At 45.8% G+C, this 107,500-nt stretch overlaps 6 protein-coding genes and 2 long non-coding RNA genes across 12 annotated transcripts in view; 1 reads left to right on the forward strand and 7 right to left on the reverse strand.

The window, feature by feature from the left end:
• LOC113446220 (solute carrier family 2, facilitated glucose transporter member 5-like) overlaps nucleotides 1-12,243 on the reverse strand; it is a 22,654-nt gene extending 10,411 nt beyond the window's left edge. The window contains exons 1-3 of one of the 2 annotated variants that reach the window (XM_087914920.1): nucleotides 11,736-12,197; nucleotides 4,713-4,865; nucleotides 960-1,025 (exon numbers count right to left, since the gene is read on the reverse strand). In XM_087914920.1, coding sequence (XP_087771046.1) covers nucleotides 960-998 — 39 coding nt within the window. In that variant the 5' untranslated portion in view covers nucleotides 999-1,025; nucleotides 4,713-4,865; nucleotides 11,736-12,197. Of the gene's footprint in view, nucleotides 1-959; nucleotides 1,026-4,712; nucleotides 4,866-11,735 lie in introns of both variants that reach the window. The other variant, XM_087914921.1, reaches the window with a different exon arrangement.
• A 2,523-nt stretch (nucleotides 12,244-14,766) lies between these two features.
• LOC113446261 (solute carrier family 2, facilitated glucose transporter member 5-like) lies at nucleotides 14,767-26,823 on the reverse strand. The gene is made up of 14 exons (XM_087915133.1): nucleotides 26,818-26,823; nucleotides 26,595-26,711; nucleotides 24,880-24,966; nucleotides 23,835-23,927; nucleotides 22,557-22,723; nucleotides 21,888-22,012; nucleotides 21,010-21,162; nucleotides 20,790-20,915; nucleotides 19,542-19,729; nucleotides 18,659-18,769; nucleotides 17,707-17,808; nucleotides 17,089-17,164; nucleotides 15,650-15,777; nucleotides 14,767-14,973 (listed from the first exon to the last, which is right to left on the reverse strand). The coding sequence occupies exons 1-14, from the start codon at nucleotides 26,821-26,823 to the stop codon at nucleotides 14,767-14,769; spliced, it is 1,686 nt and encodes a 561-aa protein (XP_087771259.1).
• A 2,365-nt stretch (nucleotides 26,824-29,188) lies between these two features.
• On the reverse strand, nucleotides 29,189-37,624 carry LOC113446219 (solute carrier family 2, facilitated glucose transporter member 5-like). The gene is made up of 12 exons (XM_087915134.1): nucleotides 37,571-37,624; nucleotides 36,521-36,619; nucleotides 36,238-36,398; nucleotides 35,643-35,767; nucleotides 34,498-34,650; nucleotides 34,298-34,423; nucleotides 33,024-33,211; nucleotides 32,645-32,755; nucleotides 31,684-31,785; nucleotides 30,427-30,502; nucleotides 29,874-30,001; nucleotides 29,189-29,446 (listed from the first exon to the last, which is right to left on the reverse strand). The coding sequence occupies exons 1-12, from the start codon at nucleotides 37,622-37,624 to the stop codon at nucleotides 29,189-29,191; spliced, it is 1,581 nt and encodes a 526-aa protein (XP_087771260.1).
• A 3,210-nt stretch (nucleotides 37,625-40,834) lies between these two features.
• Nucleotides 40,835-61,741, reverse strand: LOC113446218 (solute carrier family 2, facilitated glucose transporter member 5-like). Its single transcript, XM_087915135.1, has 22 exons — nucleotides 61,717-61,741; nucleotides 59,909-60,093; nucleotides 58,623-58,715; nucleotides 57,527-57,669; nucleotides 57,024-57,148; nucleotides 56,245-56,361; nucleotides 55,693-55,818; nucleotides 55,334-55,527; nucleotides 54,567-54,677; nucleotides 51,877-51,963; nucleotides 50,928-51,047; nucleotides 46,849-46,947; nucleotides 46,568-46,728; nucleotides 45,928-46,052; nucleotides 45,590-45,742; nucleotides 45,379-45,504; nucleotides 44,362-44,549; nucleotides 43,877-43,987; nucleotides 42,867-42,968; nucleotides 41,865-41,940; nucleotides 41,567-41,694; nucleotides 40,835-40,984 (listed from the first exon to the last, which is right to left on the reverse strand). Exons 1-22 carry the CDS (start codon nucleotides 61,739-61,741, stop codon nucleotides 40,835-40,837), a joined length of 2,745 nt encoding a protein of 914 aa, XP_087771261.1.
• A 9,685-nt stretch (nucleotides 61,742-71,426) lies between these two features.
• LOC113446215 (solute carrier family 2, facilitated glucose transporter member 7-like) lies at nucleotides 71,427-78,412 on the reverse strand. 3 transcript variants are annotated; one of them, XM_087914772.1, is made up of 13 exons: nucleotides 78,362-78,412; nucleotides 77,906-77,948; nucleotides 77,384-77,479; nucleotides 76,693-76,841; nucleotides 76,051-76,175; nucleotides 75,020-75,172; nucleotides 74,710-74,835; nucleotides 74,357-74,544; nucleotides 73,073-73,183; nucleotides 72,691-72,786; nucleotides 72,174-72,249; nucleotides 71,941-72,068; nucleotides 71,427-71,612 (listed from the first exon to the last, which is right to left on the reverse strand). In XM_087914772.1, exons 2-13 carry the CDS (start codon nucleotides 77,945-77,947, stop codon nucleotides 71,445-71,447), a joined length of 1,458 nt encoding a protein of 485 aa, XP_087770898.1. In that variant the 5' UTR covers nucleotide 77,948; nucleotides 78,362-78,412; the 3' UTR covers nucleotides 71,427-71,444. The 3 variants fall into 3 exon arrangements, with proteins under 3 accessions (XP_087770898.1, XP_087770900.1, XP_087770899.1); XM_087914774.1 differs by lacking the exon at nucleotides 73,073-73,183; XM_087914773.1 differs by lacking the exon at nucleotides 78,362-78,412 and having other exon boundaries at nucleotides 77,906-78,279.
• An 819-nt stretch (nucleotides 78,413-79,231) lies between these two features.
• GPR157 (G protein-coupled receptor 157) lies at nucleotides 79,232-86,578 on the reverse strand. Of its 2 annotated transcripts, XR_015739833.1 has the most exons (5): nucleotides 85,230-86,578; nucleotides 82,472-82,685; nucleotides 81,530-81,727; nucleotides 81,021-81,300; nucleotides 79,232-80,032 (listed from the first exon to the last, which is right to left on the reverse strand). XR_015739833.1 is itself a non-coding variant. In XM_087914923.1 (4 exons), the coding sequence occupies exons 1-4, from the start codon at nucleotides 85,604-85,606 to the stop codon at nucleotides 81,076-81,078; spliced, it is 1,014 nt and encodes a 337-aa protein (XP_087771049.1). In that variant the 5' UTR covers nucleotides 85,607-85,757; the 3' UTR covers nucleotides 81,019-81,075. The 2 variants fall into 2 exon arrangements, 1 of the variants encoding a protein (XP_087771049.1); XM_087914923.1 differs by lacking the exon at nucleotides 79,232-80,032 and having other exon boundaries at nucleotides 81,019-81,300; nucleotides 85,230-85,757.
• Nucleotides 86,579-88,074: 1,496 nt separating this feature from the next.
• LOC148124473 (uncharacterized) lies at nucleotides 88,075-89,769 on the forward strand. Its single transcript, XR_015739834.1, has 2 exons — nucleotides 88,075-88,187; nucleotides 89,376-89,769. It is a non-coding gene; the product is annotated as an uncharacterized LOC148124473 (long non-coding RNA).
• A 9,935-nt stretch (nucleotides 89,770-99,704) lies between these two features.
• Nucleotides 99,705-106,245, reverse strand: LOC148124474 (uncharacterized). Its single transcript, XR_015739801.1, has 2 exons — nucleotides 105,981-106,245; nucleotides 99,705-101,404 (listed from the first exon to the last, which is right to left on the reverse strand). It is a non-coding gene; the product is annotated as an uncharacterized LOC148124474 (long non-coding RNA).
• Nucleotides 106,246-107,500: the final 1,255 nt, after the last annotated feature.

The following is a 107,500-nucleotide window of genomic DNA, read 5'->3' on the forward strand; positions in this document are numbered from 1 at the left end:
GATAAACATGCCCTGGCATATTTGCAAACTGTGTGGGTGTTCACTGCTCCCACGGAAAACTCTCTGTCCCGAGGACTGAATTGGCAGTGTGCCTGCAGCTCAAAAAATCCACATTTGTTAATTGTCTCACCCGAAAAAATGTTTGTTATTACAGTGTCTATTTGATCATCTTTCCTAAAACAAAGATGGTGGAAGTGACTTTAAATTAAAAAAAACAGGTACTTTTATTTGCCATACATGCACCAAATAATGGACAAGAAGAATTCTACCAAAAACTCCACAAGATCTTTGAAATAGAATATGAAATATGAATTATATATAAATTTTCTATTTTATCCAGCAAAAATGGGGAAAATCGCTTTTTTTACCATGCTAAACTTTGATAAGGATTAGAGATTTATATCTCTATTTATTATTTCTCTCTCTCTCTCATATATATATATATATATAAAAGCACAACTACAATGACATGGGAAAATACCCGGAACGAAGCTGAATGCCATACACGTAAGTACCATGAAAACTTAAGAATATATATATATATATATATATATATATATATATATATATATATATATATATATATATATACATACATACATACATACATACATACATACACACAGGATACATATACACACATCTTTCCTATAAAGAAAAGATGGTGGAAGTGACTTTAAATTAAAAAACAGGTACTTTTATTTGCCATACATGCACCAAATAATGGACAAGAAGAATTCTACAAAAAACTCCACAAGAAGATATTTGAAATAGAATATGAAAATATTTTGTCTTATGGGAGATTTCAATGCAAAGGTTGGTATAAAACTAGACTACAAAAGCAGTAAAATGAATTTTAAAAAACAAGGACTTTACCCAGAACTTTTTTTTAAAAAGGCAGAAGACCTACCCCATGTCCACTTCTGTCTCCCAACCTCAAAACAAAAACACATACTCACCCCCTTCTCGGGGGGTCCCTGTGGCGCGGGCTGTGGCATTTTCACACTTTCCAGCTTTCTGTGGACCTAAAAGAGAGGAATGGAGAAAGGAAGGAAAATAACAATACACTCCAAGGACAAGGTTATAAATGCCTGCAATTAAATGCCCCTGAACAAGGATAAGTTGGTGACGCATAGCAATTTATTTTACAACTTTGCTCCTGGATAAAATGGATACTTTGACAACTTCTTACAAAACTTTTTCCCCCCCTCCTTCTAGTTCAAAGCACAAGCTGGTTGTAGGGATGGAAGAGGAAGAAATGGGTTCAAATCATGCTTTTGGCGGGGGGAGGGGAGAAAAAAGGGGAAAAAATCATTTGTTTCATTTCCCCAAATCTCTTTGCCTTACTTCAAAAATTCTTTTAAGAGGTTTGGACTTCAACTCCCAGAATTCCCCAGCCCTCTAGGAAATTCTGGGAACTGAACATCCTAAAATGCCCAAGGCTGAGAAACACTGCCCTAGCTATATACAAATGCTTTGTTGGAATAGTAGGGAGCATCATGAGAAAAAATGGATTGTAAATCACATATTTCCTCTCTCTCTCTCCTCCTTTTCCAACCCAGGAGACGTTTTTAAAAATAGGTTTTAAAAGTTAGGCAGAAATTTTAACAAGCAGAATAAGGGAGAAAAAAATAATAATAAGGATAATTGTTTTATTTAATGCCATCCAGATTAGAAACAGCAAATTCCAGGTTTTGGAGACCAGAATACCTCACTACCCTAATAAGAATTAGGAGGCTGAGTTTGGGGAAAATATTTTTTTAATTAAAAGTTGCTATTTCTAAAAAAAATACGTGAACATTTTGAAGGTTGATTATGTCCATCAATTGTTTGTGCTGCATCAATCCTATTAAAAAAAACCAACAGTGGCTGATAGGAGTTGTAGTCCTCAAGGCTTCTATCACAGTAAACCACTTCCAATTTCTTAAGTGTGCTTTCCAACACATCAAGAACAGGGAAAAATATACACACACACACTCGCACCCAGCTAAAATCCTAAAGCATCACACACAAAAGGAGATTCTCTTTTCAATCTAGCTAAGAATCAAACTGAAGTTAGGAAAATAAGTTGGCAAGAAAAGCCGCTCTCCTCACAAAGCCAGGGCACCAAGGCCATTCATTTCCCCTGTAGTGGGATTTTCACAACAAAAGGATGAGCCAAGCCTCCAGGGAAAAGGAGCTAGCCAGGAGCCAATTCCAGCTTTTTTAAAGAAAAATATTTTTTAAAAGGATTTTCTCAAAGGATGAAGCAAAAATACAAAACATGAAAACAGCCAACTGCTTTCAATTTGAGAAATCTTCCCTGAGGGTTTTATTAATTCTAAATAACTCCAAAAAAGTTTATTTTTCTTCCTGGATTTTTCCCAAGCTTTCTCCTTTCCACTTCAATTCTCCCCAGCGTTTTTCCCCTCCCTCAATTCGTTCCCCTCCCTCGCTGGCTGGGGATGATGGGGACCAACTCCGATCAAAAACCCAACAACATCACCAAAACCCAACAACATCACCGTTTTATGAGCGCATCCTTGCAAAGTTTATTATCCCAACTTCCTCCAAACAAATAAATAAAATGATTTTGCCCAGAGAATTCTTTCCTCTGGAGTCTTACCCGAGACGATTCCCAAAACAAACCTGCTTTTATTTTGTATCTCTTTCGTTTTATTTGCCTTACCTTCCAAAAGCTACAAAAGCAATTCCTCTCTTCAGCCAGCAATTTCCTTCTTGCAGAAAAAAGGTCTAGACGCCCTCAAAGCCTTAACTGCTGTGATTCAGCAAGCCAGAGACCACCCAGCAGCCTATATATACCCCTGTCTTGTTCTGATCCCACCCCCTTCCTCCCCAGAAAATTCCTTTTTTTTTCTTCTAAGGGTATCTGAGAGGGAACCATTGCTTACGTGACCCCTAACAGATAAGCCCTCGAGGCATCCCCTGCACAGCCAACTCCTTTCCTGGCTGTGCTGACCTCCATAACCCTTGAGTAAAAATCACTGCTACACGTAGACACAGAGAACATAAAGCCACCCCTCAATTTTATCTTTTTCTGGTGGGGAAGAAATTCTTCATTCTCCTTGAGGTGCACAATGCTTTCCCTGCTTTGCTGCTACTACTACTCTTTGTAGAGTTGTAGATTTAAGATTTTTTTTCTAAGCCCCCAGAAGAGGGGAGGCGGGAGAGTTATCTATCTCTGTTTGCAAAGGAATTTGATGCTTCCTAAGGGTATATGTAAAACAAACTTCTTGTTTGTTTGGAAAAGATGTAGTAGAGCAACCTTCCATGTGGCTGCATGCAGGAAAAATAAAATAGGTGCTACAAAACAATTAAATATTTATTTATATATTTATACATATTATAAAAACTTCAACACTTTATTGGGTTTTTCCGTTTATACGTAATACCATTACTAATTGAACAACACTGTGAAAATATATATATACATTTATACAGCCTATCCAATCTTTCAATACACACTACTTCCGTACCCTCATAACAATTTAAAGACATTATTTACATTTTCTATTCTTATATCTATTGTCAATCCAGATATACCATGTTTCCTATATTGTATTGTATTCTGCGTCAACTTTCCCTTTTAGTTCCATAGTTAATTTATCCATTTCCACCCACTCGAAGATTTATATACTTATATATAAATTAACTGTTGTATTTTATCCAGCAAAAATGGGCGAAATCGCTTTTTTTTTTAACCATGCTAAGCTTTGATAAGGATTAGAGATTTATATCTCTATTTATTCTTTCTCTCTCCCTCCTTCCCTCCCTCCCTCCCTCCCCCCCTCTCCATATATATACACATACACACACACACACACACACACTTCTCCAATCCTTATTGCAGTTTAGCAATCAAAATATGCAGTGATTTTGCCCATTTTTACTGGAAGTCAAGAGGTAACATATACATTTAATAAATTATTACTAAAGGATGCTTACACTTATTTTTTTTTTCAGTCAAATCAATGCAGGTCAAATATCTGGGGAGGCCAGCTTTGGAGAATGAGATATAAACTTTTTTTTAAAGTGCATATAGTTGTAATTTCTATTTTCTTTTTTTTTTTATTCCCTATCTGGTTTAGCTGAAAAACCAGGAGCAGGGATAACTGGAGGCCAAATTTTATTTATATCCAGTTTTTCCCTCTTCTCTATAAGACTTCATTATTTCATCATATACTCTAGGCATGGCTTAAAGTTTGTAAATACGCCAGGGCATGTTTATCACTGATATGCAAAGTCTTTTTCATGGTTATTTCTTCTCCTCTGCGTTCCTCCGCCTAATTCAGGACAAAAATATACACATTTCTTTCCTCCTTAATCACTAAACTAAATCAACCTGCCCTTATCTTAAGAAGAAGCTAATCCCTGGAGGGGAAAAGAGGAACCAAAATGAGTGGGGGGAAATCCATAAATGGTAACCTTTGCAAAAATGGGAATTGCCTTTTCCTATTGTTCTGAAAGCTTGGCATCTTTAAAACGTGAAATTCCCCCAACCCAAATACTTTTAAGATATGCGGACTTCAATTCCAAGAATTCCTCAGCCAGCTATGCATAGACACATACACACACAATACACACACCTGGCTAGGGAACTCTGGGAACTGAAGTCCACATATTTTAAAAATGGACAAGGTTGAGAAATAATTAAATGCACGCCTGGAATTGACTTCTGTGCTGGGTTTAACAAGTCTTCCTCCTTCACTCACCTATTACAAGAAGTGGGAATTTTGTAGCAACGCTGTTTTTCCCAGCCACAGGAAAAATTTCAAGCGATTAATGCTCTCCTTCATGGTTTCTCCATCAGCCAAGTTTCTCACCGCTTGGAGAAACTAAACACTCCAATTTGGGCTTCGCTGCACCTGGAAATATAAGAAAAATATAGCAGCGTAGCCATTATATTGCATTTCCTTCCCAGTATATGCACCAAGACAAATTCCTTGTGTGTCCAATCACACTTGGCCAATAAAGAATTCCATTCTATTTCTATTATATTCTATGTACACTGAAAGAAAGCAGCGTCAAGAAGGCTTGATATATACAAACTGTAATATAAAGTACGTTTTGTAATTCAAAGGGGTGGCTTTTGATTTTGAAACTGCCGGTTAATGTTCAAAGGGGCCACCGGCGCTTTTCAAACCGTCTAATAGTTCTTTTTAATAAATTCTCTTTGTTTTCAACAATCCAAGTTTTTTCTGTTGGCTTTGAGTTATTTCCAGCAACCTCTAGCCTTCCTTTTAAACTAGCTATATCCAATTTCTTCAACTGTATATTTTGGCCTCCAGCCCCCTAATCATCCTGGTTGCTCTTCTCTGCATTTTTTCCAGAGTTTCTTCCTCTTTTTTTTAATAATGTGGTGACCAAAACTGGATGCGGCATTCCAAGTGCGGCCTTATCTGTTCCCTTCCCACCAAAGGGGTCCCTATTTTTCTACTTGCATTTTTTTAATGTGCTTTCGAACTGCTAGGTTGGCAGAAGCTGGGACAAGGAACGGGAGCTCACTCCATTACACGGCGCTAGGGATTCGAACCGCGAAACTGCCGACCTATTGGAGGTGGTGACCCTTTGAAAGCTGCGTGCCACGAAATTTCATTTTAATGTATGCCGATTAGTGTTAAATTATCCTGAGTTCCTGTTTTCCAAATAAGCACTGTTCTCTTAACCTGTGTGGATTGTATTATATATTTACCTGTTTATTTTTTTCTGCTGAGGCCAACTGATCTTTGGCACAGCTTTCCAAGTCAGCAAATGTTCAGTTAATAAGAACAATTTAACTGACTGATAACCCAAATGCTATCAGATGACCAAGTTGGTTTTTTTTTTTACTTTCAGCTGCTGCATTCTAAGATCACTGCAAAGAAGGAACTGCTTCAGTTCTCACAGGAAGCAAAGTCTGATATTAATCCTAATTGTAATATTATCAAACAGAGCAAACTCTATCATTAATCAATAAATCTGTGTTTGTCCTCAGGTAAATTGGACTCCAAGTGAAGGATTTAAACTCGTGTTATCCCTGCTCTGAAAATTCATGGTGTTTTTTTCTTTGCGTAATAAAAATAAGCAAGCCCTCAAAATAGCATCTGTATTTTCTTCATGTCTGGTATAAAATCGTATTGCTTGCATGGATTTTCCAATCTCTTCCCAGATGTACATAAAAACCCCAACAGGCCTAAAGCTAATAAAGAATTCAGACCTCTTCATTTCCTGCTGTTCTTCTCGATTTGACAAATAAATTGTTTGATTTTTGAGCCATCCTCTTACATAAAAAGGCTATGAAATGGTGCCAAACGACTGGACAGCAATGCGTGCTTTCAAAAATAAAGGAATTTTGGCAGAATAAGTCAAAAACTGCGGGGAGGGGTGTGTGCCAAAGCAGTAAAGCTGGATATGTTATCCTACCCAGAATTCTGCACTCGGGAGCTATTTTAAATTTCAAAGCCCTGCCAAGTTTCTAGTCCTCAGAACAGGGAAAAGGAGAGAAAGAGTTGATTAAGGTACAAGCAGCCAAAGATTTATTGGCGCTATTAATCATCGCAGCCAGCCGGGCACTAATGCCTGTGGAAACAGGCTTTGGGTGGAAGGCAAAGGCCGCAAGCACCTGAGTGTGTAATACACACACGATTGTGTAAACACGGAGTTTTCTCTCCCAACAGCCAGGACTGAAACTTTTTTCGTTCCCAGCCTGGGCTCCATTATGGTGGACCTGTGTATCTCGATGACCAAGATTGCTTCTGATGTTGCACTTCAGTTCTTCAGCCCTACCCGTGGCTTTGTTTCTCCGGGGCACGGAGTGAATTGGGCACCATGGTGGCTGCACTAGAAAATAGCACTCAGGTTGAACCCTTCCTGCCTTCCCACCTGTGAAGTATTCCCAAAATCCTTGCATATCTCTTTCTCCACCCAAACATTCCTCCTGTCTCTCTTGCATTCTTCTGCCTTATCTCTTATCTTAATCCTTTGAAACACCCCAGCTTCTCTGACAACTGAAAAAGGGACTTTGGAGAGACAAGGAGAGAGATAGAGTGAGAAAAAGAGAAACATTCTTTCTTCCCTCCCTTCTTTCCTTTCCTTTCATCCCTTTCCCCGTTCATTTTCCTCCTCCTCTTCTTTTAGCCCCATTCTTCCGCTTGCTACTTACGTTGGTGTAAATCACCAAACACCAGCTCTTCCGTGCCAACTCAGAAAGCTCAAACTGCCCAAGGAGCTGCCGATCCAGTTCTACAGAGGAATGATGGAGTCTGTCACCTGCACCTCTATAACTGTCTGGTTTGGTTCTGCAACCCAACAGGACAGACTCAGACTCCAGAGAGGAATTAGGACTGCAGAAAATAGCAATTGCTACCAACCTGCCTTCCACGGAGGATCTGTACCTGCACAAGTCAAAAAAAGGGCTGTGAAAATATATCCAGACCCCTCACATCCTGGACATAAACTGTTTCAACTCCTTCCCTCAGAACGATGCTGTAGAGCCCTGCAGAACAACTAGACACAAGGACTCCATCACTCTGTGAAACAAATAATTCCCTCAACACTGTCCAACTATTTACTAAGTCTACACTACTATTACTATTCATCTTCTCATCGTTCCTATCACCCATCCCCTCCCACTTGTGACTGTATGACTGTAACTTTGACGCTTTTATCCTTACGATTTATATTGACTGTTTCCTAGTATGATTGGATTGCTTCTTGTACCCTGTGACTATCATTAAGTGCTGTACCTGATGATTCTCGACTCTTGACGAATGTATCTTTTCTTTTATGGACACTGAGAGCATTTGCACCAAGACAAATTCCTTGTGTTGCAATTGCACTTGGCCAATAAAAGAATTCTATTCCATTCCATTCCATTCCATTCCATTCCATTCCATTCCATTCCATTCTATTCTATTCTATTCTATTCTATTCTATTCTATTCTATTCTATTCTATTCTATTCTTTTAATGGAATATGGGTAGTCCTTGACTTATGACCACAATTGGGCCTCCCAATTTTCCTCCGACCCCCCATTTTTTACTTCATTTTATGACAAGTCCATGTTTTGATTCAACAGCGGGTCAACCGGGTACATATATCTTTGTGCAAATATTTGTAATTCATATAGATTTCTTGCTATAGTATCAATGGATACGTTCATATGAAAAACCACTCAACTTTCTCTGTCTTATCCCTGTAACAATCTTAATGCCTTTCTCCTTACATTCATTGAACTTTCTCTACTTACCTTCCCACCATTTATAAATTAAATCCCACCTCATACAGTATTGAGTTTCTTCTTTTTCTTTAATTGCCAATGTTAGCCTATTCATTTCGGCAGATATTTTAACATTTTCTTCATCGCCTCGTCCTCTTATTGGGGTTTTTTTCACTTCTCCAATTTTGAGCAAATACAATTCTAACTGCCGTTAATGTATGCCTTCCAATTTTCCATTTGCTAACCAGGGCAATTGTTAACCTGGATTTTGCCCCAATTTTCCACTTTTTGGGGGGGGGGAGGCACCGTTGCTAAGCGACTCGACTGCCGTTGTTAAGTGAAGCATGCCATCGTTGGCTTCCCCCCATGACTTGGCTTGTTGGAAACTGGCACACATGGTGATCCCTTGACCCCAGGGACAGGGGTCGGACTAGATGACCTACAAGGTCCCTTCCAACTCTTGTTATTCTAAGTCAAGGGTCTTCAAACTTGACTGCTTTAAGACTCGTGGGCTTCAACTCCCAGAATTCCTCCTGCAGTCATGTTAGAGCTCAGGAATTCTGGGACTTGAAGTCCACAAGCCTTAAACTTGCCAAGTTTGAAGGCCCTTGTTTTAAGTCAAACCACCTTCAGGCACCTAGATTGCAATCTGCTTGGGGCAGAGATCTCTGGCTTAACTCCAGAGGGTGGCCGATGGGATCCATCAATCATTAAACCTTGCTCTTCTCTTATCCAGACAAAAAACAGGTGTTTTGCCTTTTTTCGTCCCCAGGAAATGAGAGGTAGATTTTATAAATACATCCTCTTTGATCTTCCACTTCCCCCCATTTAATGCTGTCCAAAACTCTGGTGGGGAAGGGTCACGCAATTCTCCTTTTGCGACAAGTCAAGGGGGAAGATTCACTTAACAACCATGTTACTAATTAAATAATTGAACAATTGCAGCCGTTCACTGAACAAATGTGGCAAGAAAAGTCCTAAAATCAGGCAAAACTCACCCATTTCTCACTTGGCCACATGCATTTGGGGCCCGTTTGCGGTCGTAAATTGAGGACTTCCCTATCACTGAATTAAGCCATCTTCTGTATTTGCATCAAACCACATCCACAAACTGGCAGCTGCTAAAAACTAAGATTGTCACGCACACACACACACACACACACACACACACACAGGATTAAGCGAAGTAAAAACTGGATGGGATTAGCATAGTCTGATTTGATTAATATCCATGTTAGGTTAGAACACAAGCCATCATCCTGTGTCTCCATTGCAGTAGCTCCAAACAACCCCTGGCAAAATTTTTAGTTAGCTTGTTTCACCCTTTTAAGGTAACATCCCAGCAAAAGTTATCTTTTTTACTTCCTAAATGTATACAGAAAGGAAGTGTACAGGCTCAGCCTGTAAGAATCTGGAGCGAAGATGACAAAAGTTTCAAATAAGATTTAAAAGGTGAAATGTTTTTCTGGAACAAGCAGAAACAGGTGAAAAGATTTTTTTTTTTTTTGCATTCTTCAGAAACCTCCAGCGAATGAGATCCAAAAATAGTATTTTGCGAAGGTTGACCTGGCTTTGATTGAAATAAAAATTCTTGGCACACTTCTCAAACGTTCCTGATTTGAATATTTTTTTTAAAAAAACCTGCCTTTTTTTAAAAAAAAATCTTCTTTAAGTATCCAAGGTTTATTTGCAAAGAGCTGGAATTTAAAAGCGCAGCTTCTAAAAAGGCCTCAGTTTTGCTCGGGTCAAAGATGACTGACCACCGGTGTGTGTGGGAAAAATAAATCAATCAATCGCGTGACAAGATTAAAAAATAATTTGGAATTTGCGGGGGCAGCAATAAAAATGGGACTTTGATCCCAGTTTTTTTTGTTTTTTTTCACTTTTCTATTTTGTTTCAGTCCAGATTGGAATTAAGTCCTGGACTGAGCTGGCATTTTCATTCTTTCTCTCCCTTGCATAAATTGAGTTTTCGTCATTCCAGACTCAAAAACTTTCCTTGAAGTCTCTTTGGGGCATATACAGATAACAGATAATCAGAGCTGGAAGGGACCTTGTAGGTCATCTAGTCCAACCCCCTGCCCGAGCAGGAAACCCTACACCATTTCTGACAGAGGGCAGTCCAGTCTCTTCTTGAAAGCTTCCAGGGATGAAGCTCCCACAACTTCCGAAGGCAACTTCTGTTCCATGGGTTGATTGTTCTCCCTGTCAGAAAATTCCTCCTTATTTCCAGGTTGAATCTCTCCTGGATCAGTTTCCATCCATTATTATTCCTTGTCCGGCCTTCAGGTGCCTTGGAGAATAGCTTGACCCCTTCCTCCTCTCTGTGGCAGCCTCCCAAATATTGGAAGACTGCTATCATACAGGAAATCCTCACTTACAACAGTTCGTGTAAGTGACCGTTTCAATGTTACAATAGCGCTGAAAAAAAGTGACTTGCTATGACCATTTCTCACACACTTATATCCACTGCAGCATCCCCCATGAGCAAAATTCATTCATGACTCGTATTTATGACGGTTGCAGTGTCTCCGGTGGGGTGTGTGTGTGAGGCGATCCCATTTTGCGACCTTCTGACAACGCGGGAGCCAGTTCCACTTAACGACTGTGCTATTCACTAAAGAAAGGCAGTGATTCACTTAACAACGGTGGAAATAAAGGTCGTAAAAGGAGCATTAACCGATGTCTCACTTAACCACGGAAAATTTTGGGCTCAATGATGGTCGTAAGTCAAGGACCACCTGTGATCTGGCCCCTGAATAACTCCTCATAAAGACACGATGCCCATCAAAGCTACCTCCAAATGGGAGAGATATAAATGGCCCGTGAGCACAGCAGCAAATGGCAGAAGTTGGAATTTAGCTTGAATTTAGCTCCATTTCTCAAATCTGGAACCACTTGTCCTGGCCCAGAAAAAAAAAATGGCATTTTCTTTTCCAGCAATCCCTTTCATTCATCTTTTGAACTAAAACCATTCACTTCTCTTTAGCTGCCTAATCCTGGGAACCACTGGGAAATTGGAAAAGACCTTCGCAATGAATTAGTTCAGCTGGGAAACTCATAAGCTAAACTCAGAACCCAAAAGAGGAACAAGCAGGAAGGGATAATGGCCAAATCACTAAAAATGCAGCCTGACACAGTTCACAACTGCCGGGCAATTAATGCTCAAGTATTACATAAAATGGCTTTATTTATCCTGCCGATAAGATGCCAATCGAAAGGAAAGGGGGGAAAAAAAACAGGGGACATTATTCTGATCAATAAAATAATAAATGTCCTTCAGGTAGAAATCAGAACAAAAAGTTCTGATATATGGGAGATGCACTGAACTAAAATGCAGCCTAGAATAGGGAGAAAATAATAGGAATAAAATAAATAAATAGGAAAAAAAATCCATTGATTATAAGACAAGATAGACGTGATGACTAATGGCACCAAAAAAACCAAAGGCACGCACGTTTTTTACACACTCCCATCGGGGTTGTGTTTTTCTGCACACATTCCATTCACACATTTAAAGAGCCCCTCTTCAACTTACCTATTTCCCCGTCAAGCCCCTTTTCACATCCAAACCAGAGGAAGAAGAAGAAAAAAAAAAACCAACCACAAATGCAAGATGAAACAAAAAAATCAAGCTAAAACAAAACGATTGTGTCTTTTCTTTCTTTCTTTCTTTCTTTCTTTCTTTCTTTCTTTCTTTCTTTCTTTCTTTCTTTTTTTCTTCTGCCTTTTGGACTTTGGTAGACAAAACCAGGTTACTTCACAGCTTGTGTTTGCTCTTTGGCCGCTGCGAATGACAATTTTCCTCTGTCCATCAGCCACACATTTTGCAAAAGTTAAAAGCCAAGGCCAGAATGGGTCATTAAATAAAAACAGGCGTTTATCCCACAACCGCAATCCTTCACTGGGATCATTTTCGAACCTCAGCCCGGTGTGGTTGTCGGCAAGGAAGGCACGCAAGCTGAGAGCATTGCACACCTCTCTGTAACACACCTTACTTGGCAGGAAACGCAGAGCTGCGGGTATCTTAGCCACAAAACTGTCACAAACAAACACAACTCCCTTCCTACAAAATTCTGCAGGGGAAAAAAAAAAATGCAGTGGTTGGGATTAACAAGGAAAATAAACTTGAGGTCAAGAGGGAAGATAATATCTTGTTCCAAAACAGACACCAAGCCTGTTGGGCCGATCCTGCGCCCTTTATTAATTACAACCCAAATGTGACACGTGTAAAGGAAAATGTACCTGGGCTGGCACAGGCAAAAAAACAAACCAAACCAAACCAAAGTGCCAAAGTGCCTCAAAACCAAACCAAAGTGCCTTGCAGGGATGTGGGTAAAAATATATCCAGACAAGGGAAAGCGATGAAAACCTATTTTGCACAGTTGGTGTGCGTGTACACCTGTTCTTTGCCCCCTGTACTGTAAAGTTATTCAGAGTTTATAGGTCATTGTATATTTTCCCCTTCACTAGAGAGATTGCCAGGGAGGGCAGAAAATTTTTAAGTAGACTTTCTCCTCCAGGATTGAAACCCAGCTATTATGCGGGCAGTGGCAAAATTCTGTGTGGCTGCAATGTCGATGGTTACAGAATTATAGCTGTCAATTTGTGCCAATTTTTGGAGATAGAACCACCTTTGGAAAATGATATTTACACACTTACTTATGGGCTGTCCACTCAAATAAACCAGGGAATGATCCCAACTGTTTGAGAACATGTATTTCTTAACAGGGATGTTATTATCCACTATTAATGTGCTATAATGTGTCAGTGCTATTTTTTTATACATTATAAATAGTGATGTCTATTGCTGGTTTAAGATCGTAATAAAGTTATATTCTGTTCTATTCTTTCCCCCAAATTCCCCTTTTGCCTGCTGGGTGTTCGGTATTAGAATCCCCCAGCTTAATTTAAAAAAAAAAAACCCATTGTTTACACCCGTAAAAAGGAAACGTGTACAATATTTCTCATCCCAAAAGATTTCCGCAAGGAAGAAGCCATTCGAGAGCTCTGCAAACAAATAAACGATGATTAAACTATCCCTATTGCCATCGCACCCCAAAACTGCCGGGGAAAAGATAGCCTGGATTCCAAATCCTGGCTTGGCTAGGAGCAGGCTGCGCTTGCCTACCTCGCAGGGATGGCGTGAGGATGGCTAATGGGAGGAGATGCCCAAACTGGCTTTTCCACATTCCTGCCTCCCTCTTTCGCTCTTCGGTATTTCATCAAAGGGTATTAGGTAACCTGGAAGAGGGAGAGTCCTGCCTTAGGCAGGAAGGCAGCTGGGTGATTTGGGGCCAGGCCCTCGCTCTCTGCCCCAGGAAGAAGACCAGGGGAGCAGAAATGGGGCCCCCAAACAGCACGGACTCATGCAGGCAATTGCCAAGTGTCAAGACCGACTTCATCCATCTATCCATCCATCTATCCATCCATCTATCTATCTAGCTATCTAGCTATCTATCTAGCCTCAATGTCATCTATCTTGTCTGTCATTTCTCGCTCTCATCCACCTACCTACCTACTTACAGTATCTCTCTATTTATCTATCTATCCAGTTGTGCATATATATATATCTACCTCTCTCTCTTTCTCTCCTATCTATCTATCTATCTATCTATCTATCTATCTATCTATCTATCTATCTATCTATCTATCTATCTATCTATCTAATCATCTATCTATCTATCTATCTATCTATCTATCTATCTATCTATCTATCTATCCTATCTATCCTCTGTGTCATCTATCTTATCTGTCATTTCTCTCTCTCATCCACCTACCTACCTAGCTACCTCAGTATCTCTCATTTATCTATCTATCCAGTTGTGCATATATATCCTATCTATCCTCTCTCTCTTCTATCTATCTATCTATCTATCTATCTATCTATCTATCTATCTATCTATCTATCTATCTATCTATCTATCTATCTATCCATCCATCCACCTCCACCTACCACCCATTTATCCATCCATCCATCCATCCATCCATCTATCTTATCTATCTCTATCTGTCTGTCTGTCTGTCTGTCTATATCTCTCTCTCTCTCTCTCTCTCTCTATCTATCTATCTATCTATCTATCTATCTATCTATCTATCTATCTAATCATCTACCTATCTAATCATCTACCTAGATATTCATCCATCCATCCTAAACAATGCTGTGTTTCTTCTTAGGTCTTCGATCCGGTTTAGGGACCTGACAAAATTAATGCCAGTCTTGGGAGGTGGCATTTGAGGAGAAAGGGGCACATTTGACTTCACCCGCCATCGGATTTAAGGAACGGATCTTAGGCACCCAGCAATGGCCAATCGGAGGGACGTCGGCCCCCTCGGGGTGGTGGGTAACCTGGGGTGACAACTGACAACAGACAAGCTCCGTGTTTTACGTCCCCCCCAAAAAAAACCTTTAATGAAAGCAAACGCACACCCCTTTTTCTATTTACAAAGGAAGGCCCCAGGCTCCAAACAATGGGTTGCCACCACCTCGCCACAATCCAAGGATGTGGAAAGTGATGCTGGTTTTGCAGAGAATGGAAGTGGGACATAAAGCGGAGCTGGGCGCTTCTTTATGAAGCCGAAGTTTGAACGGAAGGCACCGATTTTGTTCTGCTGGCTGTTGCTGGGCTAGTCCGCTTGGCCTTGGAGCGGGGTATCAGGCCCTGGATCTCCAGAAAGGTCTTTTCTTTTGTTTCAGGAATGATCTTCAGGATGTAGAAGAAAGTCACCAAGCTTACAGGGCTGGCAACGAGGAGGCTGTAAGGCCCGATGTTGTGCTGGGTAAGAAAGGAGAAAGGTTGGTATCCGAAGGGATCGACTACTGGATCTCTTTTGACATAGGTCCAGGCCGAGGGGTCCTTCTCGCACACACCCCTGCCTTCCTGCGCTGTGCTTCCCAACCAAGTTTAAGATGGGTAAGCTTCCACTCCCAGAATTTCCCAGGAAACATGGCTTAAGATGGGTAAACTTCCACTCCCAGAATTCCCCAGGAAACATGGCTTAAGATGGGTAAACTTCCACTCCCAGAATTCCCCAGGAAACCTGGCTTAAGAGGGGTAACTTCCACTCCCAGAATTCCCCAGCCACCATGCTCTGAAGTGTGGACTTCAACTCCCAGAATTCCTTAGTACAGCTGGCTAGGGAATTCTGGGAGTTGAAGTCCGTATGTCTTAAATTTGTCACACTTGAAAAATATGGATTTAAAGCTTCTGTTTACCCAGGATATGGATCCTGCAGCTGTCAATCTCCCTTTGCTATCAATTACCACATTTCCAACGTTCACCCACCCTAGTCAGAGAAAATCCTGGTTTTCCAACCACTCTAATCTTCCCTGGACCCCCCCCAAAAAAGAATGTGGGGGGGGGAGGCCATTGGCCTTCCTGATCTTCAGGTGGGTTTTTATTTCTTGCTCCAAGAGATATCCGAAAAATAGCTGCAAGGGTGTTGACTCACCTCTACGTAGATAAAGACTAAGACGGTTAGGTAGTTCAGGAACCAGTGTACAAATTGTCCGATGACGTAAGCTGAGGACCGGGAAGATTGCAGAAACAGTTCTCCAACCAGTAGGTTGATCAGGGAACCTGAGGTACCCCCAAAAAAGGAGGAACAAGGAAGGAGGGAACAGAGGGAGGGAGGGAAGAAGGAAGGAAGGGAAGGAAGGAAGGAAGGAAGGAAGGAAGGAAGGAAGGAAGGAAGGAAGGAAAAAGAGGGAGGGAGGGAAGGGAGGAAGGAAAAGGGAGGCAGGGAAGAAGGATGGAGGAAGGAAGGAAGGGAGGGAGGAAGGAAGGAAAAGAGGGAGGGAGGGAGGGAAAGGGGAGAGAGGAGGGATGGAAAAGGGAGGGAGGAGAAAAAAGGAGGGAGGGAGGCAGGGGGAAGGGAGGGAGGGAAGAAGGAAGGAAGGGGGAAATGGAGGAGGAAGGAAAGGAAGGAGGAGGGGGAGAAGAAAGAGGGGAGAGAGGGAGGGGAAAATGAGGGAGGGAGGAAGAGGGAGGGAGGAAGAGGGAGGGAGAAAAAAGGAGGGAGAAAGGGAGGGAAGGAAGGAAGAAAAGGGGAGGAAGGGAAGGAGGGAGAGGAAAAAAGAGGGAAGGAGGGAGAGAAGGAGGGAGGACGGAGAGAGAGAGTGAGTTTTAAAATCACCATTTCTTTTCTCTAAAGCGCACCTCTGCAGTTTTCCTTCTGGCTTTTTCAAGAAAGGCAATGGCAATGGCCATTGAATTTGGGGGTGCTTCCAAGTTGGGGTGTGGGCAGAGATCCAGTTGCCTGCCCCAAGAAGGCCGCCGAGGTCTCTGCAGTCACCTCGAAATGGCCCGGCCACTTTGCTTTCCCCGAGAAGGGAAATCATTTCACCCTCCAGTTTTCGAGTTAGTGTTTCAACGCATCCCCGGTTTGCGGTCTAGAGTCCCGGCAGTCCTTGACTTATGCCCCCAAATTTTTGCCGCCGAGCAAAGCAGCCGTTAAGCGAGTTCTAGGGCCCCCCCCGCGACCTTTCTTGCCACCCACCGTCGTTAAACGAATCGCACTGCAGTCGTTTTAAGTTCATGACACTGTAGCCCAGGAAATAAATACATGCCAGGTGCCGATTTGGATCACAAGATCCTGCAACCGTGGTGGGAAAACACGTCCCCCGTTTTTTTATCCCTCAGCACCGTCGTCGTAACTTGGATCGGTCATTAAACAGATACTTGAAGACTAGCTTTAAATCAACGGGGTGATTTTTTTTCCAAGTTCTTTTTCCTGGCACCCTCCGGATCTCCAAGCAATTTAGCGGAGAAATACGTGGGGTGGGGGATGCGTGTTTACGCGGTCGGGGAAAATCCCAGGCCCGGGTGCGAATCTAACCAGTTCACCGACCGGTTTCCCTCACATACACACACACACACAGAGCTACTCACTTGGCCCAAAAGCGTGGACACAAAGGAAAATGTTGATAATGATGTTGTTAAAGATGGACAACCAGGCAAATTTAGCCTGCAGAGGGAGGAGGAAAAAAATAAAAACGTTTTAGCAAACGAGAGAGGAAAAGAAGGGAAGGGGGGAAGAAGGAAGGAAGGAAGGAAGGAAAAGAGGGAGGAAGGAAGGGGGACGGTCGCAGGAACTGGGTATATCTAGTCTGATGAAAAGAAGGACTAGGGGAGACATGTTAGCAGCGTTCCTAATATCTCAGGGGCTGCCCCAAAGAAGAGGGAGTCAAGCTATTCTCCAAAGCACCTGAGAAGGCAGGACAAGAAGCAACAAATGAGTTGAAACTAATCAAGGAGAGAAGCAACTTAGAACTAAGGAGGAATTTCCTGACAGTGAGAACAATTAATCAGTGGAACAACCCGCCACCAGAGGTTGTAAATGCTCCAACACTGGGAGTTTTTAAGAAGGGATTGGATAAGCATTTGCCTGAAATGGTTTCCTGCCTAGGCAGGGGGTGGACTAGAAGACCTCCAAGGTCCCTTCCAACGCTTGTTATTCTAAATTCCAAAATCCCATCCTTTTTGAGCAACGCCTCCCCTGTTACGTACCTGTAGATCTCGGGTCACGGTGAACATGAGGCAGAAGACAGTGGCCATCCCAAACCCGACAAGAAGCTGCATTTTCCGTCCTTTCCTATCCACGATGTACATCTTCAAAATGGGGAGGGGGGAAAATGGAACAAATCAGCAGCCCCCACTGGGTTTCTCTCCTAGGTCAGAACCAACTCCAGTTTTCCACCTCCGTTCAGCTCCCCCCACCCCCCCACCCACCCCCCACCCACCCCGTAAAAAAATGGCCAAAGCTGCCACGATTTGATTTCAGGTTCAGGAAGGAGAAGCTCAGAAAGGAAGGTAGGAAACAAACCAGGATTCAGCTTCATGATGGCTATTTTGCTTGGCTGAAAAACTACACCTGGCTTCTTCGACAAAACAGGGTTAAAAAATGAACACAGAGATGGAGGAGGAGGAGGAGGAGGAGGAGGAGGAGGAGGAGGAGGAGGAAGGGGGAGGAGGGGAAGAAGAAAAGAAGAGAAGAAGAAAGGGAGGAGGAAGAAGAAGAAGAAGAAGAAGAAGAGGAGGAGGAAGAGGAAGAAGAAAAGAAGAAGAGGAGGAGGAGGAAGAAGAAGAGGAAAAGGAAAAAAGTGGAAGAAAAAGAGGAGAAAGAGGAAGAGGAAGAAGAAGAAGGAGAAGAAGAAGAAGAAGAAGAAGAAAGAAGAAGAAGAAGAAGAAGAAGAAGAAGAAGAAGAAGAAGAAGAAGAAGAAGAAGAAGAAGAAGAAGAAGAAGAAGAGGAGGAGGAGGAGGAGGAGGAGGAGGAGGAGGAGGAGGAGGAGGAGGAGGAGGAGGAGGAGGAGGAGGAAGAAAAGAAGAATTAGAAGAAGAGGAGGAGGTGGAGGAAGAACACGAGGAAAAAAGAAGAAGAGGAGGAGGAGGAAGAGGAAGAAAAGGAAAAGGAAGAAGAAACGTAGAAGAGGAGGAGGAGGAGGAGGAGGAGATGCTCACCCCAAATAAGATAGCCAAGATTAACAGGCCAGTGGTCATCATTTGGAAATATCGGGCGTTTTTGTGGCTTAACCCGGTAGAGTAGAGCATTTCCTCAATGTAGAGGTAGATCTGAAAGAAAACCAGCACAACAAAAGAACTCGGTTTCCAGACACGTTCAGACGATCTTCATCATTTTGGGTTATGTATGCCTAGAGCAGAGAAGTCTCCAAACCTGGCAACTTTAAGACTTATAGACTCTAAGAAGCCTTAGTAAGGCCACACCTAGAGTCCTGCATCCAGTTTTGGTCACCACACTATAAAAAAAGTGGTTGAGACTCTAGAAAGAGGGCAGAGAAGAGGAACCAGGAGGATTAAGGGGGCTGGAGACTAAAACATATGAAGAACGGTTGCAGGAAGAGGGCCTGGCTGGTCTAGGGAAGAGAAGGACCAGGGGAGACAGGAGAGCAGCCTTCCAATATTTGAGGGGCTGCCCCAGAGAGGAGGAAGGGGGTCAAGCTATTTTCCAAAGCACCTGAAGGCCAGACAATGAATAATAATGGATGGAAACTGATCCAGGAGAGATTCAACCTGGAAATAAGGAGGAATTTCCTGACAGGGAGAACAATCAACCCATGGAACAGAAGTTGCTTGCAGAAGTTGTGGAAGCTTCATCCCCGGAGGCTTTCAAGAAGATGATAATCTGTCAGAAATGGTGTAGGGTCTCCTGCTTGGGTGAGGGGTTGGACTAGATGAAACAGCCTTGAAACGTCTGGGAAAACGGCCCCAAAAGAGGCCCCCAAAGACCCTCCCCCGCAAATGGCCTGGAAAACAGCCCCTTTGGACGAGAACTACAATGCCGATCTAGCCCTCAAAGAAATCCAGTTTGACACTCCTGCCTTACCACATTGACGCCAGAAAGCTGCTGGCCTGTTTCGATGATCACCACCGAAACCAGGTTCCAACGGAGTGGACGATAGCACAGCAGCCTCAGGGTGTTCATGTTCTTCTCATCCTTCTCAAAAAGGTCCTCCCGTCGGAGCTCCTCCAGTTCGTCCTCGATGTCGCTCTGCAACCTGAGGTGCTTGAGAACTGGGGGGAAGAAACAGAACCTCCCCAAAAAGGTTGAGGTTGGAGTAGGACAAGAATACAGGATAAGGATAAGAATGGGATGGTGTCATGCTTTCCCGCCGGAGCCTGAATCTCTGAGGGAATATGAGCATATCCCCAGTCTGCCAGATACTAGAAAAACTTCTAGCAGAATCTCTATTTGTTGTGGCCAGTCCAGAATGGCTTGTACTTTGGCTGGGTCCGTCTCTATGCCCTCATTGGTAGCCCAGGTAGTTCAACTGTGTGTGGGGAAATTTGCATTTCGACAGCTTGACACACAGGTGCGCTGCTAGAAGTTTTTCTAGTACCTGGTGGACTAGGGGTATCTGGTCGTCCATCGTCTCAGGGTAGATGAGGATGTCAACCAAGTACACAAGAATCCCCTTATGAAGATGTTCATGTAGCACTTCATTTATTAACTGCATGAACAGACAATCTCTAGAGCAGCTTCGGTGGCTTCGGAGGGAAACGGGGAGGGGCAGGGCCAGTCAGGCCAGGGCCAGGCCTTTCAGGATTGGGATGGCTTGTAGGCAGGGAGGAAGGGCGGGCAGGATGACCAAGAGAGGCTAAGCAGTGAACATGAGAAACAGAGTCGATGAGAAAGGACCCTCCTGATCCTCAAGTACGGAGGGTGGAGAGAAGGCAAGAACAGCACAGACTGATGCGAGTACTCGGGAGGAGAGCGCCCTGCCCCTCTCCACAAGGCACACCTGGGGATTGAGACTTAAGGAGACACTTAAGGAGGGGCATTTGTCGGGAACAAACCATGAATTAATGGAGTCTCGATGTCTGAACTTAGCTGGAGGGATGAGGAGTGAATCACTGGAAGTTCTGAAGGACCAAGCTGGGGACAGATCCTCCTGGAGAAAACTTATTTATGTGGCCAGTAAGGGTCAACAACAACTTGATGGAACATAATCAATGAGATAATACCTCCTCTGACCACTCCACATTTTCACATTTCCTAGAGTTTGGACTTGTTTAAACACCACACAGGCTGCAACAAATTTAAATATGGCTCTATCCCAACCCTAGCAGGTACCTTCTCTGGCTTCTTCTTCTTCTTTCTTCTGCATCAACAGGTACCTTGGACTTTCAGGGCAGGAAGGGAACAGAAGGATCTGCCAGATAGCTAAGAGCCCAGGCAAACTCACCAGGACTGGCCAACCTGCATGAAGAGAAACCAGTGGTCGAAGGAAGGGATGTTGGGTGATGTAATCCCAACACTTCCAGCCCCCCTAATCAAGAGGAAATGGAGTTACCTTCTACGGTGCCCAGTAGTTCAGGAAAGGCAAATATCTGAGCCAGTTGGACCCCGATCACTAGAAAGAACTGGGGCACCATACCGATGGAACCCCTCATATTCAGGGGGCTGGTCTCTAGGAGATACATAGGAATCACGCTGGAGAAAATACCTGTGGAACAATAACATTCCAGACATGTTCAGAAAACCTTCCTTTGTTATTGGTAATGTAGCGCTAGAGGAGGAGTCTTCAAACTTGGCAACTTTAAGACTTGTAGGGCTTCAACTCCCAGAACTACTCAGCAAGGTATGCTGACTGAAGAACTCTGGGAGTTGAAGTCCACAACCAGAGGTGGCCAGTTCTGACCAGTTCTGGAGAACCGGTAGCGGAAAATTTGAGTCATTCAGAGAACCGGCCAATACCACCTCTGACTGGCCCCACCCCCATCTATTCTCTGCCTCCCAAGTCCCAGCTGATCAGCTGGGTCTTCTTTGGTTGCCCTGCACAGGAGAACAGAGCTGGAAAGCAGGGTAGGGAGGTTGGGAGGGAATGGGGATTTTGCAGTCTCCTTCCCCTGCCCTGCCCACCAAGCCTTGCTCACAGAACCGATAGTAAAACAAAATCTGAATCCCACCACTGTGTAAAACCACATCTGGGCAGCACCTCGGAAGGATCGTGGATGCATTTAAGTCAGGGAGTGGAACAGCTTTAAGGGAAGATCATCCTATTCAGTGCTAAGGTCCTCGCTTCGGCCACCAACATTAAACCGTGGCAGTTGTTCTCATTGGAAAACATGGGCCTGTTTCCTGGCGAGGCAACTTTCTCTTCGCTTAGGAGGGTTCAACATGAAATGATACACACACACACACACACACACACACACTTCCCCTACTCACCCATTGAGATGCCAATAAAGAAACGGGAAAACATGGCGAAGATAAATCCGTGCTGAAGGTTGGCATATATCATCAACATGGAACACACCAAGGAAATGTAATTATTGGACATCATTGTCCCTTTCCTGAAGACATAACAGAAAGAAATGGTGGGGTTCAGAAGTCTCGTCCATCTTGGGTAGTATTGGAGAAGAAGTCAAGGACCGGGGGGCATTGGGAGAGAGAATTGGGAGGTCCTAATGAGGTGGAAAACTTAGTTTTAGGGATCTATCGTTCAGGTTTAACTTGTCCAGGAATGGTATCTATCTAAGAGGTGCTTTAACCATGATTTATTCATTTAAGCCAACACTCTCTGAGTTCACCCAATACCCAGCAATATAAATCAAGATACAGAGGTTGAGAATAGTGGGAATAATGAGGAAACCCTCATTCTGCACGCAGACCTAGTTGCTTTAATGAACCTCAATCTTCATTCCAATCTATTCTCCTTCTTGGAGAAGATCAAATTCCATATCCAACCATCTTGGGGGCTTGTGAAGGTGACCTTCAACCCACATTTCTTGGAGCGGACTAAGATGTCACTCTCTTCTTTTCTTTCCCTTCTTTCTTTCACTCTACTCCAAAACCGCCTTCACAGATGGGTCTTCGCAGCACCCTAAATCCATTTACCTGCCATATTTATCCACCAGGACTCCAACAAGAAGTGAACCCAGCATGGCTCCAAGAGGAAACAGGCTGCTGGCTACACCGATCACAAACTCGTCGTGAATTGTATCATTTTGACTGTCATTTTTCTTCCCGTTGTGATAGGTTAGATTATAAAACTGTCGGATGAGCTGGAAGGAAGGAAGGAGCAACTGAAATAGAGACCATGTCGTGCCCCTGGTGGAGACAGACTCTGAGGGAAAGGAGGAACAGCCGACAGGGAGTGGAAGTATGGCTCCGGAGGTTGTGGAGGAGGCTGGGGAAGGACAGATGCCGGCTGAGTAGTCAGAGGAGGACCCAGGCCCATCCCCTCTCCATCCTAGGGCATGCAGGGGGGAGAGGATAAGGGAGAGATGTGGTCTATGGGGGAGGAGAGGGCCTTGATCCTCTTCATGGGCTGCAGCTGTGACAACTGAATAAGAGGATGGACATGCGTACAGGCAAACGCTGGAAACAAAGCATAGAAATATCTCTAGTTTATCCAGTGGTTGACTGAGTTTCATGTTTAGTGAATACACACTGGGAAGGACGTCAAACCCAGAGAGGAAGGACAGACTAGAGATATTTCCACGGTTTGTTTCCAGCACCGGCCCATAGGCATGTCCGTCCTTTTAACCAGTTCTCACAGCTGCAGCCCGTGAAGGGGATCAGGGCCCTTTCCTCCCCCATAGACCACGCCATTCCTGTCTCTCCCTTATCCTCTCCTCCCTGCATGCCCTAGGATGGAGAGGGGATGGGCCTGGGTCTTCCTCTGACTGCCCAGTCGGCCTCTGTCCTTCCCCAGCCTCCTCCACAACCTCCAGAGCCCCACTTCCACTCCGTCAGCTGTTCCACCTCTCCCTCAGAGTCAATCTCCAACCCCCCGTTACATGACAGTAACGGATTGCGCAGAAATGAACAAATTCACAATGGAATTGCAGGAGAGGGAAGAAAAAGAATACTTTATGGTCTGGGGAAAATGGTATGTCTGGTTAGACAACAGAATGAAAAGAGAATGTAAAAGTAAAACTGTTAAAGTGTAATTGTAAATAGTATGTGTGTGTGCGTGTGTGTGTGTGTGTATGTGTATGTACAGGAGAATGGAATAACTGATGTCACAAAAAACTGCAAAAAATGTGTATAGAATTTGTTTTTAAAGTTGAAAATTCAATAAAATTTATCAAAATAAACATGCAAAGATGACAGAAATATCATCCGGTTTGTCGCATCTTAGCTGGCACCTTCTTTGCGAAGGTCACTCACCTTAGTGTCCGAGTAGCAGAGCCAGTGGTTGTAACCCAGCTGGAGCGACGCTAAGCCCGTTACAAAAACAAGATGGCGTGAGGTTTCTGTAAGCTTTGAAGAAAAAAGACAAGGAGAGGTCTCCATTTGAATGCAAGAAGGCTTCTGCAGGCTGTGCAGGCCAAAAACTAGGCCCGTTTCGTCATTCCCTGTTTCCCCAAAAATACCCAAAGTGACGAAACGGGCCTAGTTTTTGGCCTGCAAAGCCTGCAGAGCCTGCAGAAGCCTTCCTCAAGCCTCTGGGAGGCCCAAAAGAGTCTCAAATTGGCCGAAAATGAGCTGTGAGGCACGGTGCAGGTAAACGGGCAGTGGGGGGTGGGGATTGCACCTGCATGTTTAGGAGGTGTTTGGGGGCGCATTGCCTTCTGGATGCTGGCATGCATACAATTTTTGGCACAGGAGTCACAAAAGGTTGCCCACCACTCACTTAATACATCAGCTGGATTCTAAACTCCTGACAGCAAGGAAGAACTGATGAAGGCTGACTCTAAACTTACTTTTTTCCCCTTGTCAATAAGGCAGAGGACAATTCTGAAATAAGAATTTAGCAAGATTTTTAGCAAGCTTCTCCTGACTAGGATTTCGCTGCAAATTCTTGCTGAATTTTTATTGACGAAGAAGTTGGGGAACAAATGAAAATCTGGTAAAACGTAACCCATATGTTTATAAGAGGGTTATACTCTCCTTTTCAGGGTGCAGGAAATAGTGGGGTAACCCCATTCAATATTTCAGCCGAGATAAAAAAAAACAGAATCAATAGGAAAGTTTGATTTTAAAGATATTTTTAAAAGCCCCACCACGCCTTAACCAATTACCAAGGTCTCCTATCAGGGTATTTGTATACATTAGCATGAATTTACATATAAATCGGGGCCCGCCAGGGTGCACAGCTGACTCACTTGAAAATAACTTGGCCAAATTTTGCTGCCTTGCTCAGAGATTATTCACACGCCCAAAACGCAAATACATTTGATCAATTATTATTTCTTTTTTTAGAGCAATTCACCTGTGTCCATTCTTTCAATATCACTTTCTTATCCACTTCCGTTGTGCTTCCCATGGTTTTGTGAAGGCGACAATCACACCAAGCTACCTGGGAAGACAAAAGGAGAAAAGGCTGTTCAAAGATCCAGGGGAATTTTTCGTTAAAACCAAAGGTTCCCCCAAACTTGGCCACTTTTAAGACTGGTGGACTTCAACTCCCAGAATTCCCCAGCCAGCATAGCTTGCTCTCTTGTAATCCCTTCCTCTGCAATCTCTCTCCACTTTAGGAGGTTAAGAGAGAAAAGAAACAGACACGGCTGGCTGGAGAATTCTGGGAGTTGAAGTCCACCAGTCTTAAAAGTGGCCAAGTTTGGAGACCTCTGGTTAAAACAATCCCAGACTGAATGAAAACCAAGAAACTCCCAAAACCATTGAGTTTTGGGGAGGATACGGAATTATTTTTTCCTCTGCTGGCTATACAGGTAGCAGTTCATTTAGTGACAGTTTAATGTGACATGGAAAAAAAAAAGGGACTTAGGACTGGTTTTCACACTTACGACCATTGTTCCATCTCCATGATCAGAGGGATCCAAATTTGGGCGTTTGGCAACTGACTCGCATTTATGACGGTGCCCTTTTGAGAGAGAAGGGAAGGGGAAGAAAACAAATACAGGAATGCAGGAGGGATGAAGGAAGGAAGGAAGGAAGGAAGAAGGAAGGAAGGAAGGAAGGAAGGAAGGAAGAAGGAAGGAAGGAAGGAAGGAAGGAAGGAAGGAAGGAAGGAAGGAAGGGAGAGAGAAGGGAAGAGAAGGGAAACAAACACAGGAACAGAGGAAGAAGGAAGAAGGGAGGAAAGGAGGAAGGAAGGAAGGAAGGAAGGAAGGAAGGAAGGAAGGAAGGAAGGAAGGAAGGAAGGAAGGAAGGGAGAGAGAAGGGAAGAGAAGGGAAACAAACACAGGAACAGAGGAAGAAGGAAGAAGGGAGGAAAGGAGGAAGGAAGGAAGGAAGGAAGGAAGGAAGGAAGGAAGGAAGGAAGGAAGGAAGGAAGGAAGGAAGGAAGGAAGGAAAGAAGGGAGAGAAAGGGAAGAGAAGGAAACAAACACAGGAAAGCAGGAAGAAGGAAGGAGGGAGGAAAGGAGGAAGGAAGGAAGGAAGGAAGGAAGGAAGGAAGGAAGGAAGGAAGGAAAGAAGGGAGAGAGAGAAGGGAAGAGAAGGGAAACAAACACAGGAAAGCAGGAAGAAGGAAGGAGGGAGGAAAGGAGGAAGGAAGGAAGGAAGGAAGGAAGGAAGGAAGGAAGGAAGGAAGGAAAGGAGAGAGAAGGGAAGGGAAACAAACAAACACAGGAAAGCAGGAAGAAGGAAGGAGGGAGGAAAGGAGGAAGGAAGGAAGGAAGGAAGGAAGGAAGGAAGGAAGGAGCGAGGAAACAAACAAACAAGCAAGCACAGGAGGGAAGGAGGAACTTATTTGGAGGTCCTTCAAAAATGTTTGGCTTCCCCCGCAAACTTAAACATTTTACTTCATTCCCTTCTGTAAAACCTCCCCTTCCTTCTCCCCTCCGCCTCTCCTTTCTCAATGGCCCTCTTTGCCCACCAGGCAAGACAGCCCCACCCTCATCCCCATTCCAACTGAGGTCCTCACCCGCCAGGCCACGGGTTCGAGTTCAACCAACGCTTCTGCCCCCCCCTCCTCCCCCGGAGGATTCAAGGCCTGGGGTCCCTCTAGATTGATGGCCAAACCAGGCCTGGAACCGGTGCCTGATGGGGAGAGCCAATCAGGGGAGGGGTCTGGGGTCTGCAGGATTCCGTGGTCCGGTTGACAGTTGGATCCAAGGAAAATGGCGCCTCAGCGGCCCCCTAAAAGGGACAAGAAAGAGAAAAACTCGAAAATCCCGTCTTTCTTTCAAGCCTCATGCCTTCTCGGTCTCCTCAGAGACTGATGGCTCCTCATCTATCCACTAACCATCATGGTTAGTTGATTCAGGCTTACGGCAATTGGGCAAGCCCAGCCTTATCCGTTGGGTCATTCATGGCTTCCTTGTGGCTTAGCTGGGAGAAAGCTACCAGTTAACCATGGTTAAGCCAACCTCCAACTTTGGAGGAGTCTGCAGCCCTAGAGGCAACAGAGCTCTCCTCAGCCCTTTGACCAGTAAGAAACCAGGATTCAATAAATAATCATGATCTATTGAAATGGTATGCCACCACCCCCCAACCGTCAATTATATTGCAAAGAAGGCAACAACGAAGTGCTCCCTGCCTGCAGTTCCGCAGCCACATTTTTGTAAAACAGTCTAAATGCAGGTGGAACACAATTAATGTTAACACAATCGAATAAAATACAGCAAACTTGTTCATTGTGTTCATAGATTAGAATTGGGAAAGGACGGTGAAGGGTGCCCTCCGGTGGCCAGATGCAGGTACTGCAGCAGCCAAGAACCAATACATTTCAGATTAACAGAGTTGGAAGGGGCCTTGTAGGTCATCTAGTCCAACCCTCCTCCCCGCCCCTCCGCCCAAGCAGGAGACCCTATGCCATTTTGAACAGATGGATTGCAGACATTTTTTAAAAAAAATCACTAAAATAACAGTCTTTGATGTACAATAGTTCGTTTAGTAAGCATTCAAAGTTACACTGGCACTGAAAAACATGACTTACAACCATTTCTCACAGTTACGACCGTTGCACTATCCCCACGGTCATATGATTGAAATTCAGATGCTTGATATAACGGACTCCTATTTACGACGGTATCCTTGGGGTCACTTTCTGACAAATAATGGGGAAGCCCAGCCTTGCTTTTCTCCATGTTAAATTTCAAGTTGGATAGGGCCCCTTGTTCAAGTCTGCCAAGATCGTTTTGGAACCTGAGCTTGTCTTCTGGGGTGTTGGCTATTCCTACCAGCTTTAGTGTCATCTGCAAATTTGATGAGTTCCCCTTCTATTCCCTAAGTCATTTAAGTCATTAAACAGATGTAACTTTGGTTACTCTATAGAAGTGGATAAATGGCAAAAGTTGTGGGATAGGAATTATAAATTAATGCCTACTGTATACAAAAGAAAACTTACATAAAATGTTTTACAGATGGCACTTCCCACCAGCAAGATTAGCTAAGATGTTTAAAGATATGCCTACTAAATGTTGGAAGTGTAATCAGATTTTGTCATGTGATGGACGTGCCCAAAGGCAAAAGCATACTGGACAAAAACACATATTTGGATAGAAAAAAATGATAAAGGAACATATAGATGTAAAACCAGAAATATTTCTGCTGGGTATCATACCAGAAAAATAAAATAAAGGGACTATGTATCTGATACTACATGAGTTAACAGTGGACAAAGTTGTATTTGTGCAACATTGGAAAGAGGCAGCGATCCTTACAGAAGAGAATTTTTTAAAAAAATACTAGAATGTGCAGAAATGGTTCGATAAACACTTGAAATTAAAGAGAAGGAATATTTTGAAATATAGGATTTGTTTTATCAATGGTTATTGAACAGAAACAGAAGTTAGAACATTTAAAGTTATAAGGGCTAATTTTACGATGAGGGCTTATTACGATATGTTTATTATTAATATGAATTAGTATTAATATGTATTAATGACAAGAAAACACTGTTATTATACTAAGTACTAAGGAACATTATTACGATGATGATGATGATGGCTCAAACTAACTGTAACCAGACAACACGCTGTTTACATAGATCTTCAAACTGTTGCTCTTTCTTTATATAGCAAAAATAAAAATATGTTTTTTAAAAAACCCAGATGTATCCAAGAGCGGAGCAATGCAATTTCTTCTCTGATCCCTCCTACCTCTTCCTCCCCTTTTTGTGACATCTAGTTATCCCCTCTGGTTTCTCCGGGGGAGGTGGGGAGGGCTTCGAAAATTTAGCAACCGGGCAGAGAACTGGGTGGGCGTGGCCATGGTGGGTGTGGCAGAGGAAGGTGACTGCAAAATCCCCCTTCCCTCCCCACCCCGCTAACCTGCTTTCCAGCTCCGTTCTCCTGGGCAGGGCAACCCAAGGAGACCCAGCCGATCAACTGGGACTCAATGGGAGGCAGAGGAGAGATGGGGGCCGGGCCAGTCAGAGATGGGATTGGCCGCTTCTCCGAACGACTCAAAATTTCCGCTACCGGTTCTCCAGAACTGGTCAGAAACGGCTGAATCCCACCTCCTCGGTCTCTCCGTCCTCCTTGACCGAAGCCCACCCTCAAAGCAAGCAATTCTCTTCCGCAAGAAAGACATTTCATTTTATTTTTAAAAACGGCAAACAAAGAGAGTAGAAAAATCTCAGCGGAGGAGCAGGAGGCCAAGGAGCCCCTTCCTTAAATTTCGGGCACGGAGGGGACATTGGAAGTGATGTTCCTGGCTTTTTTGCGCCTCCCTCTATCCAGCCTTCGGAACGGATTCGATCGGCGTTGGGATCCCCGGACGTTAATCCTTTTGATGGCCTGGGCCGCCAGAAGGTTCCGGATCTGCAGAAAGCTGCTCTGTTTGGTCTCTGGGATGTTCCGGAAGATAAACACGAAGCCAGCAATACAAAGAGGCCAGAAAAGGAGAAAGCTGTACGATCCAACTTTAATCTGGTGGAGAAAAATGGACCGAAAGTCATTATGCAGTCAGCATAATGTAGAAAGGGCTCTTTCGGCTGACTCTCCCCCCACAAAAAAAAGAACATTTCTCACCACCACCACCCCAAAAAAAAACCCCTCAGAAATAATCAAGAGGCAGTTGGACTTCCTTTGTTTTTCCTTTGAAGGCATTTCGCTTCTCATCCCCGAAGCTTCTTCGGTTCTAAGTGAATGGTGGGGGAAATGGAAGGATTTATATTCCTTGCAGTCTTCAAAGGGAAAATAAAAACAAAGAAAGTCCAGTTGCCTCTTGAAAAAGCACCTTTTTGGGGACCACCATGACCTGGATGGCTGAGAATGTCCCTAGGCATAGACACTCTGTGTGTGTGTGTGTGTTTAAATAAGAAGGGGGCTCAGCGACCGATTCAGATTCACTCACCTCAACCGCAAAGACCATAATCCCGGTTATAATTCTTAGAAACCAGTGGACAAAACCCCCCAGGACAATTCCCGTTGATCTGGAGGACTGAAGGAACAGTTCAGCTATGATGATATTTGGTATTGGACCTGCGGGAGGAAAAGGAGGAGGAGGAGGTGAAGGAAGAGGGGGCGGAGGAGGAGGAGGAGGGGAGAGGGAGGAAGAGGAGGAAGAAGAAAAAGGGGAAGAGGAAGAGGAGGAATGGAGGGGAAGGAAAAGGAGGAGGGGAGAGGGAGGAAGAGGAGGAAGGGAGGGGAAGGAAAAGGAGGAGGAGAAGAAGAAAAGGGGGAAAAGAAGGGGAAGAAGGGGAGGGGAGGAGAAGATGAGGGAGGGGAAGGAGGAAGAGGAGGAAGAGAAGAGGAAGAAGGGGGACAAAATGGGAAGAGGAGGAGGGGAGGGGAAGAAGAGAAGGAGGAGGGAGAGGAGGAGGAGGAAGAGGAGAAGGAAAAAATGGTGGTCAGAAAGGCACACCCCCAATTATCCTCCATGTCCCCCCCAGATGAAGACGCCTTACCTGGACCAATCATGTGTCCAATGAGGAGCATGAGCAGGAAAATATAAGTGACGTAAGACAACCAAGAGACCGTCATCTGTTGGAGGAAGTTTATTTATATTTATTTATTAAATTTAGTCCTCCACTTATGACCACAGCTGAGCCCCAACATTTCTGTTGTGAGGGGAGGCATTTGTTAAGTGGGTTTTGCCTCAGTTTGACTACCTTCCTTGCCGCCGTTGTTAAGCGAATCATGGAATTTTGATCATGTGACCACAGAGAGGCTGCAATTGGTCGTAAGTGTGAAAAAACAGTCATAAGTCACCTTTTTAGTGCTGTTGTAACTTTGAGCGGCCACTAAATGAACTGTGTTAGGAATATAAGTCACCTTACGGGTATTTGGGTTAGAAATATATAAGCCGGGATAGACATTTTAGTACTATATCTTTAAGAAAATGCAAAACTGTAGTTGGGTGTGGTTTTTCAAACGGCCATAAGATGGAGCCCAAAACCTGGGTTGTTTTAGTCTTAGTCTCAGAAGAGAGTGTATCTCTGTTTCCTTCTGTTGGAAAGTATTGTCCTTCCTCCATTTCTTCTAATTGACTGATGTTACTGGATTTAATGTAAGTCTGTTACTGAATTGTTTTTTGACACTGGACTTTGATATTTGGATTATCTCTGGATTGAAAACTGAATGATTTAACTTGTGAATGACTTTGGATTCTTGTTTGGACTTTGCCTAACGTTTCTGGAAGTAAAAACTTACATTTACCGTACAGTGTATCTGTGTGCTCTGTGTGTATTATTCCAACACTACTCTATACGTGTCCCTGTATGGGCTCATTCTCCTAACGGGGAATTACCTCAACAAACTGCTGTAAGTTGGGAACTACCAAACATCTCACTGATGAAGCGGTTCACAAAATGCCGAATCTTAAGGTCCTCCCAGAAGGACAAACGGGTTCCCAGAAATTATGGGATTTGGGGGGGGGCTGGAGGCATCCCACGCTTTGCTATGAGTGGTGCGGTGGCCTAGAGATGGAGTTCTTGCCTCACAATCAGGAGGCTGTGAGTTCGATCCTAAGTAGAGGTAACTATCTTTCTCTCTGGGCACAATGAGAATATGTCGGCTGAACAAAACTCCTCATCGGCAACAGGAGAGGCATCCGGCCAAGGAAACACTCAGCTCCATGCCGGAACCCTCCAAAGTTGGTCACCCCAACCTGAGACAATCAAAGGGATGGACAAATAAGTTTTGGAGAAGTTTCAACTGCATACCTGAAGTTCCTGAGAGATGGTCAACAAGACACAGAAAGTACTACAGGTGCCAAACCCCACCAGGATTAAGAGTCTTCGCCCCAAGCTGTCGACGCTATAGGTCTACAGGGTTAGAAGATCCAAGATGGAAAGGGAACCTAAGCCATGATTCTTTTCAATTATGGTTTGTCAAACAAGCCAAAACTGGCTGGGCGTAGCCACCATCATTCTAAAGCCATGTTTCCTCAGCCTTGGCTATTTGAAGATCAGAGGTGGTCTTCAGCCAGTTCTGACCAGTTCTGGAGAACCAGTAGTGGAAATTTTGAGTAGTTTGGAGAACCGGCCAATCCCACCTCTGACTGGCCCCGCCAACCCCATCTCTTCTCTCCCTCCCAAGTCCCAGCTGATTGGCTGGTTCTTCTTTGGTTGCCCAGCACAGGACAACGGAGCTGGAAAGCAGGTTAGCAGGGTGGGGAGAGAATGGGGATTTTGCAGTCACCTTCCTCTGCTACGCCCACCAAACCACGGCCACAGAACTGGTAGCAATTTTTTTTGAATCCCACCACTGTTGAAGATGCGTGGACTTCGACTCCCAGAATTCCCAGCCCGCGTGGAGAATGCTGGGAGCCAAAGTCCACATATCTTCAAATGCCCAAGGCTGCAAACTTTGCCTTTTGCAAAACTTTGCCTGAAAGCACAGAGACTTTAAAGGAGTGAAGCCTGAATCAACCACCAATGGAGCAAACCATGGTTTGTTTTCTGGGCTAAAGTTGGTCATGGTTTGTCCCAAAGGGCCTTTTTTATTTCCAGGAGGCAACCGGACTTCCTGATTATTTTTTTTTGTCTTCGAAGACTGTTTCGCTTCTCATCCAAGGAGCTTCTTCAGCTCCGACTGGGATGGTTTTCTGGACTGAACCCCGTTGGGTTTGAACGAAACTGGCCAGAGGCCCCATGGATAGAAACACGGAGGTGGAGAACTCACCACAAATAACAAGGCCAGAAGAACGAATGTGGAAGAGACTATGCTGATGTACCGAGCTTTGTACTCATTTAGCCACTTGGTTCTGTAGATCGTCTCGGCGTAATAATACACCTGGAAGGAGAACCCCACCACCAACAATTCCATTGTTCCAGAGACCTTCCAATTTGAAAGCCCTCCATATTCCTTGACATGCCATGGTGGCCAACGTTGAAGTTCTCCAGATGCTTCTCCAGAACTTCGTTTTCCAAGCTCCCCGGCCACCAAAGGCAAGGTGGGATGGAAACTGGGATCATCGTAGACCCCAGTTGGCCATGTCCAACCAACCCTGATGTCCCCCCCACCCCGCTTCCCCTCAAGCCAGCCCCAGCCTGGGCCTTACAGCATTGACGCCCGAGAATTGTTGCCCGGCTATCAGGAGGATAACCGAGATGATTTGCTTCCGTAGACCTTGGTAGGTAAGCCGACTGAACACACTGAGTCCTTTTTCTTCCATCTCAGCTATATCTTCTTGGTGAAGTTCTTCTATTTCTTCCTCAACGTCCTCCTTGTCTCGTAGGACCCTCAAGACTGAAGGGGACAGGAGAGTAAAAGAACACACACACACACACACCCCAAAAATCCCATGTTAGTAGATCTTCTACACAAAAACATTCCAAACCCACCTGCGCCATCAAAACAACAGCGAACCATCCAAATTCTTTCTGAGACCAATTATGGAACATCTTGAGATGTTCGTATCTCATGGCTGAATTGGATCTGGCTTTTTGGGGGACCGAAAAACACCTGGCCTACGTCCAAATAAATTCAGCCGCCTTGGAGCTGAGGGTAAGTCAACTTGTAAAACATTCCTATGCCGGTTTCCAAGTTGCCGTACTAACCCCGGAAGGAGCACACGGCAAATGAACTCAGAAGCACATTCCTGGCTTATCTCACAAAGATTGTAACGGGGTCAAAACAGGGTCATGGGTGATTGTAAATCACATATCTCAGAGTCAGCTCCATACAGATCATGCCAGCATGTCGCTCCTAATAAATCCTTTGAAGTTTTTTGAAGGCTCATGATTTAATTTGGGCGATCGCTGGAATTCTGACAGGGTACAATTTTCAGACTGGATTTGCAACCCTGGTTTAAGATTTGATTATTATTTTTTTAGGTGCCAGGGCGTATGGGACATGTTGGGACAATCCCTCCATTCCTAGATACCCAGTTCAAACCACTGCTGCTTTCTTGATATAACTCATTCTTGGTACGGTTTAGCCTCCGGCTCTTCTCTGTGTACTTTCTAATGTCTCAACGTCTTTTTTTTATAGCGTGGTGACCAAAACTGGATGCAGTACTCTAGGTGTGGCCTTACTAAGGCTTTACAGCGTGGTATTAGTCCCTCACTGGATCTCGATTGAATCCCTCTGTTAACGCAGCTTAGGATTGCATTGGCTTTTTTGGCTGCCGCCGCACACTGCTGGCTCATATTTAACTGGTTGTCCGCTAGGACTCCAAGTTCCTTCTCAGAGTTACCACTGTTAAGCCTGGTTTCACCCAATCTGTACATGCACGTTTGATTTTTCTTGCCTAAGTGTACAAGGTCGAATTTCGTTTCGTTAGACAGGGCCCCGGGTTCAAGTTTGTCAAGAAGAAGGGGTGGCTGGTGTTACCTTTCCTTGCTTTTTCCTCATTCTTCCTCTGAATCAACAAAAAACGTGGACTTTCAGGGAAGTTGGGAAGAATGAGTAGCTGGAACACTGCGAGAATCCCAGTTAAACTCAGCAAGATGGCCCATTCTGTGTCAGGGGAAGAAACCAAGTCAACAACATGGCCGAACCTTCAAGCCCTCGCTAGAGCCCTTCCAACTTACTTCTCTTGGAGCCTAGAAATTCGTGAAGACCAAGGATCTGTGAGAACAGGACCCCGACACCAATGGCGAACATCGCCATGGTGATGATGCCTCCTCTTAAATTTCGGGGAGCGATTTCGGCAAGGTACAATGGCACGGCACAGGAGAAGATCCCTGGTTTAAAGGGGAAGACAGAGAAGAGCCCAATCATCTCCGGGGCGACGAGAGAACCTCTTATACAAGTCTAAAAAGTTCCGGGGTTCAAGGCTACAAATTCAATTTGGCAACCACATAGGGGAGGTGGAACCCCAAATGCTAAGCCCTGTACTATATCAAGGCCCCGAAAAGGGTTAGCTTCACTACCAGCTTGTTGAGATGCTCAGAGAAAGTTGCACATTATCGCAAACAATCAGGCTGATCGGCTGGGTCTTCCTTTGGTTGCCCTGCACAGGAGAATGGAGCTGGAAAGCAGGTTAGTGGGGTGGGGAGGGAATGGGGAGTTTGCAGTATATCCTTCCACTGGAGTGGGGTGGGAATGGAGATTTTGCAATATCCTTCCCCTGTCACACCCACCAAGCCACGCCCCAAAAACCGGTAATAAAAAAAATTGAATACCTACATACCTGTACCCGTGAAAATCTACGAAAACAAATATATGTGTGTGTGTGTGTGTGTGTGTGTGTGTGTGTGTGTGTGTTTTTCTGAGGTTTTCGGGTATTTGTATGTGGATCTTTGGTTATTTGGGTGTTCTTCCGTAAAATTGGAAGTATCTGAGCGTTCGATGAAGTCTCATTCATCATCTTCAGGCTTCTGTCTTCAGCTCTGTGCTTCACTCAGAGAAGCACAGAGCTGAAGACAGAAGCCTGAAGATGATGAATGAGACTTCATCGAAACGCGTTGCCTAGATACTTCAATCTTACGCGGAGAAACCCGAACAACCAAAGATCTATATATATATATATAGATAGAGAGAGAGAGAGAGAGAGAGAGAGAGGGAGGGAGGGAGGGAAGGAGGGAGGGAGGGAGGGAGGGAGGGAGGGAGAGAGAGAGAGCGCAATGTGCAATGTTTTTCAGCCAACATTCACGGCGAGACGGCTTCTAGTCGCCTCCCCACTGTGGTTGTTTTCCCTGAACCCTCACCCCCCCAAAAATCTGGATTTTCTCACCTGAGCAGACCCCGCTGAGCAGGCGCGAAAATATGGCGTATTCGTAAGTGTGGACGATGGTTGAAAAACCCATAAAGATGGCGGAAATGAAAGATAAGAGGTTCGCGATCACTAGGGTACCCTTCCTGAAAGAAAAATAGACACAGAGGAAGTCCTTGGCTTACGATGGTCTGTTTAGTGACCATTCGATGTTACATCCCTGCGGTCCCATGATCAAAATCCAGACGTTTTGGCAATGGACTCATTTTCCCCCAACGATCAGCTGTTCCGATGATCAGCTGTGCCAGGATCCCCTTCGCTGTCTTACTGCTTCCCTGAGGCCCAGGAAGGCAAAAATGGAGCGCGGGGAAGTGCGTCCCCTCCTGGCGCTCCGTTTTTTGCCTTCCTGGGCCCGGGGAAGCTTCCCGGGCGTAAAAACCCCGCCCGCGGGAGGCTTCCATGAGGACGAAGAGGCAAAAAACGGGAGGGGGGGGAGTTGCTGCCACGCCCATCCCATCACATGGCCACTCCCACTTAGCCACACCCACCAAAGGCACACCCAGAGAACCAGTTGTTAAAAAAAATGTGAATCCCACCCCTGGGCGTCCTGTATTACCTGCCACAGGTATCAGCCATGGGGCAAACCATGAGAGCGCCGGTGAGGCCTCCCAGAGAGTAGATCACGCTGGTGAAAGTATACAGGAAACTCAGACCGCTGACTTGCTGCGATTCCTTCTTCTTCATCCTCAGAGTGATGTTGTAGTAGTCTTGGATCACCTGGGTAGAAAAGGACGCCATTCAGCGGCAGGATAGGAGGGTCGACCCCAGGGGGGAGCTCTGGGGGCCCTGGAAAAAAGGGAAATGGTGGGCTACCTGAACCCCCACACGGCCCCACTTACCGCTGCGGGATGGTTGACCACCCAGAGATTGTAACCATACTGGAAAGAGGACCCGAAGGTTAAGATGATAGTCATAGTCATCAGAGGCCTGGTCAGTTCCTACCAGGAGGGGGAGAGAGAGAAGGAGGGGGGGGGTCAGAAGCCCAGTGGTCAAGGCCAGGGGGAGTTGGGGTGGGGTTGGAAGGGGGGGGGTCTTTGCGGGTCAGGGATTCCAAGGGAGGGAGGTTTTGGGGAGGCTTCTGCTAAGACAACGAAGAAAGCGATGGGAGTTGAGCATTTCGTTTTCTTCTTTCTTTCTTTCTTTCTTTCTTTCTTTCTTTCTTTCTTTCTTTCTTTCTTTCTTTCTTTCTTTCTTTCCTGCCTGCCTGCCTGCCTTCCTTCCCTTCCCTTCCCTTCCTTCCTTCCTTCGTTCCTTCATTCGTTCCTTCCTTCCTTTCTTTCTTTCTTTCTTTCTTTCTTTCTTTCTTTCTTTCTTTCCTTCCTTCCTTCCTTCCTTCCTTCCTCCCTTCCCTTCCCTTCCCTTCCCTTCCTTCCTTCGTTCCTTCGTTCGTTCCTTCCTTCCTTCCTTCCTTTCCTTCTTTCTTTTCTTTCTTCCTTGGGATTTAGATGTATAACTTTATAAGGGAGGGAATACACAGATCTGGGAGGGACCTTGTAGGTCATCTAGTCCAACCCCCTACACAAGCAAGAGCATCCCCCAGGCTCATGGGATCCAAAGTCAGATGCTCGGCCACTGAGATGTACTTATGACAGTTGCAGTGTTCCCGGGGGTCACGTCCATGGGGAAGCCAGATTCGCTTAATGACCGGGTTACTCACTGATCGACCGCAGGGATTAGGTTCCCCCCCCCCCGCAAAAAAAAAACAGGACAAAAAAATTAACTTTGAGTATGTCTCACTTAGCAACCGAAGCGTTGGAGGGGGTCAATGGGGGGGTCATTAAGTCGAGGACCTTCCTGCCTTGGGAACCAGCTTTGGGACAATGCATGGATCGGGGCCTCAACGACTCGCCGCCCCCCCAGACGCGACAAGAGCGACAATCCCAGCTCACCTGACTGAGAAATCTTGGAGTAATCTCTATGGCCTTTTCGGGATCTGGATCCATAGCTTTTTTTGGCGGGGGGAGGAGGACCAGGATCCGAACTCAAGACTCTTGACGATACAGTTCCCTCTATTTAAGAGAAGAAAACAGACTTTTTGAACTGGGTATCAACCCCACATCCTGCTCAGGCCTCTGGGAAGCTCAGAAGCCCCGCCTTCCCCTTTCCCCGATGCCCTTCGTGCCCCTTCCCCGGGTTTTGCAGGTAGACTACTCCTGAAGGGGGAAGCCCCATCTCCCACGCAGGAGGGGGCGAGGGAAGAAACACAGCTACCAACCAGCCCTTTGGCTGTGAGATTGTGGGAAAGAGCGGGATTACAAGCCAACCAGGCAGCCAAGCTGAAAAGATTCTAGAAGCGAAACAGTTGGTCATTAGAAGACACACCAAGATTCAAGTTCTCTCACATTGTTATTCATTATTATTATTATTATTATTAGTAGTAGTAGTAGTAGTAGTAGTAGTAGTATTGTGTGGTTGTTTTTGTTCTTCTTCTTCTACTTCTTCTTCTTATTATTATTATTAATATTAATACTGTGTTGTTGTTATTATTATTATTATTATTATTAATATTATTTGCACAGCCAACCAGATGTTGAGGCTGGGGGTTGGCATTTTTGTCTACCTATCGAGTCCTTACCAAGGACCTGGGACAGGCAAATATGGATGTTTGATGGTGTTACGGATATCGCCGCAGGATGGAAGCTGTTCCACATCACGCTGCCTTCTGCAATTGACTCGTGGCAAATTTGTCAATGCCACTGATGGTGTTCCAGTGGCGCTCCAGTTGTTTTGGGACTGCACCCAAGGTGCCTATGACTATTGGTGCTATCTTTGCTTGCCTTTGGCATAGTCGTTCTTTTTCTATAGTCTGTGTATTTTGTTATCTTCTTTCTTTCTTTCTTTCTTTCTTTCTTTCTTTCTTTCTTTCTTTCTTTCTTTCTTTCTTTCTTTCTTTCTTTCTTTCTTTCTTTCCTTCCTTCCTTCCTTCCCTTCCCTTCCCTTCCCTTCCCTTCCCTTCCCTTCCCTTCCCTTCTCTTCTTCTTCTTCTTCTTCTTCTTCTTCTTCTTCTTCTTCTTCTTCTTCTTCTTCTTCTTCTCCTCCTTCTCCTTCTCCTCCTCCTCCTCCTCCTCCTCCTCCTCCTCTTCTTCTTCTTCTTAAAAAAAGAGGAGACTGGCAGAACCTTGGCCACCGTGCCAGGAAGTCGGAAATGTGCTGTAGAGTGCACAGAAAACTGCCACCTTGTAAGGTATAAGGTATGAAGAGGAGCCTACCTGGCAGGGTTGTTGTGCAGCACGACTCAGAAAGCGCGTCGCTCCAGATACATGGTTTTTTTTTTCCCCCTCCTCATGAGAAACCCATTTCCTGTTGGAGAAAGGCTTCCCAGTTCAAACTAGGGAGCTAGGGATATTAGAACGCGGAATAATAGGGCTGGGAGGGACCTTGGAGGTCATCTACTCCAACCCCGCCCCCCCCCCCACTCAGGCAGGTTTTTGGGATCCATTATTATTGTTCATAAATGTTACGTTATCCTTTTATATTATTCCATCGCCGCATTGCCATTTCATGGCATTCGATTACATGAGCACTTTATATTACAGGGTTTATTATCCTTTCGCATCATTTTTATGCTGTTTTGTTATAGTATGTATACTGTCAACAGTTCATTGAGTGATGGCACTGAAAAAAAAGGAACTTATGACTGTTTTCCACACTTACGACCGTTGCAGGACCACCACCATCCAGTCACGTGATCAACGTTCACTGGCCCTGACTCATATTTATGACGGTTAGAGTGTCATCCCCTTTTGCGACATTCTGATAAGCAAAGCCAATAGCAGACTCGCTTAACAACACTGTGCTATTAACTTAACAACTGCGGTGATTCACTTAACAACGGAGGCTGGATTGTAAAATGGAGCAAAATCCACTTAGCAAATATCTCGCTTGGCAACATTATTTTGGGCTCAAATTGAGGTCGTAAGTCCAGGACTCTATTCCTTCATTCTGGGAAGAGTTTTAAAAAATAAAAACGGAAAGTTTTCCTCCCACTGAGAAAACCTGAGTTAACTCTATTTAATACCCCAGGAGCAAGAAGAAAAAAATATTATAAAATATGGGATTTATATTATCGATGGCTAGATAGCAAAATAGGAAAATGAAATGTATTATGTATAAATATAACACAATAGTAAATATAACACAGTAGTAATGATATGTTATACCTGATTATTATGGAATGGATTATAATATGAATTAGAATCAGTAAGAACTGACATTTGCTCTAAAAGGAGAAGGCGGACTTGAAATTAAAAGTCTAAGGATGGTGTAATAATAATATAACATGACATGGAAAGTTGATTAATATAATTTGAATGTAAACTTAAATATAAGAGGAAAAGACTAGACATTAGGCACAAGAAATATATACCAACCGACAGACACACTGTGCAAATTATTTGTTGTTTTATGTTTGTGTTTGTTATTTAAAAATAAAAAAATAAAAAAACTATATTTAATACAGGTAAACAAAAGGAAATAAATTAAAGTGTGATTTTTCTGTTTTCTAAGCCCTGCCAGTTCTGCCTTCGGACTCCAACTTCTAAATCTAAAATTTCCCTTCCTTCTCGATTTTCCCCAACACCTAATTTTCCCCGCAAATAAATAAAAGACCACGGGAGACTGACAGAAGAACATACGATGTTGCAAGGTTATAAATAAATGTATTTCTTTTTTTTAAAAAAAAAGAAAAAATAATAATATTTTAAAGCAAACAAACCGCAGAGGGAGTTTGGGTCATCTCAACCTTCGAACCAAGAAGGTTTTAAATACAGGAGTTAAAACGAGAATGAAGGAAGTTCCAGGAAAAAAAAATTGCAAAAATAAAACAACTCCGGAATATGTTTTGAAGATCCTGTTTTGAGAGTCAGGTGAGCAAGGTCTTTCCAAATCGTCCCGTCCCTCCGTCAAAGGTCATCGGAAAAGATCCGATTCTTCCAGCCACCAGGACCCTCCAACTGAAGGAAATACTTGGTGCTCCTCAACTTGGTGAGAAGCCAAACCACCTCCACAGTTCAACGTCTGGGGGGGCTGGGGGCTGGAAGAAGAGATGGGGGCACCGCCTGCCCCCGCAAACTAAGCGGAGATCTCATAAGTCCATCTTCCCTTGACCGAAGGAAGCCCAGAAGGTCCACAGAGAAGGTCCCACGTCCGCCATTTTAAGACCCGCGGGCCAGGTGGCGAGACAGGACGCTTCTAATCTCCAGGAAACTCCTGCCCTTGGTCTCGGGGATCATCTTGGCTATGTATAAAATGGTGGCGATGTTGAACGGCCAGAAGAAGAGAAAGCTGTAGGCTTCTAGTTCGATCTAGGGAGAGAAAGAAAGTCATGGTTGGAGAATCCATCCTAATGGAGGTGTATCTTCTGAACCATCATAACAGAAGAATCCAGCGTCTCCTCCTACACCCAGAGTTTGAACCGGGAACCAGGGCCTTTAACCCTGGAGTGATCCAGGAGCAGGCCGCGCCTTCTGCAGAAGGTTCTTGGTGGAACTGAAGAGGGAGGCCCATTCCTTCAACACCTGGGCCAGGAACCCATTCATTTTCATTTTCTACGACGGCTTGTGCTCCTTTGAAGACAAGGTCTTTGGGAGCTGCACGGAAAGGGCGGGGCTAGTCGGAAGAGTGGGTTGGGTCTAGAGTGAGAATGGGTGGGGGGCTGCTGTAGGCCGAGTAGGCGGAGCTGGGATTCGTGGTGGGCGGCGGGGCATCGAGGGCTGGGTGGCGTGCTAGCCAGAATGGGCGGGGTTACGTCAAAGTGGGTGGAGAAGGGATCGGGAATGGGTGGGGCCCAATCAAGGAGAGGGTGAGGGTAACAGGGAGGGTGGGTGGGGCCAAGTCAAAGTGGGTGGGGCTATATATATATATATATATATTAAAAGAGGACTCACTTCCATGTGGAGATATGTTACAATAATGAGAAATTTGCAAATCCAGTGGATGCTTCCGGCGACCACGAAAGCCGTGGACCGACAGGTCTGGAGGAAATACTCAGCTACCAGCACGCTGGGAACCGGATCTGGGTGCAAAAGACAGCACGTTTCAACGACTGATCTGCCCAATATATATATATATATATATATATATATATATATATATATATATATATATACATATTTCATAGAGGACGCAAGTTCAAAACATGCGCCCCCCTTTGCATTTGCAACGGTCCGGTGCCGAGATACTTACTGGGACCGGTAGTTTGTCCGATGAGGAAGATGGTGTGGAACGACACACTCAGATATGCCATGGCGGGGATGTTTTTCTGCCGGAAAACACACACACACAAAATCAGGATATGCATCTGTTTAAAAACTCTCCTTGCTCTATATTCTTAGCATTAAAATTTCCGTGGCCAACGCATTTAAATAAATGAAAAAAAAATATTCAGGCAAATTTCCCCCCCAGGGGGAGCATAATCGACAAAAATACACGCAGTCGACTTACAACAGTTTCGTTTAGTGACCATTCAGAGTTACGATGACATTGACTTTACGGCCGTTTTTCACACTTGTGACCCGCTGCCGCCACCCTGGGGCCGCGTGATCCCAATTCGGATGCATGTGGCAATGGACTTGTATTTATGACGGTGGCCGTGTTCCCGGGGGGGGTCTCACGCGATCCCTTTTTGCGACCTTCTGACGAGGTTCACTTAACGACCGTGTTACTAAGCTGACAAATGCAACGGTTCCCTTAACAATCGTGGCAAGGACGTTGGTGAATTCACTTAATGGAATGTTTCGCTTAGCGACGTAAATGTTGGGGCTTAGTTGGGGTCTTAACTCAAGGGCTACTTAGATGTCGCTTTTCCGGGCATCAAGGCAGGAAGGAAAATGCCTCGGCTTCCCCCACAAAAAATCTCCTTTAAAAATAAAAATAAGAGTTTTTTAAAGGTTGCCTTAAAAAAAATAAAAATAAGGGTTTTTTAAGGTTGCTTTAAAAAATAAAAAAATAAGATTTTTTTAAGGTTGTTTTAAAAAATAAAAATAAGGTTTTTTTTAAGGTTGCCTTAGAAAATAAAAATAAGGTTTTTAAAGGTTGCCTTAAAAATAAAAATAAGGGTGTTTTTAAGGTTGCCTTAAAAAATAAAAGTGAGGTTTTATTTTAAAGATTGCATGGAAAAATGAAAATAAGGGTATTTTAAGGTTGCCTTATAAAAAATAAAAATAGGGCTTTAGGGAAATGACTCACCTGAAGCTGCAGAGACATGGATAGAAAAAGGCCAGCAATGATACAGATTCCAAAGCCGGAGATCAGAAGAATCCTTCGCCCTGAATTTTCAATGATGCAGATCTAGAGAATTTATTATTTTTTTTAAATGGGCTGCACAGAGGCAAGTTCCTTCAAGTTACGACCAATTGCTTAACAACAATTTGGGAGTTACGACAGCATCAGGAAGGGTGCTTCGATTTGTTGTGAATGAATTTCTCCTCGATAATTATTTTCAGCCGCTGGATAATGGATAATAATGGGATTTGTTCAACCCCTTCCCGCCAGACAGAAGTCCAGTCATTGATTTACTGGATATTGGGTGCAGTACTCTAGGTGTGGTAGTCTTACTAAGGCTTTGTAGAGTGGTATTAGTACCTCCCTTGATCCTGATGGACACCCTCTGTTAATGCAGTTTAGGATTGCGTTGGCTTTTTTGGCTGCCGCCGCACACGGTTGGCTCATATTTAATTGATCGTCCACTAAGACTCCAAGATCCCTCTCACAGCGATTGTTATTAAGCCTGGTTTCAACCAGTCTATAGGTGTACTTTTGATTCCCTTAACAACCAGGATTAAGGGATTACACTTAGTGACGGTGGCGAGGAAAGTCGTAACGTGGAACAAAACTCACTGAAGGACTTAGCAACAGAAATGTTGTGGTCAGCGCTGGTTATTATTCAAGGATTACCTATCTTTTCACAAACATCCCAAATTCCCTTCTTCCCATATATATCCCTTTTAAAATAGTATAATCCAGAGAGTGTCCGTCCATTTTTCATTTGTTCTCAGCAAAACCCAAGTCCAGAAATGTAGAGGAAGACGCTAAAATGTAGAGGAAGATGCTCTCTGCGACAGTTAGAGAAGCCACTTATCAATTTTACGTCTTTCTCCTTAATCTGATTATTCCCGCCCCGCTCCAAAAAAAGGCCTTCAAATCTGGACCCATTAAAAGCTTGGAGGAGGAGGTTGCCCCCATTCCCAGCCTCTTACCACCAGTGTTGTGATGACCATCAGGAAGAGAGATAACAGCATGCTGATGTACCACACTATCGTATCGCTGACCCCCGAGGACAAGTAGATCCGCTTCGCGTAATAGTGGGCCTGGAAGGACAACAAAGCCCATACTTCATCCCGCTCCTTCACTGACTTTGCAGGAGGAAGACCGGGCCTCTGGTCTCCTGAGATTGGACCATGTGAGGCGGAGGGTCTCCGGTAGAGGAGTCTTTGGATCGGTTTTTCTCAACCGTGGCAAACGGGAAGAGGGGATGGCCTTCAACTCCCAGAATTCCCCATGGCTGGGCTGGCTGGGGGATTCTGGGAGTTGAAGTCCACGCCTGGCCAACTTTTGTCAAGGTTGGCAACAATGGATCTGAAGACTGCTCTTTCCAGGACCTACCACCTCAGATGGTCCTGAGGAACATGAGGTCCGTGCTCCAGATAAAGCGGTTGGGAAGTGCTCCAGAAGGTTTCCGTACCGCGTTGATCCCAGAGAGCTGCTGGCCCGCCATCAGGACTGCGATAGACACCACGTGCCACCGAAGGCCAGGATAATACAGGATTTTCATCACGTCCATATCTTTTTCCTTCCTGTCCGCCAGTTCCTCTTGCTGGAGTTGTTCCATCTCTTCCTCCACATCGTCCGAGCACCTCAACGTCTTCAAAGCTACAAGAGGAGGAGGAGGAGGAGGAGGAGGAGGAGGAGGAGGAGGAGGAGGAGGAGGAGGAGGAGGAGGAGGAGGAGGAGGAGGAGGAGGAGGAGGAGGAGGCCCAGAATTCATTGAGAGAGGAGGACAAGAAAACACACCCTCTGGAGCCATGATGGTGAACCTAGGGCACACATGCCAGAACTGGCACATAGAACCTTTCAGTGGGGGAGTCTGGGAGTCTGGGGAGGACTTGGATGAGGGTCCTGAGTTCGATGCAGAGATGGGGCCAGGAGCATCTGAGAGTGGAGTGCTGACTCCGGAGCCTCTGGAGTCTGGCAGCAGCGAGGCAGAGGAACAAGGGGAGCCTGTTCCCAGTGCGCGTATGCGCAGAGCTGCTAGAAGGTAAGAGTAGCTGAGACAAAAGGGGCGACTCGGGAGTAAGGCTGGGAGGTGATTGCCCCTCCCATCAGGTATAAAGGAGGTGCAAAGGTAGAGAAACCTTTGCAGGAAGCAAAGTTGTTCCCTCTGTTTGTATTTAATCTTGAAGGTCTGTGTGGACTTTGTACTTCGTTTTGGCTTGTTACAGTGAATTTGGCCCTTTAGTTGTTGGCAGCAATTCAAAGGAGAGAAAGGTGGGTGCTTATCTCAGGGGACTGTTTGGGACTCATTACTGGCTGGGAATGAACATAATTCCCAGTGTTGAAATAAAACAAGAGGTGTTTGGACTAAGCCTGTGCTTAATTACGGTCTCAGGAAGCCTCAGGGAAGTCAAAACTGGGTTTGAGAAGAACTTGACCCAATCAATAATGAATCAGCCAATCCATCCATCCATCAGTCCATCATTACCCTGTCTGGCTTCTTCTTCCTCCTTCTTCTGAATCAGGAGAAAACGAGGACTCTCGGGGAAAAACGGGAGGAACAGTAATTGGAGCAACGCCGGGATGCCAGTAAGGCTTAACAAGACGGGCCAACCTGAAGAAGATGTCGTAGCTCAGGATCGCTGACCCTCCCAGGCCAGAATCGCCCCAATTTAAGATAGGTTTCCTTTCTCCCTTACCTTCTTCGGTCCCAAGGACTTCGCAGAAGCCAATGACTTCTGCCAACAGACTGCCAAAGGTGATTGAAAGGTCGGCCACTGTGCAGAGCGCCCCACGCAGATTTTGGGGGGCGATCTCGGCCAGGTACAAGGGGACCACACTGAAAGCAATCCCTGTTTGGAGAAGCAAGAGAAGGACCCCCTCACCATTTTGACGTGGCCATCGAAGGAGGTTCCTGGCTTTGCTGTGGGGACAGAGAGACCTTGGGTGGGGCTGGCAGAGCGAGTGCGGCTGAAGAGAGCTTTTGGGGGGAAGGGGGGTTCCACACACACCCCGCCACGCCGGCACTGTCGCTCACCGGCGCAGACTCCCACAAAGAAGCGCGAACAGATCAGAAGTTCGTGGGCATGTCTCGGTTTGGTGGCGATGACCAAGGCGGCCGCGATTATGGCCAAAAGGTTATTAACCAGAAGCGTTGCTTTCCTGGAAAACAAAAGGGACAAGAAAAAGAGGGGAAGGAAAGGGGGAAGGGGAAAAAAGAGGGAGGGAGGAATAAATGGAGAGAAATAGAGAGGGAGGGAAGGATAAAATGGAGGGAAGGAGGGAAAAAGAAGGAATAAATGGAGGGAAATAGAGAGGGAGGGAAGGATAAAATGGAGGGAGGGAGGAATGGAGAGAAGTAGAGAGGGAGGGAAGGATAAAATGGAGGGAAGGAGGGAAAAAAGAAGGAATAAATGGAGAGAAATAGAGAGGGAGGGAAGGATAAAATGGAGGGAGGGAGGAAGGAAAGAGAGACGAGGGAGGAAGGAAGGATAAAAGGAAGGAAGATAGGAAGAAGAGACAAGGGAGGGAGGATAAAAGGAAGGAAGGAAGGAAGGAAGGAAGGAAGGAAGGAAGGAAGGAAGGAAGGAAGGAAGGAAGGAAGGAAGAAGAGACAAGGGAGGGAGGGAGGATAAAAGGGAGGAAGGAAGAAGTCAGGTGTGGGAGGGAGGGAGTACCTGCCAATGCTGTCCACCAGAGGTCCAGCTAGGAGGGTCCCACAGAAACCCCCAAATGGGAAAAAGGCAACGGTGAGACCCCACTGGAACTTCAGCAAGCTGTGGTCGATGCTGATCACGTTCCTGAACCGATACGTCTCGTTGTAAAAGTTTTGGATGTACTAAGAGGAGAAGCAGAATGACACCAGTTGAGGAGTGGCCCAGGTGGCCTCCTGTCTTTAAAATATCTACCAGTCTGTCCATTCACCCATCCATCCCTTGGGACAAGAGAGGGGGCTTACCTTGGCTGGGTAAAAGATGACAAAGGCGTTGTAACCGTACTGGACCGAGGAGCCAAAGGCAGATATTAGGGTCACCAGGACAAGGGGCCTGGTCAGCATCTGGGGAGGGAAAGAAGGGAGGGCATTGGGGAGGGGGGTGTCAGTTTTTTTAAGACTTCTGGCCTCCCCTCCCAGGTGAGGCCTGTTGGTCTCCCTTGCCAGGCTGGGTGGTACTCACCATTCTCCGAGATGGAGGAGGACGGGGATGGCGGGGAGGAGGGTTAGAAGGAGGAGAGGAGGAAGAGGAGGAGGACGACGACCAGGAAGAGGACCAGGAGGAAGACCGGGAGGAGGAGGAGGTCATGGAGAAGAAAAGGGAGGAGGCAGAGATGGAGAAGGAGAAACGGAGGCGGCGGCAGCGAGGGAAGATGGCGGAGGAGGAGCTGCAAGAGAAAATGGAGGAGGAGGAGAAGCTGGAGAAGGAGATAGAAGCATCAGTGAAAGAGAATTAAACCCCCAAAATGATTATAGAAAAGACCTTGAGGGAAGGATCAAGGATCTGCGGGAAAGGGAACGCAAGGCACTCGGTGCCATCTTCACCAAGTCCCAACAGAAACCGAGAGCATCTCGATTTACAAAGATTCTTCTTCGCTGCGTCCTCGGCTGTCGAAACCCCTCACCTTAGGTTTATGGGACCACATTTAAACACACCCACCCCTCCCGGGAGAGACCAACCCCTTTGCCCAAATCCCTCGGCTCACCCGTCCCCAAGCAGCGATATTCTCTTCTGCGGTTGTTGGCTCCATCGCTCTAAATCAGGCGCAAGCTCAAAAAACAAACTAAACGGGGAAAACGTTGGTTAAGTTTTCAAACTCCCCAGAGGGTCTTGGGGAACCCCACCCTCCAAAGCAGGTGATTTTTTTGGGGGGGCTGCAATTTCCAGCACCCCCAATCGGCAATTACAAAGTCAAGGAGTGTCCAGTAATTTCCAGTAACGGACATTCCAAGTGCAAGATTAACACGGAAGGCTGTTTTCCCCTTAGGAGTTGGACTCCCAACTGCCATTGCCCCCTCTCTCCCCCCGGTTGATGCTCAGGTGGGGGATTATGGGCATCGGAGCCAGCAGGACTTGGGGTGGGGGCTTGAAAAAGCCTCATTTCTTCCCAAAATTGTTTTGGCCACAATCAAATATGTACTAGGATGACCTTAAATTGAAATTCAGCTTGGGGGTTTGTTTTGTTTCTAACCTGGTTCTCCCAGGAAAGAGAAAGGGAGCTATTTGAGAAAGTAACCAGGATCACAAGATTTAACCCCCTGGGGATGAGCTTGGAAACCGAGTTAAAGATCGTTAAACTGGGTTTCAATGGACCGTTCAGAGCAGACGGTGGAGACCCAAAACGCCGCCATCTCGTGGCCGTTTTCGGCGTTGCAGCCGCCAAAGGATTTATTCTTTTTCTCAAAGGGTTTTTTGCACGTTGATTCACGTTATTTTGCACGTTATTTGCACGTTATTCGCGTTATTTTCCTCAGTATTCACGTTATTATGAACACTAATATTTCAATAAGAAGCCTCAGTTCTGAACAACACGAACAGATACGAGGAACCAAATTAAACCACGTCAAACAGAGTTAAAACTGGGCTGTTCAAAATTTAAGATGGCAATGGCAGAAAACGCCGCCATCCCGTGGCCATTTACGGAGTTGCAGCCGTCCAAGGAGTTAATTCTTTTTCCCAGGGACCCATTTGTTATTCACACTATTTTGATCATTATGAACGTTATTACGGTAGTAATATCAATATTTCAGTAAAGTGATCCTATGTTGGAGAAGAGATATGAATGTAAAAAACACTCACCCTCGTGTGATCTCATTTGGCCTTTTTAAAGACGTACAGTTATTAATTAAAATTGGTTTCAACAATATTTAACCCATGGTTAATGTTAATATTGCAATAAAGAATTCAGGTACCCATAAATGCAAAACACACTTCCCTCCTGCAGCCATAAAAAGGGGAAAATCCCCCAAAATGGAAAATTGTGGGTGAAGGGAAGCATAAGGGGAGTCAATTAATGTATTTATCGTGTGTGTGTGTGTGAGAAGGGCTCGGGCATTCTGAGGAAACAATTACGGGTAGTCCTCGAGTTACGACCCCAATTGAGCCCAAAATTTGGTCGCTAAGTGAGACATCGGTTGTGAGTTTTGCCCCGTTTGTGGCTTTCCTTGCCACAGTTGCTTAAGCAAAGCTGTGGTGACCCGGAGTGTAACACAAGTGTAACAAAATCCAAAACGTAAATAAATGTCCTTTAATGCCTCCAACTTGGCCCCACTGTTCAATAATTCGCAGTTGGAGATAAAACTTACTCAAAAATAGTCTTCAAAAGAAAGCAATACAGTCCGAACTTAATGAGCAGATAGAGGTGAAATAAAAAAGCAAAACAAACTACAATGAAGGAAATTCCACAATGGACCAGGATAAGTAATTACCAACTTCAAGGAAATAACAAGGCATAATCTGTTGGAAGGACGCCAACTAAGATAACTTTGGCCCAAAATAAAATATGCTTTGCTTCTGGCAACACTGTGTTTTAACCGTCTCTCTTATATACTATTTTCCCCAGCTGCAACCAATGAGGGGGATCATGGCCGCTTCCTCTCTCATAAGCCAAGTTGTTTCCTCCTCCGTTCCTCCCTCCGTCTCTTAGGATGGAGAGGGGATGGGCCTGGGTCCTCCTCTGACTGCCCAGCCGGTCTCTGCCCTTCTCCAGCCTCCTCCACAACCTTCGGAGCCACACTTCTACTCCCTGTTGGCTGTTCCTCCTCTCCCTCAGAGTCTAACAAGGGCATGATAGAAGCGCTGTGGTGGTTTAAGTTAGGAACAGCTACGGTCATAAATAGGAGGCAGTTGCGAAGCATCTGAATTTTGATCACATGACCACGGGGATGTTGCAAAGGTGAAAAACAGTCATCCGTCACATTTTTTCCAATGCTGTTGTAACTTTGAAGTAAGTAGTAAGATTCAATTTATTTTTTACTACCGGTACTGTGGACGTGGCTTGGTGGGCATGGCAGGGGAAGGTTACTGCAAAATCCCCATTCCCTTCCCACCCCACTAACCTGCTTTCCAGCTCTGTTTTCCGTTTTCCGGGCAACCAAAGAAAACCCAACCAATCAGCTGGCATCCAATGGGAGGCAGAGAAGAGATGGGGTTGGCGGGGCCAGTCAGAGGTGATATTGGCTGGTTCTCCAAAATTTCCGCTACTGGTTCTCCAGAACGGGTCAGACCCTCCTGAATACCACCTCTGCTTTGAACAGTCACTAAATGAAGGGTTGTAAGTCGAGGACTGCCCCTATATATCAGTGGGTCTCCTCCTAGCTGGTCACAATGATAAGTTCCTCGTTTGTTTGCTCTCTTTTTCCCTCCTCCTCCTCCCTCCTTCCTTGCATGACCTCGGTACTACTCCTGACTTATGTGTGTTGTTTGGAGACCTTTTGCTTCCTTCCACAGCAACATCCTCCACAGCTTTTGTGACTGTAGCTTCTTTTAAAAAATAATAATTAAAAAACAAAAAATGAAAGGAAGAGTGACACCACAGAAGATGCCCTCCAATATATCTTTTATTGCTAACGGTACTGAGGGCTGCAAAGTGAGGCTGCAAAGAAAGATTTGGGTCGCGAAATTCAGGGACGGTTGCACAGACACGCGTGGCTCTCCTCCCGGCCACGTCCCACCTTGGTAGCCATTTTGTGAAAGTGCCCAAGGCACATCCCGATGCACGGAGGACTGATCTTCCACAGAGATCTATTTGAGTTCTTAGCGGGTTATCCCAGAAAAATCTGCAGAAGGAAGAGGCTTGAAATACGTCGTGCCAAATTCTTGGTTCGCGCATCCCGATGGAACGGAAGAACTGAGATCCAGTGGGAAAAGGAGACCTCCTACGAGTAATTTATCTTCCCCCCCCTCCAAAAAAAATAAAGGAACATCAGGTGACACACACGGAAAGGCTGCCATGAGGCATCCCACAGGCCTCTGTTTATAAACCAGCCATCGTTTCTTTTAAATCGATTCAGTGCGGACTTTGTTTTCACTTGTTTTCTCTTACAGCCAACTGGATCTCCACAAAGGTTTTGCCCCTGGTTTCCGGAAGCATCTTGAAAAGATAAATGAAGGTGGCCACGCAGAAGGGCCAGTAGACCAGCAGAGAGTAGGGGCCCAGGAGTAACTAGGAAGGGAACGAAAGGACATGAGAGTTTTTCTAACTTGACAAGATTTCAAAAACTCGCTTCCCGTTGTCCCGGCTGAAATTCAACTCCTGCTCGCATCGACTCAGCTCGATAGCAGATCCGCCAATCGAATGAATCTGCTCGGATCAATATCAACCCCCGTCTGAGAGTGTCCCTCACATCTGGTCTGTCTCCTCTACAATTTCCAGCACACACAACCACCCTCCGGGGTAAACCCAGGAGTGCGATTCAGCCGGTTTGGACCGGTTTGAGCGAACCGGATGTTAAATTTACATCCGGTTCGCCAAACCGGGAGTTGAACCAATCAACTGGCCCCATCCACCCCACTCCACCCCTTCCAGGCAGCCCATTTTAGATGCAGGTAAGTGCAGGGTCCACCAGAAACTCTGGGAGGGTGAAAAACAGCCCTTCTGGGAGCTTGCAGGCCTGTTTCCGGCTGCCAGAGGGCCTCTGGAGCACGGGGGAGGCTGTTTTCGCCCTCCTAGAAGCCTCCAGACTCTGGGGAAAGCAAACAATGGCCCACCCGGAAGTTCCAGTAAGCCATGACCACCATGACCACACCCACCCAGCAACCAAGCAAAGAACTGGTTGTTGAGATTTTTGATCCCACCCCTGGGTAAACCTGGTTTGTATCTAAGCCTTCACATCGGTGTCGTGTGCACCGCATGGGGATTGCGACCCAGAATCGTGACTCTGAAGACTCCCCCCCCTCTCACGGGATATTTTGGACAGCGGAGGGGCCCAAAGGCCATCCGAGGTTCTTGTAAAGGGGCAACCCACCCAACTCCTGTTTGTGTGAGGACTCACCTCCAGCTGGATCAGGATCATGCCAGAGACAAAACGAGTGAACCACAGGACAGCGTATCCAACGGTGCAGGCTGTGGCGCGGGTCGACTGCAGGAAAAGTTCTCCAAGAATGACCAGACGGATCGGACCTGGGCAGGGAGGGAGGGAGGGAGGGAGAGAGGGAGGGAGGGAGGGAGGAAGGAAGGAAGGAAGGAAGGAAGGAAGGAAGGAAGGAAGGAAGGAAGGAAGGAAGGAAAAGAAAAGGCTTGACCAGGGTGGGTATAAGGCCTCCTGCCAGGGGTTAGACTAGAAGCCCCCTTGTAGACCAAGTCTTGTTCATTTCCTGTTTTTGCAGATCCCAGGGCTGCCTGGGGTTGCTAGCAAAAGTTTGGCGTGGTTCAGCCTGCTCACCTACCTGGTCCTAGCATATGTCCAATTAAAAGGATAATAATTAAAACCAGGCTTAGGAAAGACATTACGTAGTTCTGCTCCTGTGGAAAGAAAGCGAGAAGGGGAGCCAGGTAGCTTTGGGGAGGAGACCCTTTCCTCCTGCGCCGGCACCCAGCTTTCTCTAAGCTTCAGGTGGTCCCACCGGCCGCGCCCTCCCAGCAAGGATAAGATTGGGGTGGGGTGGGGGAGCTCAGGAAGGGGGAATTCCTTGCGGGAAGGAGGAGAGCTGTCAAACCTGGAATTCCAGTGTGAAGGTTAAAAGGATGCAGGTCATGCTACAGATCATAAAGCCCATGATTAGAGGAAGGCGCCAGCCCCACGCCTCAACCAAATTGATCTAGGAGGAAAAAAAATTGAGGGGACAGAGCAGAGGTGGGTATTCAGCCGGTTCTGACCAGTTCTGGAAAACCGGTAGCGGAAATTTTGAGTCATTCAGAAAACCGGCAGGGGTGGGATTCTACCAGTTTGTACCTATTCCCTAGAACCGGTTGTTAACATTCTAAGCAGTTCGGAGAACCGGTTGTTAGAAGAAATTACTGGGCTAATCCTGTAAGGAAGGCAGGAAGGAAACATTCTGGTGTTGCTTACAGAAACTGCCTCTCCGTTAACCCTTATTACATTCTTGGCAGGACGAGACTTCCTGTCTCAGGAACATCTCTGGAGTTTTTTTTCCCCCTCCTTTGCTGGACTTTGCTTGTGTGAAGTGACCATTCAAAGTTACAATGGCACTGAAAAAAGTGACTTATGACTCTTTTTCACACTTACGACTGTTGCAGCATCCCCACAGTCATGAGAGGCCAGGCGAGGAGATGCGTGCCTCAATGTCAGTGATATTGAGTTGGCTATGCCCAGCCAGTCACATGACCACCAAGCCATGCCCACCAACTAAGCCACACCCACAGAACTGGTTGTTAAAAAATTTGAATCCCACCCCTGAGAACCGACAAGTACCACCTCTGACTGGCCCCGCCAACCCCATATCTCTTCTCTGCCTCCCACTGAGTCCCAGCTGATCGGCTGGGTCTCCTTGGGATGCCCCGCCCAGGAGAACGGAGCTGGAAAGCAGGTTAGTGGGGTGGGGAGGGAAGGGGGATTTTGCAGTAACCTTCCCCTGCCACGCCCACCAAGCCACGCCACGCTCACCAAGTCACACCATGCCCACCAAGCCACAGAACCCATGGTAAAAAAATTTGAATCCCACCACTGGGACAGAGTTATGGTGAGAGGGGGATATCAAGGGTAAGGCAACAGGGATCAGAGCCCTAGACTCTGAGGGGGCTGGCTGGCTCCCAGCACCCTGTGGTGAGTTTTCCCCAAGGCCTCCATGCCAAACCAACGCACACAGACACACACACACACACACACACACACACACACAGAGTTCTCCATTCTGTATTTCTTCCAAGGTAGCAAGTTCAGGATCTGCTGCCACTAGAAAAATGTCAGGTCTTGCAATATACATACATACATACATACATACATACATACATACATACATGTATGTATGTATATATATATTTTAAAATATATATATATATTTTAAAGGACCCTTGGATTTTGTCCAGAATGGTACAGGATCCCTCGCCATGGGGAAGGGGTTGTATTAGAAGATCTCCAAAGTCCCTTCCAACCCTAGTCGTGTGCTTAGCAATTCCAAAATTGGAACATTGCATCCGGTTTTTGGTCACCATATTATAAACAAAAAAAAAGGCGTTGAGGCTCTAGAAAGAGTGCAGAGAAGAGCAACGAAGAGGATTAGGGGGCTGGAGGCTAAAACATATGAAGAACGGTTGCAGGAACCAAGTATGTCTCGTCTAGTGAAAAGGAGTAGGAGTGACAGTTCCTACAAAGACAAAGGGAGGGTCAAACTATTTTCCAGAAGGCAATTTAAGAAGCAATGGATGGAAACAGAGATTAGACGTGAAAACCTCCACAGTCCCTTCAGATCTTCAGAGCTGGATTTTCACCAGATGTGCCAATATGACGTACCTAATACATTTGGACTCTAGGGAGCACCTTGGCCATGGAATTTTGACTGCATTGGGTCGGTTCTTTGGAACCCTGACCCAACTAACCCAACTCTGCTCAATAATAAATTTAGAGGCTCCCTGGCACCCTTATTTCCTGTTCTTCAGACTCGCTTGGAGACCCAAACGTTTGGATTTATTTTATTTTTAAGGGGGAGGCGGGAAGGTGGACAAATCCTGAGGTTTTGCCCTGAAGTTTGGCCACGAAGCCGGATGGCAAAGTGAGCCACTTACCGCAATGACAACGATGATGACACTGATGACGTGGATGCCTGAAGAAATGTTATCTGAGATAGACCTGGGTAACGCCATCGATATGTAGATTTTCTCGATGTAAAAGAACATCTGCATCCAGATGAAAAACAGAGATGGTGATGAAGACGACACGGTCAACTCATAAAACATTTCTATGGATGTTTTGGAGCTGCCATGAAGAAAAGGGGGGGGGAGGGGAGAAATTTGAAAGAGCAGTGGAGCAGTTTGAAAACCGAAAGTGCATTCCGTTCTTATCTTGCAAAGATTGTAACTAAGCTGCGCAAATTCCTAGTTGGAGAATATGATTGATGACTCTTGGCTATGGACGTGTTTCGTTGGAGAATATGAATGATGATACACCCAGAGGGGTGTGTGTGTGTGGGAAACAGAGTCATAGGTGATAGTATATTACGTGTCTCAGAATCAGCTTCATACAGATCATGCTGACATGTTCACTCCTAATAAATCCTTTGAAGTTTTGGAAGCTTTGGCTGGAGGCTCATGATTTAATTAGGGCAACTGCTGGAATCCTGACAGACACACTGGAAAACAATTTTTTGGAGGGAGGGAAAAGAGAAAGAAGGAGACTTGGGCGTTCTATCCGCCGTCCTTAAAAGAGAAAGGAACTCGACAAAGGGAGGAGATGACATGATTCCCACGTGAAACAAACCCTGGGATCCATATTGTATTTGGTTTTGCGGGGGGGGGATTCCAATAAGGATTTGGGGTGCTTTTTTTCCCCCTACCCCATTGATGCCGGAAAGTTGACTTCCGGCCATCAACACGACGATGGTGACTATGGACCACCGGAATTTCGGAACGCATAAAAATTTCCAGAGTGTCATCTTTTTCTCGTTGGCCAGGACTTCGTAAAGTTCTTCTTCCTGGAGTTCCTGGATCTCATTCCCCACGTCCTCTTGGACCCTCAAGCTTCTTAAAACTGGTTGGAAAGAGGGAAGACCGTTCACATGGGCTCAGAGACAAAGAGTAAATTTGCATCGTACAACAACAACAGGGAAAGAGCATCAGCTCTTGGCGATCCAACCGGGAGTTCACCCTTGCAATCCAGCTAGGAGGCCTTCGCTAACGAGCAGGGTCTCTTTACCTTCTCTTGCCTTGGTTTCGTTCTTCTTCTGGATTAAAATAAACCGAGGACTTTCCGGACAATTAATGAGAAGCAAAATACAAATGGTAGCAATGACACCCAGTACAATAGCCATGAACGGGAAACCTGTGAAGAAAGGGGGAGAAAAAATGGCATTTTGGACCGACAACTTCAAGCGCTGGGGAAATCAGGCGATTCAGACAGGATTATTGCAAGCTTAAGCTGTCTACAAGAATCTGACCAACTAACGGTCAAGGGAAATGCGTAGGCAATAAGAGAGGCATTCAGGGTGGGCTGGACTTAGATCTTTTGTGGATGTGCAAGGACTCGTGACTTATGACGTATTTGATTCCTCCCTCGGGCTCAGCCTCTTCTGCATTCTGCTGTTTTTTGGAATCTATGCCTGATTTTTTTTTTCTCCTTCCTTTTCCTGCCCCTCTGCCTTTCCTTTTATGACATGCTGCTTGGGCAGAAGGGTGCTGGTGGGGCCAGGATTGACGGGCTGCTTCGAGGGAGCTATTGTTGCGATGACGATTCGATCCGTACACGTACCTTCTTTGTTCCCCAAAATCTGCGGAAGTCCCAGCGTATGGCCTAACAAAACACCGAGGCTGAAGAAGAAGGCTGACGCTGTAGTTATGAATCCTCTTACGGGAGTGGGAGAGACCTCTAAGAGGTACAGGGGGACACAGCAGGAAAAAATCCCTAAGTCGAACAAGGACATTGAACAGAGATGTGAGGGGTCAGCCGCCGGTCCCTCCAGCAGCCGAATCCGAGGAGGTGTAGGAATCAGAATCAGCAACAAGCTGAGAGCTCTGAGGGAGAAGAGCTGGCAGAGACATGGCGCCTGGGCCATCTGTCAGCCCTCAGATGGAGAGTCCACAGCCCCCAGGTCTGGAGGTGGCTGATGAGGAATAAGAGGAACAGCTGGATCCAGTGCCTGACTGCGGATGTGCAGAAGGCAGAGGAGAGGAGAGCAGTGGAAATCTATGGGCTGACCCTTGGGACGGAAGAGCCACTGCTGCCAGTGAACACCCCCCACCTCCCAGCTCTGGGGATAAAAGGCAGGGGGTGGAAATGAATAGGTGTGGCAGGAGTTGCTGATGCTCCTAATTAAAGGAATCACTTATTTAACTACAGAGGGTTCGTCTGTTCGTACAGCGGGGTCAGAACAGGTCTACTATTAGCCACACCGCTGAAGAGCCAGATCTCCAAGAAAGCGGCTGGTCTCTTCAGCGCCCCCAAATTGTCATGGCAAATATCAACAAACCAACCCCGGAGACTGGTTCCCAGTGGAAGATCAGCCCCAAACACCTCGGAGATCAACTCACCTGAAGATATTCCAATTATGAAATTGGCAAACACGGTGAATTTGAAGAGATGGACGCTACTGGATACGCAGAGAAAAACCGAGGCGAAGAAAGCCAAGGTGTTATTCAACAGCAAGAGACACTTTCTGCAAAAGGAAGGCACAGGGAAGGGGAGAAGGCAGGGCCGAAAAGGTATTAGCAACCTAGTTTAAAAGAAAAACGCCGATAGTGTTCAACTTAACAACAGTTTGTTTACTGAAAGTTCGAAGGTACAGCAGCACTGGAACCATCGTGGCAAGAGACATTGTAAAATGGAGTAAAATTCACTGAACAACCATCTCGCTGAACAACAGAAATCTGGGGCTCAATTGTGGGCATAAGTTGAGAACTACCTGTACAGTATAGGGTAATGCCTGGAAAAGAGACCACCAGGAGATCCTAGCGTTAACATTTGCTTCGCTCTATGGTATGGAGAAATTGTGTGCAGATCCCGCTCCCCGACATCGTTTCGCCACTTCTGTTACCTTCCATATTTGTCCACCAGGACACTGAACAGCACAATGCCAGTCACCCCTCCTATGGGGAAGAATATGACCGCGGGCGATAAGATGAACCAGAAGTACTTCAAGCTCTTCGCTTCCTCCCTTGTCAAGTTGGAGACAAGAAGCTTAAGGGAAGAAAAAATGGAAAATTGAGCGAGGTGAGGAAGCAAAGAAGAGATTTCCCATTTTTGGGGGGGTCAGCCAGAAATTAAATTTAAGATGTGAGGGTACACAAGAAATGCTTAAAAGACTGCGTCGCAGAACAGCTACAGTGAAAAAAGTTTTGTTTCTAGTTGGAAACCGATCTTGGACTTTGTGCTCGAGAAAAAGAGAGAGAGAGAGAGGGAGAGGGAGAGGGAGAGGGAGAGGGAGGGAGAGAGAGAGAGAGAGAGAAAGAAAGAAAGAAAGAAAGAAAGAAAGAAAGAAAGAAAGAAAGAAAGAAAGAAAGAAAGAAAGAAAGAAAGAAAACAAACGTTGGGTTTTATTGATTAAACTAGTTTTATTTGCTATAGAGCTGGTGGATAGGATAGGATGATAGGATAGGATAGAAAATAGAATAGAGTGGAGTAGAGTGGAATAGAATAGAATAGAATAGAATAGAATAGAATAGAATAGAATAGAATAGAATAGAATAGAATAGAATAGAATAGAATAGAATAGAATACTTTATTGCCACTTTAAATGTACACTAATCAGCATACATTAAAATGAAATTCCATTCTATTTAGCTTTCAAAAGATAACCATTATGCACATACCCACACATTTATGGCACAGTACTTAAGTTGCAGCCATAAAAAATTGAGGCTGTGATTGTATTTTGTATTTGATGGTACTTCCTCCTCTGCCACCCTCTTATTCCTTCTTTTTTCGTACTCTCTCTTTCCTTTTCCCATTTTCCTATCACTTTGGGTTTTTTCCCCCTTTGCATGTTATATGCTTAATAAAAAAAATAACAAAACCTCAGCCGGGGTGCCACGCTACCCAGGTTCACCCAAAATATTCGAACAGGATTACTAAGGAGACAGTCGGGGTGCTCCCCATGCCAGACAAACCCTGGTTTACTTGGCGAGACTTACCGAAGCTGGGTGATGCACCAGAAAGAGACTGTAGCCATACTGAAAATATCCGAGATAGGAAACCAACATCGAAATAATCAATGTGGTGGTCAGCTTTAAGCGAAGGAAAACAAACAATGGTTACTGGAATTGTGCAAGCCATGTTTCTTCTTTTTCAAAAAGGTAAAGTGGTTTTATACAGAGGTGGCATTCAGCCGGTTCTGACCAGTTCTGGAGAACCGGTAGCCAAAATGTTGAGTCATTCGGAGAACCGGCCAATCCCGCCTCTGACTGGCCCCGCCAACCCCATCTATTCTCTGCCTCCCATTGAGTCCCAGTTGATCGGCTGGGTCTTCCTTGGGTTGCCCTGCACAGGAGAACGGAGCTGGAAAGCAGGTTAGCGGGGTGGGGAGGGAATGGGGATTTTGCAGTATCCTTCCTCTGCCACGCCCACCCAGCCACACCCACACAACTGGTAATAAACATTTTTATATCCCACCACTGATTTTATATCAGGCTTCATGGACACGCCAAGGTTGCTGCCTTAAAAATATATTCCGGAGTAACAGAAAACCTCCCTTAGAAATAATTTTTAATTGTGTCATTTTGGGGTGAGCCCCAAATTACGCCCTGCCTTGGGCTGAAGGCTAAAACAATAACCGATCAAGAGAACCACCATCTTAGTCTCGCCCCAACTTATCCGATAACGCCAAACTCACATAATTTCGGATTTTGGGTTTCAATTCCCTTTTGCCATCTGCCCTTCTGGAGATGGGAGCCCTGATGAAGTCAAAAAGAAAAGGAAGCAAGAAAAAACTCTGTCCCTTTGTTCGTTCTTCAAACACATTTGAGAGCTGTTGCTGCCCCCAAAACCAGCCAGAGAGCCTCCGCAACCTGTGCTCCCTGGGTGGCTCCTGTTCAAAGGTAGACTGATGCGGATCAGGGAGGCTCCATTGCTGCCGATAGACAGCATTTCTCAAAAGAGGGAAGAGGGTCAGACAAAAACAACAAACTTTCCCCCATCTTTTCTTTCAAACGTCAGCTTGAGAGATCTGTGTTTAATTCGTTATTTTTAAAATATATATATATATATGTAAATTCGCCCAAGTTGTTTGGCACCCTCTTGGTCTTCCACTACTTGCCTGCCAGTCCTTTTGGAGAGTGCCAGTCTCCAGATGTGGCATTTAAGGCTGGGAAAAAGAAAAGGATGGGAATATAAATGTCAACTCACTGAGATTTTTTGTGTCCCATGGCGTGAAAAAGAGACAAAACTGCATTTGCTCAGCCGAATTCCGTTTCGAACGAACCCCGGGGGCGCAGATGGAGCCAATCAGGGAAAGGAGGCGGGAACATTCCGGGAGAAGCGGTTGGCAGTTAGATGCTGATTTGCATACATTTCCATAGGGAACGTAAGATCGGTTATATTCCATATGGAAGTCCGGTGGCCTTAAGGCAAACCTTGGATGGAGGTTTTTCTGTTCCGCCTTGTATTCTGGTTGCCAAAACAAATAATAAACGTATAGAAATACAAAGACACACTGCACAGTGCAGAAAAGCATTTCCCGTGGATTTCACTGACCTAGTTAAATGCCTTTTTTTGTTGTTGTTGTAAACAGGAACCGAGTTTGAACAGAGAACTCCATTTTGGGGACCTTTCTGCCTTCTTCAATAAACTTGTGCTTGAGTGACATGTTTTTCTTTGGGCCAGGATGGGTTAGAGAAGGAAGGTTGTTGGTTTTCCCCCCAAAAAACTTTGCTTTCGTCCTTCCTTCAGGCCACCATGTTGCAGCAATTTTTGAGCGTTGACCCTTTTTTTCTAATCTGCAAATCGTTTATTTTAATAATCTGGGTTTGAAATGAGGCCCTGGTGTCTGGATGGGTAGTCCCATGCCTGTTTATTCAGTATGCTCATTAAATAACTTAATGGTAAATAACTGGTAAATAACTAATGGTAACTAAATAATTAATGGTAAATAACTGTCAGGCCTGCCACAGTCTCAGCTCCTAGGAAGGAAAAACTATCGACTCCATTCGATTGGAGTGAAAAGTTACTTTTACTAAGAGATGCTGATTGCAGTGAAGTCAGGCACATATCAATTTCCCACATATCAATACAATACTAAACCCTTGCTTGCCTCAGCTCTCCACCCCGCCCCCACCCCAATCTGGCACCACCGAGACGTTTTGGGAAGTGCTGAGATATATAGCCTGGTGAAAGCCCATTCTCAGGGCCTGCGGCCTTAAAGATTGTTGGAATTCACTGTTGGAACGAATTCGCTGTTTCCAGGGAGGTCCCGTGGGCCAGATCTAAGCACCCCGTGGACCAGATCTGGCCCCTGGGCCTTGAGTTTGACATCCCTGCTCTATGCTTTTTGTGATGACCCAAAGGGGCGTGGCACAAAAGCAACAAAGTCACAAAAATAGGTAACGTCCCTTTAATACTTCCAACTTGGCCCCCAATGTCCAGTTATCATCGGCTGGGGAAAAAACTCTCCCAAGAACAGTTTTTAAAGGGAAGAAATTCCCTCCAAACTCAAAGTACATATAAATTATAAATAAAAACCAACACAAACCACACTGCAGCAATTAACAAGACAGGGCAGGATAAGGGATTGAAGATGTCAAAAGATAACAAAACACACACACCTGGGAGGAAGCCAGAACTCAGATAAGACTTGACAAACCAGAATAATTTCATGCTTTGCTTCCAGCAGCTTTGCCGTGTGCAGTTTGCCCTTGTAAACAGTCTTCCCAGCTGCAGACAATGAAGGAGATCAGGGCCCTTTCCTCCCCCGTAAACCATGCAACTCATATTGCTCCCTTCTCTATTCCTCCCTGCCTGCCCTAGGATGAAAAGGGGGGTGGGCCTGGGTCTTCCTCTGAATGCCCAGCCAGACTGTGCCCTTCCCCAGTTTCCCCCACAGCCATCGAGCCACACTGCCACTCCCTATCAGCTGTTCCACCTCTCCCTCAGAATCAGATTCCAACAGGGGCATGACACTTTTGTTCTTATTGACTTTCCTGTTTCCTGTTACAGTAATATAGTTGAGCAGTAAAGCACATGGTGTCTATACTTTTTGTTTGCTCTGGTGCCATATTTTCAGCTTTGGCCTACCTCGCAGGACTGACACCCCCGACATCTCCGCTTACACATCTCTGTTAAGCTTACAACCCGATCTTTTTGGGGGTGAGGGCCAAACTACTATGTAGCATTGTACACTTAAAAATAATACAAATAAATCCATCCAGCTTGCAGAGAGATTCTGATTTATTTCATTTTTTTAAATTCCAGGTCAATTTTGAAAACAGGGGGAAGAGATTCCCCGTTTCTATTCAGCCATTATTTTTCTAAAGTTTTTGGAGGTCCAGGCTGCCACGTTCTCCTGGATTTCTTGAAACGTCTTGCCACAGGTTTCCGGGACTGCTCGGAAAATGTAAATATAGGTGAGGACTATAAAAGGCCAGTAAATGAGTAAGAAGTAAGGCCCAAGATAGGACTGGAAACAGAAACAAAAAATTAAAAAAATACTGAGAGCAAACTCAGCAGGCTCACGAGATACAAAGAATTCTGCGGTATGGTCACCTCCTTATTGGGAAAAAAAAAACAAACCTATGGAGTTTTTAAATAATATTTCTGTAATATATTTTCTTTACTTTTTAAATTTCCAAATTAGGTCAGCAGTGTCCAACCTTTTGCTATTTAGCAGCCCAGGGGGGTGAGGGGTGGGAGAGGCGAACAGGGCCATGTGAGCTGTGGGCCAGCACACACCCATGCAGGCAACTCCACTTGTGCCCCAATGCACACATACACACGCGCAATAGCCCACCTCTCATGCAAGTTAAGCTGCATTTGGGCACACGTGCAACAGCCTGCTGCTCGAGCGGCCCGGTTGCAAATAGACCATGGCCCGAGAATGGGCTCTGGCTGGGGGGTTTTGGGACCACCTGCCTTACTTTAGTCAGAAGAAATAGTAACGCCGAGGCAAAGTTGGCTCCCCAACTGATGTATCCTGCTAGCACGTATGCAGATGCTCGGGACGACTGGAGGAACAATTCACCGATAACTAGGAAAAGAATGGAAGCTAAACGGAGAGAAGAGGGGAGGTCTTGTAATTTTTTTTTTTTAAAAAACACCACTCCCACCACCAACCTTCCCTTGTTTTTTTTTTTCTCCAGGGGTGGGATTCAAATTTTTTAACAACCAGTTCTGTGGGTGTGGCTTAGTTGGTGGGCGTGGTTTGGTGGTCATGTGACTAGGTGGCCGTGGCTTGGTGGTCATGTTATTGGCTGGGTGTGGCCCACTCAATATCACTCAAATTCGAGGCACGCATCTCCTCGCCTGGCCTCTCATGACTGTGGGGATGCTGCAACAGTCGTAAGTATGAAAAAGGGTCCTAAGTCACTTTTTTCAGTGCCATTGTAACTTTGAATGGTCCCTCCACACAAGCAAAGTACCAGCAAAGGAGGGGGAAAAAAACTCCAGAGAAGTTCCTGAGACAGGAAGTCTCGTCCTGCCAAGAATGTAATCAGGGTTAATGGAGAGGCAGTTTCTGTAAGCAATACCAGAATGTTTCCTTCCTGCCTTCCTTACAGGATTAGCCCAGTAATTTCTTCTAACAACCGGTTCTCCGAACTGCTTAGAATGTTAACAACTGGTTCTAGCGAATAGGTGAGAACCTATAGAATCCCACCCCTGCCGGTTTTCTCCCACTGAGAAGGTTCCGTATCCCATCCAATCACAAACCTGGTCCTGTTACGTCGCCCATAAAGAAAAGGGTAATCAAAATAATGCTGATGAAGGCTGCTGCAGGAGTGTCAATCTGTGGGGAAAGAAGGAAGCACTTGTGGGGTGATCATCAAAGCAGTAGTATTCCTTCCGGCCTGCCTGACTCCACATCTTCCACCAACTTCCTATCATCCACAGGGTTTAGGATCCTCCATCAATAGAAAACTGGTATGAACTCTACGAAATGGAGTGACTGGATGAAATTGACAAATCGGTGAAATTGACCAACTGGATGAAATTGAGGGATTGGTGAAATTGATGGACTGGTGCAACTGACCAACTGGGTGAAATTGACAAATTGGTGCAATTGAGCAACTAGGTGAAATTGACAGATTGGTGAAATTGACCAACTGAATTAAATTGATGGAAATTCATCAGATCAATTTTAACTGGCTGGGAAGATTTGTATGTGTGGGGAAAAAAAACCCACAGGGATGTTAATGAGGAGGGGCATTTAAATTGCCCCAGAGCTGAGAGCAAGAAGGTAACCTACCTTAAAAGTGAAGACTAGGGCAATATTTGAAAGGCTACACATCAAGAAGCCACTCAAAAGGAGAAATCTCCGCCCCAAGGAGTCGACGGTGCAAATCTAGAAAAAAAGGATTGACGGTTCAGGACAGCCAAGAACACAAACCAAAGGATCATCAAACGAAGGAGCCCACAATTCTTCATCAAGGCTGAAAATGATTCCGGTCTTTGCTTTTCCTATCGTGTTTTTGCTCATTTGAACTGCCCCCTGCTGGTTGTAGTGCTTGGGGTACATTATTCTAAGTTGGTGGGGTGACAGAGGTGGCAGATAATGCAAACAAGTGGGGATTCACAGTCGCTTACGGCTGTCAGAAGCATCAGCTGGATGATCAAGTTTCCTACCAATGGGATGAGATTCACAGCTTTGGTGGACAGTCCTAAAGTTTCATAGCTCTGCTCCGCAAAAGATAAAACCTGTAATCAAAGACAAAAGATGTGTAGATAGAGGCACACATAGAACTTGGTTCAGGCTCTAAAAGCCCCTGTTGCAATTCTTCTATGTAGATTCGTCTCCGGCAGACAGAATCATGCCAAACTAAACCATCATATAGCTTAGACTCTGGGAACTGTTAAGGAGGAACCATCCTCACCTTATTTCTCTCATACTAACTATCTCAACTGTGTTGTCTCTTGCTTCTCTGGAAGGCAGCTCCTCCCTCCTGGGAATCCAGGCCTCACTCCATCACACTTTGCCCTTTTGTAAAATGTAACAGCTGCTTCTGCTATCCTGGAACCCAGGAAGAGTCTGGATGTGGATCCAGAAATGCTGTTCCTGGCTACAAGCCAGCATTCGGCACTTTGGGGAAGGACAGAGACTCCAAAGTTGAACTGTGAAAAAGCAAAACCCTGTGCGAGATAGCTCAGGGAAGTCACTAACCGTGTTTATTTCCACCAATTGACTTCCACAGCCCAGGACCATGATGGTGAAGACATGCCACCGGAGGCTGCGGAAGCGAAGGAGTTTCCACAGTGTCATGTTCTTCTGGCTACTTTCGGCAAGGTGTTCCTGACGAAGTTCTTCCATCTCCTCCTCTACGTCTTCTTCCCCTCTCAGCTCCTTCAAGACTAAACGGGGAGGAAGAGGAGGAGAAGACAAGATGTGCAGAGCAGTATCGTGGTGGGTTTCCAAGCCCTCCATGCAATTGGTCTTAACCCTGGGGTTAAGAAGGGCTCGGATGGTCCAAGAGACCCTCATTCCATTTCACCAAGAGAAGGACTTCCCTGGGAGGCAACCTTTGGGATGATGGCTTCCGTCTTCTTCGGAGCAAGGAGTGTGGTGAAGAAAACTGAGGCTAAAGGGTTGACATCTCCACTTTTGTTAAGACAATTGTTAAGAATATCTGGCCAGATCCCCCCTATCTTCACCACCCTCTACGGAGGTGGCTTAGCCCTGAAGCCGGGTGGCTCGGGGCACTCCAGCGGCAAGCACAGGCAAAAACCGCGCACAATCGCGGATTCCTGCCTGTCCCGAAGCGCTGCAAACCGGAACTCCCCTCTGAAACCAGCGCCCCCACCAAAGTATGCAACAGACCAAAGGGACGTCCTAAACAACCATCCAAAATGTGGTCCCCTTATGGGCCCACGATTGGCAAAGGGACTACACTTGGAAGGAGCCACCAAGCCCTGCAGATCTCAAGGGCAGAAGCTGGGCTATCGGTCGGATCCTCCCTTCGGCCCAGCTGAGTGGCTCTAAGGCCGTAATGCCAGACTCACGTGGCTGTACCTTGTCTTGCTTTCTCTTTGTCGTTCCTCTGCAAGTACAGAAACCTTGGACTTTCTGGAGAAGGCAGCAACAATATACTACTAATTGTAGAAAATAGGGCTATAATGCCCACTAGTAATGAAAAATCTGTGGCAGAAAGAGAGAGAGAGAGAGAGAGGAAGGGAGGGAGAATGTTAGAAATAATTTTAGAAGTAACCTTCCTCTTTTCTACTTCCTCTTCTCTTGCTTTGATCCCTCTCTACGCTGGGATTTTTGACCATGGAAAGACACCTTCCCTGGCCTAAGCATGAGTTCAAGTTTGCAGCAAGGATGGAGGTGAAAGTGCTTACTTTCTTCATTTCCCCAGATTTGGGGACTGGTTAAGACTTGGACAAGAAGGTGTCCCCAGCTGAAGAAAAGGACTGTAGACGTCACCAAGGCCCCCCTTAGATTCAACGGAGAGATTTCAAGGATGTAGAGAGGGGCAGCGTAAGTAAACGTTCCTGTGGAGTGAAGTAAACCTTGCATTACAATCACCGCTTGCGTTCTAGCAAGCGCAGAGTTTAGGAGGAAAACATTTGTTAAAGTGAGTTTTGCCCCAATTTAGGACCGTTCATGCCACAGTTATTTAAGTGAACCGCTGCCGCTGTTAAGTTAGTCACAGGGTGGCCGTATGAATGCATCTTCCTCATTTATTTTGCTGGCCATAAGGTCATTAAGCGGGGATAACGTGACCTCGGGACACCGCAACCCTCAGTTGAATCAGTTGTCCAGCATCTGAATTTTGCTCTCACGACTGTGAGGATGTTGCCACTGTCATAAATGTGAAAATGGCCACAAGTCGTTTTTTTCAATGTCGTCGTCACTTTGAATGGTCACTAAGCAAACTGTCGTAAGTCAAGGGCCATCTGTACATTTCCTTCTACATCTACATTATTATTGCATTCATTACGGAGATTCTGCCCTGGGGGCATTCGCTGGCTTGTTTTCTTACTAACGGAAGTAATAACTGCATATAACCCTCAGAATATTTGCAAAGGACCATCCTGATTCCTAGGTGCCAAGACACCCACTGTCAGGCTTCTCCCGACTTCAGCGTTTAGGAAAGAAAGACCCTCAACTCCAATTATGAAGCGACTGGATTACTTTTACTAAACTCAAGAAGTTACAGGATAAGCAAAGCTTTGGTGGAGTTTCATATTCTATTCTCATGGCTCCGTCCTCGATCGGCCAGCCTGCTCCAGATCGACAGCTTTGATTCCTGTAACCTTGTCATCTCCGCTCCTGCCTCCCCAATCCTAAGGCTCTTTACTTTCCCAATCCTAAACTTCTAAATGAAGGGACGTTTAATGCAAAGACAGAGTTGGGCTCTTTCGTTTGGCTGCTTAAAATAAAGTACTCACGGACTCACCTGACCCTATTCCTACAAAAAAGCGAGTAAAGAGGCTGAATTCAAAGCGCCGGAATATTTTATCTAAACACAGGGTGGCGGACGAAAGAATGCTAACTCCATTGCTAATTAGGAGGGCGGATTTTCTGCAAAGAGAAAGAAAGATATATATATATATATATATATATATATATATATATATATATATATATATATATATATATAACGGAAGCAGGAAAACGCAAGAATTTCATTTATTATTTTTATTATTATTTTTTTTTGAGGGAACGATTAATTCCTGGAATTACAAGAAGTTATGCAAAATGCTAAAATACCTTCACGGGGAAGCTCTAACATGTGTGCTGTAACCATCCAGATGTTGGCATCAGAGGAATTAGAAGGGGAAGAGAAGATTAAAACTGGGGTTTGTTCTTATCACTGATGCTAGAAAGCCAAGCCAATGATTTTCCGAGCAAATAAACTTTTCAAAATATATAGAATATTAGCACAGTTGGTGATAGAAGGACGATTCGAACTTGTACTCTTACACAAAACCTCAGGGGCTTTGGGGTTTGTTTAGTCTAGTGAAAAGAAGGACCAGAGGTGACATGATATGGGGTGTTTAATATTTGAGGGCTGCCACACATGGAAGAGAGGGTCAGATTATTCTCCAAAGCACACAGCTCCTATTAATCTTGGTTAAATTAAACTTTGGTTCTCTTTTCAGTGGATCAAATTCTGTTATCTGGGGGTTAGGAGCTAAGTGGGTACGCAGGAAAGGGCTTCACTTTACATGCCAAAGGATGGCACCAACGCCAACAGAAACAGCCGAAATTTGGCACTTCATTGTATATCCACAGCCCAGAAATTTTGTTTAACCTGTGCCTACTGTACCTGCCATATCTGTCTGCCAAACAGCTCCAAAGATACACCCCAAAAACGCCTCCAAGCGGGACGAAAACGACAGCGATTAATATTAAGAACTGGAAATGGAAGGATTCTCTGTTGATTCCTTCCAGATTCACCATCTGGATCTTTCTCTTAAAAACAAAACCAAAAATGGAAAGCTGTATCAATAACACGCAACTGTGCTGCACTTCCCTCCCAGTTTCCTCCTTCCACCTCACCCACCAAGCCTGCCAGGTAGGCTGGCCAGCTGTGAGGAGAGGAGAGGTGGAGGTGAGAATGAAGACAAGAGAAAGAGTGGAGAGGAGAGGAGGAAGAGAGGACCAGAGGGGAGGGAAGGGCAGGGGAGGGGAAAGGAGGCAGACGATACCGTTTGAAAACCAGACCGAGTGGGCTAAGCCAGCACCTGTGTGCCACAAAAGCTGAGACACTGGGCCCATGCAGAGCATGGCAGTGGGTTGTGTGAATCACTGCCAAGTCCCAACCCAGCGACACCCAGCAAGGCTCACTTACCACAACGGGATGGGTGATAAGGTAGAACATGTACCCATACTGGAAAACCCCCAAACTGGACCCCAATAATGAGAGAACGAGCGAGCGGGTCAGTTTCTATGAAAAGGTGCAGGAGAGGAAAAACAACAACACAATTCCTTTAGCGGGAAGGACGAAAACCAACACAACACCCAGAACACATCTTAGACCTCCCCTCTCCTTTCACCCTTCCAATTTCCGACTTGGATGGGAAGAAAGCAGACCTTCTGCACGTGCTTTATGGTTAGGGGAAAGCGAATTATTTTCCCCGAGTTAGTTTGGACCCCTGGCATCTCCTGGTGGTGTCTCATTCACAAACCAACCAACTGAGACTTAGGAGATTCCAAAGATCGTCTAGGCACTGCAATTTTGTTTTGTTTTTTAAATACAGTTGAAAGCTGATCCTCTTCAGAAATTATTTATAATTTCTCTGCCCTGCCTTGCCTTGAAGCTCAGAAATAACCACAGATCAAGATGGACCCCAACCTCACCAGTTCTCCAAACTCACATCATTTCGGATTATGGGTTCCGGTTCCTCTTTGTCCTCCATCCTTCCGGGGAGATCGAGCAAAAACAGAAACAAAAAGCAAAGTCTTTCCCTTTGTTCATTCTTCCAACGTATTTACAAACGATTCTCCCCCCTGAATCCAGCCAGATAACCTCCCTAAAACTGTTCTCCCTGATAACTCCTGTTCCAAGGTAGACTGCCTCAGATCAGGGAGGCTCCATAGAGCCAGTCCCTAACAACGGACGGCTTTTCTCGAAGAGAAAATGAAAGGAAATTACAAATTTAAGCAAAGAGTTTTCACAACCTTTTCTTTGGAACGTTGCGTTGAGATCTTCCTCTTCAATTCCTAATTGTTCTAATAAATTCCCCCAATTTCTTGGCACGGTCCCTGACCCTCCATTGCTTCTCTGCCAGCCCGTTTAGGGGAAGCCAGTCTCCAAATTTTAGATTTGAAGGCTAGAAATGCTGCTTTAAAAAGCCAACTTACTATTTTGGGGTGGGATGTCTTAGAGTAAAAGGAGAAACATCACAGCTGTTTTTCCTTTCGAACCAAAAATCCTGGAGCAGCCGCGAGAACGAATCAGGGAAAAGAGGTGGGAACATTCCGGGAAAAGCGGAATGGCAGTTAGGCGGCTGTTTTGCATAAATTTACATCCAGGGGATTCCACGTTCAGGGGTTGAAATACCTGTTGCTAAGTGAAACCTTTGTTCTGTGAACATTGCCCCAATTTATGACCATTATTGACACAGTTGCTTAATGAATCACTGCAGTGGTTGAGTTAGCAACACGGTTGTGAAGCAAATCCGACTTCCCCGCTGACTTTGCTTGGCAGAAGTTTGCAAAAAGAGATCATAAGGCCCTGGAGCACTGCAACTGTCATCAATATTAATATTAATTAATAACTGTGAGTGGGATCTTGGAGTCCTAGCGACCAATCATTTAAATGCAGTAGCAGCCCAAAGAGCCAACACAGTCCTAGGCTGCATCAACAGAGGGATAGAATCGAGATCACGTGAAGTGTTGATACCACTTTATAATCCTTTGGTAAGGCCACACTTGCAATTATGCACCCAGTTTTGGTCACCACGATGTAAAAACGATGTTCAGACTCTAGAAAGAGTGCAGAGGAGAGCCACAAAGAGGATTAGGGGACTGAGGGATAAAACCTACAAATAATAGTTGGGTATGTTGAGTGTAATGATCAGTAGGACCAGGGGGGTGACATGATAGCAGTGTCCCAATATCTCAGGGGCTGCCCCAAAGAAGAGGGAGTCAAGCGATTCTCCAAAGCACCACAAGGTAGGAGAAGAAGCCATGGGTGCAAACTAATCAAGGATAGAAGCAACCTAGAATTGAGGAATTTCCTGACAGTTAACTAATGGAGCAACTGGCCTCCAGAAGTTGTGAATGCTCCAACGCTGGAAGTTTTAAACAAGAAATTGGATAACCATTTGTCTGAAGTGGTGTAGGGTTTCCTGCCTAGGCAGGGGGTTGGACTAGAAGACCTCCAAGGTGCCTTCCGAGTCTGTTATTCTATTCTAACAGGAGACAGTTGCCAAGCGTCTGAATCTTGATCACGTGACCATCATGGATGCTTCAACGGTCATAAGTGTGAAAAATGGCCATAAGTCACAATTTTCGGTGCCGAGAATGTACCAGGTTTCTTTTTATTTCCTTTTTGCAGCATGCAGTTGGGGTGGATTATTTGTCTAGATTTAATTTGATATTTGGGCCTCCCCCCAAATATCACAAATATCCACACAATTCCCCCCTCCCTTTTTAAAATTAGTGTTGGGTGTATGTTTTTCTATTTTGTATGTTATTCTTGTTGAGAAAACCAACACGCTCGCATAAACACAAAGACGCAACGCAGAGCGCAGGAAAGCATTTCCCATGGTTTTTACGAACCCTGTTAAATGCCTTTTTTAAAGAACAGGAACCGGCATGGAATGGAGGACTCCGTTTTGGGGACCAGTCCGCCTTATTAAATAAATTTGTGCTTGGGTGACATATTTTTCTTTGGGCCAGGATTGGGTAGAAACAATTTTTTCCCCCAAAATGTTAGTTTTGTCCTTCCTTTCGGCCTCCACATTGTAGCAGTTTTTTTGAGCATTGTTGCTTTTCCTAATTTGGAAGTTGGTTATATAAAGATATTGCGAGACAAAAGCAGCAGCAATCCATTCCTTATACGATGGGAGCTACAAGCGGAATTCTTCCCCTAATCTCCTCTAGGAAAATCACCTTGGCAGAAATAGGCAAGAATTATAGTTTCAAAGGGCAGAAAAAAATATTTTATGCCCCGAGGAATAAGATATTATTTGGAAGAGCCTGCTAAACTTACAACCCAATCTTTTTTCGCTGAACTACTGCAAAGGAGTTAAAAATAGTCGAAATAAATCCATTCCAGATTGAAGAGAGCTTCTGTTTTACTTCGTTTTTTTTAATTCCAGATCCATTTTGAAAACATTGAGAAGAAAGAGATTTCCTGTTTCTATTCAGCCATTATTTTTCTAGAATTTTTGAAAGTCGAGGCCACCATGCTGTCCTGGATCTCCTCAAATGTCTTGCCGTTGGTTTCTGGTACTACCCAGAAAATGTAAATAAAGGCAAAGATCATAAAAGGCCAGTAAAGGAGCAGGTAGTAGGTTCCAAGATAGGACTAGAGACAAAAACAAAAATTAAGAAATACGGTGATCAAACTTGGCAGGCCTACGAGACGCACAGAATTGCATGGTAAGGTCACTTCCGTACTAATAAAAAAAAAATCCCCAAGGAGTTTTTAAACAAATATTTTTTTTTACTATATTTTATTTACTTTTTAAACTTCCAAAGGGATTACAGCAGGGGTTTCCAACCTTGGCAACTTTAAGACCCGTGGACTTCAACTCCCAGAATTCCTCAGCCAGCAGCTGCTGAGGAATTCTGGGAGTTGAAGTCCACGGGTCTTAAAGTTGCCAAGGTTGGAAACCCCTGGATTACAGGATTACCTTAATCAGAAGAAACAGCAAGGCTGAAACAAAATGGATTCCCCAATTGATTAATCCAGAAATTACAAACGCAGATGCTCGGGATGACTGGAGGAACAATTCACCGATAATCACGGAAAGAATGGAAGCTGGAATGGAGAGAAGAGGTTGTATGTTTATTAAAGCAACAACCGCAAAAACTTCCCTTGGTCTTTTTCCACCTGCGAAGACTCCGTATCCCATCGATCACAAACCTGGTCCCGTTACAAAGCCCATAAGGAAGATGATAATCAAAACAATGCTGATGAGGGCCAATGAGGGGCTGTCGATCTGTGGGGAAGAAGGAAGCACTTATGGGGTGACCATTAAGGTAGTAACCCCATTTAAGAGAAACCTGGCCTGAACTCTATGTGAAATGGACCAACTGGATGAAATTGACAGATTGGTGAAATTGATCAGCTGGGTGAAATTGATGAATTGGTAAAATGGATGGGACTGGTGAAATTGGCCAACTAGATGAAATTCACAGATGGCTAAAATTGACCTACAGGTCAAAATTGACGAATTGGTGAAATTGACCAACTGGATGAAACTGATGGATTGGTGAAATTGACAGATTGGTGAAATGGATGATGAAACCGACCAACTGGATGGAATGGACCAGACCGATTTTATCTGGCTTGGGAAGGTTTGTGTGTGAGACAAAGCACAGGGTTGTTAACAGAAGGGCACTCAAGTTGTCCTGGTGCATAGAGAAGGAACGTAACCCACCTGAAAAGTGAAGACTAGGGCAATAGTTGAGATGCTACACATCAAGAAGCCACTCAAAAGGAGAAATCTCCGCCCCAAGGCGTCAACGATGCAGATCTAGATAAAAAAAGCAAAGCGGAAGAGATTTGATGATACGGGCCACTGGAGAAAAATCCTGAGAAAACCCTGGATAACCAAGGACACAAACCAATGGATCGTCAAACAAAGGAGCCCACAATTCCTCGCGGAGGCTAAAATAATCCTGGTCTTCGCTTTTGCTATCGTGTTTTCGCTGATTTGAACTGCTCCTGCTGGTTGTATCGCTTTGCTCTAAGTTGGTGGGATGATGGAGGCAGAAATACGAACAAACCAATAATCAAGTGGGGGATACGAGGTGGCTTACGGTTGTTAGAAGCATCAGCTGGACGATCAAGTTTCCTGCTAATAGAAGGCGCTCCACCGCTTTGGCCAACATTCCTACAGTTTTATAGCTTTGCTGGGCGAAAATTAAAATCTGCAATCAAAAGCAAAAGAGGAGCAGATGGAGACACACACGGAACTTGGGTCAGGCTCTAAAAACCCCTATAGCAACTTTTCTAAGTGGATTCATCACCTGCAGACAGAATCTTGCTAAACTAAAGCCCCTAAAGCTTAGACTCTATAGGGAACTATTAAAGCGGAGCTGCCTTCTCCCTGTTTAAGTATTTAAGATGTGTTGTCCATTATCTAATTGTCTAGCCTAATTGCATAGAGCTACTGCTGTTCGCTGAAGTGGCGTACAATAATACTGTATACAGCAGCACTGTATACCTTTTCCAGGTCACCAGTAGCATGGAATTTGTCCCCATGACCGAGCCCCCCTCATCTGTCTCCTTGAGTGAATGATGGGGTCTTTAAACAAGGGGTGGGGTTTGAAATGTTTAAGAACCAGTTCTGTGGGTGTGGCTAGGTGGGCATGGCCATGTGACTGGGTGGGCGTGGCTTTTTTTGGGTGGGTGGGGAAATTATTTTTCCCTTTATTGTCAGAGTACGATATGTGTATAATGAGATTGGTTGAGCCTCCCTTCATGCACACACACCCCCAAAAAACACAAATCACAGTGAGGACAGAAGTCGCTAACCTAATCCCAATCTTATTACACAAGGTGCCCTTTTGTGAAATGTAAACAGCTACCTCTGCACCCCTCTGGGGTCCTGGAGTCCAGGAACAGATAACAGATAATCAGAGTTGGAAGGGACCTACTAGGTCATCTAGTCCAACCCCCCCCGCCCAAGGACATTCTCACACCTGGACCATGGAAGGGAGGTCTCCAGACGACCAGATTGGACCATGTAACTAGGTCCAACCATGGAACCTTTAGAGTCAGTTTTCACCAGATATGCACCAATATGATTTTTCCAATAAAGCTTATCCTTTGAGGAATTAACCTGCCTCAGAGTTTTGCTCGCTACGGACTGATGGAACCCCGACACGCTATTCTCTCACACCAACTATCTCAACTGTCTTGCCTCTTGCTTCTCGCCCAAGCAGGAGACCCTACACCCCTTCTGACAAACGGCAGGCCAGTCTCTTCTTGAAAGCTTCCAGGGACGGCACTTGGAGAAGGACCGAGAGCCCAAATCTGAACCCCGGAAAAAGCAAATGGCACATCCGTTCTACGCGAGGTTGCTCGGGGAAGTCACTAACCACATGCGTTTGCATAAATCGACTTCCGGCAGTCAAGATCGCGACGGTGAAGACATGCCACCGGAGGCTGCGGAAGCGAAGGAGTTTCCACAGTGTCAAGTTCTTCTGGCTGCTTTCGGCAAGGTGTTCTTGACGAAGTTCTTCCATCTCCTCCTCTACGTCTTCTTCCCCCCTCAGCTCCTTCAAGACTAAAGGGGGAGGAAGAGGAGGGGAAGACAAGAACATGTACAAAGGGGCTACAGTTGGATGGAGCCACCAAGCCCTGCAGATCTGAAGAGCTATAGGCCTAAATCCTCCCTTTGGCCCAGGTGAGTGGCTCGTAAGGACATAAGGCCAGACGCACACGGCTGTACCTTGTCTTGCTTTCTCTTTGTCGTTCCTCTGCAAGTAGAGAAACCTTGGACTTTCCGGAGAAGGCACCAAAAGTATACTACTAATTATAGAAAATATGGCTGTAACTGCCACTAATAACGAAAAATCTGTGGCAACGAGAGAGGGACGGAGGGAGAGAAAGAGAATGTTAGAATGTCGTTGACTGCAATTCAGGTTTTAAAAGTAAACTTTCTCTTTTCTATTCCCTCTGCGTCAGGACAATGGAAAGACACCCTCCCTGGCTTAGCACGAGTTCAAGTTTGCAGCAAGGATGGAGGTGAAAATACTTACTTTCTTCATTTCCCCAGATCTGGGGGCTGGTTAAGATTTGAGACAGAAAGTATCCCCAGGTGAGGAAAAGGAACGAAGTGATCACCAAGGCTCCCCTCAGATTCAAGGGAGAGATTTCAAGAACGTAGAGAGGGACGGAGTAACTAAATGTTCCTGTAGAAGGGATTAAACGTTGCATTTCAGTCGCATCTTGAATTCTAGCAAGTGCAGAACATAGGAGCAAACTGGTCCTGAGATTTCTTGATTTGAATGTCCAAGTTAGGGAGCACTGTGGCATAACAGTGCTGTGCTGTCCAATTTAATCGTCACTTGTTCCTGCCTGGCGTTCGGATTTCGGCTGATATCTCGAAGCTGAACCCAGAGCCAAGAAATTAGAGCACGTGCAAAGAGGCCCTGCTATACCAGCCCTTTTCTCCCAACCTGCTCTTCCTTCTCATTTCACGGGTATGACTGCCGTCTCCTTACGACTAAACTTATGACTGACCTCACGGGGGATTCACTGCCCTGTTTTCTTACTAACGGAAGTAATAACTGCATATTGTACACTCAGAATATTTGCAAAGGACCATCCTGATTCCTAGGTGCCAAGACACCCACTGTCAGGCTTCTCCCATCTTGAGCGTTTAGGAAAGAAAGACCCTCAATTCCAATTGTGAAGCAACTGGATTACTTTTACTAAAGTCAAGCACTTATAGAGTAAGCAAACCTGGATCTCAATATTCCTGCACAAAGCCTGCAATTTTACCTCTTACCTGGCCCTCCCTGCTTGTCCAGTCCATCAGCGTCCAATGATATACACACTAGATGTTTTAGGAACAGCTTTGAGGATTGGCGCCTCTTTGGCGGTTTCACATTCCATTCTCACGGCTCTGTCCTTGATCGGTGGTCTGCTCCAGATTGACAGCTTGGGTTTCTGTCACCCTGTCATCCCCCCTTCCTACCTCCCCAATCCTAAATTAAGGGGCCTTTAATGTAAAGGCAGAGTTCAGCCCTTTTATTTGGGGGCGTATAACAAAGTGGTAAGGACTCACCTGTTGCTATTCCTACAATAAAACAAGCCAAGAGGCTGAACTCAAAGCTCCGAAAAATGATGTCAAAACACAAGATGGTAGATGAAAAAATACTAATTCCATTGCTAATTAACAGGGTGGATTTTCTGAAAAGACAGAGAAAGTGACTCATTCAAGGAAACAAGAATCACAAAAATGCTATTTTTTTTTTTAGTCCTGAACTACCAGCATGTAGCATCTTGATTGTCTTGTTTTAAAGGAACAATTCGTAGGAGATTATGCAAAACACAAAATAGACCTTCACCGTGAGTTTTAACGTGTGTGCTGTAACCATCCAGATGTTGACATCAGGGGAATTAGAGAGATGAAGTAGATAAGGTTAGAACTGGGATCTGTTCTTATTGCTGATGCTAGAAGGCCCAAGCCAATGATTTTCCGAGCAAATAAACTTTTCAAAATATATAGAATATTACCACAGCTGTTAATCTTGGTTAATTTAAACGTTGGTTCTCCTTTCAATGGATCAAATTCTGTTATCTGGGGGTTAGGAGCTAAGTGGGTAGGCAGGAAAGTGGATGGCACCAATGCCGACAGAAACAGCCGAAATTTGGCACTTTATCGCTATATCCACAGTCCAGAAATTCTAACCTGTGCCTACTATACCTGCCGTATCTGTCTGCCAGACAGCCCCAAAGATACACTCCGAAAAGGCGTCCAAGCGGCACCAAAATGATGAGTAATAGTAAGAATTTGAAACGCAGAGTGTCTTTCTTGCTTCCTTCCTTTTGAAGATTCAGCAATTGCAGCTTCACCTTAAAAACATAAATTGGAAAACTGCAACAAGAACTTACAACGGTGCTGCACTTCCTTCCCAGCTGCCTGACTCCGCTACACTTAACATCCCTATGGCTATCACATCCCTGGCCAGCTGACCGTCCCTAAAAAAACCCAGATCCTGAGTTATTCTTTGAAGGAATCTGGAGCAGAGATGCTAAATAATTTTTTTTTTATAAACTTTGGGACATTTCTTCCTGCTTTCCCTCCAAATAATGTGGATAAACATGAGACCTGTCAGATGGAAAACCACACTGGGCTTTTTTCTTGAATGAAAACAAACCATGGTTTCTCAAATCAAGAAGAAACTGGTCTTTCTGGGTTTTTTTTGAAGGCATTTCACTTCTCATCCAAAAAGCTTCTTCAGCTCTGACCGGATGTTGGGGAATGGAAGGATTTATATTCCTTGCGGACCGCTGGTCTTATTCTTACCAACCCTAATGCAGGAAGGCGGGTTGTGTGAATCACTGCCAAGTCCCAACCCAGGGCCACCCAGTGACACCCAGCAGGACTCACGTACCACAACAGGATTGGTGATAAGGTAGAACATGTATCCATACTGGAAAGACCCCAAACTGGACCCCACTAATGAGAGAACGAGCGGGCGAGTCAGTTTCTATGAAAAGGTGCAGGAGAGGAAAAACAACAACACAATTCCTTTAGCGGAGAGGACGAAAACCAACACAACACCCAGAACACATCTTAGACCTCCCCTCTCCTTTCACCCTTCCAATTTCCGGCTTGGATGGGAAGAAAGCAGACTTTCTGCACGTGCTTTATGGTTAGGGGAAAGTGAATTATTTTCCCCAAGTTAGTTTGGACCCCTGGCATCTCCTGGTGGTGTCTCATTCACAAACCAACCAACTGAGATTTAGGAGATTCCAAATGATTGTCTAGGCACTGCAATTTTTCTTTAAATATCCAGTTGAGAGCTGATCCACTTTACAAATCATTTATAATTTCTCTGCCCTGCCTTGCCTTGAAGCTCAGAAACAGCCACAGATCAAGATGGACCCCAACCTCACCAGTTCTCCAAACTCACATCATTTCGGATTATGGGTTCCGGTTCCTCTTTGTCCTCCATCCTTCCAGGGAGATCAAGCCAAAAAAAAAAAAAAATTTAAAAAAGTATTTCCCTTTGTTTATTCTTCCACCATATTTATAAATGATTCTCCCCCGAATCCTCTCCAAGCTGTTCTCCCTGATGACTCCTTTTCCAAGGTAGACAGCTGTGGATCAGGGAGGCTCTATCGATCCCTAACGACGGACGGCTTTTCTCAGATAAAAGGGGACAATCAAACAGTTTCCCACACCTTTTCTTTTGAATGTCGGCCTGAGAACTGCGTGTTCAATTCCTAATTGTTATAACAAATTCCCCAAATTTGTTTGGCACCCCACTTAACGCTCCACCGCTCCTCTGCCAGTCCATTTAAGGGAAGCCAGTCTCCAAATTTTAGATTTTTAAGGCTAAAATATTGTTTTTAAAAAGCCAACTTACTATTTTTTGGATGAGATAAGAGGAGAAAAAAACCACAGCTGTTTTTTTTTTCTTTCAAATGAAAAATGCTGGAGCAGCCGCGAGAGCCAATCGGGGAAAGGAGGCGGGAACATTCCGGGAAAAGCAGAATGGCAGTTAGGCGGCTGTTTTGCATAAATTTACATCCAGGGGATTCCACGTTCAGGGACTGCACATAATTTTTCCCAGCATTTTTGGTACAGAAAGTTTTTTCCAACGTTCCTCCGTATCTGAGCATCCGGTAATCACCTTGTGGTCAATTCTAAGCCAATTTTATTCAAACTTTCTTCCAAGTCCACCTAGATCAGTTTTTCATTATTTACCTAATTTAAATACCCCATTTTTCCATGAAATGGGTGAATTAATTGATTGAAATACTTTATTTGGCCAAGTGTGTTTAAACACACAAGAATTTGTCTCACAATTGAGTAAAAATTGTTACTTAAATACAAGAACGTTGTGAAAACAATTTTAAAAATGTAGCAAAACAATTGAAAACCAAAGTGTGGGGAAAAAAAACCTCTCACATTCACCGAGACACACTTTTGAAGCGTCTTTCTCATTCTCTCTAAATTGAACTGCTGGAGAAAAAAAATTAAAGCAGAGTAGAAAAAAAAGCCAAATAAAGAAAATTGGTTCCTTTGTTCAAAGCTCATTTATTTATTTATTCATTAAAAAAAAACACTTTTATTCAAAGGCCCCCCTTCAACGAGGCGGATGGAAAAATCTACATTTTAATCTGTACATTTAAGAGTTTTTGTGGCATTGATCTTTAAAACGCACAAACACACAGAGAGAAGTGAGGTATACAGAACAAGAAAAATTAGCCTGCACCCCCCTTTTTTTAAAAAAAAAATTGCAGCATTTATTTGAAGGTCAACAAAGCAGCATCCCCCACAAATTGTGGGTGTCCATTGAGTTGATCGCTTTCCTGAGCGGCTTGCGATAAAATCAGAATTAACTGATATGCATCCTTCGCTACAGTCCTCCCAGAGTCAAAGGACCACAAGTATCTCTCTTGAAGGCATCATTTCAAGCAGAAAATTGTAGGCAATTGCTCAACTCCAGCGTCCATCCCTGATCAGGCTAGTTGAGGATGATGGGACCTATAATCTCTCTCTCTCTTTCTTCTATGATTTCCAAAGAGGGTGCTGACAGACAATGGCTTTCCTTTCCCCCTTTAATCCTGGAAAGTCTCGCTCCTTAAGATTTCACTCCACACGTTCTCTTTTATGCTTAAAACTTGAATTTAAATTTTTAAAAAAACATGTCTTCATAGCATCTTTTTAAAAGGAGAAGGAGGAGGAGGCGAGGAAAGAAGAGGAGGAGAAGAAGAAGAAGAAGAGAAGAAGAGAAGAAGAAGAAGAAGAGAAGAGAAGAGAAGAAGAGAAGAGAGGAGGAGAAGAAAAGAGAGGAGGAGGAGAGGAGGAGGAGGAGGAGAGGGAGGAGGAGAGAGGAGGAGGAGGAAGGAGGAGGAGGAGGGGGAGGAAACACCCTGAGAAAACTTATTTGGAAGAATTCCAATCCAGGCATTTTATGGTGAAATTCTTAACTGTTTTCTTTTTCTGTAAAAAAAAGTCCAAAAGTCTATTTTTTTTTCTTCCTCGGGTGAATGGGTATCATCCGTGATAGGCACTCGGCATCTTGGTTTACCTGTTCGAACAAAACACAAACAAGGACCAATGAAAGGATAAGTTTCAGTAAAAAAAATCCAAAGCCATATATATCACAGCTAATTCTCAATTTAGAGCCTGCTTCTTTATTAACCGTTCAAAGTTACAAGGGCATTGAAAAAAAGCTTGCCTGTCGAGAAGTCGGAGAAAAAGATGCATCAGAAAGCGTTGACTTAAAAAAAAAAAAAAAAAGGTTTATTAGCACGTTAAAAAAAAGATGTCAACTCGTAAAATATTTCTATGGTCTTTTTAGAGTTGCCAACAGAAAGGGAGGGGGGAAAAGGGGTTTGAAAGAGCAGTGCGGCAGCTCAGAAATTGAAAGTGCATTCCATACATAGTTTTTCAAAGATAGTAACTAGGTGACTGAAGTTTCTGCCACGCACAGATCTAAATAGAGAGCCTGATTGATGACTCTGAGCTATGGATGTGTCCCATTGGAGAATATGAATTATGATACACCCAGGGTGTTGGGGTGGGAAACCAGTGCTTTTATTGTGGTCTGGGCGAGTTGGAAGTTTATCATCATCTTCTTCTCCTTCTCCTTCTCCTTCTCCTTCTCCTTCTCCTTCTCCTTCTTCTTCTTCTTCTTCCCCCCTTTGTATCTCACACCCTTTTCCTGGCTCCTGTTGTGGTTTGCAGGCAGCAGGTGTGGACGGCTGAGGTCTCGGGGGTGAGAACTCAGATGAGGGGCCTGCGTGTGAGGCAGGGATGGGGCCAGGACCACCAGGGAGTGGAAGGCTGCCTTTGGAGATTGTGGAGGCTGGCAGCAATGATGAAGAGGCCCCTGAGGAGCCTGTGCCCAGCGCCTGCAGCTTAAGCAGCATGGGCGACTCGGGAGTAAGGCTGCAAGGCTTCTCTTCTCTTCTACTCTAGTCTATTCTACTATTCTTCATTCGATTCCTTATTTTCTATTCCATTCCACTCCATTAGCCCACCTTGCAAAATTAAAGCAAGCTAAAGACACTCACGGTGAAGAGTCGCACCAGGCAAAAAGGTGATTTCCACCACGACGCAGGCCAACGTTCAGGGGCTGGATAAGTCTCCCCCTGCGCCATTGCTGCCTTGCAGCTCCCAGTCTATGCAAAGGGGAGCCTCTGCTTGGGAGCTGGTCTCCAAACTTGGCGGGGGAGGCTCCGGGTTTGAGCGTCGCCAGCAGCACAAGGAAGACAAGAGTTTATTCCGGACGACTCGGGTGCAAAAGACAAAGAGGATGCAATTTGCAGCTCCTTGAAAGGTGTTCCCGACACCCTGGTGGGAAAAGGAGAGGAATTTTTATTTATTTTGCTTCTGAAACAAACAAAAAACAACAACAACAAAAGGCCTCCTGGGCTTTTAATCAGAGTGGACTTCAATTCCCAGAATCCTTTGCTGCACACCTGGAGGCAGCTGGAGGAGGAAGGCCCATCCAGGCAGCCTGTTATTTATTTTTATTTTTATTTTGGGGCGGGGGGAAACTCGGTTATTTTTCCAAACTCACGTGAAGAACCACCAGGAGCCAGTTTTGATCTGCGGGGGAGCCGGAAAGCGTCAGCACAAACCGGATGGTGCTCCAGATACGCAGGAAGATGAAAACGATCGGGATTAAGGTCAGCTTCTTGTCCGCTACGGAGGCGGCTCTCGTTTGGGAAGACGGGTTCCTGGATAAAATAGGCCGGTACTCCGAGAGGGCTGCGTGCTGGGAAAGAAAACAGGGAGGCCCCCCCCCACCTTGTTAGATGTATAATTATTTTGGGAGGTTTCTATGGCTCTATAGCCCGTCATGCCCCTGTTGGAATCTGACTCCAAGGGAGAGATGGAACAGCCGACAGGAAGTGGGAGTGAGGCTCCGGTGGTTGTGGGAGAAACTGGGGAAGAGGCACAGGCCAGATGGGCATTCAGAGGAAGACCCAGGCCCATCCCTCCTTCATCCTAGGGCACGCAGGTAGGAGCGGATAAGGGAGAAACATGAGTGGCGTGGTCTATGGGGGAGGAAGGGGCCCTAATCCCCTTCGTGGGCTGCAGCTGGGAGGACTGGTTTAAAGGACAAACTGCACATGGCGAAGCTGCTGGAAGCAAAGCATGCATTATTCTTGTCCGAGTTTGTGTTTTGGTTGCTGCGTTACCTGGTAGAAGTCTACAATTAATCATCCTTGCCTGCTTTAGTAATTCCCTCAGTGGGGTTTGTGTTGGGTTTTTTAATTTCAAATTAAGTTTACTTTGGGTGAGGACTGCATTTACTTCCTCCTCAAACTGTTTTCTTTAAGAGTTTGATACCCAGCCGAGGATAATTGGACATTGGGGCCAAGTTGGAGGCATTAAAGGGACTTTCTTCTATTTTTTGTGACTTGGTTATTTTTGTGTCGTGCCTCGGGTCATCACAGCCCCCATCTCCCTTCCCGAAGTATCTTCCTGCTTATCTGATCACTTTCTAAATACTCACCGCTCGGCTGATGTGTTTCTTTATCAGGATGTAAAAAAAAGGCAAGGTCACATAAGCGAGGATTTCCCACAATTTCCCTGCCAGCAGCATCCAAAGAAGCCGGTCTTCGGCATTGATGTCAATCCAGCACCAGCCAACTGACACATCTGACGCGTCGTAACCGATTTTTTTCAAGGCCACGGCGGCCGTGGTGATGCCAAGGGGAACCCCCCAGCTGCAAATAGGGGGAAGACAAAGAGAGAGAGAGAGAAAATAAAGATTTGGAGCCATCAAACTGGTTAGAAGCAGAGGTGGTATTCAGCGGTATTCTGGAGAACCGGTAGCGGAAATTTCGAGTCGGCTGGGTCTTCTTTGGTTGCCCTGCCCAGGAGAACGGAGCTGGAAAGCAGGTTAGTGGGGTGGGGAGGGAATGGAGATTTTACAGTATCCTTCCCCTGCCACGCCCACCAAGCCACACCCACCTATCAGTCTAATCTACAAAAAAGAGGAACTGCTTAATAGGGCAGAAACAATTCTATAGTTTAATATGAATAATAATTTATTACATGCATCTGTCACTCCACTTCCAGAGACACTGGGCAGTCATCCTTCTTCTGCACCTTTTTGGCTCTGCTTTAAAAAAAGTTTTCTCTATGTGCCCAACTTCTTAAAACGGGCAACTTTTCCCATTTATTTTTTTTTTAGCACTGTAACCTGCTTTTATTAGAAAGGAGCCAATTTCATAGTGTATCAGAAAAAGAAAATAATTTTCCGGCAAGCGGTTTGAGAATGTGTTTTAGAAAATCTGGCCAATTTTTTCCCCCACTTCTAACATTCCCTGGCTGGGCTCAAAACAGTAAAACAGAATGCGGAACTTGATTATAATCGCAATCTGGATATACTCTTCTCTGGTTTTATCCAGATGTGAATGAATTAGAGCCAGATTAACAAACCCACCAGTGTATCCAGAACCCCAGCTCTTTCTCAACCAAAGCGGCTTTCTAAAATTAGCTCGAGTTGTAAAATATCCCGCCTACCCCCCACCAACTTCAGCTATAAATACACCCTAGTCACAAGCCAGGAAGCTGACATTTCACTAATGCAATTTTGTAGGTTATTTGCAATGTAATCCTTCTTTTAGGCAGTCCCTGAATAGCTGACCAGGCTAACTTCCCTGAATTAATTTGTGTTTCTGAGACCCAGAATCTCACAGTTCCACAGTCGTTCTATTTCTATTTGCAGGTCTTTGTATTTAACTTTCTCCTTTTTCTATGACTTCTTCTATTCTATGGCCCCACCAGTTCCTGCTTACAGGCAAGTGATAGTTCTTACAGATCTCCCAATGCACCATTGTTGCTACTTTGTCAGGCCGCTGCTTGTAGTCAGTTTGGGCAATCTTCTTGCAGGAGCTTACCAGATGGTCCACTGTTTCTTCAGCTTCTTTGCATAGGCAGCACTTACTGTCTGTCTGTCTGTCTGTTGTTGTTGTTTTTATAATTATTATTATTTCCACCACAGTTTGTCAAATATAAAAATGCAATTTTAAACCTCCCTTTGCTCCAGCCTGCTACAAAGAAACGACAAGTATTTTCAAACAGACCTGGCTACATGACTTGGGAGCATTTGGCATCTCTCAGCTTGGCCTCCCTTGCAGGGGTGTTAAGAAGACACAAGGAAAGAGAAAGGAGGATGCAGCCATTTTTTGCTTTTCCACTAAATCTGATGGTTAATTTTGCCAAAAAGGAGGAGGAGGAGGAGGAGGAAGAGTCTATAGAATGGCCTTTGGAAGCAAAAACTGGTTTTTCTGGGGTTCTTTAGAAGTTTTATTTCCTTTTTTAAAAATCAACATTGTTGGATTGGAAAAACAGGTTAGTCTCTCCAAGAATTGTTGTCTCGGCCACACCAAGCTCACCGCCCAGAGAAAAGAAAAGCAGAATTTTGGGAAGCCACAGCTCCATCATCCTTGCCTGTCTGTGGCTTATGGGAACTGGAAACAAAGAGGCAGACTTTTGATGCTAAGCGGGGAGGCGGGAGGGGGGAATATGTTTTCAAGCTAAGGGCTGCAATCAGCATTGATTTGAAGTCCTTGAATCAAATCACCTCCTCAAAAGAACCCCAAACATCCTAACAGCAGCAGGTGCAATAAAACAAGAGAATTTCCAATGGTGCAACCCCTCAAACCTTTTTAAAAAAACCCCAAACCCTCCCTTTTAAAATTCCCTCTTCGCTGGCTCTCATCTCGCCTCATTCCTCCTTAAAAATTGGGGTACGGGGAAAAAAAAGGTACAATTGGGTTAGACCTCAGAAATAAAAATAATAATAATGCAAAGATGCATATATTGACTAAAATGGAAATGTTGACGTCACATCACTGCGAAGACTGCAAATATGTTTTTTTTTATATGTGTTGTTGTTTTATGGGTTGTTTTTTAATGTGAAAAAGGTTCAATAATTTATTTTTTTAAAGGTGGGGGTATATGTGTGTGTTTTGGGATGTTTGTGTGTGTGTGTGTGTGCTGCATTTCACAAGGCAACAAAAATCAAAGTTTTAAATGCTTAAAAAGAAAAAAAAGAAAAAAAAAGAAAAACGCCAATCAAGATGATGGTTAAACCGCAAGCCCTTTCTTTGGGCCAGCCTTTGTTTCCAAGACCAAGAGGCATTGCAAGGCGCTAGTCCTCTGCGATCCTGCTTTGGGAGTAGAGGGGGACAGGAGGCAGGGAGATGAGGTGTGGGTGACCCCCCCAACCCCCATCCTCCAACCAGGTAGAGGAGACCCACCTCACCAGGTGGAAGCAGCAGAGCAAGCGGGTGCCGGTGGAGCCCCGGACGATGGAGCAGTAGAGCTCCAGGGCGATGGCCACGGTCCAGAAGAAGGAGCTGGTGTTGGCGAAGGTGGAGAGCGCACCCTGCGCCACGCAGTCCCAGGACGTGGCCTCGAAGTCCTTCAGCACCCCGTAGGCGTAAGAGGCGGCCGAGAGCAGGTCGGCCCCCGAGAGGCAGGAGAGCAGTTGGCGTGGCCGAGTCCGGAGCTCAGGCCAGCGGGCCTGGGTGCCCAGCAGCAGGCAGCAGCCCAGCACGGAGAGGGCGCAGGAGAGGAGCACCATCCCGCGCTCCCAGGAGGAGAGCGGTGTGGCGGGGGGCTCTCTCAGGAGCATGGCGGGGAATGGAGGAAAGGAAGGGAAAGAGGGAAGAAAGAGAAGGGGAAAGAAAGGGGAAAGGAGAAAGGAGAAAGAAAAGGCAAGGGGAAAGGAAGGAGAAAGGAAAGGAAAGAAAGAAAGCAGAAAGAAAAGGAAAGAAAGAAAGGAGAAAGAAAAGGAAAGAAAGAAAGAAAGAAAGAAAGAAAGGAGAAAGAAAGGGGAAAGGGAAAGAAAGAAAAGGGGAGAGAAGGGGAAAGGAGAAAGGAGAAAGAAAAGGCAAGGGGAAAGGAAGGAGAAAGGAAAGGAAAGAAAGAAAGCAGAAAGAAAAGGAAAGAAAGAAAGGAGAAAGGAAAGGAAAGAAAGAAAGCAGAAAGAAAAGGAAAGAAAGAAAGAAAGAAAGGAGAAAGAAAGGGGAAAGGGAAAGAAAGAAAAGGGGAGAGAAGGGGAAAGGAGAAAGGAGAAAGAAAAGGCAAGGGGAAAGGAAGGAGAAAGAAAGGAAAGAAAGAAAGCAGAAAGAAAAGGAAAGAAAGAAAGGAGAAAGGAAAGGAAAGAAAGAAAGCAGAAAGAAAAGGAAAGAAAGAAAGAAAGAAAGGAGAAAGAAAGGGGAAAGGGAAAGAAAGAAAAGGGGAGAGAAGGGGAAAGGAGAAAGGAGAAAGAAAAGGCAAGGGGAAAGGAAGGAGAAAGGAAAGGAAAGAAAGAAAGCAGAAAGAAAAGGAAAGAAAGAAAGAAAGAAAGGAGAAAGAAAGGGAAAGGGAAAGAAAGAAAAGGGGAGAGAAGGGGAAAGAAAGAAAAGAAAAGGAAGGAGAAAGGAAAGGGAAAGGGAAAGGAGGGAAAGGAAAGGAAAACGAAAGAAAAGGAAAGAAAGAAAGGAGAAAGAAAAGGAAAGAAAGAAAGGGGAAAGGGAAAGAAAGAAAAGGGGAGAGAAGGGAAAAGGAGAAAGAAAGGAGAAAGAAAAGGAAAGAAAGGAAGGAGAAAGAAAGGGAAAAGGGAAAGAAATTGCACAGCCTGCCACCTGGTGGAGGTTTTTCGTTATGGCAGGAATCGCAAAAGTTAATATAAATAAAAATAATCAGATTACAGATCTGGCGAAAATCCGACAAGAGGCATTTACTCTGCGTCCCCCATCACTCTAGAGGGGAAAACGGGGTGAAAATAGACCTCAAATTACATGAAAACCGCGGTTTTCTAAGTCTATGGAAATTGCATTGACAATAATAGCCCGCCGTCTCGTGGCCATTTTGCGTCATTGCAGGGAGAAGAACTTAATAATAGCCCGCCGTCTCGTGGCCATTTTCCGTCATTGCAGGGAGAAAGAACTTAATAATAATAGCCCGCCATCCCGTGGCCATTTTGCGTCATGGCAGGGGAGGAAAGAATTTAATAATAATAGCCCGCCGTCTCGTGGCCATTTTGCGTCATGGCAGGGGAGGAAAGAATTTAATAATAATAGCCCGCCATCTCGTGGCCATTTTGCGTCATGGCAGGGGAGGAAAGAATTTAATAATAATAGCCCGCCGTCTCGTGGCCATTTTGCGTCATTGCAGGGGAGGAAAGAACTTAATAATAATAGCCCGCCGTCTCGTGGCCAGCGTCATGACAGGTGAAAAGAAATTGCACAGCCCGCCACCTGGTGGAGGTTTTGTTCGCATGGCAGGAATCGCAAAAATTAATATAAAAAATAATCAGATTACAGATTTTGCGAAATGGCGGGACGAGGATTTTACCTGCGTCCCCCATCACTCCATAGAGGGGAAAACGGGGGAAAATAGAACTTAATAATAAAAACCGCCGTCGTGGCCATTTTGCTAAGTCATATGGGAGGAAATTGCATTGACAATAATAGCTCGCCGTCTCGTGGCCATTTTCCGTCATTGCAGGGGAGGAAAGAACTTAATAATAATAGCTCGCCGTCTCGTGGCCATTGTTCGCATTGCAGGTGGAGGAAAGAAATTGCACAGCAATAACAGCCTGCCACCTGGTGGAGGTTTTTCGTTGTGGCAGGTACAAGGAAGGAATCGCGAAAGTTAATAGAAATAAAAATAATCAGGTTACAGATGTGGCGAAATCCGACGAGAGATTTTACTCTGTGTCCCCCATTGCTCTAGTGGGGAAAACGGGGTGAAAATAGACCTCAAATTACGTGAAAACCGCGGTTTTCAAAGTCTATGGGAAATTGCCTTGACAATAACATCCCGCCATCTCGTGGCCATTTTGCGTTATGGCAGGCGGAGGAAAGAAATTGCACATTAACAACAATAGCCTGCCACCTGGTGGAGGTTTTTCGTTATTGCAGGCGCAGGGAAGAACGCGAACGTTAATAGAAATATGAATAATCATTAAGTTGGCCGCGCCCACCCAGCCACATGACCACCAGGCCGCGCCCACCCCGTGACATGGCCGCCAAGCCACGCCCCACCCGGGCACGTGACCCCCCGCGAGCCACGCGCGCCTGCGCAGGGCGTGCCCGGCCTTCGGCGCAGCTGCGGGGCGGTGGCGGTTGGTGAGGCGCCTCAGCGAGCGGCCTCTCGCGGCCTTCCCGGACGGTCCCGAGGACGGTGGAACTCGGGAGGCGCCTGGAGGGTTCCCGGCCCCGGTTCCGGTAAGGGAGGCCTCCTCCGTCCCGTCCCGTCCCTCTGTTGGCCAACCGGAGCCGCTTCGGGGTGGCGGCCGGGGAGAAAACGGCGCTGACTCGCCTGCGTCGTTTGGGGCTGGCGGGGTTTCTCTGAGGGGGGGAAGAGAGAGAGACACGGAGGGCGGGAAGGGCAGCCGCGCCAGGAGGAGGCGGAACGGGCCCGGTGGAAGAAGGACTCCCCGTTTGGCCGCCCCTAAAGGAGGGGGAGGGGAGGGGGTCCTTTGGGGCTGCTTCCCCTCCCCCATTGCTTCCTCGGGGGAGAGGAAAGGAAGAGAGGAGGGAGGGCCCCCTTGTCTTGCAACAGCCGAAGCCTTCCAATGGGTCGGTTTCCGTCCATCCATCCATCCATCCGAAGGGCCCTTGGAGGTCTTCTAGTCTGACCCCCAGCTCAGGCAGGAGACCTTCGACCCCTTTCAGTCAGAATAGAGCCGGAAGGAGGTCTTCCAGTCCAGTCCTGGGCAGAACCTGGGACCCCCATGAGATCTAGTCACCTGGCTGGCGTTTTTTTTTTTTTTGCAAGGGGGCCTGATGGGGCTTGGTTACATTGGCTTTGCTGGGGGGGAGGGGAGGGGGCAGAGAGGGGGGCTGGGTGGTCTTTGCAGGAGCTCCCATGCCAGGTGGACGGTGGTGGGTGAGGTGGACCAGGGGCCCTGTGTGTGTGTGTGTGTGTGTGTTGGGTCATTTCTTCTTGCAGGCCTTGTCCAAGGGATAGTGGGTGTTTTTTGTTTTGTTTTTGCAGTTTATGGATCATTTGGCCTGTTGGAAAGTTGACTTAAAGGTATTGTGTGTGTGAAAAGCTTTGCAAATTTGGAAATTGGTTATTTTATTAGCAGTCCTTATGGAAACATGGCCTGGGAAGGTAAAGTAGAAGTAATGTCATATAGCAAGTCCTTGACTTATGACCACAGTTGAGCCCCAAATACCTGTTGCTTTCTTCTCCTTGATCCCCCCATCCCCAGGTGCTTTGGTTTATTTATTGCTTTACTTATTAAACTTGTATCCTGCCCATCTCCCCATTTCCATCTCGCCCCCTCCTGTGCCCCGCAGACGATCCTTTAATTAGCACTGATGATTAATTAGCACCCTTTTTGTGCCCCCTCCTCTCCCCGTTGAGGTTGGATTGACACCCCCTGTCTTCCTTCCTTCCTTCTCCAGGAGGCGAGAGGGCCGTGCCCCAACAGAGCCACCACACTGTCGGAAACTGCTGCCTCGGGCAGAGTTGCAACGGCTGGCAAGAGGAGAAGAGGACCTGGTGGAAGACTTGGATTTTTCCGATGGAGACTGATGGATGGACAGATTTTTTGTGGGGTGTACTGGACAGCTGTTGCCACTTGTGGAAGGCCGAGGAAGGGGCTGCATTGTTCCAGCTGACCCTGAAGCAGAGTTGATGCACTAGAAGGAAATGGCAGAAAATTTTGTCATCCAGCAGGGAAGTCTAAAAAGACCACAATGGCTGCAAAAAAAACCCCTGCCTCTTTAGAATAATAATAATGTGGGTTCTGAAAACCATTTCAAAATAAAACCTACTTTAAACTTCTTTTAAAAAAAAGCCAGGCCAGCCTTCAATGTTGCCCCTTCCTCTTCTGGAGGCCAATCCCACCCACCCAGCGCTGGAGACGCAGAGATGGAAGACCAACGTGCCACCACATTTTGTGGCTTGGCTCTTTTCCTGCCAAGTGACCTTATTTAAAACTCTTAGGACCAACAACAGCAGGAAGAGTTGGACTGGCAGCACAATGCATGCTTTGAATCCCCCACTGCCCCCAATTCCCCTATTTCGATTTCTGTACGGGAAGGGATCGTGTGTGTCGGTTCTCGGCTTGTAAAAACAGCCTCTTGTGCATTTCTTTCGGAGGCCTGGATCGCTCTGCACCGAAGCCGCAGCGGGCAAAACGGCCAGATCCCGATGGAGAAACGTTCTTCCCTGCGGCTTTTACTGCATTGTGACCCACGCACGCCTTTCTTCGCCGCCTGGGTGGTGCCCACCAGGAACTGAGACCCCCCCAACACACACACACTTGTTGCTTAAGGTCACCGGACAGATCAGGTCTAGAATAAGGAGTTAGCAAGTCTTATTGTTGGTTGTGAGTGGATAAGGAGTTAGCAAGTCTTATTGTTGGTTGTGAGTTTATCCCCAGCATAGCCAAGATATCTCTGTAATTTGCAAGTTAGGTGAAGGGAGTCTTAAGTCTTCAGGTTGGCTAACAATGTTTGGTGGTTTGTGGAGATAGGCTTGAGGCCCAAGAGCCCTTAAGTGGTAAATTTGATTTAAGTGGTAAGTTTTAAGCTGTGGCTGGTAGGGAATCGTGGCTGTTTTGTCTACCTTTAGGACCAGGAGTGTTTATCTGGTAGGATTGTGTAGAGCAAGTTCACATGGTAGGACAGAGTTGAGGTATTGGAAGAACTTAGATCAGCACTTTTCAATCTTGAATTGAAGGTATGTGGACTGCCAATCCCAGAATTCCCCAGCCAATCGGTTTGAGGAATCCTGGGTGTTGAAATCCACCATCCTGCTATGGGTGGGAAACCCTGATCTAAGAGGGCCATGTATACCCCCTCCCCAAGTAGGCCTAGAATTGAACTCTTGCTTTCAGAAAGGCAATTGACCTTTAGAAGGGTGGACTTTAACTCTCAAATTATGGGAATTAGAGTCCTCCAGAGGGGAAGGCACTAGATGGCTCCCACTCAACTCCCAGAATTCTGCAGGAGGGGTTAAGAGTTTTGGGAGCTGTAGTCCATTGAAAGATGCAACTTTCAAAGGGAGGGATTTTAGCTCCCAGAATCCTTAACATTGGGGGCTAGAGAAGCTTAAGATGTCCCCTATCTCCATAGGATGCCCTAGAGCAGAGGTCTCCAACCTTGGCTGCTTTAAGACTTGTGGACTTCAACTCCCAGAATTCCTCAGCCAGCAAAGCTTGGCTCAGAATTCTTGAGCTAACATGAATTCTGGGAGTTGAAGTCCACAAGTCTTAAAGCTGTCAAGTTTGAAGAGCCCCAATATAGAGGATAGAGGGATGATATAGAGATAGATGATTGATAGGTGATAGAGATAGATCAAGGGTCTTCAATCTTGGCAAGTTTAAGACTTGTGGACTTCAACCCCCAGAAGTCCTGAGCTAACACAACTGGAGGAATTCTGGGAGTTGAAGTCCACAAGTCTTAAAGCTGTCAAATTTGAAGACCTCCATTTTAGGGTCTCCAGTGGTTCTTGACCTTGGCAAACTTGGGTGGGTGGACTTTAGCTCTAGTTAGAAGTTTGCACAACTTAAAACTTGTCAAAGTTGAAAACTTTTTATGTGTAAATTGTGCTTCATTGGGTGTCATGCAGGGTCCCTCCCCCCAATCTTCCCAGCAACTAGGCAGGTGAGCCAGAAAACCCAGGTGAGTCAAGTCTGCAGTTCCTCCCCTTGTTCTAAGCAGGTGTGCACAATTTATTCCAAATCTTGGAGTTAATTTTAAATAATATGTGCATGCCTACTTAGAGCAATGGGTGCACAGAGAACATCTCTGTGCATGGTGGGTCACCCTCAGGAGGGGGGAGAAAGGCCGGGAGCAGCCATGGCATCAGGGGGGCTGGCAGGGAGGCCTTAGGAAGGCCCGGGGCATCCAAGCCCCCCAGGGCAGCCCTGGGCACCCCCAGAGCCTCTCTTGCCAGCTTCTCTTGTGCCACGGTTGAAGCGGAGGGTTGGTGGGGGCTGGGGGAGGCCGAGAGAGGGGGGGCTGGGGTGCAGGGGGGCTGGGCAGAGAGCGGCTGCCCCATGTCCTGGGCTCTCAGGGTGGCAGTTTGGCCACTCCAAGCAGAGGGACATTGGGCAACTGTTCTCTGGCCCATCCCACCCACCCGGTGTCCCATGGGCCTCCCTCAGCCCCCATCAATGCCTTTGGCTTCAATCCTGCCCCAAAAGGGGCCTGGGGGGGGAAGGGGGTCCTGGGAGGAGGGGGAGCACATATCCCCCCTTCCCAGGCCCTCCCTCCCCCTGGGCCCCTTTAAGCCAGGACTGAAGCCAAAGGCGGGGTGGGGGGTGGCAATGGGAGGGGGCAGGGGGTATAGGGGAGGCAGGTGGGTGGGCTGGGAATCAGAGGGGGTGTATTGCTTGTTTTTTTTGAACTTTAATAAAGTTTGTCTCTTCTGCCATCCTGGGTGTTTCATTCCCCCACCTACACCCCTCCCAACCCTTCCCCCCCTCCATTTCCCTCCCTCCTCTGCCCCCCATCTATGGCCCCAAGGGGAGGACCAGGGAAGGGCACACCCTGGGTGCCCCCCAGGTCCACTGGGCTGAGAGGCCCCTCCCCATCTTCCCAGGGCTTTCCTCTTCTCTCCTCCCCAGAAGGGCTGCTGGAGGAGGTGGGCAAGGCAGGCCCTGGAAGGAGGTCGGAGGCCGGCTGGGGAGGGGCTCCTTGCCCCCTCCTCTTCCCAGCCCCCTTGGTGCCATGTTGGCAGAGACTCAGTGGGGAAAGGGAGACCCAGAGGGGGGATTGGCAGGCTCTCCCCGGCTTTTCAGGGGAGGCCTTTGCCCCTGGCCTGCCAATCTCCCCACCCTCCAGCCCAGGACCTCCCATTCCCCCATTGCCTGGCACCAGGGAGCTGGGAAGGGGAGAGGGGGCCTTGGCAAGGAGCCCCTCCCCAGCCAGCCTCCAACATCCTCCCAAGAGCCTTCCTCTCCCCACCTTAGCCCCCAGCAGCCCTCCTGGGGAAGGGGGGGGAGGAGGAAGAGGTGATGGCCCTGGGAAGATGGTGGGGCCACCCCAACCCTGCAGACCTGGAAGGGGGCACCCAGGGCCTGCCCCTCCCACCTCGGTCCCCCCTTGAGGCCAAAGATGGGGGGCAAGAGGAGGGAGGGAAATGCAGGCGCTGGGAAGATGGGGGCTGCAGGCAGGCCGGCTCTTGGGGGCTCTTGCCAACCCACTCTGGCTAAGGCCTGCCTGCCCCCCATCTTCCCAGCACCTGTGCCCCCTCTACTTACCTGTTCTCACCTGTCCTCGTTGTCCTCCTTGCCATCTGGTGGTTCCCACAACTGGTCGCACTTTTATTTCATACTTACCCCTTTGCTGGCTGATGAAGCCAGGATTTCATCTAATAAGCTGGGCTGTTTACCCACCAATACTTTAATATTAGTCTCCCCACCCACCCAAAAAAAGGAATTCTAAGTTCTGAAGGACGCACCCCGACACCCAACCTGTTTTACAAACGGAGTGAATTCTCTCTTGTTTTTTATTGTTATTTCAACTGTGTTGCTGGAAAGCCTTGGGAAGCTTTTAACAAGAAGCTAAGATACCAACTGAGCTATCTTGGGTTCAGTGAAAATGCACCAGGGGAGGGAACAAACACAGACACAGCAGTCTTCAAAATTTGACCCCTGCATTCTTTCCCCCACCCCAAACTGTGCAACACACACACACACACACACACACACACACACACACACACACTGGTTAAAAGCTGGCAAGGGCTCCATGTTGGTTGCCTGGGAAAATGTGCAATTCCATATCCTCACTCAGGTTGCCCTGCCTGAAAATAGAAACACTGCACCCTTTCGGCACAAAAGCCAATTAAAACAGAGCATACTTGTATACACACACACACATGCATACACACAGAGAGGAGAATATAGCTCAGGGTTGAACTGTGGGGTCTTTGGTGCTCTCCAAACTTGGGTTTTCTGGCAGGCGTTTCATCACCCAGGTTGGTAACGTCATCAGTGCCCACGGATGGGGTGCATCCTCACTGCACTGATGACGTTACCTAATTGGGTCACGAGACGTCTGCAAGAAAACCAAGCTCAGAGAGCACCAAGGAGCCCCCACCCCACATACATAGACTTCCAGAAGGGAAGCAATGGGTTACCCTCATTCCCCCAAGCACAATAGCCTTCCTGCTTCCTTTCTGCCTCCTTCCCAACAACTCCCAGGCAGCCAAACCCGCGGCTGATGGGCCTCCCTGCAGCCTCTAAGCTGCAATAGCACTTTAAGACTTCTATGCCGCTTCACAGGGCTTTTACAGCCGTCTCTAAGCGGTTTGCAGACTCAACAATGCATTGCCCCCCTCCCAACAATCCGGGTCCTCGTTTAACCGACCTCGGAAGGACAGAAATCCCGAGTGCCCAGAAAGGCCAGGATGGAAACAAACAAATGAGCGAGCGAGCAAACCAACCAACCGATGCCCATCAAAGAGACACACACAGGAAGTCAAAGCAGAGCAAGAAGACAGCCCCACACAGGACAGGCTGTGCTCTACCATCCAAATAAAAACAATAATAAAAATTAAAAAAAGAACATGGCGTTTGGATACTGGACCACTCTGTCTGTCTCTAAAGCTGCTAGTGATGCATAGGCCTCCCCCCACAAGAAAGCAACGCTGTACAGATTCCAGCCAGGGAGGTGTTTCCCCCCCCTCTGCAAAACACTAAGAGGGGTGGGGTTTCCTTGCCCCTCCATGGCCGGTTTGCAGAGCCGTTTCTCCTTCCCCAAGTGTGTCTTCCTAATAAATATTTTTTTTAAAAAAAAAAACCATCCCGCCGAGTCTTTATTTCCTCCCCCCAATACGAATATTTTAGCAGATTTCCATGGTGGGGGGAAACTTCCTTCTTCAGGGAGATGTCCGATGGCAGAGAATCCAGGCGTTACAAAGGGGGCTTGGGGGCACCGCCCAGAGCCTCCAAGGGAGAGAGGTCCCATTTTCCTGCTTGGGGGAGACCCGGCTGGGGAGAAGCTTCCCTCCATAGGGGGATGAGCCGCGCTTGCAGTGGAGTGTTGGGTGGAGCTCCATGGGAGGAAGGTTGCAGTTGGCAGGTTGCACTGGGGAAGCCGCTGGGAAACTGGCTGTATACACAACACCTGGCCCACCTCTTGGCTACCTGGAAGAAAAAACAGCAAGGAAAGCAAATGAAGCACCTGGGAGGATTCGGGCACAGGGCCAAGAGCCGGGGATTTGGGAAACCGAGAGCCGAACCAAGCGGATGATGCAAACCATTTCAAAAAGAAAACCTGACATGCAACCTTTCTTCCAGAGCACAGAGGAGTTAACAGCCCTGGCACTAAGGAGGAGCCCGCGTGGTACGTGCCACGGGCTTTAAAGCCTTACGCGTGGCCCCTGCAGGACGGGAAGCTTGATGGGAAGAAGAGGGACTCAACCTCCAAGTGGAGAATGAGAGAAAGTATCGATAGGACGTCGAGAGAGCTGAAGAAGCTTCTTGGATGGGAAGCGAAACGTCTTCAAAGAAACCCCAAGAAAGTCCAGTTCTCCCTTGGAAAAGCAACTTTGGGATATCGATAAGAATATTTGTAGCTCAGGGCTGTAGCTCAGAGGTCCTTGGGGCTCTCTAAGCTGGGTGGTTTCCTTGTAGACGTTTCAAAACCAAACTAAGTAACATCGTCAGTGTTGGAAGGAAATGAGGTTTGTGGGGAGGAGGAGGGGGGAGGAAGAGGAGGGGAAGGGGAGGATGACTGTGGAGTTCTTGGTGCCTTCTTGGATCTTATACCTGAATAGGTGAAGGGGCCCTGGGAACTGCCACCCTTCAACGCTTGTAGGTGAAGGGGGGGCTTCCAGGTCGCATTGGACTGCCTGCACCTCAAACGGTGCATTTTTCTGGCCTGCTCTAAATGGTTGCAAACCAAGCACAGAGCAATAAACATTATTTACCAATGAAAAAAAAAAAAGACTTGCTCTCCGGCTCATCTAATCCCCTCCCCATCATACACATTTGTTTTATTGTGTTAAAACGATAAGGGCAGCATTATTACTTCGCCCCAAGCCTGGGCTCTTTATGAGGGACCTCATAAAAAGGTTCTTTGGGCCATGGTTCCTTGCAGAACAATTTGTGCAGGAAATAACCCCGATTCAGAGAAAGGAGGGAGAACCAGTGCAATCCTGTGAGAGGTCTACAGGATCTAAAACAGGCCGTGAAGGGAATCTCTGTCTGGTTTTGTTGAGGGGAGAGGGACAGGCAAAGGGACAGGGTGAGGGGGAAAGCGGGAAGAAATTTGGAAGCCAGAGCATCTAAAAAGAGAAAAAAAGAGGTCAAAAACAACCAGGAAGCCCATTTTTTGGCATGCAGAGATTGGCTCAAGGCACCTGCACAGGTGGATTTTAACAGCACACAAGGAGAAATTGGGATTGTGGGGCACTGGGCAAAGGGCACAGGCCTTTGAAGATTTGGGAGGTGGCACCCTCAGAAATTCAGTCTTAAGACACAAAAGGAGGCCCTTCCAAGGTTTAAAGCCAAATGGATTATCACCTGGGCAGCAAACCCAGATTGGATCCCATGCATTCCACAAAGCCAGGATGGGCTGAAACCATGAACTAGTTTTCAGCCAGCCTGCTAAGGCCACAGTGGAGGCAATTTATGGCAGCACCGAGCCACTTGGGCTGTGGGTTCACAAGACCCTTAACCCAGGTTAACTAACTAGACTAGACTAGACTAGACTAGGATGAAGAATAGAATGGGGTAGGGTAGGAGTAGAGTAAATTAGAATTAGAGCAGAATTAGAGTATGCTTTTTTCCCCCTTTTTTGGCCTTAAAAGTGGATTATTAACGAAGCCAGGCAAACTCCCAGCTGCTGCCTTTCCCCCTAATAGGACTTTTTTCGACGCTCGAGGCTGCTGGAGAGAAAGGCCCCTTGCAAGGAGGTGTCTATCCGATTGCCTGCCCCTCTCGAATACACCAGCTGGACCGTTTATAAACATGATATTTCTCTCGCGCGTGATGATGATTTCCCTTCCCCTCCTCCCCGAGCCCGGCAATTGGATATTTTCCCTGCCCCAACCGGTTGTCTCTATCAGGCAGTCATCAGGCCGCCTCAGTTCGGTTCTACTGGAAAAGATAGGGCGATTGCAAGGGGGCCTAAATGGGGAGACGTCGCGCCTTGATTGTAACCCGTCTTTTAAAGGGACAGACGGAGCTTTTGTCGAAGGGACTCGGAGAAAATATCTTACTCTGCGTCCCCCATCACTCTAGGGGGAAAACGGGGTGAAAATAAACCTCAAATTACGTGAAAACCGCGGTTTTCAAAGTCTATAGGAAATTGCATTGACAATAATAGCCCGCCCTCTCGTGGCCATTTTCCGTTATGGCAGGTGTAGACATTTCTGTACGTCCCCTGCTATAACGCAAAATGGCCACGAGATGGCAGGCTATTATTATTAAGTTCTTTCCTCCCCCTGCAATGACGCAAAATGGCCACGAGACGGCGGGCTATTATTATTAAGTTCTTTCCTCCCCCTGCAATGACGCAAAAAGGCCACGAGACGGCGAGCTATTATTATTAAGTTCTTTCCTCCACCTGCCATGCGCAAAATGGCCACGAGATGGCGGGCTATTATTATTAAGTTCTTTCCTCCCCTGCAATGACGCAAAAAGGCCACGAGACGGCGAGCTATTATTATTAAGTTCTTTCCTCCACCTGCAATGACGCAAAAAGGCCACGAGACGGTGGGCTATTATTATTAAGTTCTTTCCTCCAACTGCCATGCGCAAAGTGGCCACGAGATGGCGGGCTATTATTATTAAGTTCTTTCCTCCACCTGCAATGACGCAAAATGGCCACGAGACGGCGAGCTATTATTATTAAGTTCTTTCCTCCCCTGCAATGACGCAAAATGGCCACGAGACGGCGAGCTATTATTATTAAGTTCTTTCCTCCCCTGCAATGACGCAAAAGGCCACGAGACGGCGGGCTATTATTATTAAGTTCTTTCCTCCACCTGCAATGACGCAAAAAGGCCACGAGACGGCGGGCTATTATTATTAAGTTCTTTCCTCCAACTGCCATGCGCAAAGTGGCCACGAGATGGCGGGCTATTATTATTAAGTTCTTTCCTCCCCTGCAATGACGCAAAAAGGCCACGAGACGGCGAGCTATTATTATTAAGTTCTTTCCTCCACCTGCAATGACGCAAAAGGCCACGAGACGGCGGGCTATTATTATTAAGTTCTTTCCTCCAACTGCCATGCGCAAAGTGGCCACGAGATGGCGGGCTATTATTATTAAGTTCTTTCCTCCACCTGCAATGACGCAAAATGGCCACGAGACGGCGGGCTATTATTAAGTTCTTTCCTCCAACTGCCATGCGCAAAGTGGCCACGAGACGGCGGGCTATTATTGTCAATGCAATTTCCCATAGACTTTAAAAAGCGCGTTTTTTTTATGTAGTTTTTATGTAGTTATGTGATGGGAGACTCAGAGTAAGATCCCTCGTCGGATTTCGCCACATCTGTAATCTGATTATTTTTATTTCTATTAACTTTTGCGATTCCTTCCCTGCGCCTGCCATAACGAAAAACCTCCACCAGGTGGCAGGCTGTTATTGCTGTGCAATTTCTATACTTCACCTGCAATGACGCAAAATGGCCACGAGACGGCGGGCTATTATTAAGTTCTTTCCTCCACCTGCCATGCGCAAAATGGCCACGAGACGGCGGGCTATTATTAAGTTCTTTCCTCCACCTGCCATGCGCAAAATGGCCACGAGACGGCAGGCTATTATTATTCTTTCCTCCACCTGCCATGCGCAAAATGGCCACGAGATGGCGAGCTATTATTAAGTTGCAGGTGGAGGAAAGAAATTGCACATTAACAATAATAGCCCGCCATCTCGTGGCCGTTTTGCGCCATAGCAGGTGGAGGAAAGAAATTGCACAGCAATAACAGCCTGCCACCTGGTGGAGGTTTTTCGTTATGGCAGGCGCAGGGAAGGAATCGCAAAAGTTAATAGAAATAAAAATAATCAGATTACAGATCTGGTATTTCACGAAGGATCTTACTCTGCGTCCCCCATCACTCTAGAGGGGATAACGGGGTGAAAATATAGCTCAAACTCCATAAAAAACCGTGCTTTTTAAAGTCTATGGGAAATTGCATTAACAGTAATAGCTCGCCATCTCGTGGCCATTTTGCGCCATAGCAGGTGGAGGAAAGAAATTGCACAGCAATAACAGCCTGCCACATGGTGGAGGTTTTTAGTTATGGCAGGTGCAGGGAAGGAATCGCAAACGTTAATATAAATAAAAATAATCAGGTTACAGATTTGGCATATCCATAATTCTATTCTATTCTATTTCTGTTGTACTCTCAGGACAGGGGTGGCAGAACTATAGCAACTGTCCGACTTGTGGACTTCGATCCCCATAATTCTTGACCCAGCCTGGTTCAGCCTGGGTCAAACTGGCTCAGGAATTCTGGGAATTGAAGTCCACAGGTAATAAAATTGCCATAGTTAATTATCCATCCCGGCTTAGGAGGTACCCCCGCTGCCTGCTCAAGGTCACAAGCAATGGGAAATTAAATAGAACCTCCACGTTAAAGGGCAGTGTACCTCTGAAGTACACGCCCTGGGATTGATTCCTCATGGGCTTTTTGGGGGGGGGGAGGCCTCTTTTTTTAGAAAGGGATGGGCAGACTTTCACGCTACGGTTGAGGAAACAGGGCTCCAAAGTTTGGATAGATCGGGCCCTTTTAAAAATAAACACGCTAAAGCGATAAAGGTGTTTTATTTATTTATTATCCTGTCCTGCTGGAATGCAGAAAAGCAGCCCTCACCACAAATAAAGCTTGAAATATTCTGCTTTAAACCTCAAAGTTTCTTCAGTGTCCAACCCGATGAGAAGACAAGGATATGTTTGATTCCCTCGACAGAGTGTGAATTGGGCAGGACCTTTAGTGAGGAAAAAGAGCATTGGAGATGCAGGCTTTCCAAAAAAAAAAGAAAAAAGAAAAGAAAAAAACAAACCCAGGCATAAAGTGGGAATCGTTTCATTTTACTCAACTGAGCGTGAATGTCACAGAAACACACATTTGTGTGTCCAGCATTTCTTTTGTCAAAACTCCAGCTTGCAGACTTCTTCTTCTCCAACTCGATTTGCCCACGGTGCTCAACGGGGGTTTATTTAAAGGTGTTTTATTTTAAAATCAAACCCGGTGTTCTATTGAATAAACAGTGGTTTATAGGAATGTCGCATTCACGCGACTCCCAAATGGCAAACCAACCGTATCATTAGTGGGGACATGATAGCAATCAATCCCTAAACAAGGAGAGAAGGAGAAATTTGGTGACAGTGAGAACAATTAACCAGTGGAACAGCTTACCACCAGAAGTTCTGGATGCTCTCTTTTAAGAAGAGAACTGGACAGCTATTTGACCAGAATGGTATAGGTTCTCCTGCTTGAGAGGGGGTTGGACTAGAAGACCTCCAAGATCCCAACAGAATAACCTCCAACTTTGTTATTCTGTTATGGCTTGGGATAAGGTACAAAGAGAATGAATAAGAGCCTCTCACTCGGAAACTGAGTTAAAAAGAACCCAACTTTCTCCTTTCTGTCTTCAGTACCCAGCCTGATCCGTTGATTTTTTTTTTAAATCAGTGACACTTTTCCTGGCTGGATGCTATAAACCACAGGTAAAAATTCCCTTAAGTCAGACTGCTCTTTAAAAAAAACAACCTAGAAGAAAACAAAATATAAATACACCAGCACCCCCAAATGCTTGGGCACAAGGGGCCATATTTTCCTTATTTCTAGGTTTTACATAATGGTTTTCCTCACACAGAGTTTTCTGGGTTCAACACCCGTCTATCACTTCTTCCGCTTTTTTTTTTATAGAAAACCCGGGATAAACCAAAGGGAAACTGAACCAAGATCCACTCTTGACAGCTTTGGAAGCCATAACTGAGACCAGATGCTCCCACACTGCCACATTTTGAGCCTGGGAAAATGGGAGGGGGGGAATCTCTTGGAGTGTATAGAGTTAGACATAATGTTTTTTTTTCTAATTCAAGGTCATGTTAGTTGGCGCCTAAGTGAGAGGATGTCTTAACATGGGACGGGTGGTGATTGGGGCATGCGATGCGATGATGGGTGGATTTGTAGTTTTTTTTTACTTATTGCAAGGAACTTTCAGATTCAGGATTCCCCAGTTGTGACAGTTTACTCCCCAAATAAAAAATAACTTTTGCGGCCTTTGCAGCTGTCCCCTTCCTGTTTTCCTACCAACGATCCATCTTCTTTATACTTCCAGGAGAAAACGCTGCTTCCGGAACAAAGCTTGCTAACGTGCGGCACTTCTGAAGCAGTATGCTTGCTGATTGCTTCTTCAGCCATCACAACCAACAACCAGCTAAGACACTGCCAAAGAAACGCGCACAAACGTGCCATTTCTCGCCTCCCGGTCCATTCCTCCATCAACGTAGCCCCTGTGTGGAGAGAAGGCAAGAAGTGTGGCTCACAACGACAAAGGTTGCAAGGAAAAAAACAGCAAATAATATCGGTTAAGTCAAACAGGACTAGAAACTTGATTCTAAGGGCCTGGATTTCAATGCGTCAGGGGTAAAAAGCCACCAGGTCATTTTAGAAAATTATTTTCAATCTGGTTTTTTCCCCTCCATTTAGACCTCCGGCAATGCCACACCTCTACAGGAGCCCAGCTGAGCTATGCCTGCGAGACCCCTGGACATCCTTAAAAGGCTGCGACATAAGTATGAAAAGCGATGGGGTTGGCACCTGGCAGATCCTTTTGCAGGATCCCAGAAGGGATCAGCCTAGGAATCCTTTCCAAAAGTAGAAAGCTCAAATCGAAGGAGTCCTAAAAGTCATCGCTGAATGATCATAAACTATTCCTGAGTCATGCAAGAATTAGAAATATGGCAGGAAAACAGAAATGCATTAGGAGGAGGAAGGGGGGAATGGATGGATAGATTAGGGAAGAGAGAAGGAAAGGGAGGGAGGAAGGATGGATGGATTAAGGAAGGGAGAAGGAAAGCGAGGGAGGGAGGGAAGGGAGGGAGGATTAGGAAAGAGAAGGAATGAAGCATTAGGAAAGAGAAAGAAAGGGAGGGAGGGAATGGAGGAAGGACAGAGGGATGGATGAATTAGGGAAGAAAGAAGGAGAAAGGAAAGGAAAGGAAAGGAAAGGAAGGAAAGGAAAGGAAAGGAAAGGAAAGGAAAGGAAAGGAAAGGAAAGGAAAGGAAAGGAAAGGAAAGGAAAGGAAAGGAAAGGAAAGGTGATGAAAACAATTCTCTGAAACAGGAGAAATCACATCAAGTTTATCTTGCATTTAAGAGGGCACGAAAGAAAAATTTACTCTTCTTTAAGGAAATCACAACTGAACACACAGTGATGCATGTGGACCAGGTTTCTAATCCTCAGCCTTGCAGGGAAAAAAAAAACCCACCACAAAACCCCAAAAATACCTCCCGCATCTAGCCATCAGGTTTCTAGTCCTCAAGGTGGCAAAAAAAGCATAAACTAATACTCAAGCTTTATTTGTTGTGATTGTAAAAGGGAACAAATGTCAGACTGATGTCTCAGCTGTCAGAACAAGGCCAAAAAAATAAATAAATGAAAGAAAGATAAGAAGAAAAAAAACACCAGGCCTTTGACACCTTCAGTTGCAACGCAAAGAAATGGCAATGACTCCTCCAGCTGGGCAAAGCTACCCAAATACACTCAATAAACAAACTCAAGTGGCAAAAAACTACTTTTTAAAAAACATTTGGTACCCAAGGGTAGCACAACAGACCCCTCAAAATCCGTTGTATGAATACCTTCTTTAACCCAACCCCACAAAAAATCCAAGTGTAGTTATTAGACCAATGATGTTTACAAAAAGTGAATATCTCGACATTGAAAGAGATCAAGAATGTAACTTTTGTTATCAAGAAAGAAAGAAAGAAAGAAAGAAAGAAAGAAAGAAAGAAAGAAAGAAAGAAAGAAAGAAAGAAAAAAAGAAAGGAGGGAGGGAGGGAGGGAGGGAGAGAGAGAAGGAAGGAAGGAAGGAAGGAAGGAAGGAAGGAAGGAAGGAAGGAAGGAAGGAGGAGAGGAGAGAGAGAAGGAAAGGAAGGATGAAAGGAAGTAAGAAAGAAAAGAAAGAAAGAAGTGGGGAGGAGCAAAGAAGAGGGAAGGAGGGAGAGAGAGAAGGAAGGAAGGAAGCAATGAGGGAGAGAAGGAAGGAAGGAAGGAAGGAAGGAAGGAAGGAAGGAAGGAAGGAAGGAAGGAAGGAGGGAGAGAAGGAAAGGAAGGATGAAAGGAAGAAAGAAAGGAAAGAAAGAAAGAAGTAGGGAGGAGCAAAGAAGAGGGAAGGAGGGAGGGAGAGAAGGAAGGAAGGAAGCAATGAGGGAGAGAAGGAAGGAAGGAAAGAGGAAAGGAAGAAAGAAGCAGAGGGGGAGAGAAGGAAGAAAGGAAGGGAGGGAGGGAGGGAGAGAAGGAAGGAAAGGAAGGATGAAAGGAAGAAAGGAAGAAGCAGGGAGGGAGAGAAGGAAGAAAAGATGGGAAGGAGGGAGGAGCAAAGAAGCATGAAAGGAAGGAGGGAAAGAGAAGGGAAGAAGGGAAGAAGGACTGGGAGACAGGGAGGAAGGCGTAGCTGAGCAAGAAAGAAAAGGGGGGAAAAAACAGAAAAAAAACCAAAAAAAGTAAGGAAGAAGTGGAGAAATAAAATAAAAGAGACGCGCGGGAGGGGGCAGGGGGAGCCAAGAGTTGAGTCAACCTGTTCCAGGGGCATCTTCCTCCTCCTCCTCCTCCTCCTCCTTCCGAGACGGGGACAAACACCAGATTTGCCCCACTGCCACCGGCACAGACCTGGCAAAGGAGCACCTTCCCTCCTCTGGGTGGGGCCTCTCCCAGGTAGCCTTTTAACCCAGTGTGGTGTGTGTGTGTTCTCTCTTTCACACACACACACACACACACACACACACACACACACACACAGCGAAGGCCAACCTTTGACTGACTGCAGCCACCTCTGCCCAGATCCTCCTGGGGATCTTGCTGGAAAAAGCAGCAAGGGGGATGCGTGGATGTGGATATCACACACAGGTCACTTTGTTTGACTGTCGCCTCTGGTGGCTCCATCCAGGCTACACACCCAGAGAGGGCAGGAATGCAAAAACTAGGTTTTTTGGGGGTGGGGGGAAGAGCCCGAGCTAAAAACCCAAACAAATCTTCAAGCTGCTAGTCCCTTTGAATCAAACTTCCTTGGCAAGTTTTTTTTTTTTCCTTTTCTTTTCTTCTGCATTTAGACGGAAATGAGTTTGACAGAAGGTCGATTTTATTCCGGGGGGGAAATTGGTTTTTACGTGGTATAACGAGGCAGGAAGCATTAGAAAATTGGGTTTTCTTCCTCCCCAAAGGAGACTTTTTAGGAGCGATAAATTTTGGGGAGAAAAGGGGTTTAAATTCCCAGCTAAACCACTCCGTTCTCCAGCGAAATTATTTCCCCGGGACGGGCAAGAGGTAGAAAAATAAACGGGAGTGAGCAAAGGGCAGCTCACACCCTAAACACACACACACTCAGGAGTGAGTCACTGGCCTGTGAGAGGACCCACAAAAACACACAAGCATTACGCAACGGTTGAAAGAGATTGCTGACTAATGGAGTCATTCCTAAGCTTTGCACCCATGTAGACAGACCCAGCTGCAAGAAATATATGTGCCAGGCCACCTAAGGAGTGTTCCTGCTGCACCTCTGCGTGATAACCTGTTCTGGGCTCCCTTCCTCTAAGAAAGCACTTGGGGAGGGACAGAAGATTTGCAGGGACAAACAGACAACAGACTTCCTTTCTCCACCGCATTTGCAAAAGGAGGGTGGCCATTGTCTCTCTGCACTCATGGTTGCTAATTTCCTGTTAAGAAGGCTTAGGAGAACTGGAAGGGTCTAGGTCCCAGAAGGATCCACAAGATCAGAAGAAAGCTGGGTTGGAGGAGGGACTCACAACAACGTACGACCGGCGTAAGCTTGGAATTTATTTTGGTTTTTTTTTAATGTCCATTCATTCATTCATTTTTATGGATTGGCCCTTGGGCCCTATCGAAGTGCAGAATTCCAGAAACAAATGATTCTTGAAATTCGATCAAAAGCCATTTTTAGAACGGCACTGGATACAAAACACGATTTCAAACGAAATTGGAATTAAAATGCAGCCTCGAACGAAATTGGAATAAAATAAAAGGATTTCAGATTTAGGGAAAACACGATAAAATGTATATTTTCGGCGTCACCCCTGCAATCTGCCCCTCAATCAGTCCCAAATAAATGCAGCTCTCAACCAAACCATTTTGCTTTTAAGTCCTGTGCTGTGTTAAATGTTATTTTTCAGATTTTGGCCACACACAAGGTAAGTTGTTTTGACACGTATGAGGTGTTTTTCTTTTTTCTTTTGTAAAGCTGTGTAAAAGTTAGCATCTAAAAGGAGGGAGTCTTTGGATGATGAAACGAGAAGAAATAGAAACATCAAGACAGGATTAAATTATTGTACCGTTCTCCTAATTTGAAAGCCATGGTATTATTCTCTGTCTGGGCTACGACGCAGAAGTCTTAACTTAATCAAGAGATTTTTTTCCAGCTTTGACTCATTGAAACAAAGACATGGAGGAAAAAGACAAGCGACGGGTTAAAAGACATCACTGTCAAACCTCCCATTCTGCAGCTTCGTTAAACTTTGCTTAATTAGATCATCTTCTTCCAGCTTCTAAATCAAATGGGTCAGTTTGCAAACCGTGTTTGCCCTGGAACTGGGTTTGCTGCCATAAATCCTGTCGGTGGATTATGGGGCTTGGAATCCAGCTGGCTCAGGGAGGGCTTTGCACCCTGAACTAGGGAGGCTGGGTGGGTGGGTGCCTGAAATCTTTCCCGAAATTTAACAGATAGCTGCTTTGTCCCAGGCTCACCTCCGCAAGGGAATAACGCTTCTGTCCCGTTCACTTTTTCCGCTCTCCCGCACCCTCACACGAACCTCACACCAATGCACACACCGACAGTTGTAAAGTAAACTTACTTTCAAAGGAAAGAAGGATCCTGAAAATGCATCCAGGGACTGGAGTCATGTAGGAGTTGTGATGAGGCTGTGGGCTGGCTGCCTGAACTTGAACAAGTCTGGACTAGCCCAAGCGAAATCGGCTTTCTTTCTTTCCTTTTCTTTCCTTTCCTTTTTTTTTAAACTTCCCTCTCCAGACTTCAGATGAGCAAACAAGCCTAACTGGGGCTCACAGGATGAGCTAAGCAGTTCAGCAGGAACAATGACCCAGCGAGGTTGGCCACACCTGTGAAAATAGGAGAAAAAGAGAGAGAGAGAGAGAAAGAGAATGAGAGAGAGAGAGAAAGAGAATGAGAGAGAGGAGAAAGAGAAAGAGAGAGAATGTGTGTGAGAGAGAAAGAGAATGAGAGAGAGAGAGAAGAGAAAGAGAGAGAATGTGAGAGAGAGAGAGAGAGAGAGAATGAGAGAGAGAGAAAGAGAGAGATGTGTGTGTGTGAGAGAGAGAGAGAGAGAGAGAGAGAGAGAGAATGAGAGAGAGAGAGAAAAGAGAAAGAGAGAGAATGTGAGAGAGAGAGAAAGAGAAAGAGAGAGAATGTGAGAGAGAGAAAGAGAAAGAGAGAGAATGTGAGAGAGAGAGAGAGAGAGAATGAGAGAGAGAGAAAGAGAGAGAATGTGAGAGAGAGAGAGAGAGAGAAGAGAGAGAGAGAGAGAAAGAGAGACCTTTGTAGTGGATTGCAGAAGATGTCTTTCTGCATTGGCTTTTGAGTCACTTCTTCGGGAGGAAAGCGGAGAAAGGAAAGGCAATTGATCTACCCCGCAAGGTCGTTGTGTCGGGTGTCCACAGGGTCAGAAAGGCACACGCAGACTGCACGACCCAAAAACCCCTCTCTCCCTCCCCCCAAAAATCAGAAATCCCCGAAGCTGAGTTGGTGGAAATTTGAACCTGTGATCGGACTCGCTTCTCACCCGGTCAAACGGAGCAATGCGGCTCAGAATGAAACGCAGAGCCACCCAAGGGAGATAGATAGATAGATAGATAGATAGATAGATAGATAGATAGATAGATAGATAGATAGATAGATGCGGTATGGATAGAGACAGAGGATGGAGAAAGGTAGATGATAGAGATAGATAGATAGATAGATAGATAGATAGATAGATAGATAGATAGATAGATAGACAGACAGACAGACAGGAAGACAGACAGGAAGGCAGGAAGGCAGGAAGGAAGGAAGGAAGGAAGGAAGGAAGGAAGGAAGGAAGGAAGGAAGGAAGGAAGGAAGGAAGGATGATTGATAGCTAGATAGCTAGATAGATAAGAGTTCAATCCTAGGTAGAGGCAGATATTTCTTTCTCAGGGCACACTGAGAATATATCTGCCGAACAAGACTCTGCCCTGGTGACAGGAAAGGCATCCGGCCATTAAACACTCTGCTAGCTCCATTCAGTTGCCCAGACTCCACCCTGCAAGGGATTATGGGGTCGTTAAAATATGATGGTAGACAGATAGCTAGATAGATAGATAGATAGATAGATAGATA

This window comes from Pseudonaja textilis, chromosome 18 (genome assembly GCF_049901715.1).
Source record: "Pseudonaja textilis isolate UNSWEBS1 chromosome 18, rPseTex1.2, whole genome shotgun sequence".
Taxonomy (NCBI): Eukaryota; Metazoa; Chordata; class Lepidosauria; order Squamata; family Elapidae; genus Pseudonaja; species Pseudonaja textilis.

Excerpts from the sequence above, each read along its gene's own strand:
- LOC113446261 (XM_087915133.1), bottom strand. Across the intron at positions 22,013-22,556 it reads CTGGTGGATAAATATGGCAG|GAAAGGGACAATGATGTCCA; the intron begins GTAAATGGATTT and ends TTATGTCTTCAG. Across the intron at positions 21,163-21,887 it reads CTTTATTGGCATCTCAATGG|GTATTTTCTCCAGCGTGATT; the intron begins GTGAGTAGGGGA and ends ATTGTTCCACAG.
- LOC113446219 (XM_087915134.1), bottom strand. The coding sequence starts at position 37,624 with ATGGATCCAGATCCCGAAAAGGCCATAGAGATTACTCCAAGATTTCTC. Across the intron at positions 36,399-36,520 it reads TGGTCAACCATCCCGCAGCG|GTGATCCAAGACTACTACAA; the intron begins GTAAGTGGGGCC and ends TTTTCTACCCAG. Across the intron at positions 29,447-29,873 it reads TTATGGTCTTTGCGGTTGAG|ATTAAAGTTGGATCGTACAG; the intron begins GTGAGTGAATCT and ends TTTCTCCACCAG.
- LOC113446218 (XM_087915135.1), bottom strand. The coding sequence starts at position 61,741 with ATGTCGGGGGTGTCAGTCCTGCGAG. Across the intron at positions 44,550-45,378 it reads GGAAGAAGAAGCCAGACAGG|CTTTGAAGACGTTGAGGTGC; the intron begins GTAATGATGGAC and ends CTCCTCTTGTAG. Across the intron at positions 43,988-44,361 it reads AGCTCTCTGGGATCAACGCG|GCCCACTATTACGCGAAGCG; the intron begins GTACGGAAACCT and ends TTGTCCTTCCAG.
- LOC113446215 (XM_087914772.1), bottom strand. The coding sequence starts at position 77,947 with ATGGAGGACAAAGAGGAACCGGAACCCATAATCCGAAATGAT. Across the intron at positions 76,176-76,692 it reads CTGGCAGACAGATACGGCAG|AAAATCCACCCTGTTAATTA; the intron begins GTATAGTAGGCA and ends CTGTCTTTTCAG. Across the intron at positions 74,836-75,019 it reads GATCTGGGGAAATGAAGAAA|ATTTTTCGTTATTAGTGGCA; the intron begins GTAAGTATTTTC and ends TCGTTGCCACAG.
- GPR157 (XM_087914923.1), bottom strand. The coding sequence starts at position 85,606 with ATGCTCCTGAGAGAGCCCCCCGCCACACCGCTCTCCTCCTGGGAGCGC. Across the intron at positions 82,686-85,229 it reads TGCTGCTTCCACCTGGTGAG|CTGGGGGGTTCCCCTTGGCA; the intron begins GTGGGTCTCCTC and ends CCCTATTTGCAG. Across the intron at positions 81,301-81,529 it reads GGCTCCTGGTGGTTCTTCAC|GGTGTCGGGAACACCTTTCA; the intron begins GTGAGTTTGGAA and ends TTTTCCCACCAG.